At 38.0% G+C, this 144179-nt stretch overlaps 4 protein-coding genes across 4 annotated transcripts; 3 read left to right on the top strand and 1 right to left on the bottom strand.

Annotated features, from left to right (window-relative positions):
- The first annotated feature begins 44188 nt into the window (after window positions 1-44188).
- LOC131163849 ((+)-borneol dehydrogenase 2) lies at window positions 44189-52627 on the top strand. Its single transcript, XM_058120645.1, has 2 exons — window positions 44189-44434; window positions 51552-52627. The coding sequence occupies exons 1-2, from the start codon at window positions 44388-44390 to the stop codon at window positions 52348-52350; spliced, it is 846 nt and encodes a 281-aa protein (XP_057976628.1). The 5' UTR covers window positions 44189-44387; the 3' UTR covers window positions 52351-52627.
- Window positions 52628-71506: 18879 nt separating this feature from the next.
- LOC131163576 (uncharacterized) lies at window positions 71507-72141 on the top strand. Its single transcript, XM_058120168.1, has 2 exons — window positions 71507-71654; window positions 71780-72141. Exons 1-2 carry the CDS (start codon window positions 71507-71509, stop codon window positions 72139-72141), a joined length of 510 nt encoding a protein of 169 aa, XP_057976151.1.
- A 6919-nt stretch (window positions 72142-79060) lies between these two features.
- LOC131163575 (putative disease resistance protein At3g14460) lies at window positions 79061-82841 on the bottom strand. Its single transcript, XM_058120167.1, has 3 exons — window positions 80328-82841; window positions 79975-80240; window positions 79061-79862 (listed from the first exon to the last, which is right to left on the bottom strand). The coding sequence occupies exons 1-3, from the start codon at window positions 82827-82829 to the stop codon at window positions 79061-79063; spliced, it is 3570 nt and encodes a 1189-aa protein (XP_057976150.1). The 5' UTR covers window positions 82830-82841.
- A 20506-nt stretch (window positions 82842-103347) lies between these two features.
- LOC131163848 (uncharacterized) lies at window positions 103348-137891 on the top strand. The gene is made up of 14 exons (XM_058120644.1): window positions 103348-104119; window positions 109327-109419; window positions 111091-111153; window positions 112314-112400; window positions 112503-112655; window positions 112758-112918; window positions 121436-121670; window positions 121828-121938; window positions 123158-124216; window positions 124323-124586; window positions 129499-129684; window positions 129838-130992; window positions 132008-132358; window positions 137076-137891. The coding sequence occupies exons 1-14, from the start codon at window positions 103697-103699 to the stop codon at window positions 137418-137420; spliced, it is 4686 nt and encodes a 1561-aa protein (XP_057976627.1). The 5' UTR covers window positions 103348-103696; the 3' UTR covers window positions 137421-137891.
- The last annotated feature ends 6288 nt before the right edge of the window (window positions 137892-144179 follow it).

The raw sequence follows: 144179 nt of genomic DNA, 5'->3' as shown, positions 1-144179 counted from the left end.
TTTTTTTTCTTTTCCATTGCATATTCAATTTCCATCAAGTATCAAAGTTTGATTTAGGAGTACAAATTTTGACAAAATCTTAAATTTTGTATAAATTTATTAAAGTTAATACAACTTAAAATTTTCTATAAAAAAAAAAAAAAAAAAAAACTTTATATAGTAAAAATTTCATTAATGAAAGCAATATAAAAATTAACTAATTTCCTTCAAATAACTAACCAATGTCAAATCATCAATTGGCTAAACATGCCCAACATATATTTGATCTAATAATAATAATAATAATAATACTAATGTTAATGGAATATATATATATATATATAAAGGGGGTACTCTTGTAGTTATAAAAAAAAAAAAAGGGGCCTCATGGGTGGAAATCATCGGCTATAGCTCACTTACCCCCGAAGCAAGGTCAGGGCATGAGACTACTTGGGCGTAGTGGGGACTCGAACCCGCGATCACATGGATGCACGGCCGGTTCCTTACCACTAGGCCACCCACCCAAGTGGTGATCTAAGGATGAAATTAATTATAGTTAAAGCATTAATAAAGATGTAAAAACATAAAAAGAACCTAGAGCCCGCAAATTTTGCAATACATGTCGTTCGCTCGATTTTCGCGACACATATCACTCTCCCTCGATTTTTGAAAAATGCATTACTCGAGGCACGCGTAGCTCTCTCTCGATTTTTGCGACACACATTAATCTCCCTCGATTTTTACAAAACGCATGCTCGATATCCGTGACACACGTCGCTCTCTCTCGATTCTCGTGGCACGCGTCGTTCTCCCTCGATTTGTGCAAAAGGCGTTGATCGATATCCATGACACGCGTCGCCCTCTCTTGATTCTCGTGACACATATCGTTCTCTCTCGATTTGTGCAAAATGCGTTGCTCGATATCCGTGACACATGTCGCTCTCTCTCGATTTCCACAACACGCGGCCATTCCCTTAGAAAAAGGGTACGCCCTCCTCGAATTCTAAGCATCACAGTTTTCTATCATCTTGAACAATCACATTTCGGTTTGTAGTGATTAGCTCTTCCCAACTTCTCTCTTAGTTGTCTCATTACTCGAAAATGTTGCCAAATCACCCAACTCCCCAAGTTGCTGAGAGCAGCACTAGATCGTCGATTCAAAGATGGAAACCCAGTAAGGCACAGCTGGAGATTCTAGAGGAGGCCTTCCACAACAGTCAAGGGGAACTCCCTTCAGTGGAGCAGACTATCTTACTTACAGCACAACTCCGACGGTATGGTCCAATTGAGCCGAAAAATATACGCTTTTGGTTTGAGAACCGTAGGCGTAGGTGGGGATCAGTTGGAGAAGCCACTATCTCAACTACTGCCCCATCAATTCTCCATATTACCTCCTCCGCCACTACCGACCCAAGTAGTGCCCCTGCCATTCTTCCAACCCTCTTCCCTATCGAGAATATTCCAACTATGAAACTTACAACTAATATCACACCAATGAGCCATAGATATATATATATATATATATATATATATATATATATATATATTTATATATTAATATAATAATAATATATTTAATCAATATTAATAATATATTTTATTAATAAAAAATAAATTAAATTTTAATTAATTAAATTTTTGTTTCCTTTTTCTTTTAAATTCGATTAATTAATTAATTAATTAATTATTAATAATAATAATTTATTTATTTTGAAATCAATCCACTAATCTGTTATATATATATATATATATATATATTTTTTTTTTTTGGGTTTTTACATTAACTATATTTTAACCCTAATAAAACGTTTTCTCTAAAAAGTTATTTCAATAATAATATAAAAGAACCTAGGGTTTTGCTCTTTCAATGATTTTTGCACAAATAGAATGTGTATGAAAAATGAGTACTCTGTTCTCCAACAAATATTTATGCAAATGAGAAATACTTGGAAAATTTAGGAGTTAAGCTAAAGAAAATATTTGTGCAACAGAAATATTTTCTCCCAAAATGAATATGCTCTCTTCCAAAATGATTTTGAAATAAGTAAATGGAAAAAGAGTTTGAGAGTTTAAAAACAAGATAAGTGCTCTCTCTCAAAAATTATTTTTCAAACATAGAGAGTGAAAGAGAGTATGAGAGATTAAAAACATTTTACTCCAAAGAAAAATTTTTGCAATGAAAAATTAGTTCGGGGAAGCTTTGATAAATATTAGCCCAAAAGATTAGAGAGAGAATTTTGGCTAATCAAAGTTGCTAATCAGGAGTTATGAGTGGGTATTTATAGAATGTTCATAAAATCTGACCGTTAGGGACATATTAGGCATTTTTGAAAAAGCTTAAGTGAGATTAATACAATTTTCACTGCATTTTAACCTTGGTAAATCTCGCCAACCCGAGAGCACCGATTGACTGAACTTGAGGTTCGGTTGACCGAGTGTTCAAGTTTGATCGACTAGGAGAATTTTGAATTGAGAGTTCGATCGACCGGACTTAGTGTCCCAATGGCGATTTTCCATTTTAGCGCGGTTCGGTCGACCAAGAGAATTTGAACTAGGTAGTTCAATCGACCGGGCGGTTGGCAATTCCCACGGGTGGGTTCAGTCGACCAGGGCGTGGCCCGTATATTTCTGGTCGGTCGATAGGGAGGTCAACTCGTTGATCGGAGGAAGTTCGGTTGATCAGGTCATGCATGTATATATCTGGTCGGTCGACCTAGAGGTCAACTTGTTGACCCTGTGGGTGTTCGATCGACTGAGGAACTCAATAGAACTGAGTTCGGTTGACCGAACATGCCAATTTGGGCATTTTCAGTCCTTTTTCTCTCATAAAATTTTATCCTATTCATATGATGATTAATGTTAAGCCTATAGGACATATTTTAATGAAATATTCAGGGACCTAACGTAAAAACCTGCTTAACTTACCATATAATAAAACATAATAAATAAAATAGTCAACCCGAACCCATGGGCAGCGGGGACACTTGACATATATTGCGGAAACCTAAGCAGCAGTAATATAAATTACATCCATCCAACCATATAATACATAATACCAGAGTTAACTAAATTCCAAAAAATATCGTATTCATATATAATCCCCAAAAATACTCCAAAATACAACTAGGATCCCAATACTTACCCTCCTAACAGGGTAGCACCAACTATTTCAACGGCGGCCTCGACCCGCTGGTCTCTTTAGGTCTCCTGAAAAGTTAATTAAGTTCGGGGGTGAGACACATCTCAGTAAGGGAAAATAAACTAAATATAGTTGTGTGGCAACATGAATATTTAATGCAGTTATACATATACAATACATTTCGTATGCTGGAAAACATTCATCATATCATATTGGAATAATCATGTACTTTCATAATTTCTAATAATTCATACTGATCATGAAATATCTAGTATATCTGGTAATACTAAAAATTCACCTAGGATGTGTAACTAGTTAATGTCATGTATTACCCCCCCATGACGGGTTGTGCAACCCGAAGGTGGGACCCGACAATGGCTAGCCCACCACTGCCGAGTCAAAAATGTCTATAAGTACAATGGGCCCACCACACCCTGGTCTGAACTGTTAGGTGGACATCTTCAACTCTACACTGAAAGTCACATCGACTATCCATCTCCCACCCCCTTGTGGGGTGGTTAGCACCAATCTAAACATAGTATCTGATCTATAAATAACTACGATACCGTGCTCCTGAAACTATACTAAACTAACATCCGGGTTCTGATAACATATAATACATGATAATATAATATTTAACATAAATAGATTGATAGCATTTTTCTATAATTTCATAAATACGGCCTTGCACCGACATCATATGTAAAACACGGCCTTACGTCGGCTATCAATCACGGCCTTGCGCCGAAATCATATACATATCATTCTGAACAATTAAATCAATTATCATATATTTCAAAATCACAATGTATTGTATTTTTCTTAATTCCTGAAAACATGCTTTACTCGTAAAATTGTCATGTCATAATACCTTTCCTGAAAAATAACATCCATGCTACACAAATCTGAGTAAAACCCTACATTTCATTCTAAAATCACATTTTTTGTATAACAACAGTATTTTCCCAATAACATACATTTTCTCAATAATATTCAAATATAATACATACTTCCCTGAAAATTAATTTGCTGATAATAATAATAATAATAATAATAATAATAATAATAATAAGCGTGGAAAGTAACTGCTTTAGTTTATTCCCTTACCTGGCTACTCAGAAAGCCCCTAAAAACCTTGGTCTAACACTTGTAGGATTTCCTAACCAACACCCTAAAAACGACAACCCCTAGAACCAAACATCAGTATTTTCACGTGAATATCATTTTCTATAACTATGAAAAGACTAAATTTGGCATAAAAAGTCTTACCTGAAACTAGGGACGAATTTCAACTCACTTCCACCAACGATCCACACCGGAAAATATGGAGAGAACTTCCCCAGGAGCGTCGTGGTGGCCTCAAGTCATCGATCCGGTGAACGATGGAGCTAAAATCGAAGAGAGATAAGAGAGAAACCGTAGAAGGAGAGAGAGAGAAAGAGAGAGAGAGAGAGAGAGAGAGAGATTTTCACCGGATTCTGCGTAAAAAATCGCGTTTCACACTATTTATACTATGGGCTTCGTCGACGAGCCACGTCACCTCGTCGACGAGGTCAATAGAAAATTCATATATGAACTCTCCTCTTCGTTGACAAACTCTCCTCTTTGTCGACGAAATTCATAGACTCCAAAATTATCCTCTTGGTATTTTCTCGTCGTCGAAGCGCACCTTTGTCAACGAGGCCTATATACGACATCGTCGACGAAGGCTGCTATCCCCCTTTATTTTCCATTTTCCCCTCTTTCTTATTTATTATTTAAATACTATTATTCTTCTGGTCGTTACATTCTCCCCTCCTTATAAAATTTCATCCTCGAAATTTACTATTCATATAATCTATCATCCCTTAAGGTAAAATGGTCTACTTATTTTATTACTTACCCTCATTTATAGCAGAGGAAAACCGTGGTTACATTCCGAGTCTTGGGAGATTACAAATACAAAAGAAAATTTGCCCCAAAACAAAAATACCACTTACTAACTGAAACATTACATGTACCTGCAAAAGAAATAATACGTACTTACTTACATTTCCTAATTACATCTGAACTTCTTGGAACAATTGTGGGTATTTCTACTGATCTGATCCTTGAGTTCCCAAGAAACCTTTTCCACTGCATGATTCCTCCATAGGACCTTTACTAGAGGAATCTTCTTATTACGTAGTTCCTGCTCCTTTCTGTCCAGAATCTGTACCAACACCTCCTCATAAACTAGTGAATCACCAATCTCTAATTGATTATAGCTGATAATATGACAAGGATCTGGGACGTATTTCCTCAACATAGATACATGGAATACGCCGTGCATCCTGGATAGTGCAGGTGGCAACACTAGCCTATAGGCTACCGGTCCCACCATCTCTAAAATCTAAAACGGACCGATGAACCTAGGGCTAAGTTTACCCTTCTTCCCGAATCTCATAACTCCTTTCAAAAGAGCTATCTTCAGAAATACATGATTACCAACATCGAATTCCAAATTCCTGCGGCGATTATCGGCATAACTTTTTTGTCGGCTCTGAGCTGCACTGATTCTATCTCTGATAAGCCAAACTTTATCGTACGCCTACTGCACGAGCTCTGGTCCCACAACTCGCCGCTCACCCATCTCGTCCCAATATAAAGGAGATCGGCATCTCCTACCGTATAAAGCCTCAAATGGTGTCATACCAATGTTGGTCTAATAAATGTTATTATACGCGAACTCTACCAGCGGCATAAACTGAGTCCAGTTACCCCCAAAATCTAATACACATACCCGGAGTATATCTTATAGTATCTGTATTGTCCTCTCAATTTTCCCATCAGACTGAGGATGGAATGTCGTGCTAAATGATAATTGAGACCCCAAAGCCTCCTACAAGCTCCTCCAAAATCGTGACGTGAATCACGGGTCTCGATTTGACACAATAGATACATGCACCCGATGAGAACGAACTATCTCCTAAATGTAAATCTTCGCTAAATGTCTGAGGGAATAGCTGATCTTGATAGGGAGAAAATGGGAGGTCCTAGTCAACCGATCTACTATCACCCAAATCGCATTCTAGCCATGCAACGCCAATGGCAGCCCTGAAAGAAAACCCATAGATATATGATCCTACTTCCACTCTAAGATAAATAACGGCTGCAACTGCCTTGCTGGCCTTTGGTGCTCAGCTTTTACCTTCTGGCACGTCAAACACTGGGCTACATAATCGGCGACTTTTTTCTTCATGCCACTTCACCAATAAAACTCTCGCAGATCCCTGTACATTTTCATACTACTGGGATGAACTGTATACAAGGATCTGTGAGCCTCATCTAAAATAGTCTTCCTGATGCTAGCATCAACAGGAACACATAATCTGGAACGGAATCGCAAAGCTCCATCATCTGAAATGCAAAATTCCTCTCCTTGACCAGTTTGCACTCTGACCATCACCTATGCTAATTCTGAGTCTTCCTTTTGAGCAGCTTTAATTCTTTCCTGCAGAGTCGGCTGCATTACTAAACTGGAAATACACACTAAAGGACTACCCTCTATCAACTTTATATCGAGTCTCTCCAGATCCATCATGATCGGATGCTGGATGTCCATAGCTTCTAACACTAGGCTCGCGGTCTTCCTGCTTAACGCATCAGCTACCACATTTTCTTTTCCTAGGTGATAATTGATGGTACAATCGAAATCTTTGATAAACTCCAACCACCTCCTTTACCTCATATTCAATTTTTTCTGAGTGAAGAAATACTTCAAACTCTTGTGGTCAGAGAAAATTTCACATCACTCGCCATACAGATAATGCCACCAAATCTTCAATGCGTGTACCACTGCAACCAATTCAAGATCATGGGTGGGGTAGTTCTTTTCATACTCTTTTAACTGCCTAGAAGCATATGCTACCACTATGCCATGCTGCATCAGTATACAACCAAGTCCCTTAAAGGACGCATCACTGTAAATGACGTAACCCTCACCCCCTGACGGGATGATCAATACTGACGCCGCGGCTAGCCTTTGCTTCAATTCTTGAAAACACTGCTCACAACTGTTGTCCCATTCAAATATGGCATTCTTCCTAATCAGTCGTGACAGAGGCCCTGATAATGCTGAGAACCCCTCAACAAAACGATGATAATAACCGGCTAACCCCAAGAAATTCCTAATCTCCTAGACGTTCCAATTCACTACCGCCTCAATTTTACTGGGATCCACAGAAATTCCATCACCAAAAATAATATGCCCCAAAAACACAACCTTCTCAAGCCAAAATTCACATTTACTAAACTTTGCAAACAATTTCTTCTCTCTGAGCATCTGCAAAACCTACCTCAAATGCATCTCGTGCTCCTCATAGCTCATCAAATAGACCAGTACATCATCAATAAAAACAACAACAAACTGGTCTAAATATGGATGAAAGATCCTATTCATTAAATCCATAAATATTGCAGGAGCATTCGTCAGACCAAATGGCATTACAAGGAACTCGTAATGACCATACCTGGTCCTGAAAGCCATCTTTGATACATCTTCTGCTCTTACCTTCACTTGATGGTAGCCTGACCTGAGGTCGATCTTAGAATACACCCGTGTACCCTGGAGCTGATCAAACAAATCATTGATACGGGGTAGAAGATACTTGTTTTAAGAACCCGAACCGTGATAACTAGAGTTAAATAAATAAGAGAGGGGAAAATGGGAATTTGACATATTTCGTCGATGAAGTCAGATTTCGTCGACGAAGCCTTTGTTCTTCTCGTCGACGAAATTCAGAGACTCGCTGACGAGGAGAAGCCGAGGAGTCTTGGAAAAACCAGTGATCTCAGATTTGTCGACGAGGCCACCGATTCGTCGACGAAGTCAGTGGAAGATTCATCAACGAAGGCACCATTTCGTCGATGAATTGGGCCAGGTCAAAGGGCTATAAATAGGAATTTTCATTACTTCCTCACTAAGAAACTTCAAACATATATATATATCTCTCTCTCTCTAGAACTCCCTCTACACTCCTTCTCTCTAGATTTCTTCACCGATTGTTGATGGAATCGGAAATCTGAAGTTACCACGAGGATCGTGGAAGGATTATCTACAATTTCTATGGAATGGAATCCCGTTTCAGAGATTTTCGGGTTTCGACGTAAAGTCGAGGTAAGGCTCGATTTTCATTTTTGATCCGGTAGTTTTGTAGGTAACGGTCTTGTGAGTATATTATATACTGTGATTTGTAGGTTTTGGAACTCGGTTCACTGTTTAGGGGTCTTGGAGTTCGGGATTTGTTATTCAGGAAAAAGATAAGGGGAAACTGTGTTATATTGGTTATTTTTGAAATCGGACTCGGTGGAACTGTGGTTCACGTTCTTGTGTGTGTTTTGGCTACTCATTTGGGGGAATCTAATGGGAAAAACTATGGGTTTTTCATTATTACAGTTTTGGAAAAAAGGGGGCGACGGGCTGCATCCCTGGTTTTGTTGAAAACCGTGGGTATATGTTGATATATACTGTGATATTTGGATGGTCGTGCCTTGACTTTGTTTAAACTGTATTTGTTTGGAAAATCATGATTTAGATTACCAAATGAGTGTGGTTTGTTTGGTTATATGAGCATGCATGTGTGTGTAATATGTTGAAATGCTAGTAGGAACGCGGTTCCAAAACTGTTCTAGGTGCTAAGAGTGTCCGGCTCTATATCCGAGGGAGTGTATATCGCCTTCCATGTGGGCAAGAGTGTCCGACTCTATATTTAAGGGCATGAGCCTATTCCGGCAGATCAGGCCTAAGGGTGTGGATCCAACAATTATGCGCCGATACGATGCCATAGGAGTCGGGGACTAGCCATGTGCCGGTGGTGTCGTGTTTGAGGGTTGGCTATGGGCCAACGTCGTATGTCACGGGCCGGCTTCGAGCCGAAGGGTGTGACGACACCAGGATTACTGATCATATGTATGTGAATGGGTGCATTTATGCATTGTGAAAATTAGTACTAGAATGCATTTAACTGCGTGTATGTTGTATCATGATAACACCTAAATGCCACACACCGATATAACCTATGTTCTTCCTTACTGAGAGGTGTCTCACCCCTACTGTACGTACATTTTTACAAGTCCTTCGAGTAATCGGAACTAGCGTCTTGGTGTAGGGAGCGTAGTGGTCGGTGTACTGCAGTTAGCACTCGGTAAGTGCTAGGACTGTAATTTGGTGGGTTGCCATTTTGAGATGTATTTGGGCACCTATTTGTACGTTTTGATAGAGCCTGTTATGCTATTGTATAAACTCTGGTATGGTACTGCATATGTATATATAGATTGACCTTTTCCCACTGCGTATGTGATTATGTATGGATATATTTAGGGTGCTTGGGAACCCTACGGGGTCGGACCCTCATCCTTTATATAGTATCTTTGGATGATTTTTATCGGATACAGGGATAGGTTAGGTTACATTTTCACCCCTGGGTCCCATTTCGGGGTTCGGGGCATGACAACTTGGTATCAGAGCTAACCAGGTTACTAAATCTTGTAGCCTTGGTTAGGCTTAGTTGTGAGTACATACCAGAGTATAGGAAGTGGATATGGGTAGAGTTGGTTGGGGGTTTTTCGGTTGCTAGACCGGGATTTGTCGATGGTATTGCATGTTTTTCCTAGGATGACGATTCTAGTAAAAGCAGGGTAGATCATTGATGACTTTCGTGTCGGTGCGATATGACAGACCTAGACTTGGCATGGAGTAGTTAACCCGATTAGTGTAGATCATTGTGTTAACTGTATGTGTTGTAGGGATACTGATAGATTCCTATTGTGTTACAGAATGGAGCCCAAAGATAATAACCTGGGAAGTGGCTCTGAGGAGACTGCGAGTGATGAGTCTCCTTCTGTTCCTTGAGGTTTGATAAGGTAGGTATTGCGGGAGATCGGACGGAGTGTAAGGAGACGTGAGCGATCTTCTATTGCTGCGGGGTGCACCATTGAGAGGTTCACACGCATGCATCCTTTGACGTTCTCTGGAGGACCTGACCCAACGACAGCAGAGGACTTGATGGAAAAGACTGAGAGGATTCTGGGAGTTCTGCACTACACGAATAAGTAGCAAGTCCTCTATGCTACTTTCTAACTGTCTGGGGAGGCGGGTCGTTGGTGGACTGCATTGAATCTGCTGGAGAAGCAGACGGGTGGTTATAAGGAGATGACATGGAGCCGTTTCAAGGAGGTGTTCTTTGACAGATAGTTCCCAGCTTCCATACGTGATGCGAAGGCAGATGAGTTTTCTGCTCTGACTCAGGGGAGTATGATGGTGCAGGGGTATGCGGCTCGGTACATAAAGCTGTCTTGCTTTGCTCCATGTTTGATCTCGAGCAAGTATGAAAAGACTCGGAGGTTTGAAAAGGGTTTGAGGAAGGATATCTGCAGACTAGTGGGTACGCTTCAGATCTACGAGTTCTCGGTGTTGGTGGATAAAGCCACGGTGATTGAGATCGGTATCCGAGAGGGCGAGGTGGATCAGGAATTGAGGAAGAAGACAGTACCTTCTGGTTCTCAAACAGGATCTTGTCAGGGATCGTGGAAGAAGAGGATCAAGGGCTTAGGTTATCGTCAGAATATCGAGCGCAAGGATTCTCAGATGAGCCAAACTGGTGGTCATTGTACCAGATGCCACAGGTGGCACGAGGGTGAGTGCCAGTCATTTGGGGGTAACTGCTATAACTGTGGCCAGCTAGGCCACATGTCTCGTGATTGTCGTGCACCGAAGTGAGATGTTCCTGCATTCAGTGGGGACCGAGGGAGCAATCAGATACCTCGGGAATCAGTCAGACGAATACAGCTTCGACCAAAGTATACTCTCTTACTCCAGCGAACGCTGAGCATATAGGGAACGTGTTGACAGGTACCTTATTATTGCTTTTGAATAAGGCTTTTGTTTTGTTTCATTCAAGTGCAACCCATTCTTTTGTATCTGTGAGTTTTGTTGGACGGTGTGGGGTTGAGACCCGAGACATGATTGAGAGGTTATCGGTTACTACGCCATCTGGGAGTACATCTTTATGTAGGAAGATGTTGGTAGACTGCCCAGTGAAAATTCAGGGAAAGCTGCTACCGGTAAATCTTATTGTATATGACATATTGGGGTTCGATATCATTCTGGGTATGAATTAGTTGTTCTCCAGTTAAGTCATAATTGACTGTCATAGGAAGGAGGTAGTTTTGAGATCTCTTGGGGAGCAGGAGTACGAATTCGTGGGATCGTGTGTGCGTCCAGCTCCATAAATTCTATCGGTTCTACAGGTGAGGAGGCTACTCTTGGACAGATGTTAGGGGTACTTAGCTTGTATGAAGGAACGGCAGCGGGATGAGTTGAGACTTAAGGACATTCAGGTAGTTAACGAGTTCTTGGATGTGTTTCTAGATGACTTACCTGGTTTACCTCCGGATCATGAGGTGGAGTTTACGATAGAGTTGCTGCATGGTAAGGCACCTATCTCTAAAGCTCCGTATCTGATGGCTCCAGCAGAACTTCGGGAGTTGAAGGATCAGTTACAAGAATTACTGGATAAAGGATTCATTCGACCTAGTGTTTTGCCCTGGAGAGCTCCAGTATTGTTTGTGAAGAAGAAGGATGGGTCGATGCGGATGTGCATTGATTACCGTGAGATTAACAAGGTAACTGTGAAGAATTGCTATCCTTTACCTTATATAGATGATCTTTTTTACCAGTTGCAGGGCACACGGGTCTTTTCGAAGATTGACTTACGGTCAGGATATTATCAGGTGAGGGTTTGAGTGGAGGATGTAGCAAAGATTGCTTTCTGAACCAGATATGACCACTACGAGTTTTTGGTCATGCCTTTTGGGTTGACGAATGCTCCGGCAGTGTTCATGGATCTGATGAATAATGTTTTCCATGAGTACCTAGATCGGTTCGTAGTGGTATTCATTGACGACATTTTGGTATACTCGAGGAGTACGGAAGAGCACGTGGAACATTTGAGGTTAGTGTTACAGATTCTGTGGGAGAAGAAGCTGTATGCTAAGCTGAAGAAGTGTGAGTTCTGGTTGAGTCAAATTGCGTTCTTAGGTCATGTGGTTACGGGGGATGGTATATCAGTTGATCATAGCAAAATTGAAATTGTGGTCGACTGGGTAAGGCCGAAGAATGTGCAGGAGGTTCAGAGCTTTCTGGGACTGGCGGGTTACTATCGTTGGTTCGTAGAGGGTTTCTCTAAACTATCTGGACCTCTGACATGATTGACCATGTAACACCCCAACCCCGAAGGGCCTGGGATATTAACTTTTTACTACTAATTTATAGCGGAAGCAAAATAAACTCAATTGTTATTAAACCAGAGCGCTAATTATCCACATTACAATCATTTATTTTAAAAAAGAAAAATTTCACAACATAAATATCTGGTATCATGCTAATATTTCTAATCAATCTTTATTTTTCTATCCCCACCCGCGTGCTTGTTAAGTCTGATTTTCGAACATGCTCTTCAGAGTTATCTGAAATAAAAATATGATTGGAGTGAGACGACGTTCAATAAGTAAATAAGATTATTATTAGTGTGTGGCCAAAATGAGCTTTTTTAAAAAATTTCGTAAAACAATATTTAATACTATAACTTCAAAATTTCTTTTAGAATAAATATAAATTTAAAAATTTCTGCATAAAACTTTTGTCATCAATTACAACAATAAAATTTTATAATTATATACTATAACTATTAAATTAAACTTTTAACTTTAAAACTGTATAAACATTTAATGATAAACGTACATATACTTTTCCTTATACGTTTTCCTTAGATCGTTATTTAAGCACCAAAATGATTCTTTTCACGTAAACTTACACTTTTCCTTCAAATCATGAGTAACTTTGTACACATAATTAAATATGTATAAACATATATTATAAAAACCACCCTTAGGCTGCGGTACCGAGTATCTGTAACTTTGAACTTTCGTTGCCATAAGGGGTTTTAAACTCATCTTATTATAATTTATGTAATTTAAAATAATATCGTGAAAATCTCATCTTTACTCATATTTTCATAAAAAAAATGTAACGTAGAAATAAACTCATGCCACACAATTTTTGTGTTAAAAATATATATAATTTTATTTTTGAATAGAAAGAAATGTTGAAAATTTACCCGAGGGGATTAGAACATTTCTTAACCCAAAAATAGATGCAAGTATATTAAAGATATAACTGATATAATTAAATATGCGTAAAAATAAACTCATGGAAATTTTGTGGAACTAATTAACATAATTGAAATTTACTTATAAAATAAACTCGGGTATGAATTTTAAATAAAAAAAAACTAACATAATCAAAATTTACTTACCTTCTTCCTTACAAACACTGTAACTATTTTCAAGAAATGAGATTGGAAAGAGTGGGTGATTGAGAACTTACTCAAAAATTTTCTCTCTACCACAATTTCTTCCACTCACTAATTCTTCTCTTCCTTGGAAAAATTGTTGTGAAAAATGAAGGTTGAGGGCTACATATTTTTAGGAAAATTTTGGGGAAGAAATGAAATTTATAAAAGTGTGGGGAGATGGGTGAAATTATAATTTTTAAAAATTAAAGAATGGGTAAGGAATGGGCAAGGTATGAGTTGAGTATGGGATGGGGATGGAGGCCATGTGGGAGTGCTTGCCACCATTCCTATTAAATAAATTTTTAATTAATCACTTACCTAATTAATTAATCAATTAGTTAATTAATTATTTTATTATTTTATTATTTTTCTTAATCATTATTATCATTGTTATTAATTTTGAACCATTTTTAGTATTTATTTATTTTATTATTTATTTTTGAATAAGAATTAAATTTGAATTTTGAAAACTCATATGGGCCCTACACCACTTCGAGACCCAAACGGATCCTACGTAACTCCAATAATCCTCATACGATTTTATTAGCCCTACACAATTTTGACACTCGTGTAAACCTCCACACGGTTTCGGGACTCATGTGGGCCCCACACAGTCTTATGGGCCTCGCATAGGATACCTATATTATTATTATTTTATCATATATTTCTGCAAATTATGTCAGTCAAAATATTATTTTATGTACTTATTTACGTGTACAAACAGTGTCTATCCTGTTTATCTTATGAAATTCCATTTTGACCAGGCCGACCTCCAGGGAGCGACTGAGCCGCAATGGTCTCTGAGCACTCACTAAGACAAGGTCTTTCTTAAGCATCAAACATGGAATCAAGGATCCTACAGAAAAACACTTCTGTATTGATATTAACTTAATGACCATTTTTATTATTTTATTATTATTGTACTTTAATTATATATATATATATATATATATATTTTGGGTCATCACAGACCAGGAAAGGAGTAAAGTTTGAGTGGACCAGTGATTGCGAGCAGTGCTTTTAGGAGTTAAAGCACCAGCTGGTTACTGCTCCAGTGATAACCATTCCTTCGGGGGATGGTGGGTTTGTGATTTATAGCGACGCGTCTCTGAAAGGCTTGGGATGTGTGCTCATGCAGTAGGGTAAGGTAGTAACGTATGCCTCTCGGCAATTAAAAGAGTATGAGAAGAATTACCCTATGCATGATCTGGAATTGGCTGCTGTGGTATATGCACTAAAGATCTGGCGACATTATCTGTACAGGGTGTAGTGTGAGATCTTCACTGATCATAAGAGCCTCAGGTATTTCTTCACATAAAAGGAGTTGAACATGAGGCAGAGGCGATGGCTAGAGTTGATTAAGGACTACGATTGCACGATCAGTTATCACTCGGGGAAGGCTAATGTGGTAGCTGACGCGTTGAGTCGGAAGTAAGGGCCTACGGCTGTATCTGCGATTGTAACTCGATGTCACATTAGACGGGATTTGGAAAGCTCAGGTATAGAGTTGGTGGTTGGTGATCATCAGGCTTATTTGGCTGGTTTGGTGATCCAACCGACCTTGCTTGAGCGTATAAAGGCTGCACACGCTAGTGATGCAGAGTTGTCAGAAGTTATGGAAAAGATACAGCAGGGACTGGCCACAAAGTTTAACATCTCCAAAGGGGGTGTATTGAGGTTTGGGATCAGACTGTGTGTTCCGAATGATGATGAGATCAGAAGGACGAATTTAGAAGAGGCACATCGTTCTATGTATACGGTACATCCTGGTAGTATGAAGATGTATCAGGACTTGCGCGAGACCTTTTGGTGGTCTGGTATGAAGAGGCAGATTGCTCAATTTGTGGAGTAGTGTTTGTCGTGTCAGTAGGTGAAAGCTGAACATCAGAGGTCGGCAGGGCCGTTGCAGCCTTTGCCTATTCTGGTGTGGAAATGGGAGCATATTTCCATGGATTTTGTGACCGGATTTCCACCAGCGCTTCACGGGCGGAATGCTATCTGGGTGATCGTGGATAGATTGACGAAATCTGCTCATTTCATACCGATGAAAGTTGGCTATCCTTTGAATAGGCTAGCAGAGTTGTATGTACATGAGATTGTGAGAATGCACGGAGTACCGGTGTCCATAGTATCAGATCGGGATTCGAGGTTTACTTCTCGATTCTGGATGAGCTTGTAGGAGGCATTGGGGATGAAGCTTACTTTCATTACAACGTTTCACCCCCAGACTGATGGACAGTCGGAGAGGACGATACAAATATTGGAAGATATGTTACGAGCGTGTGTGTTAGACTTTGGTGGTAGCTGGATACAGTTTATGCCACTTATGGAGTTCACTTATAATAACAGCTTCTAGTCTAGTATCGGGATGGCACCGTTCGAGGCTTTGTATGGTCAGAGGTGTCGATCTCCTTTGTGTTGGGATGAGGTTGGTGAATGTCAGGTGTTAGGACCTGAACTTGTGCAGCAGGCGTCTAAAAAGGTGGGTTTGATCCGGGAGAGGATTAGATTAGCTCAGAGTCGGCAGAAAAGTTACACAGATATTCATCACCGTGAGTTAGATTTTGATGTGGGAGGTAAGGTATTTCTACGTATCGCTTCGATGAAAGGGGTGATGAGATTTGGGAGGAAGGGCAAGTTAAGCCTGAGGTATATCGGACCATTCGAGGTACTTGAGCGAGTGGGTCCAGCGAGTGGGTCCAGTAGCCTACAGGATTGCATTACCTCCAGCACTTTTGAGGGTCCACGATGTGTTTCACGTATCCATGTTGAGGAGGTATGTGTTGGATCCTTCACATGTTATTAGTTATGATGAGTTGGAAATTGGGGACACTTTAGCATATGAGGAGATACCTGTTCAGGTTCTGGACCGTAAAGTTCAGAAGTTTCATACCAAAGAGATACCGTTAGTGAAGGTATTGTGGTGAAACCACGACTTTGAGGAAACTTCTTAGGAAGTGGAAACGGAAATATGCCGGAAGTATCCACAATTGTTTTAAGCACTTGTACATGATCCTAATGTGGGTTGGGATAGGTGGTTAGTCGTTGGGAGTGTGTGTGTACTGTGAACTCCCGAGATAGTTGTATATGTTACCACGGTATTCCTCTTCCATAAGTGAGGGTATGTATGTGTATGTTTATGATGGAGCTACACTATAGTGGTCGCAAGTTTTCCCTAGAGTTGTGTTTATGTATTCGATTGTATGAACGAGTTTGTAAATGAGAAATGGAAAATTTTGAGGACGAAATTTTTGTAAAGAGGGGAGGTTGTAAGAACCCGAACTGTGATAACTGGGGTTAAATAAATAAGAGAGGGGAAAAATGGGAATTTGGCATATTTTGTCGACGAAGTCAGATTTCGTCGACGAAGCCTTTGTTCTTCTCGTTAACGAAATTCAGAGACTCATCAGCGAGGAGAAGCCGAGGAGTCTCGGAAAAACCAGTGATCTCAGATTTGTCGACAAGGCCACCGATTCGTCGATGAAGTCAGTGGAAGATTCGTCGACGAAGGCACCATTTCGTCGATGAATTGGGCCGGGTCAAAGGGCTATAAATAGGAATTTTCATTACTTCCTCACTAAGAAACTACAAACATATCTCTCTCTCTCTCTCTAGAACTCCCTCTACACTCCTTCTCTATAGATTTCTTCTCCTATCATTAATGGAATCGAAAATCTGAAGTTACCACGAGGATCGTGGAAGGATTCTCTACAATTTCTATGGATTGGAATCCCGTTTCGGAGATTTTCAAGTTTCGGCGTAAAGTTGAGGTAAGACTTGATTTTCATTTCTTATCCGGTAGTTTTGTAGGTAATGGTCTTGTGAGCATATTCTGTACTGTGATTTGTAGGTTTTGGAACTCGGTTCGCTGTTTAGGGGCCTTGGAGTTTGGGATTTGTTATTCGGGGAAAAGGTAAGGGGAAACTGTGTTATGTTGGTTATTTTTTAAATCGGACTCGGTGGAACTGTGGTTTACGGTCCTGTGTGTGTTTTGGCTACTCATTTGGGGGAATCTAACGGGGAAAACTATGAGTTTTTCATTATTACAGTTTTGGGAAAAAGGGGGCGACGGGCTGCATTCCTGGTTTTATTGAAAATCGTGGGTATATGTTGATTTATACTGTGATATTGGGATGACCATGCCTTGACTTTGTTTAAAATGTATTTGTTTGGAAAACCATGATTTAGATTACCAAATGGGTGTGGTTTTTTTGGTTATATGAGCATGCATGTGTGTGTCATATGTTGAAATACTAGTAGGAACGCGGTTCTGAAATTGTTCCAGGTACTGAGAGTGTCAGGCTTTATATCTGAGGGCGTGTATATCGCCTACCATGTGGGCAAGAGTGTCCGGCTCTATATTCGAGGGCGTGAGCCTATTCCGGAAGATCAGGCTGAAGGGTGTGGATCCATCAGTTATATGCCGGTATGATGCCATGGGAGTCAGGGACTAGCCATGTGCCAGTGGCGCCGTGTTTGCGGGTTAGCTACGGGCCAACGCCGTATGTCGCATGTAACGACCCGAAGAATAATGGTATTTAAATAATAAAAGAAATGGAAATGGAAATGGAAACCAAAAACAGAAGGAGACAGTCGACTTCGTTGACGACATTGCATTTTGGAAAGGATAAATCTCAAGAATCTTTTAGGTCTTCATCGACGAATACAGGGGATTTGTCGACGAAAATATAGTTAGGCTCGTCGACTAGGTGACGTGGCTCGTGGACGAGAAAATACCGAGAGGATGATTTTGGGGTTTCTGAATTTCGTCGACGAAGGGGAGAGTTTGTCGATGAATTTTGTATTGACCTTGTCGACGAGATGACGTGGCTCGTCGACGAAGGCCTGTGTATAAATATGCTAAAATTGGGTTTTTCTGTAGAATATTCGCGAGAAACCCCTTCTCTCTCTAGATTTTCGGTTTCTCCTCCTTCTCTCTTTGATTTCGCGCCGAATTTCCGTTGGTTCGAGGATCTGAAGCCACCATGATGCTCTTGAGAAAGTTCTCTACAAATCTGCCGAAGCGGATCATTGGTGGGGCTAAAGTGGAAACCATCCTAAATCCAGGGTAAGACTTTCTACTCAATATTTGGATTTTTGGCAGTTGTAGGAAGTGTTATACGTTTAGAAATACTGAACTTTAGTTCTAGGGAATGTTGTTTCCAGGGTGTTGAGTTAGGAACCTTGCGGGTGTGGGACAAATTTTCTTAGGGGCATTTCAAGAATCAGGTAAAGGGATAAACTAAGCTAGTTCTTTTTTAGAAAATGTATGTATATATAGCATTTGATTTCAGGAAAGTAAATATGTTCATATATATGATTGATTATTTGAGAAAATGCTGTTGAAAATGATGGTAAGTTGAATATATGAAAAACTTGTTTAGTGTGGCATGAGTAGAAATGGTTATGAAATACTGTTTTATGGAAATGTGATTATGATACGGATTTTTATAACGAAAAATCGGCGTACGGGCCAAGATATTTATATGTTTTGCCGGCATATGGGTCGTGATATGTGTATGATTTGCCAGCGTACGGGCTGAGCTATGGATATATTTTGTCGACGTACGGGTCGTGCTATGGATGGGATTTTCTAGCATACGGGCTCTGCTATGATATGATTTGCCGACGTATGGGCCGAGCTATGGATATGATTTGCCAGCGTGCGCGTTGTGCTATGATTTGCCGGCGTATGGGCCGACCTATGATAAAATGTGTAATACCGGCGTACGGGCTGATGATTTTTCATGATATATGTAAATATGCAAAATGATATGATTGATCTGATAATTAATGATATGAGATATCCATGTATCACAGTTTCAGTATATGTTATATGATATCAAAACCTGGTTGGCTTGGTCTAGGCTAGCACTTGCACGGTACCGTTTCTATGTGTCCATGGTCTTCATGATCATGATATTTGTGTTAACGTTGCTGTACGGAGTGGTGTGAGATTGGATGGTCGATGTGGTTTATAAGAAGTGTGTGAGCGCTCCTAGTGTACGGACCAGGTCTGGTAGACCCATCAGACTTACAGACTGTACTTTTGACTTGACAGTGGTCGGCCAACCATTATTAGGTCTCACCTTCGGGCCACACAACCCAGTTATGTGGGGGTAAGACATGACAACAACCAGCTAACCTACCAGGAATATTTTATATTATTATGATATGAGATGAAATGTGTTTATAAAAATGCAGTATGTTCTGCCATGTTTTGATGATATATATATATATATATATATATATTCTCCCAGATTTGATATAACCGATACTAATTATGTTCTATATAGTATATGTAGAATACAGAATACTCATGTTACCACACACTGATATTAGTTTATTTCCCTTACTGAGAGGTATCTTATCCCAAAATTTTATAAACTTTTTAGGAGCCCCAGATAGGAGAGCAGGAAAAGCCCTGCTGATCTAGAGCTGTAGATCTGCCCTTCTAGAAGGGTAAGTATTTTGATAAGGTCGGATGTATTTTGTGGAAATGGCCCTAAGACATCCTTTTGGGTTGAGTGTTGTATATATATATATATATACAGTGATGGTAGTAACTTTAGTATTGTGATGTATGGTATAATGAGATGGATATGATTGTGTATTTCTTGCTGCTTAGGCTTCTGCTATATGTTCTGATGTATCCCTGGTACTCACGGATCTAGGTGGATTATGATCTGCTGAGATTTATGCTATTGATTTTATAAAAAAAAAATGTGTGGAAATTAAACAAGTCGTCACATCGCGGGCTGGCTTCGGGCCGAAGGGTGTGACGACACCAGGATTACTAATCATGTGTATGTGAATGGGTGCATTTATGCACTGTGAAAATTAGTACTAGAATGCATTTAACTACGTGTATGTTGTATCATGATAACACTCAAATGCCACACACCGATATAACATGTGTTCTTCCTTACTGAGTGGTGTCTCACTCCTGCTGTACGTACATTTTTACAGGTCCTTCGAGTAACCGGAACTAGCATCCTAGTATAGGGAATGTAGTGGTCGGTGTACTGTGGTTAGCGCTGGGTAAGTGCTAGGACTGTAATTTGGTGGGTTGCAATTTTGAGATGTATTTAGGCACCCATTTGTACATTTTAATAGAGCCTGTTCTGCTCTTGTATAGACTCTGGTATGGTACTGCATATGTACATATAGATTAACCTTTTCCTGCTGCGTATGTGACTATGTATGAATGTGTTTAGGGTGCTTGGGAACCCCACAGGGTCGGATCCTCATCCTTTGTACTGTATCTTTGGATGATTTTTATCGGATACAGGGACAAGTTAGGTTATATTTTCACCCCTGGGTCCCATTTTGGTGTTCGGGGCGCGACACTTGTAACGACCTGCTCCTTTTTCACATATATTTTTTTTATATAAATAAATTATCATCACATCATACATTCCAACTTAGCAGGTCACAATCCACCTGGGCCCGTGGGCATCAGGGATATAACAAAACATACAGCAGAAGCCTACGCAGCAGAAAGTATAAAATTATATACATCTCATCATAATGTGCATAACACATACCAGAGTCACTACAATTACTATCTCACAGTATATACATCTCAAAAATGAAATCTAGGGACAATCCCCACAAAACTTAACTGTCCCTACCAAAAACTTACCCTTCCAAAGAGGGCAAACAACTGATCTAGATCAGCAGGGCTTTTCTCGCTCTCCTATTAGGGCCTCCTGAAAAATGTATAAGATTTAGGGATGAGACACCTCTCAGTAAGGGAAATAAACTAATACCAGTGTGTGGCAACATGAGTATTCTGTGTTCTACATATACCATACATAACATATTCAATACTGTTTATCAAATCTAGGAAAACATATGCATATCAAAACATGGCAGAACATACTGCATTTTCATAAACATTTTTCATCTCATATCATAATAATAATAACATAAAAACAATCCTGGTAGGTTAGCTGGCTGTTGTCATGTATTACCCCCACATGACTGGGTTGTGTGGCCCGAAGGCGGGACCTGACAATGGTTGGCCGACCACTGCCAAGTCAAACAGTAGTCTGTAGGTCCGATGGGTCTACCCAGACTGGTCCGTACACCAGGGGCGATAACAGCACACTTCTTGAAAATAACCACATCGACCATCCAATCTCACACTACTCCGTACAGCGGCGTTAACACAGATATCATGATCATGAGGACCATGGACACATAGCAACGGTACCGTGCAAGTGCCAGCCTAAACCAAGCCAACCAGGTTCTGATATCATATACATATACTAAAACCGTGATACATAAATATCTCATATCATTTATTTTCACATCAATCATATCATTTCACATATATACGTGTATCATGAAAATCATCGGCTCGTACGCCGGTATTACACATTTTATCATAGCTCGGCCCGTACGCCGGCAAATCACATAGCATAGCCCGTACGCTGGCAAACCACATAGCATGGCCCGTACGCCGACAAATCACATAGCACAACCCGTACGCTAGCAAATCACATAGCACGGCCCGTACGCCGACAAATCACATATACATATAAAAATATCTTGGCCCGTACGCTGATTTACCATCATAAAAATCCATATCGTCCCCATTCAAAAAAAAAAAACAGTATTTCACAACATTTTTATACTCATGCCACACTAAACAAATTTTCTACGTATTCAACATATCATCATTTAAACAGTATTTTCCAAATATAAATCATATATATAAATATATTTATTTTTCCTGAAACCAGATGCTACATATATATACATACATTTTCTCAAAACAAAACTAGCTTAGTTTATCCCATTACCTGATTCCTGAAAAGCCCCTAAGAAAATCTTCCCCGTACCCACAAGGTTCTCAACTCAATACCATGAAAATGAAAACTCGCAGAATTAAAGTTTAGTATTTTCGTACGTACAACATTTTCTATAACTACCACTAAGTCAAATTCGACTTAAAAAGTCTTACCTCAACTTAGGGATGATTCCCAACGTTCCCAATCAACACCCTGGAACTGAAAATTTTCAGTATTAAAGTTCAGTATTTTTACGCGTATATCACTTTCTTCAACTGTCAAAAATCCAAATATTGAATATAAAGTCTTACCTTGGATTTGGGATGAAATCCAACTTCGTTTCCCTGACGATCCGCTCTGGCAAACTTGTAGAGAACTTTGCCAGGAGCGTCGTGGTGGCTTCGGTTTGTCGATCCGGCGTAAAACTAGCCCAGAATCGAAAAGAGAGAGAGTCATAGGAGAGAGAGAGTGAGAGAGGAGAGAGAGAGAGAGTGAAAAGAGAAGAGAGAGAGTGCACTCACGCCCACCAAAATCCAATTCAATTTGGATTTGGCTTTCAAAGCTTCTTAAAGAAGCTTGTTTTAGTTTATATATATATATATATATATATATATATATATATATAATAGTAAACCTTAATTAAGGTAAAGCTTCTTGAAGAAGCTTTCATACTTTATATATATATATAAACACACACACACACACACACACACACACACACATATATATATATATATATACATTTGTTCCTTATCATACTATTCATTTTACTTGTTAATTTAATTAATTAATTTTATTTTATTATTTTATTATTATTATTATTATTATTATTATTATTATTATTATTATTTTTTCAAAATTTTATTTTTTTCCCAGTTACTACATTCCTCCCCCCTTAAAATAATTTCGTCCTCGAAATTTACTATTTTCGTAACTCGCCATCCTTTAATTAGGAAAAAGGGTCTACTCATTTTATTACCTACCCTCACTTATGGCGGAGGAATACCGTGGTTACATTTTGAGTCTTTGAAGATTACATATATAAAAGAAAACCATTCTCCCAAAACTAAAGTACTACACTATTCAACCATTACATGTACCTGCAATAGAAAACTACTTAACTATTTACATTTATTCACTCAGACTTCTTGAAATAAATGCGGATACCTTTGCTTCATCTGCTCCTCAAACTCCCAAGAAGCCTCTTCTACTGCATGATTCCTCCACAAGACTTTTACTTGAGGAATCGTCCTGTTACGTAGCTCTTGCACTTTCCTATCCAAAATCTGTACTGGTACCTCCTCATATCCCAGTGAATCACTAAGCTCCAACTCATCATAATTGATGACCTAAGAAGGGTTTGGGACGTATTTCCTCAACATAGCAACATGAAATACGTTGTGAATCCTGGACAATACAGGTGGCAAAGCTAGCCTGTAGGCTACCGGTCCCACTTTATCTAGAATCTCAAATGGACCGATAAACCTAGGACTAAGTTTACCCTTCCTCCCAAATCGCATAACCCCTTTCATTGGAACTATCTTAAAAAATACGTGATCACCTACGTCAAACTCTAAATTCCTGCGGCGATGGTCGGCATAACTCTTCTGTCGATTCTGAGCTGCACTGATCCTGTCCCTGATAAGACGAACTTTATCACATGCCTGCTGAACCAGCTCTGGCCCCACTACTCGCCGCTCACCCACTTCATCCCAGAACAAAGGAGAACGACATCTCCTACCGTACAGAGCCTTAAATGGTGCCATGCCAATGCTAGACTGATAACTGTTATTATACGCAAATTCTACTCATGGCATGAACTGAGTCCAACTACCCCCAAAGTCTAATACACACGCTCTGAGCATGTCCTCTAATATCTGTATCGTCCTCTCAGTCTGCCCGTCTGACTGAGGATGGAATGCCATACTAAACGATAACTGAGACCCCAGAGCCTTCTGCAAACTCCTCCAAAATCGTGATGTGAATCGTGGGTCTCAATCCAACACAATAGATACAGGCACCCCATGAGAACATTCTATCTCCTGAATGTAAATCTCCGCTAAACGGCTGAGGGAGTAGCTAATCTTGATGGGAATAAAATGGGCGGTCTTCGTCAATAGATCAACAATCACCCAGATGGCATTATGACCATGTAACGCCATCGGCAGTCCTGACACGAAGTCCATCGATATGTGATCCCACTTCCACTCCGGGATGAATAACGACTGCAACTGTCCTGCCGGTCTCTGGTGCTCAGCCTTTACCTGCTGGCACGTCAAACACTGCGCTACATACTCGGCAATCTCTCTCTTCATACCACTCCACCAGTATGACTCTCGCAGATCTCTGTACATCTTCGTACTACCGGGATGAACTGTATACAAAGATCTGTGAGCCTCCTCTAGAATAGTCTTCCTGATCTCAGTATCGGCGAGAACACATAATCTGGAACGGAACTGCAAAGCTCCGTCATCTGCGATACTGAACTCCTCCCCTTGCCCACTCTGTACTTTGTCTATCACCTCCACTAGCCCTGGATTTTCCTTCTGGGCAGCTTTAATTCTCTCCTACAGGGTAGGCTGTACCACTAGGCTGGCAATACATACTGGGAGATCACTCTCCACCAACTCTATGCCGAGTCTCTCCAGATCCATTATGATCGGATGCTGGATCTCCATAGCCGCCAACATTGGCTCCCTGGATTTCCTACTCAACGCATCAGCTACCATGTTTGCTTTCCCTGGGTGATAACTGATGGTACAATCAAAATCCTTCATCAGCTCCAACCACCTTCTCTGCCTCATATTCAGTTCTTTCTGCGTAAAGAAATACTTCAAACTTTTATGGTCAGAGAAGATCTCACACTGCTCATCGTACAGGTAATGCCTCCAAATCTTCAGTGCGTGTACCACTGCAGCCAACTCAAGATCATGGGTAGGGTAGTTCTTCTCATATTCTTTCAATTGCCTGGATGCATACGCCACTACCCTGCCATGCTGCATTAATACACATCTAAGTCCCTTCAAGGACGCATCACTGTAAATGGTATACCCTTCACCCCCACATGGGATGATCAACACTGGTGCCGTGACTAGTCTCTGCTTCAGCTCCTGAAAACTCTACTCACAACTATCGTCCCACTCAAATCTAACATTCTTCCTTGTCAGTTGTATCAAGGGCCCTGACAAAGCTGAGAATCCCTCAACAAAACGACGGTAATAGCCTGCTAGCCCCAAGAAACTCTTGATCTCCTGGACATTTCTCGGTCTAGCCCAATTCACTACAGCCTCAATCTTGCTAGGATCCACAGCAATATTGTCTCTAGATATAACATGCCCTAAGAACACGACCTTCTCAAGCCAAAATTCACATTTATTGAACTTGGCGTACAACTTCTTTTCCCGAAGTGTCTGCAAAACCTGCCTCAAGTGCGTCTCATGCTCCTCATAGTTCCAGAATAGACTAGTACATCATCAATAAAAACAATAACAAACTGGTCTAGGTATTGGTGGAAGACTCTATTCGTCAAGTCCATAAATACCGCAGGAGCATTCGTCAAACCAAACGGCATCACTAGAAACTCGTAATGCCCATACCTAGTCCTGAAGACCGTTTTTGAGACGTCTTCTGCTTTCACGTTCACCTGATGGTAGCCAGATCTAAGGTCAATCTTCGAATACACTCGTGTACCCTGGAGTTGGTCAAACAAATCATCGATACGGGGTAGAGGATACCTATTCTTGATTGTCACTTTATTTATCTCCCTATAGTCTATACACATCCTCATAGTTCCGTCTTTCTTTTTCACAAATAAAACTGGAGCTCCCCACGGAGATACACTGGGCCGTATGAAGCCCTTATTTAGCAGATCTTGCAACTGATTCTTCAATTCTGCTAACTCCACTAGCACCATTCGATAAGGTACTTTAGAAATCAGCGCTGTACTGGGAGGTAGATCAATAGAGAAATCCACCTCACGGTCGGGTGGCAAGCCTGGTAACTCATTTGGGAAAACATCCACAAACTCCTTCACTACAAGCGTGCTAGCAAGTTTCGACTCATTCTCTGACATCTCTTTCACAACCGCCTCAAACCCCTGACAACCACTCAGTAGTAGTCTCCTGGCTTGAATAGCTGAAACTAGCTGAGGCGGGGATTGTACATGCGACCCTACAAACTTGAATTCTACTTCCCCCGGGGGTCTAAATATCACCTCTCGCGCACGACAATCTATGCTGGCAAAATTAGCTGCTAGCCAATCCATGCCAAATATAACGTCAAACCCATGCATGTCTAACACTATCAAATCAGCAGACAATGTTTTCCCCTGAATCTCTACTGGGCAGTCACGAAGTACCCTACCCTACCACACCTCACTACCGACCTAGTCGGTGTAGATACCAACAGTTCAACATCTAATGATTGTGTTTTAGTCTCACATAATTTAATACATCCCAAGGACACAAACGAGTGTGTGGCTCCTGAATCAAATAATGCAATAACTTTAAAAGAAAGCATAATGACCATACCTGTCACCACGTCACCTGACGCCTCCGTATTCCTCTGCTGGCCCCCCCGTGGTACCTGATAACCTCCCCAGTATGGTCTAGGAGCTGGAACTGCATCTGGTGGAGTAGGGCAGTCTCGTACCATGTGCCCCGATCTACCGCAGCGATAGGACACCGGAGCTGCATCTGGCGGGGTAGGACAATCTCGCACTATATGTCCCGATCTACCGCAGCAGTAGCACACTACACCACTAACTTGACACTCTCCCCAGTGCCTCCTACCACAAGTCTGACAAACTAGAGAACCCTGCCCTATCTGCACCTGGTGTCCTCCTATCTCCTGTCTCCGCCCTCTACCAAGATTACCTCTCCTCCACTAACCCGGCCTATGACCCTACTGGTAGCTCGTAGATGCAGATATCTTCCTCTGTCCCTGCTCATCCGCATCAAGACGCTCACCAATCTCTACCAAGGTTGCCCTGTCGACCAACTCAGCAAAGTCCTGAATCCGCAGCACCACCACCTGCCTAAATATACTATGCCTCAAGCCTCTCTCAAACTGCCTTGCCTTCTTCACCTCATCAGGAACAATGTATGAGGCGAATCGAGAGAGCTCGATAAAACGTGCTGCATACTGTTGGATGGATAGCTGTCCCTGCTTCAGACTCAGGAACTCTTCTACCTTAGCCTCCCTCACAGTAGCTGGAAAATATCTGTCAAAGAACAGATCTTTAAACCGGTCCCATGTCATAGCTATTGGAGTCACCCTCTGCTGCTCTAATAGTCTCACCGCAGTCCACCACCTTTCAGCCTCTCCTGTCAATTTATAGGTGGCAAAGAAGACCCTTTGCTCCTCAGTACATTGCAGCACAGCCAAGATTTTCTCAATCTCCTGCATCCAGTTCTCAGCAGCTACAAGATCAACTCCACCTGAGAACGCCGGAGGATTCATCTTTGTAAATTTCTCTATAGTGCACCCATGGCCTGTAGATGGACCACTCTGCTCCCTCGAGCTCCTAGCAATCTCAGCCATAACCTGCTGAGCCACGCTACGTAATACTGCATCAGAGTCGGTCCTAGCTGTACCTGATGGTCTTACTCCATCACTGCCACTCGCATGGACACTATTTCCTTCTGGATCCATCCTGGAAAATAGCAGTTTCAATTTAGTAATCCTATCCTCATAATTTACCCACCTATCCTCACCACTCATCTCAACATTTCTAACTCATTGTTAATCCCCAGTCCTACATTCTAGGAACACAACCCAACAATAGCTTACTATGGTTTTCTTGAAATCGTCACCCCAGGAAAAACACAGAAACTACCACGGAAGTCCTGCCTCTAGACTGTAGAACAAAACCTCAAATCATTTCCTAAACTTTGGTATTGTTCCTGCTGCACTCTAAAGTCTACAAAACCTAGCAACCTAGGCTCTGATACCAACTGTAACGACATGCTCCTTTTTCACATATATTTTTTTTATATAAATAAATTATCATCACATCATACATTCCAACTCAGCAGGTCACAATCCAACTGGACCCGTGGGCACCAGGGATATAACAAAACATACAGCAGAAGCCTACGCAGCAGAAAGTATAAAATTATATACATCTCATCATAATGTGCATAACACATACCAGAGTCACTACAATTACTATCTCACAGTATATACATCTCAAAAATGAAATCTAGGGACAATCCCCACAAAACCTAACTGTCCCTACCAAAAACTTACCCTTCCAAAGAGGGCAAACAACTGATCTAGATCAGCGGGGCTTTTCCCTCTCTCCTATTAGGGGCTCCTGAAAAATGTATAAGATTTAGGGGTGAGACACCTCTCAGTAAGGGAAATAAACTAATACCAGTGTGTGGCAACATGAGTATTCTGTGTTCTACATATACCATACATAACATATTCAATACTGTTTATCAAATCTGGGAAAACATATGCATATCAAAACATGGCAGAACATACTACATTTTCATAAACATTTTTCATCTCATATCATAATAATAATAACATAAAAACAATCCTGGTAGGTTAGCTGACTGTTGTCATGTATTACCCCCACATGACTGGGTTGTGTGGCCCGAAGGCGGGACCTGACAATGGTTGGCCGACCACTGCCAAGTCAAACAGTAGTCTGTAGGTCCGATGGGTCTACCCAGACTGGTCCGTGCACTAGGGGCGATAACAGCACACTTCTTCAAAATAACCACATCGACCATCCAATCTCACACCACTCTGTACAGCGGCGTTAACACAGATATCATGATCACGAGGACCATGGACACATAGCAACGGTACCGTGCAAGTGCTAGCCTAGACCAAACCAACCAGGTTCTGATATCATATACATATACTAAAACCGTGATACATAAATATCTCATATCATTTATTTTCACATCAATCATATCATTTCACATATATACGTGTATCATGAAAATCATCGGCCCGTACGCCGGTATTACACATTTTATCATAGCTCGGCCCATACGCCGGCAAATCACATAGCACAGCCCGTACGCTGGCAAACCACATAGCACGGCCCGTACGTCGGCAAATCACATAGCACAACCCGTACGCTGGCAAATCACATAGTACGGCCCGTATGCCGACAAATCACATATACATATAAAAATATCTCAGCCCGTACGCCGATTTTCCATCATAGAAATCCATATCGTCCCCATTCCAAAAAAAAAAACAGTATTTCACAACATTTTTATACTCATGCCACACTAAACAAATTTTCTACGTATTCAACATATCATCATTTAAACAGTATTTTCCAAATATAAATCATATATATAAATATATTTATTTTTCCTGAAACCAGATGCTACATATATATACATACATTTTCTCAAAACAAAACTAGCTTAGTTTATCCTCTTACCTGATTCCTGAAAAGCCCCTAAGAAAATCTTCCCTGTACCCACAAGGTTCTCAACTCAATACCCTGAAAATGAAAACTCGCAGAATTAAAGTTTAGTATTTTCGTACGTACAACATTTTCTATAACTACCACTAAGTCAAATTCGACTTAAAAAGTCTTAACTCAACTTAGGGATGATTCCCAACGTTCCCAATCAACACCCTGGAACTGAAAATTTTCAGTATTAAAGTTCAGTATTTTTACGCGTATATCACTTTTTTCAACTGTCAAAAATCCAAATATTGAATATAAAGTCTTACCTTGGATTTGGGATGAAATCCAACTTCGTTTCCCTGACGATCCGCTCTGGCAGACTTGTAGAGAACTTTGCCAGAAGCGTCGTGGTGGGTTCGGTTTGTCGATCCGGCGTAAAACTAGCCCGGAATCGAAGAGAGAGAGAGTCATAGGAGAGAGAGAGAGAGAGAGAGAGAGAGAGAGAGAGGAGAGAGAGAGAGAGTGAAAAGAGAAGAGAGAGAGTGCACTCACGCCCACCAAAATCCAATTCAATTTGGATTTGGCTTTCAAAGCTTCTTAAAGAAGCTTGTTTTAGTTTATATATATATATAATAGTAAACCTTAATTAAAGTAAAGCTTCTTGAAGAAGCTTTCATACTTTATATACACACACACACACACACACATATATATATATATATTTGCTCCTTATCATACTATTCATTTTACTTGTTAATTTAATTAATTAATTTTATTTTATTATTTTATTATTATTATTATTATTTTTTAAAAATTTTATTTTTTTCCCGGTTACTACAACACTTGTTCTTGATGGTCACTTTATTAATCTCTCTATAATCTATGGACATCCTCATAGACTCGTCTTTATTCTTCACAAATAAAACTGGAGCTCCCCACGGAGATACACTAGGTCGTATGAAACCCTTATTAAGTAAATCCTGCAACTGATCTTTTAATTCTACCAACTCTGCCGGCGCCATTCGATACAGTGCTTTAGAGATCGACACTATACCTGGAAGTAGATCAATAGGAAAATCTACCTCACGATCAGGTGGCAAACCTGGTAATTCATCTGCAAATACATATGAAAAATCTTTCACTACTGGCTTATTAATGAGCTTCACTTCACTCTCTGACATTTCCTTTACAAAAGCCATGAATCCCTAACAGCCACTCTGAAGTAGCCTCCTCGCCTGAACAACTGAGATCATCTGAGGTAGAGATTGCACTCGTGACCCTGAAAATCTAAATTTTGTTTTTCCTGACGTTCTGAATATCATTTCTCTCACACGACAGTCAATAATGGTAGAATTAGCTGCTAGCCAATCCATGCCGAAAATGACATCAAACCCATGCATATCTATCACTATCAAATCAACAGATAGAATCTTCCCCTGAACATCAACTGGACAGCCACGAAGTACTCTACTACTACACCTTATTACTGACCCAATCGGTGCAGCCACTAACAGTTCAACATCTAATGATTGCGTTTCCGCCCCACACAGTTTAACACACCCCATAGAAACAAAAGAGTGTGTGGCACTTGAATCAAATAATGCAACGACTTTAAATAAAAACATATTAATCATACTTGTCACCACATCGCCGGCTGCCTCAGCATCACCCGACGTCAGAGTGAAAACCCTAGCTGGAGCCATGTTCCTCTGCTGGCCTCCACGTGGCGCCTAATAGCCTCCACGAGCAGGTTTAGGAGCAGGAGCAGGAGCTGCACCAATTTGAGCCTGAAAATCCCTCATCATATGCCTCGGCTCCCCACATCGATAGAAGATACCCCGCCCGACACAACAATCACCCGGGTGCCTCTTCCCACAAGTCGGGTAGGCTGGAAGTGTCTCCATCCCCTGAACACCGTGATTCTCGGTCTCCTACCTCCAGTCTCTGAAATAACCACCTCTCTTCCACGAACCACGGTCGACTCCCTGCTGGGAACCAGAAGGTGTGGATCTCTTCTTCTACCTTTACTCCTTGGCCTCTAATCGCTCTCCAATTTCTACTATGGTGGCCCTATCAACCAACTCAGCAAAATCCTGCAACTTCAAAATCGACACCTGCTTATATATTTCTCTCCTCAGGCCTCTTTCAAAAGGTCGTACGCCTCTTTCAAAAGGTCGTACCTTCTTTACCTCTTCTGGAATGATTTACGAGTTGAAGCGAGATAATTTGATGAACCTCGCCGTGTACTGCTGTACAGTCTGCTGTCCCTGCTTCAGATTCAGGAACTCTTTATCTTAGCTTCCCTAGACGAAGCCAGAAAATACCTGTCGAAGAATATTTCTTTAAACTGCTCCCATGTCATCTCCACAGGCACTATCCTCTACTATTCTAGGAGTCGCACTGCTGACCACCATCGCTCAGCCTCTTCAGAAAATTTATATGTAGAAAATAGTACCCTCTGTTCCTCAAAACACTGCAGCACTGACAATACTTTCTCAATCTCATGCACCCAGTTTTCAATGACGGTAGGATCAGATCCCCTTGAGAAAGCTGGAGGATTCATCTTGATGAATTTCTCGATTGAGCTATCGTGGCCTGCCGGCGGACCACCCTGCTCCCTCGAACTCCTGGCAATCTCGGCCATAACTTGTTGTGCCACGCTGCGTAGTATAGCATTTGAATCACCACCCGTAGCGCCTGAGGGTTCAGCACCCTCATTCCCATTGGCATAGGCACTACTACCACCAGGGTCCATCTTGAAAAGACAATAAACTTAATTTAGGACCCTATTTCCATAACATATAATCTAACCAATACAATATTTCCTTAATTAATTCATCACTCCTGATCTTAATTCAAGGTTTAATCCTGCAACCTAGATACCCAACCCGACGACAGTTTACCATGACTTTCCTGAAATCGTCACCCTAGGAAAATCACATAAACCAGCACGGAAGTCCTGTATCTAGACTACAAAACTAGACCTCAAATCCCTTATCCTATACTCTGGTATTATTTACTGTTGTATTCTAGAGTCTACATAACCTAGCATCCTAGGCTCTGATACCAAATGTAACAACCTGCTTACCTTACTATATAATAAAACATAATAAATAAAATAGTCAACCCGAACCCATGGGCAGCGGGGACACCTGACATATATAGCAGAAACCTAAGCAGTAGTAATATAAATTACATCTATCCAACCATATAATACATAATACCAGAGTTAACTAAATTCCAAAAAATATCGTATTCATATACAATCCCCAAAAATACTCCAAAATACAACTAGGATCCCATAGCAAAAACAATCTCGATCCTAATACAATACTTACCCTCCTAACAGGGTAGCACCAACTATTTCAACAGCGGCCTCAACCCACCAGTCTCTTTGGGTCTCCTGAAAAGTTAATTAAGTTCGGGGGTGAGATACATCTCAGTAAGGGAAAATAAACTAAATACAGTTATGTGACAACATGAATATTTAATGCAGTTATACATATACAATACATTTTGTATGCTGGAAAACATTCATCATATCATATTGGAATAATTATGTACTTTCATAATTTCTAATAATTCATACTGATCATGAAATATCTGGTATATCTGGTAATACTAAAAATTCACCTAGGATGTGTAGTTAGTTAATGTCATGTATTATCCCCCATGATGGGTTGTGCAGCCCAAAGGCAGGACCCGACAATGGCTGGCCGACCACTGTCGAGTCAAAAATGTCTGTAACTACGATGAGCCCACCACACTCTGGTTCGGACTGTCAGGTGGACGTCTACAACTCTACACTGAAAGTCACACCGACTATCCATCTCCCACCCCCTTGTGGGGTGATTAGCACCAATCTGAACATAGATATCTGATCTATAAATAGCTACGGTATCGTGCTCCTGAAACTGTGCTAAACTAACATTTGGATTCTAATAACATATAATACATGATAATATAACATTTAACATAAATAAATTGATAGCGTTTTTCTATAATTTCATAAATACGACCTTGCGCCGAATATTTCATAAATACGGTCTTGCGCTAACATCATATGTAAAGCACGACCTTGCACCGGCTATCAATCACGACCTTGCACCGAAATCATATACATATCATTCTGAACAATTAAATCAATTATCATGTATTTCAAAATCACAATGTACTGTATTTTTCATAATTCCTGAAAACATTTTTTGCTCGTAAAATTGCCATATCAAAATACCTTTCCTGAAAAATAACATTCATGCCACGCAAAGTTGAGTAAAACAGTACATTTCATTCTAAAATCACATTTTCTGTATAACAGTAGTATTTTCCCAATAACATACATTTTCTCAATAATATTCAAATATAATACATATTTCTCTGAAAATTAATTTGCTGATAATAATAATAATAATAATACGTGTGGAAAGTAACTGCTTTAGTTTATTCCCTTACTTGACTACTGAGAAAGCCACTAAAAACCTTGGTCTAACACCCGTAGGGTTTCCAGACCAACACCCTAAAAACGACAACCCCTAGAACCAAACATTAGTATTTTCACGTGAATATCATTTTCTATAACTATGAAAAGACTAAATTTGGCATAAAAAGTCTTACCTGAAACTAGGGATGAATTTCAACTTGCTTCCACCAACGATCCACTCTGGCAGATATGGAGAGAACTTCCCTAGGAGCGTTGTGGTGGCCTTAGATTGTCGATCCGGTGACCAACGGATCCTAAATCGTAGAGAGAGGAGAGAGAAACTGTAGGAGAGGAGAGAGAGAGAGAGAGAGATTTTCACCGGATTCTGTGTACGTTTCACACTATTTATACTATGGGCTTCATCGACGAGCCACGTCACCTCATCGAAGAGGTCAATAGAAAATTTGTTGATGAACTCTCCTCTTCATCGATGAAATTCAGAGACTCCAAAATTATCCTCTCGATATTTTCTCGTCGGCAAAGCGCACCTTCGTCAACGAGGCCTATTCATGACGTTTTCGACAAACGCTTTGCGTTCATCAACGAAGCCTACTGTCCCCCTTTATTTTCCATTTCCCCCTCTTTCTTATTTATTATTTAAATACTATTGTTCTTCGGGTCGTTACACCTAAGGTCATTCGGTTTCCTATGGTCAAACTACGGCCATCTGAGCATATAATCCATATCATGCAGATGCATGCATTATTATAGACCAGAGATATGAAAATAAATGCAATACAAATAAAACACAAATGTCTTCTTCTTTCTTCTTTGCTCTTTAACTCTATGGAATACTCCAGATATGAGCTTCGAATCGTGTCATGGCTTCTATGTCCTCTTGATCTTATGTGTGATCTGAATCATACTTGTTCACGCACTTAAAAGCACACGTAAGAACCGCTTGTGTTTGCAAAACGGAAAATCGGACTCAAAAAGCCAACACGGAGTTTCCTAGGACTGATTGGGTATTACTGGCAGTTTGTGGAGGGATTCTCTAAGTTATCTAGCCATCTGACATGGTTGACGAGGAAGGGTGTGAGATTTGATTGGACTAATGAGTGCGAGCAGAGTTTCCTGGAGTTGAAATACCGACTGGTCACAACTTCGGTTTTAACCATCCTATCTGGTGATGGTAGTTTTGTGATTTACAACGATGCATTTCTGAAGGGTTTGGGATGTGCACTAATGCAATAGGGGAAAGTAATTGCTTATGCTTCTTGGCAACTCAAGGAGTACGAGAAAAATTACCCCACGCACAATCTGGAGTTGGCGGCAGTGGTGTATGCACTTAAGATCTGGAGACATTACTTGTACGGTGAACAGTGTGAGATCTTCACAGACCACAAGAACCTCAAATAATTTTTTACACAGAAGGAGTTGAACATGAGGCAGAGAAGGTGGTTGGAACTGATCAAGGACTACGATTGCACTATTAGTTATCACCCAGGAAAGGCTAACGTGGTAGCTGATGCGTTGAGTCAGAAGTCAAAGATTGCATTAGTATCTGCAGTAGTAGGTCAACATCATATTAGACGAGATCTAGAGAGTCTTGGTGTGAAATTGGTAGATGGTAATCACCAGGCTTTCATTGCTAGCTTGGTGATCCAGCCGACGTTATTTAAAAGGATTAAAGCTGCGCAGGCTAATGATGCGAAGTTAGTCAAGGTTGTAGAGAAAGTGTAGCAAGGGTTGGCTACCGATTTTAACATCTTTAAGGGAGGTATGTTGAGGTTTGGGACCATGCTGTGTGTTCCAAACGACGAAGGTATAAAGAGAACGCTCCTGGAGGAGGCGCATTGTTTTTTGTATACAGTACATCTGAATAGTCCGAAGATGTATCGAGATTTGTGTGAATCTTTCTGGTGGAGTGGCATGAAAATTGAGATTGCTCGGTTTGTGGAGCAATGTTTGACGTGTTAGCAGGTAAAGGTTGAACATTAAAGGCCGGTAGGGCCATTGAAGCCATTAAGCATCCCTAAGGGGAAATAGGAGAACATCTCCATGGACTTTGTCATCGGGTTACCACCTGCACTACACGGGCATAATGCCATCTGGGTAATCGTGGATAGGTTAACTAAATCTGTTAACTTTATACCGATGAAGGTTAGCTACTTTTTGAGTATGCTAGCAAATTTGTACGTACAAGAGATAGTCAGAATGCACGGAGTACCAGTGTTAATTGTTTCATATCGAGACCCGAGATTCACTTCTCGATTCTGGAAGAGCTTGCAGGAAGCACTGGGGATGAAGCTTACTTTCAATACAACGTTCTACCCCTAAACGGATGGACAGTCAGAGAGAACGATACATATCTTGGAAGATATGTTACAGACTTGTATATTAGACTTCGGTGGTAGTTGGATTCAGTTTTTACCATTGGTGGAGTTTGCTTATAACAACAGCTTCCAAGCTAGTATTGGGATGGTACTGTTCGAAGCATTGTATGTTCGGAGGTGTCAGTCTCCACTGTATTGGGATGAGGTTGGTGAACGTCAGATATTGCGGCCCGAACTCATGCAACAGGCTTCTAAGAAGATCAGATTGATCAGGATAGGATTAAATCAGCTCAGAGTCAGCAGAAAAGTTACGTGGATGTTCACTGTCATGAATTGGAATTCGAGATTGGGGGTAAGATATTCCTAAGAATCGCTTCGATGAAAGGGGTGATGAGATTCGAAAAGAATGGCAAGCTAAGGCCGAGGTATATCAAACCATTCGAGGTACTAGAACGAGTGGGTGCGGTGGCCTACACGATTGCACTCCCCCCAGCGCTCTCGAGGATCCATGATATGTTCCATGTATCCATGTTGAGGAGGTACGTGCCGGATTTGTCGCACGTGATTAGTTACGAATCTTTAGAGATTGAGGATGCTTTGGTGTTTGAGGAAATACCCGTTCAGATTCTGGACCGTAAAGTTCAGAAGCTGCGTACCAAGGAGATACTGTTGGTGAAGGTATTGTGGCGGAATCATGTGGTTAAGGAAGCTTCTTGGGAGTTAGAGACAGAAATACGCCAGAAATATCCACAATTGTTCTGAGTAGTAGTTTTGATAGCAGGATCGGTATGGGGATGTAACGACCCGAATTTTAAAATGAAATTTAAATAATAAGGAAAGGGAAATGGAAACCGAAAACAGAAGGAAGTCGTAGACTTCGTCGACGATATTGCATTTCGCAAGAGAAAAAACAAAAAGGGGGAGTTTCAGGGCTTCGTCGACGAAGGCTTAATAGAATTCGTCGACGAACACAGGGGGCTCGTCGATGAGAAAATACCGAGAGAGGTTCTGAGGCAGCCTGAATTTCGTCGACGAACACAGGGTCTCGTTGACGAAATCCTGTTTTATAAGAACGAAAAATCCGAGAGAAATATCACTTTTTAACGAAACCTCTCTCTCTCTCTCTCATCTCTCTCTCTCTCTCTCTCTCTCTCTCTCTCTCTCTACGGTTCTCTCTCCCTTCTCTCTATGTTTTCGGCCACACCAGTTGTTAGATCGACGATCCGAAGCTACCACGACGATCCTGGCGGAATTCTCCACAAGTCTGTCGGGGCGGATCGTTAAAGAAGTGAAGTTGGATTCCATACCAAATCCAGGGTAAGCCTTTTTACTCAATTTTTGGATTTGTGATAGTTGAGAAAAATGTTTTAAAAGTACTGAAATTTAATACTGGGGGTTTTCGTTTCCAGAAGTGTTGGTTGGAAATGTTGGGAATCATCCCTAAGTTGAGGGGAGGCTTTTAAGCCGAATTTGACTTAATGGCAGTTATAAGAAATGTTATACACTTTGAAATACTAGAGTTTAATTCTGTGAGTTTTCATTTTTAGGGTGTTGATTTAGGAACCCTGCGGGGGCGGGGAAGATTTTCTTAGGGGCTATTCAGGAATCAGGTAAGGGGATAAATTAAGTTAGTTCTTTTTGTAATATGTATGTATATATTTATGACACTCGTTTTCAGGAAAATACATATGTTTATGTATATGTTTTATACTTGAGAAAACCCTGTTGAAAATAATGATATGTTGTATACGTGGAAAGCTGGTTTAGTGTGGCATGAGTAGTAATGATTGTGACATACTATTGTTCTGGGAATGTGGTGATATGGTTATTATGATGGGAAAACCGGCTTTTGGGCCGAGATTTTTATGATGAGATTTTATGTGATTTGCCGGGGTACGGGCCGTGCTATGTGATTTGCTGGTGTACGGGCCGTGCTATGTGATTTGCCAGTGTATGGGCCGTGCTATGTGGTTTGCCGGCGTACGGGCTGTGCTATGTGATTTGCTGGCGTACGAGCCGTGCTATGTTAAAATGAGAAATACCGGCGTACGGGCCGATGATTTTTATGATACATGTATATATGTGAAATGATACGATTAATGTGAAAATAAATGAAATGAGATATTTATGTATCACGGTTTCAGTATAAGTATATGATATCAGAACCTGGTTGGCTTGGTTTAGGCTAGCACTTGCACGGTACCGTTGCTTTGTGTCCATGGTCCTCGTGATCATGATATCTGTGTTAACGCCGCTGTACGGAGTGGTGTGAGATTGGATGGTCGATGTGGTTATTTTCAAGAAGTGTGCTGTTATCGCCCCTGGGGTAGGGACCAGTCTGGGTAGACCCATCGAACCTACAGACTAGATTATCGACTTGGCAATGGTCGGCCAACCATTGTTAGGTCCCGCCTTCGGGCCACACAACCCAGTCATGTGGGGGTAATACATGACAACAGCCAGCTAACCTACTAGGATGTTTTTACGTTATTATTATAATGATATGAGATGAGTTATGTTATGAAATGTAGTATATTCTGCCATGATTTTGATATACGTATGTTTTCCCAGATTTGTTAAACAGTATTGGATATGATATGTATGTTATATGTAGAACATGGATTACTCATGTTACCACACACTAGTATTAGTTTATTTCCCTTATTGAGAGGTGTCTCACCCCTAAATCTTATGCATTTTTAAGGAGCCCCTCATAGGAAAGCGGGAAAAGTTCCGCTGTTGTAGAGCCGTTGGTTGTCCTCTTTGGAAAGGTAAGTTTTGGTAGGGATAGTATGGTTTTGTGGGAATTGTCCCTAGAGTTCATTTTTGAGATATGTATATATTGAGAGATAGTGTTTGTAGTACTCTGGTATTTGTATTATGCACATTTTGATGGAATGTATATGATTTTATATTTTCTGCTGCGTAGGCTTCTGCTGTATGTTGTGTTTTATCCCTGGTACCCACGGGTCCAGGTGGATGGTGACCTGCTAAGCTGGATGTGGAATTTGGGTTATTGATTTTATATATATATATGTGAAAATGAGTAGGTCGTGACAGGGTATGTATGTATGTATGTAATATTCTGCTATTGTAGTAACGTTGTGTGGTTAGTCTCTGGGAGAGTTTTGTAATATTGTGAGCTCCCGAGATAGTGTATGTATGTAACCACGGTATTCCTCCTCCATAAGTGAGGGTATGTATGTATTTGGGACGGGGCTACTATGTGGGTGGCCACCGACTCTTCCTAGAGTCGGGTATGCGTTCGGGTATGTTGTTGAGTTTGTAAATGAGAGATTACAAATTTCGAGGACGAAATTTTTGTAAGGAGGGGAGGTTGTAAAAACCTGACACGAGAATTTCAGATTTAATAAATAACAAAAAGGTGAAAAGATAAATTTAGCAGGTTTCGTCAACGAAGCCATTGTTTTCATCGACGAAGGCCCTCATACTCTTCGTCGCCGAAATTCAAAATCTCGTTGACGAAGAGATACCAAATGAGTTGTAAAATATCGGAATATGGTTCGTTGCTGAAGGAATCGATTTGTCGACGAAATATGTAGATGATTTGTCGACGAAGGTGCAGTTTCGTCGACGAGGTTGGCCGAGTCAAAGGGGCTATAAATAGCCTCCTTTATTGCTTAGTTGCTAAAAAGGCTAAATTCTCCTCTCTCACTCTCTAGAACCAGCGAAATCTCTCTTTCTCTCTTCAATTCTTTGCTGTTTGTAGCTTGATTCAACAATTTGACGTTACTGCGTGGATCAAGGGAGGAATCTTTACATTTTTGGCAAATCAGAAATTTGTTTTGAAGATTTTTGGGTTTTGACCCAAAACCGAGGTAAGGGTCCAATTTCAGTTTCATTTCGGTATATATGTAGTAGTACGAATTATAGTGAAGTATAGTTCTTGGATGTGTAGGTTTTGGGAACTCGGTTCATAGTTTTGGAGCCGTAGAGTTCGGGTTTGTGGTATTTGGGAAAAGGTAAGGGGATTCTGTTTATATCAATTATTTTTAAAATTGGGATCGGTAAACCTATAGTTTATGATTGTATGTATGTTTTGGCTACTTATTTGGAAAAATCTATCGGGTGAAAATATGGGATTTTCGGGTTACAATTTTTGGGGAAAATTGAGGGTTTCAGGTATCATCTCTAGTTCTGGTGGAAAAATCATTTGTATTATAAAACTGTTGTAATGAGATGATCTTACCTGTATTTGTATTAAATTGTATTCTCAAATTGAAAATAATATGATTGTTGTATACTCAAATAAGTGTGAAATGAACTGTTGTATGTAAAATGTTCCAGGTTTTGTAAAACAGTTAGGGGCGGCTAATTACCATACGCTGATGGGTATTGGAACATGAGTTCGAAAATTGTTCCAGGTTTGTGAAATTCTGCCACGTCTCAGCTAATTATTGTGAGCAAACGCCATGTCTCGGCTAAATACCGTGGGTGAGAGTGTCCGACTCTATATTCGAGGGTGTGAAATATCGCTTGTTTGTTACGGCTGGTCATCGATGGGTGTGAGTGGACACCGTAGTGGCAACGATATCGTTGTGAGGCTTCGGTTATTGCAGGGTATCGGGTGCTTGAGTGTGACGACACTGACCGTATATTTGGTATCGTATGTATTAGAACTGTATTATGAAAATACTAGAACTGTATCTTGTTATGTTTTATGTTGAAATAACACTTGTATGCCATACACTAATATAACCTGCTTTCTTCCTTACTGAGAAGTGTCTCACCCCGAATATATGAATGTTTTTCAGGTCCTTCGAGTAGTCGAAGCTAGCATCCTAGCGTTCAGGAGCGTGGGTGTCAGTTACCTACGTAGAGTACTTATGTGAGTACAAATTTGTAACCGGGTTGTCATAGTTGGGTTTTGTAGACACCCGGGGTATGTACTAAATTTTGGAGCATAGATTCTAGTCATGTATAGACTTTGGTATGGTACGTTGTATGTATTAGAAATAATAATTCCGTTGCGTATTTAATGTGTATGGATATGTATGTGAATGTGTATAGGGTTTACGTGTACCCCACGGGGCCGGACCCTCATTCAGTATAGTATCATGTATGTTTTAAATGATACAGAGACATGTTAGGTTACTAAATCACACCTGGGACCCCTCCGCGGGTTCGGGACGTGACATATTGTTAAACAAATCTTTCTAGCTAATAAATCAAATACTAGATAAACCTTTTCAACAAAATGTTTAGTTAACTTTACAAACAACACACATGTCTTGATGGGTTTGGAGCTCCGCACTACGCTAAGACAAATGGGACAAAGGGGTACATATGGGCCCTAACTCACTTCGTACCTAAGTTAGGGTCCCCGAGAATAATATTACTTCCTAATAATTGTGGATTATTGTAACGACCTGCTTAATAAATTGATTTTTTTTAATGGCAAATAACATACTCTAATACCATGATATATCTAAGCAGTAGGAAGCAGAATCATACAAACATAACCATTATATATAATACAAAACCAATACCAGAGTACTGTGTTTCCCAAAATATACACATATAATTGTTTTTCAAAAATTCCCTCAACTATACTGGGATATACAAAATGCTCCAAAAAATGATACTCACTCTCTGACAGGGCACTACAGACGCCCCTCTATTTACGAGCCTGATTTGCTCGCCTACCTGGATCACCTAAAAAATATTTCAACACTGGGATGAGCCAATGCTCAGTAAAAAGAAATATGCTATTACTAGTGTGTGGCAAATGAACTACTATATATATATATATATATATATATATATATATATATATCATGAAATCTGTTTCATATAAACATGAAGAACTGAGTACAAAGGTACAACACAAATAATAAAGTACACCACCCCTTTTTCCTATTGCTTGACATATTAGTATTATGGTTATAATTCAAAATACTTTTAGTATATATAGTAGGATCCCTGTTTCTGTAAATCAATACGTAAGTAATAGTAACTGAAACTGTTCCCTGTGACTATCTGTGTAATGACATGCCCCTCATGACGAGGTTGTGCGGCCCGTAGGCTGGATTTACCTTGGCTGGCCAATTAGGAATAAATCACTGAACTCCGTCAGTCGACCTGCCCACCTCAACCCATATCTGGATGGGGAGCCTAACCTCTTCAAGGGCTTAGGTGGTCGATCGTACCACGTATTATCTGAATAAGTGGTTGCACTCATAAAGTAACATAGTATCTGTAGCAACGGTACCGTGCTCTGTAACTGCAAGTCTAACAAGGTCTGATATCATATAATATATTTCTATACATAACTAACTGATTTATCATGATTCTGAAGTACTGAAATAACCATGATGCTGCATAACGTACTGAAATCTGAATAATCATAACATGGAACTGCATATTCGTAATACTGGAATTCGTATAATCAAGGTACTGAGATTCATAAAACATGGTATTGAAATCCGTAAGATCATGATACTGAAGTTCGTATAACCATAATACTGAAATTCATAAAATTAGGAAACTAAATTCGTAAAACATATCCCCGTACCATATACATAATCACAGCCACACCATACTAAAATACATAATTTTCATAAATAAATAAACTGTGTAATATTTAGAAATTTCCTAGCATAATATATTTCCCTTACTTGAATACTGGAAAGCCCCTAGGGAATACAAGCCTAACACCCGCAGGGCCTCCTACAAAACACCCTGAAACCAACATTTTTCATAACAAAACATCAGTATTTTTCCGCCTATATCAATTTCTATAGCTGACAGGAAGTCAAAAACTGGATAAAAGTCCCTACCCTGAATTTGGGATGAATTCCAACTCTGTTTTCCTGACGATCCGCTCTGGCAGATTCGCAGAGAACTCCTCCAGGAGCGTCGTGGTAGTTTCGGATCGTCGATCCGGCGACTGGTGGGACCGGAATCGAAGAGAGAAGGGAGAGGGAGTCGTATGAGAGAGAGAGGAGAGAGAAAAATGGTAAAAAATCTCGGGTTTCCAATATTTATAGGGTTAGGTTCGTCGACGAGACATGTCATCTCATCGACGAGCCCTTCACAAAATTCATCAACGAGACCCTGTGTTCGTTGACGAAATTTAGAGCAGCCCGAACCGCCTCTCGATATTTCCTCGTCGACGAAGCCCTGTGTTCGTCGACGAAATTCTGAAGACCTTCGTCGACGAGACCCTGTGTTCGTCGACGAAGCTGGGCAATTTTCGGAATTTATGATTATTTAATATTATCTCCAAAATACAATATCGTCGACGAAGTCTACGGTCTCCTTTTGTTTCTGTATCTATTTTCTCTTCCTCTTATTATTATTAAAATGTTATTATTCTTTGGGTCACTACAATTACAGTGGACCACGATATACTATTCAATTATATTGAACATTAAAGATTAGAAACTCTTATTGTTTTTTACATATTATTATTAATTTACAATCAAAATTTTAGATTACCCCCTAAAAATACTTTTTTGGTATTGGTTTTTGTACTTTACCTATCTGTCAATCTTTCTACTAGTTTGTAACACTTTTTTTTTTTTTTATATTTTATTATCTTCCAGGCACCATCCTAATATTCAAAATTTAAAATTTTTATCTTAAAAATTTAAATTTAAATTTTTAAAAATATATAATAATATGAAATAAGAAATTGATAATTCCTTAGGCTCAAATATAATTTTTTTTTATTTTTCTTTTCATCTCTTTTTCAAATAAAATTTTTAATCAAAGAGTGCCTTAAATTTTTAAGTGGGCACAAATGTTCTAAACATCGCTTTCGACCTCATCGTGGGTCCACCGCGCACTTTCTGGCCTCGTGTTTCACGCACTCCTAGAGAGAGAGAGAGAGAGAGAGAGAGAGAGAGAGTCGTCTGCTCTTATACAAGTTGATTTAGGAAGTGGTGAATAAGGAGCGACAGAGATAGAGTTGACAAGGAGCAGCAGTAGCCATGGCAGCTTCTTCAATATCCGAGGATGCCCCACTTGCAACCCGAAGGTAATGATTTTCCAGATTCCCTTTTCTCTAAATTTATGTTTCGTCGTTTCTATGCTTGATCATTATGGTTGTAAGATTTGCTCTTCTGGGTCCGAGCTATAATATGTTTTAACTTTCCTTTGTTGATTTTCATTTGTGGGTGGTTGGTGATTATTGATTTATCGGTTTTGATTTGGCTGTCGGCTGGTTTGGGTTTTTTATTTGTATGTTTGTATTGCTGTTTGTTTATGTTTTAAAGTAGGATCAAGGACAGAGCAACGATTACAAATCGGCTGGAACAGGGTTACTGCGGCTGTGGTATGATGCTATGAGCCATAGGATTATGTTGATTACATTTGAGTATTCTTGATTTTGGTTATTAATTGAGCTTTGGGTTTTGGAAACTAGGATTTGGAGTGTGTAGTTAACTGCCCAAGTTCTTAACTTTGGTAAATTTGGCAGTCAAAATTTTGGGGATCATTTGGTTTGTTGACCCTTTGTGGAGGAATAAAGTGTCAGAAGCTGTTTATGTTTTCTTTGCATTTAAATTTAATCTCTGAAGGACACAATAGATATAAGTGAAATCTAAACTTTCTGAAAACAGTCGCAATAGTTGAGGAAGACTGTTTTAGCTTGAATTTGGATTCTAAATAGTACATATACCAAATGCCACCTTAGAATTGAGATGCTTAGCTCCTGTTTGGCAGCGTTTAGTACATTGATTCATTTGTTAGGGTGTGGCTCGTATTGGTGTCGGCAGCCACATCACCCAGCCGCAGTCGTTGACACTGGAGACGGACGGCCACCAAACTCTGCCTACCATGTTGACTTTGCAGCTGCCTTGTTTGACTTCCTCCCCCTCCCATATGTGTATATATGTGTGTGAGTGTAGTGTTGTAGAGTGGCAAGTTGTGTGGGCTTTGGGTTGTGTTGTGTGCGTGCAGAGAACTGTATTATGAGAAAGCTGAGAGCTGTGTGTTGCAGAGAGGTGTGGTGTGCTGTGTGTGAGGCAGAGTGAATCCTTGTGGAGAGAGTGAGAGAGGAGTTGAGGGCAATAGCCTTCTCCTTCTCCTTATATAATTCTCCCGACGGTTATAGTGGATTTTCTGCTCTCCTGTGGATGTAGGTCACAGTGGACCAAACCACGTAAATCTGGTCTCGTATTTTAGGTTGCGTAATTTTGCTTGTGCGATTGTTGCTCGTAGATCACTTCCCAACATCATTCACATGCTCAGGAAGACTGTTTTAGCTATCTTGAATTTGGATTTATTTTGGATTGTAGAATTTTTTGACAAATTTGGACAGCTGAAAATTTTATGGGTTTTGTGATTGTTTGATCAGAATTTCTTAAACCTCAGGTTTTTTTTCTTCAATTTTTCCTCCAGATAAATTCCCCCCTACATAAACATAAATGGGTATGCATTCCACTGAATTCATGACTTATCCAGATCAGTTTCACCTCAATATGATTTAGAGAGTTCTGAATTAGGATGGCTATATGACACCAGAATAACACAAGCATCGTTGTTTCATATGCCACTGAATTCATGACTTCTCCATGTTAGTTTCACCTTAATATGATTTAGAGAGTTCTAAATTCATATGGTTATCTGATGCTAGAAAAACGCAATTATTGTTGTTTTTGTTAAGAATTCCACTTACGAGTTTGTCACACATTGGAAAATTTGAGTGGATGATGGTACTTATATACCTGGTTGGGCCCAAGACCGAATAGGCTTAAGCTTTTGGGTCAAGTTAGTGTTCACCCATTTATATCAAGCATAGCCATTGACTCCTTCAGTGCTAACAAGTGGTATTAGAGCCTATGGTTCGTAATTCTGGGTGAACGACATCGTAAAAGTCGATACGTGAAACTAATTCTCTTGACGTGCTAATAGTTTGAGGACTAAGTGTGTGACCAAGGCCAATAAGGATCATCTAGGTCTGAGATGAATCTGAATAGGGTCAAGACGTGGGAGACAGGATTGGTTCGAAGGCACGTGGAATGCAATCTGAGGCACGTAAGGCGCTAGTGGTAAGGCCCACTTGAACAACTGTTAGGGAATTGGGCTTACTCCCATAAGGGAGACGCTTTTCGTCCAAGGCAGAGCAGTTGGAACTCACAAGTGAGGGAGAGTTTATTTAGAATTTCACTTGTGAGTTTGTCCCATATTGGAAAATTTAAGTAGATGATGGGTGCTTATATGCATGGTTGGACCCAAGACCTAATAGACTTAAGCTTTTGGGTCAAGTTGGTGTTTACCCATATGTATCAAACCCACTCGTGGGCTCTTCCGGTGCTAGCAGTTTCATCTGCCACAATAAGTTAGAGTCATTGCACTGTCTGGGACACATAAGACATAATAATAATACAAATATAAAATAGGTAGAAAAGAAAGATGGCTGGAATTGAAAAATGTAGAACATAAATATCACATTACTAATATTATCAAAATAAAATATTTTACTAACAAGTATTTTAAAATTGTTAATTAATGCATCTATTGTGAGTATTTAAAGAAATAGTAAATTTTGTATCATTATCATCCTCATTGTAATATTTTCCCCCTCTCGCCTATTGAGAATGATTTATGAAAGAGAGGGGAAAAGTGAGAAGAAAAAGTAAAAAATAAAATATATTTTTTGGTGTAACGGTCCTGTAGCGGTTACGTAACGGCCGTAGCAGCCTTTACATAAAGGTCGCGGTCCGTAATGGGCGCTACAGCCGTGATTTTTTTTCTCACCAATTTTGCAGTGTGTAACGGTATCGATAACCCAAAAAACCGTTACTTAATGGCGTTGCGTAACGGTCGAAGCCTTTAATTAAAACCATGATGATGGGTGCTTATATATATGGTTGGACCCAAGGCCTAATAGGTTTAAGCTTTTGGGTCAAGTTGGTGTTCACTCATGTGTATCAAGTCCATCTATTGTTGGGGATTAAGGAGCATCAATCACACCACAAGTAAGAAATAAACAAGCAAAATGAACAGTAAGATTTAACGTGGATCGGCCCAAACTAGCAAAGTTGGCTTCGTTTTCATTACAACTCAACAATATCTCACTTGGAGACGGAGTCACTATCTCAACTTTAGTTGGTCTTTATGCTTGAAGACAGATTTAAGCACATCGTTCAGATGTATGGGGGCTGACAACCGTCTCATCCATAGTCAGAAAGAATTACTTCTTGACATTTATCGACGATCATTCTCAGAAGGTATAGGTTTGCTTTCTAAAATATAAATCAGATGTCTTTGATGCTTTCAAGATATGGAAAGCAATGATTGAAAATGAAACTCGTTTAAAAATCAAGAAGCTGAGAACCGAAAATGGTGGTGAGTATGGGTATCGCATTTGGGGCGATGAAAACAAGAAGGTAATCAGAAGTAGAGATGTGATCTTCAATGAAAAAGTGATGTACAAGGACAAACACACAACAGAACCCACAGAATCAATTTAGAATGAAACAACCAATGTAGACTTGGATGATGTCCTAGAAGGTGTCGGGACACAACAGCAAAACACCGAGAATTCTTAGGCGAAGGAGACACAACAGCAAAACGCTGAGAATCCTCAGGCGGAGGAACCTGTGGAGTAGATCGTCGCACCACGGCCTTCTACTCCAGCTCCAAAGCTTAGGAGATCTTCTCGGCTCGATGTACCAAATAAAAGGTATTTGAATTATATTACTTCTTACAGATATAGAAGAACCTAAATGCTATGATGAAGTATGTCAGGTGGGAGATTTGAGCAAGTGAGAGCTTGCGATGAAGGACGAGATATAGTCCCTCATCTCCAACAAAACGTGGGAACTAGCTAAGTTGCCCAAAGGTAAGAAGACTCTTCACAATAAGTAGGTGTACAGGATCAAAGATGAGCATGATTGTTCCAAGAGGTACAAGGCCCGGTTTGTAGTCAAAAGCTTCGAGCAGAAGGAAGGAATCGACTACACCGAAATCTTTGCACTAATTGTGAAGCTAACAACCATTCGATCAATTTTGAGCATTGTTGCTTCGGAAGGTCTACATCTCGAGCAGTTGGATGTGAAGACGACATTTCTTCACGGTGATCTAGATAAGGAGATTTACATGTACCAGCTAGAAGGATTCTCAGTGAAAGGTAAAGAGAATCTTATGTGTAGATTGAAGAAGAGCTTGTACAGTCTCAAACAAGCTCCTAGGCAATGGTACCGAAAATTTGACTGCTTTATGTGTAGGAAAGATTTTCAAAAGTGCAATGTCGACCACTGTTACTACTTCAAGAGGTATCGGTCTAGCTATATCATTTTTTTTCTATATGTCATTGACATACTAGTCTTAGGACCAGATATAGAAGAGATTAGAAAATTGAAGTAGCAATTTTCAGAGGAGTTTTACATGAAGGACTTGGGTTCAGATAAACAGATACTTGGGATGTGGATCTCTAGAGATAAGTAACAGAGAATGTTGTAGTTATCTAAGTCGGAGTATATTAGCCATGTTTTTACAGAGATTCAACTTGAGCAGTGTTAAAGCAGTAAATACACCATTGGCCGATCACTTCCGCCTCTTCAAGGATCAGGCTCCCCAGACAGATGAAGAGAAGAATTTCATGGCTAAGGTTTCTTATGCCTTAGCCATTGGAAGTCTCATGTATGTCATGGTTTATACCAGAGTAGACATTGGCCAAGCAGTGGGAGCTGTCAGCAGGTTCATGTCAAATTTAGGGAAGACTTACTGAGAAGCAGTGAAGTGGATGTTGAGGTACCTACGTGACACTATTAATAAGTGTCTATGTTTCGGCAAAGGAGATTTGAAAATTTAAGAGTATGTTGATGCCGATTTTGCTGGTGAAGTTGATCACCACAAAAGCACCACCAAATGTGTTCACTATTAGTACAACAACTGTTAGTTGGATGTCACAGATACAAAATATTGTTGCCCTATCCACTACAGAAGCTGAGTACGTAGCAGTGACAGAAACCAACAAAGAGATGATTTGGCTTCAAAGTTTGTTGACAGAGTTTGGAATAAAGCAGGTGAGAAATGTTTTGCACAGTGACAGTCAGAATGCTATACATCTGGCAAAAAATTCTACATTTCATTCTAGAACCAAATACATTGGACTTCGTTATCACTTCGTTAGATCTCTATTACAGGACGGAGTGTTGACACTTGAAAAAATTCAAGGTAGTAGGAATCTAGCAGATATGTTGACAAATGTGGTGACTACAGAGAAGCTGAAGTTGTGCTCAACTTCAGTTGGTATTCATGTTTGAAGACAAATTTGAGCACATCATTTACCTATATACTGGTTGAGATGGTGTCTCCGTCTCCAAGTGGGAGATTGTTGAGCTGTAATGGAAACGGAGCTAGCTTTGATAAGCTGTAGAGTGCCAGCATTGTTGTGCTGTATTGTCGGTGCCAATCCCAGTTCGCCTCGTTGAATCTTATTACCACCTTCCATTTCTATCCATCCCCATTCATCTATATAAATGGATGTGTTTGCGTGTAAAATATGTGAGTATAATTGAGTTGAAGGTTAGAGAGAGAGAGAGAGAGAGAGAGAGAGAGGTGTGAGAAAGAGTGAGTTGAGTTGAGTGGAGTGCAGTTGCCTCCTCATCCTCTTGTATTTTCTCCCAGTTTTTAGTGAAGATTGGTATACTCGTGGACGTAATCTAGTTTGGGCCGAACCACGTTAAATCTTGGTGTTCATTTTGCTTGTTTATTTCTTGCTCGTCGCGTGATTGTTGCTCCTCGATCCCCAACAGCTGTAGTACTATGGTACCCACTATTGCTACATAAAACCATGATTTAATTAGCATGAACAGCTGTTTACCAACTTTTAAATTTTTGGAATCCTAGCAATTGTGTAAATACTTACTGTTTGGGAGAACGAAAATTTTGTTTGTTCTGAAGCAGAACTGGATGTAGTGGAATTCTATTTGTGTTGCATGTTCCTGCCTTAGTTCCTTTGTGTAAAGTGTAAAATATAAATTTGCATGAAATGCTATGAACATAATATAAGGTTTTTGTCCCATAAGAATTCCCTGTTTTGGTTTTGACATTTTTAGCAAACTGACTGAGATAAAGTCTATTATTGTACATGTGTTGATTGCTTGAACTTTCATCTGTGGATTTGGCAACATGAAATACATTAGGTTAACTACATTCAACTGATTTGAACTTATTTTTCTTCCTGGATCAGTGGTTTGATATTTGGTAGGTGTCAAACCTGGATTACTGTTTCCTTGACATGATGCAGTTTTAGTTTATGTTTACTATTTCATTTGATCATGAAAAAAGAAAAATGATTTTTTTATAGTTTAGCTGAAAGCTTGAAACAGTGATGTTTTTTTCGTTTTCGTTTTTTTTTTTTGTTTTGTTCTCTCTTTCTCTTGCAAACCAACTGGGTATATGAACCATTTATGCATCTACCGAGTGTCATATCAATGTCCTATGATTAAGATTTTAAATTTTCAAGTGGCATATTACTTTTTTGTTAACAAGTTTTGATCACTAATGCTGAAGGATGCACTCAGATACCTCCTGAGAATGATATGTTTCAACATTTTTTTCTTGGCATTTGAATGAAAAAATATAGTTTAGAACCATAAAGGAGTGGAGCCATGTGAATGTGATTTGGAAAAATAAGAATGGCATCATTTCATTCATGTTATTAAAGCTGGTACTATGCATGGAAAGAAACTGATTCTTTTTGGCTTCAGCATATCAAAGTTACTGTGGAAAAGACAACAGAATCATATCATTTTCATGATATGTCGCAGCTTGCTAAAGACATAAGACTACAATGCAGCTGTTTTTGGGAACCAAAGATATCCTTTTTTTTTGGCAATAATAATAATGTGAAAAGTTTACCCTCAAAAGGTAGGAAGAGAGGGATGATCATACCTGACTCTTCATGCTAATATGTTCTTTGATTTTTATTGAGCTTTTGACATTGAGGCCTCCTAGTTGCGGAAAGTGCATTTTGCTGAAAATAAGATCAAGCTGTCAGTGGATGATTTCATGACAAAGACCTACATATTGCACTAGATTGCATACATCATGCATTCACACCAAAGCGCACATGCGGACTTGCTTTTGTACTAAAATTCTAATAATTTATTTTTTGGTTTACTTACGCATTTATCTCATAGGTTATTAGGGAAAGTTGCATTGGTCACAGGTGGTGCCACTGGTATTGGAGAGAGCATTGTGCGTCTATTTCACAAACATGGTGCTAAAGTTTGTATAGTTGACATTCAAGATGACCTCAGCCAGCATCTCTGTGAATCCCTTGGTGGTGATTCAAATGTGTGTTTTTGTCATTGTGATGTCACGATGGAGGAGGACGTTCAACGTGCAGTTGACTTTACAGTTGATAAATTTGGTGCACTTGATATCATGGTTAATAATGCTGGGCTGGGAGGGCCACCCTCTCCTGATATCCGTAACGTCGACCTATCAGTGTTTGAAAAGGTGTTTGATGTAAATGTGAAGGGAGTATTCCTCGGAATGAAGCATGCAGCTCGGGTCATGATTCCGCTGAAGAAGGGCAATATCATTTCTAACTGTAGTGTTTCGAGCACCACTGGGGGCTTAGGTCCCCATGCATATACGGGATCCAAGCATGCTGTTTTGGGGCTCACAAAAAATGTTGCAGCGGAGTTAGGAGCACATGGAATACGTGTGAACTGTGTTTCTCCTTATGCTGTGGGAACAAGCTTGGCTTTGGCTCACTTGCCTGAGGAGGAGAGGACTGAGGATGCAATGGTGGGTTTTCATTCCTTTGTTGGGAGAAATGCCAATTTGCAGGGGATTGATTTGACACCCAATGATGTTGCTAATGCAGTACTCTTCTTGGCCAGTGATGAAGCAAGGTATGTAAGTGGTCTTAATCTCATGGTTGATGGGGGCTTCACGTGTGTGAATCACTCCCTTAGAGTCTTCAGGTAAGGAACAAGGTATATGGGGAGACTATGGACTACCACTCCAGTTATTAGCATGCCTTGTCTGGATGTGACTGGTCAGTTTGTATCTCCTTTAGATGTGGATCAAGAACATCAAATTCCACAACCAACATTGATGTGCATCTGGTTTCAACTTCAATGTAAGAAATGATAGCTTCAAGTCACAACTAATCTTTCCTCTTCTCTGTGTATCTAACCAAACTCGTTTTATGAGTTTGGTAGCTTATCAATGTTCCTACTTTAATACAAACGCCAGCCCTTTTTGTACCTTCCCTTTTGCTCCCTTTTCATATGCCAGGCAAAATCATGATGCTCTTTTCATGTAAGAGCTGAATGTGAGATCAACTTATAACGTTTAATCTTACCTAGTGTCCAAGAGAGACATTGAGTTTGTATTGTGTTCATTTGTACCAAATATAATATAAAATTTTGTCAAATTTTTATTTAAATTTACACAAATTCAAATCAGTGAAATCCATGTTTTCAAATGCAGCAGTATAAATATACCATGGGCCCTATTGACCCAACGAGTCCAAAAACATTCATCAATACTAAGAATGCACACTTAATTTATGTGAAAGGAGTGAAATACGTTTGTGCGATAATATTGGTATGGCTGAAGCAAAGACTATGGAACTCTGTAATTGTAAAGAAGGATCTACACGCATCTCATCGTAACCAACCAATCACCATATTTTACATCCATATCTAGAAAAACATGCAGATGACAAATCATTCATTGAGTATTGACCCATTTTATCACCACTACATTTATCTATAATCATGGATTTTGAATATTACAAAATGAACCAAAATTATCTATTAGTTAAAAAAACAAAAATACATCTAGTTACAATTGTTATTGTCATCATAGCTTTGAAGGAACGATAATTTTTACAAAACTAAGATTGTCATCATAGTTATGTAGGATTGATATTTTTTTACAAAAGCAATCTATAAATTAAACGAAAGGATTAGAATAGAAGAGCAAAACAATCGAAAATTTAGAGATTTTTGGCATACCTAGCGACATCGTCCTAAAAGTGTGGATAAGTAGTCGCATGTCCGTTGAGCCACTGCCACTGCATGAAATAGAAAGAGAGAAAAAAAAAAATCTCACATTGTTTTCTGAAAAAATAAATTAAAATTTAAGCAAGAAGAAAAAACTAAATATAATTTGGGACGAGTCATGCCTTACGGTTGCAATGTTCGTTTTTCATGATTATTATTTTTTCATTCTCAAAAGAATGATTTTGCAATTTCATGTCCATGCATATATAAATAATTTGTGACAAGACAAATTTGGAAAATCCATAATTTCACAAGCTTAAGTGATTTAAGCTACCACATCTCCTCTTCTCTAATTATGGCATGTGGGTTTGTGATGGTGTTGGGACATGAACCATTCAATAAATTTGAGTCCAATTACTTTTGCCACGATCAATTTTCCACATATAAATTTAAAGCGTAACAAAAATGAAAAGAATTCTATAATGGATCTAAAATTTTTTTCAAAAGTGAGATATTATGACATGGTGGAAAAAGTTAGACAATTTCAAATAAATATCTTACATTAAATTTGAAATAATGCATAAAATCAAAACTTTAAACTTACACTTCCAAACACTTCCCTATTATCATTATTTCCAAAAACATAACTTCTTAATATTCAAAATTGAATTGATGTATTTTGAATATTGAAGTAAAATAATAAAGAAAACATGATGAGAGCTTTGAGAAAACAGCAATGAAAACTGAGAGGAGGCAAAGTGAGGGCCTCTTCATTCCTTTGATTTCTAAAACTCAGTGAAAATTGGTGTAAGATGCATTTCGCTTTGTAACATTTCATTATATATTGAAAATCCAACTTCGTCATTGGGAAAGGGATCGCGATTGATCAAAAATGTCTTCGTCAATCCCTATCTCGCCAAATCTCCTGCCTACTACCTTCCAAACGTGCACTAAAACCCTAACAATGCCAGCTTGTAGGACATTCAGGCACTGTCGCCCAAGCTCGATTCGAAAGAGCTCGATTCGGAAAGATCTCGATTTGGAAGAGCTTGATTCAGAAGTGTATAATAATGCTAAATTTGGAAGTGATTCCATATTTGTTTGACCAAAGTCTTCAATTGTGTCAGCAGTGTTACCCTCACATGCTCACTGAAATTTCAGAAAGTTGCTTAGTGTATAAGCTTTCTATTTCTTCTTTTTATACCTGTATTTAAACCCACTGCCATTCTTTATTAGCACTACCTCTCCCACACAGGAGCAGCTCTTAATCGACACCTCATCTGGGCATGTGCCACGTCAGCATGCTCAAGAATAATTTCAGTTATACACGTGTAAAAGCTCCATTCGTTGTGGCTGAAATCTATTGCGACAATATTCTTTCTTTCTTTTTTTGTTATATATATATATATATATATCATGTAGCTGCATCATTGTAATTAACAGAGTGCACCTTTCTTTTCATTTTCCTTTCTGTTTAGTTTCTGTTTTCACTGCTGTTCTATCACGTCCATCTTCTCCACTTGCTGGTCTAAGCTTCCAGCATCGGCTTCCATGGCGGAATCTCCTGCTACATCGCAGCAACCTGCTACATCGACACCTTCCACTCAAACATCTATCGTCTCTCTTCCCTCCCCAACCAATTTGATTTCTATCAAATTAACAAATGACAATTATCTCCCGTGGAAGGCGCAAATCGTACCTTACCTCCAAGGCCAGAATCTATTCGGCTATGTTGATGGCTCTATTGTTCCTCCCCAACTGCTAGATGAAAGTTCCAAACCAACTTCAGCCTTCTTTGCTTGGCAGCAACAAGACCAAGCCATCATGAGTGTCCTCGTAGCCTCTCTCTCTCTGAATCCTTGATTGCTCATGTTCTAGAGGCCTCTTCTTCTTGTGAACTATGGACCATCCTCGAAGCTTTATTTGCTGCAATATCGCAAGCTCGTATCATGCAAGTGCTGCTACAACTCACCCATAGCTCTCAAAAAGGGTTCGGACTCCATTTCTGAGTACTACCGCTGTGCCAAACTTCTCCAAGATACACTTGTTCTGTCTGGTAAAACATTATCATCTTCTAAATTCATCACTTTCCTCTTGGCTGGCTTGGGCTCAGACTATGATTCAGTGGTCACTTCTATTACCACCCGTGTGGATCCTCTTACTTCAGTACATGTCTATAACCATCTTCTTACTCATGAGTCCAGAATAACACATCAAATTACTGGCATTACCACAGCCACTGAATTCTCGGCTAATGCCACTCTAAAACACTCCGGCAACACAGCCTCCCGAGGATGTGGTTTCTCTCATGGCAGGGGCAAGTTCAGAGGGCGTGGTGGTCGTGGCAGAAATGTTGGCCATGGTTTTCCCCCCTCCCCATCCTTCTTCCCGTCTAATCGACCCACTTGTCAAGTATGCCATAAGCAAGGTCATACAGCAATTTCTTGCTATCACAGATTTGATTTTAATTTTCAATCCCCCCCTCCACCTTCCCTCTCGGCTCATTTCACTTCCGGTCCACATAATCCCCCCTGCTCCCACTTCTGCAAACAACATTAGGTACCCAGATTCAGCTGCGACTCACCATTTTACTCATGATTTTTCTAACCTCTCCCTTAATCCTTTTGAGTACAAGGGTGATGAACAAGTTCGTGTAGGTGATGGTACCTCCCTACCTATACATCATGTTGGCAGCTCAACCATCTCTTCCACTAATGGCAATCTCCTTCTCTCTAAACTCTATTATGTTCCTTTAATTTCGAAGAATTTAATTTCTGTCCGACAGTTGTGTGAAGATAATTCTATTTATTTTGAATTTCACTCTTCTTTTTTCTGTGTAAAGGATTCCTGAACTCAGCAAGTTTGTCCCCATGGTCCTATTAAAGATGGCATGTACGTTTTTCCACAATCTTCTCCTTCTCTGCAAGCTTCAGTTGGTGAATGTGTCTCCTCCACCCAATGGCATCTTCAGCTTGGTTATCCCTCCATGCAACTTGTTCACAAAATAATTTCCCAAGTTTCTCTACTTGTTAGGTCCTCCACCTCCTTGGGTTTATGTCCCTTGTCCTGCAAGTACAAACTCCATCAACTCCCATATGGCCGATCCTCCTATCGTGCTCCTGCACCTCTCCATCTTGTGTTTTCAAACGTCTGGGTACCTGCTGCAGTGCTCTTTCGTGGTGGTTTTAAGTATTATCTTTCTTTTGTTGATGAATTCAGGACGTTTACCTAATTGTTTCCTTTGTGATGTAAATCTGATGTAGTTCCAATTTTTCTTTTGTTCAAGCGTCATGTTGAAACGCTTTTTAATGCAAAAATCCGTTCCTTACAGTCAGATTAGGGTGGTAAATTTGGATCTCTTAATAAAGTGTTGCAATCCTTTAGTATTTTTTATCGCATTTCTTGCCCATAAGCTCACTCACAAAATGGTTCAGTTGAAAGAAAACACAGACACATTGTGGAAACAGGTCTTACTCTTTTTGCCCATTCCTCGCTACCTCATTCTTACTGGTCCGATGCTTTTGTCACTGCTATTTTTCTAATCAACCGCCTTCCTACTCCCACTTTACATCACAAATCACCTTTTTGGGGTTTTATTAATAAAAAACTAGATTACTTGTTTCTTAAAACCTTTGGTTGCCTTTGTTGGCCTAATCTTAGGCCATATAATAATCATAAAATGAATTTTAGGTCTCTTTCAAGTGTTTTTCTTGGCTATAGTTGTAGAAACTCGAAGAATTATAATAATTAAATAATAAAAGAAAAGAGAGAAAAGGAATTTTGTAAGAGTATAGAAGTGCTTGTCAACGAGCAGACTCTTAAGCTCGTCAATAGGGACGAGCGTCTTGTCGACGAGAACTTACTGAGAGGCCTATTCTAGGGTCTGAAACTCGTCGACAAGGATACAGTGTTCGTCAAAGAGATCCTTTCATTGCCTCGTCAACGAGGCGACGTGTCTCGTTGACGAGTCCATGTGAACAAGCTTTCTATATAAAGCCCAAAATGGATTTTCAGCAAAAGAATTTCTCTCTCTAGTAACGAGTTTCTATCACTTCTCTCTAGGTTTTCGGCTCTGTCTCTCCTTGGTTCGACGATTAAAAGCTACCACGGTGATCCTAGGAAGATTCTCTACAACATAGCCGGAGCGAAATGTTGATTTGAGAAGTTTGGAAACCATTCCAAAATTAGGGTACGTGAATTATTTGAGTATTTCCAATATTACCGAGTTCATTTGAGCCTAAATTTTGTATTATATGAGAATATACTAGGGTTTTGTGAAGTAAAATTAGAGTATTATATTTTTAGAAATATGGTGTTTTAGGACCCTGTAGGAATGGGTTGAGGACCCCAGTGGATATCTTTTTAGAAGTCCAGGTAAATAATGAATAGTTTATAATTCCGAAGATGGAAAAAATGAAGAATATTTTGGGCATTTAGTTGATTGACAAGATATATATAATATTTTGAGGGTTATAGAATTAAAAATGCCAAAGGTGTAATTTAGAACGTTAGTAGGCGAGCTTTATTATTAAGTAAGGAAAATATGCTATGCTAGAAATTTTAGTATGGTTATCAGCATAAATTACATGTTTTACCAGATTATTATTACTCAGATCATAAAATATTTGTATAGCAGAAAACATAGATTTTAGAGCACGTGAATTTAATTATTTAAATTGTGTGACATGAGCTCATAACAATTTAGCGCAGTTTTTTTGCAGTTATAAATACTATGTTTTACAGCATATTAGTAGAAAATATCATGGAATATACATGTTCTATAGAATGATAAATTTTCAGTATACATACAGATAGGAATTTTACAGAATATTCAGAATACCATGATTTATATAATTTCCAACATACCATGATTTACAGTATATGTTTAGAAATATATATTTTCAGTATTTTCAAAATACCATGATTTCAGAACCATAACACCCAAATTGTAACGACCCCGACCGACCACGTGGGCTCGAAGTGCTACTTTAGTGACGTCGATGTACTTGATACCTTATTTATCAAATATAAAACACACATATGTAGTAGAAATAAAATATAAAATCCTCAATTTACATTACCAGAGTTTTAACTATCTTTATACATAAATATATCCATTTTCACATAATTACATCTCATAAAACTAAACAAAAATAAAATCTTTATCTACACACTACCTACATAAATTTACACCACTAGCCCAGCTCCTCTAACTCACTAGACCCGATTTCTAGGATTTCCAGAAAAGATAGTTTGTAAAGTAGGGGTGAGACATAGCTTAGTAAGGGAAACATTAAGTTAATGTCAGTGTGTGGCCAACTTGCAATTAGTGTACAGAAAATAACCAGTTCACTAAGTAGATAAACATATTTATAAAAACATTCTTATTTTACACTTATACACACAATTAGCCGAGGATATGGAAGATTACCCGCCCATACAAGTAGCTTTCCTCTGCTTTAGTACCATTACTGCTACCAGGGCTCTCACCTTTCTCAGTAAGCCCTCAAAGTTATCTTATTAATTAACCATATTCACATAAATTAACAGATATGCATATAAGACACTCCCTGTGACAAACACGCCATTTACTTCCCCATGGCATGGGTTGTGCGGCTCAAAGGCTAGACTATTGTCCTAGGGGATCCACCTAGACAATAGTCATCTGTACTCTCCGCTAACATACTCCGCGGGTCTATGCAGCTCCAACTGCTGGTCTGATTGCCCTGACCTAGGGGGTGCATTCACCTCACGTAAGCAAATCAGACAAGGTCACCCTACAGCTCTCAGCACAGGTGTGGGCGCACACGGCCACATAACAAATCTCTAGCAACGATACTGTGCTCACAGTACACTGGTCCCCAGGGTTCCTAAAACATATCATGCAATTTAGATAATAGAAAATACCATTCAAAACATCATTTCACAAATATTTCCTATTATTCCAAAACCTGGCCTCCGACCACAAAATACATCCTGGCTTAAAGCCGTTTAAACAAAATCCTGCCCCTCGGCCGTCAAATCAAAGTCCTGTATTTTTCACAAACAGTTCTAGTATTTTTCACAACAATCTAGTATTTTTCAAACAATTCAGTATTTCAAAATCCTCAAATCCATATATACAATAATCCAAACAAATTAAATCATCTGCCACACAATTTTCCACATTTTAACATATCCATACAAACAACCAAACTTTCCACCATTCATTTTATTCAAAAATACCATACCATATATCTTAGGTTTGTAAAATCCATTTAGAACGGTTGGTTTTCAAAATAACCTTTAAATTTCTAAATAAATAAATAAATAAATTTATATAAACATAACAATTAAATTGATTCAAATTTCATAAAATTACTAACTTAACTTAATCCCCTTACCTGATTCTTGAAAAAACCCGATAATACCCCGGCCTACACCCCAGGCGTTCAAAAACCCCTGAAACCTTAAAATTCAAATTTCACTACATTACTCATCACAATCCCTAGAATAATTTTTCCTAAAATTCCCCTAAACTATGAATACCCTAAATAGTTTAATAAAACCTTAATTATTAAACCTACCCCTAATTTAGGATTGGTGCCCTAGAGCTCCAATTCAAAAACCCACTCCTGCTAGATTGTAGAGAATCTTCCCACGAATCTCTTGACAATTTTCCGTTCGTTAATTGGGCTTATAGTTTAAGATAAATTGAGGTAAGTTTCATAATTGACCTTACCTCAGGAGTTATGCCTATGCCGCTCCCACGATAAATCCGCTCCAATAGAACTGTCGGTGGCAGCGAGCAAAGCCCAATGATATTTTCGGATTTTCAATCGGCCGAATATCGAAGACCAAATAGAGGAGACGGAGGAGAACGACGCTGCAAAAGCTCTGCACTTTTCTTCTTCCTAAAGGATCTTAGGATCCTTTAGGGTATATTATATATATATATATATATATATATATATATATATATATATATCATTATAATATTATATTATTATTATATTATATTATATTATTTATTAATAATAATATATTTATTTATTTTATTATTATTTTTAAAATTAAAATTAAAATTTAATTTAATTTTATTTAGGATCACTACATTTTCCCCTCATAAAAATTTCGTCCTCAAAATTATTTAAGTATTACCAATTATCTTTTTAATTTACGATCCCTGTCTACAGAAGAGTTAGTAGCCACCTATATAGCGGCCCCGTCCCATGTTTATTAACTACCCTCACTTATGGCAGAGGAATACTGTGGTTACAACCATACCCTTACCCGTCTGGCACTAGCCCTCACTGAACAGTTGTGGGTACTTCTGGCGTATTTCCGTTTCTAACTCCCAAGAAGCTTCATCAACTGCATGATTTCAACACAGCACCTTCATTAACGGTATATCCTTAGTATGCAGTTCCTGTATTTTTCGATTCAAAATTTGAACTGGTACCTCCTCATATGCCAGAGTATCCCTTATCTCCAACGATTCATAACTGATCACATGCGAGGGGTCTGGAACGTACCTCCTCAACATGGACATATGAAACACGTCGTGTATCCTCGACAGCGCTGGGGGTAGTGCTATCCTGTACGCCGCCAAACCAATCCTCTGTAGAATCTCGAACGGCCCAATGTATCTAGGGCTCAGCTTGCCCTTATTTTCATACGTCATCACCCCCTTCATCGAAGCAATCCTCAAGAATATCATATCACTTACTTCGAATTCTAGCTCCCGTCGGCGAGTATCCGCATAACTCTTCTGTCGACTCTGGGCTGCCTTGATCCTTTCCCTGATAATTTCGACCTTTGCAAAGGCCTGCTGAACAAGTTCTGATCCCAAAATCTGTCGCTCGCCTACTTCATCCCAATACAACGAAGATCGGCACTGGTGACCATACAAAGTCTCATATGATGTCATTCCAATGTTGGTCTGGTGACTGTTATTGTATGCAAACTCAACCAACAGCAGATATCGGATCCAATTGCCCCCAAAATCTAACACACATGCCCGTAGCATATCCTTGAGAATCTGAATGATTTGTTCGAACTGTCCATCCGTCTGAGGGTGAAATGCAGTACTGAAAGTGAGTTGATAACCCAACGCTCCTTGTAAACTCTTCCAGAAACGGGAAGTGAACCGCAGATCCCGATCTGAAACGATGGACACGGGCACGCCATGTATTCTGACTATCTCCTAGACATAGAGTTTTGTCAGCTTATCCATAGAATAACTGGTTCTAATCGGAACAAAATGGGCAGTCTTCGTTAATTTGTCAACCACTACCCATATGACATTATGCCCATGCAACGTTGAAGGCAATCCCGATACAAAGTCCATCGAGATATGCTCCCACTTCCACGTAGGGATGTCCAGTGGTTGAAGTGGTCCCGCTAGCCTCTGGTGTTCTGCCTTCACCTACTGACATGTCAAGCACTGACCCATCAATTTAGCAATTTCTCTCTTCATGTTACTCCACTAGAATGTTTCACACAAGTCTCTATACATCTTCGTGCTACCTGGGTGAATAGTATAGAGAGAGCGGTGAGCTTCCCCCAGAATCGTCCTCTTTATCTTTGCATCATCTGGCACACACAATCAAGTGTAAAATCTGAGAACTCCATCCTCAGCAACATTAAAGTCTGTGTGCTGCTCATTCTATATCTTCTTTACTATCTCCATCAACTCTGCATCTTTCAACTAAGCTGTTCTGATTCTCTCCCGTAAAGTCGGTTGAACCACCAAACTAGAAATGAACGCCTGATGATTCCCTTCTACCAATTCTACACCCAACCCCTCCAGGTCCATCATGATATGGTGAGAAGTCATAACTGCTGAGGCTAATGTACCCCCAGATTTCCGACTCAATGCATCGGCTGCCATGTTCGCCTTTCCTAGGTGATGGCTAATGGTGCAGTCGTAATCCTTTATCAACTCGAGCCATCTGCTCTACCTCATATTCAACTCCTTCTGGGTGAAGAAATACTTAAGACTCTTATGGTCAGTAAATATCTCGCACCTTACACCATAAAGGTAGTGTCTCTAGATCTTCAACTCAAACACAACTGCTGCCAACTCCAAGTCGTGCGTAAGATAGTTCTTTTCGTACTCTTTCAACTGGTGAGACGCATACGCAATGACTTTCCCCTGCTGCATTAGACCACAACCAAATCCCTTCTGCGATGCGTCACTATAAATTACAAATCCACCCTCACCTGATGGAAGGATCAACACTGGGGTAGTAACTAGACGCTGCTTCAATTCCTAGAAGCTCTGCTCACATTCGTCAGTCCAGTCAAACTTCACATTCTTCCTCGTGAGTCGTGTCAAAGACCCTGATAATCTGGAAAATCCCTCGACAAATCGGCGGTAGTATCTGGCAAGGCCTAGAAAACTTCTGACTTCTTGCACATTTTTCGGCCTTGCCCAATCAACTACAGCCTCTACTTTGCTCGGATCCGCTGAAATCCCTTCCTTGGATACCACATGACCCATAAATGCAACCTACTCTAGCCAAAATTCACATTTCTTAAGTTTAGCAAATAACTTATTTTCCTTGAGCACCTAAAGTACTAGTCTTAAATGAGCTTTATGCTCCTCAGGGCTCCTCGAATAGACCAAAATATCATCTATGAATACAATAACAAACTGGTCTGAGTACTAATGGAATACCATGTTCATCAGATCCATAAATACAGCTGGAGCATTCGTCAGCTCAAACGGCATAACCAAGAACTCATAATAGCCGTACTGAGTCCAAAAAGTAGTCTTCGATACATCATCTAATCTAACTTTCACCTGATGATATCCAGATCGCATATTGATTTTAAAGAAAATCTGTGTACCCTGAAGTTGATCAAATAGGTTATCAATTCAGGGTAATGGATACTTGTTCTTCACTATTACCTTATTAATCTCTTGATAGTCGTTGCACATCCTCATCGACCCATCATTTTTCTTCACAAACAACACCGGTGCACCCCAGGGCGATACACTTGGTCTGATAAACCCCCTATCTAGAAGCTCCTGTAGTTGCTCCTTTAACTCTTTTAATTCAGCTAGAGCTATTCTATATAGGGCTTTGGAGATTGGTGTTATCCCTGGGATTAGATCAATTGCAAATTCTACCTCACGATTAGGAGGCAACCCCGGTAAATTCTCTGGAAAAATATTAGAGAACTCCCTTATCACTGGGATATCTTCCTACTTGAGTTCCTCCTTTGGCGCTTCCTTCACCACTGCAAGGTAACTGTGGCATCCCCCCCAAAAGTAACCTTTTTACCTATTTATTTATTATTTTTTAAAAATTTTAATTTTAATTTTAAATTTTAATTTTAATTTAATTTAATTTAATTATTTATTTTTATTTTTATATATTTTTTAGGATCATTGCATAGATACTCAGATATTCAGCCAGATATTCAGATACACAGTTATTAAGAATTCAGTCAATTATTTAGATTTTCAGATCAGTTTTACAGTGTTATGGTTATTTCAAAATCATGGTAAAACAGTAATATAGAAATATCAGTTAAATATATATATATATAATCAAATCCTAATGGACCAGATTCACTCAGTAGAGCACGATACCGTAGCTATTTTCAGTTCAGAGTGCAACCACATAACTTAGATAGTATGTGGGTATTCAGCAGTCGATCGTGCCTATGTTGTAGATAGGCTCCCTGTTAGTTAGGGTTGAGGAGGACAATCTGACTTTTGGAGTTCAGTTGACTTATCCTGGTCAGCCAGCCAGTGATAGGTCTCGCCTGCGAACCGCACAACCCTGTCATGAGGGGTTAAATCATGACTTTCAGTTATCCATCCAGGGAATTTTCTCAGTTATTATATATATATCCAGATTTACAGAAACCGTAGACATACTCGTAAACATACCTATAAATACTAGAAGTATTATGAATAGAATATTCAAAAAATCAGTTTATGTTAAGCAACATAGGTATGAGCTATATATTGTAATATTTATACGTGTTTTCTTGAACTCAGTTATTTATGGTAATTCTAAATCAAAATTTACAATTATGTAAACTCATCTGTCACACACTAGCAATAGCATATTTCGTCTTACTAAGCGTTGTCTCATCCCAGTGATTTAACATTTTTCAGGTGATCCAGCCAAGCAAGCAGTTCAGGCTCGTAGATAGAGGAGATTACAGTACTGCCATGTCTGTAGGATGAGTATTTTTAGGTCACTTTTTGAGTAGTCCCTAGGTTCAGATGAGTGTATTTTGGGAATGGTTATGTATGCATATTTTGGGAAGAATTCTAACACTCTGGTATTGTATATATATTGACGTGGTTGTATGTATTTTGCTTTCCGCTGCATAGGTAGTTTATTGAGTTCCAGATTCCATGGTCCCTATCTGGTCCATGATGATGGTTTGGTTTTATTAGAAGGTATCAAAGTAGTGAAATTTTACAGTTATATATATATATATATATATATATATATATATATATATTATAAAGGAAAAAAAAATGGCATGAAAAGTCAGGTCATTACAGTTTGGTATCAGAGCCTAGGTTGTTAGGTTCTGTAGACTTTAGAGTGTAATGGAAGCAATACCAGAGTATTGGAAAGGATTTGAGGTTTGTTTTGTGGTATGAGTATAGGATTTCCATGGTGGTTTCTATGTCTTTCCTGGGGTGACGATTTCAGGAAAGTCATAGTAAACTATTGTCGGGTCGTGTGTCTAAGTTGCAAGATTTGATTTTGAATTAAGATCGGAGAAGATAGTTAATCGTGAATATGAGAATTTGATTAGATGAAATAAATTAGATCTGTATGGGAGATAGGGTCCTTAAATTGTGTTCTTTGTCTTTTTAGGATGAACCCACGAAGAAGTGATACGAATGTTGGAGGTGTTGGAGCAAGACCTTCCAGTATGGGAGGTTAAGATACTGATGCGGTATTGCGCGTCATCTAGCAGGTGATGGCTGAGATGGCTAAGAGCTCGGGGGAGCGTAGCTGCATGATCGAGCAGTTTACGCAGATGAAGCCTCTATCTTTTGCAGGAGGAGCTGACCCGATTGTGGTTGAAAATTGAGTCCAAAACATTAAGAAAACGTTGGCAGTATTTCCATGTACAGACGAATAGGAGGTAGTATTTGCGACCTTCAAACTAACAGGAGAGGCAAAACGCTAGTGGAGATCAGCGAGGTTGATTGAGGAGTAAAGATCGTATCTTGTGTCAATGACGTGGAGTCGATTTAAGGAATTTTTCTTTGAGCGATATTTCTCTACTATCGTTTGGAGCACAAAGGCAGCAGAGTTCATGCACTTAGCTGAGGGGCAGATGACAATATCACAGTATGCAGCTTGATTTATTAAGTTTTCTCGATTTTCCCCAAATTTGGCACCGGACGAGGAGAAAAAGGCAAAGAAGTTTGAAGAAGGTCTGAGGCAAAACCTATTTGAGCAGGTTATTGGTTTTCGGGCTCAGACATTCGCGGAGGTTGTGGATAGGGCTGCAGTTATTGAGAGTGGCATGCAAAGAGGCATCGCAGCTTAGAGTCAGAGAAAGAGGCCCACGCCTCAGGATTTTCAGGCGGGTTCTAGCCGGGGCCCATGGAGAGGAGACCATTATCTGGGAGGTCAAAGGCAGATGATGGGAACTCGTGAGAATCAGGGTGTGTAGACCTACCCTGTGTCTCAGACGTGCGAGAGGAGACATTTGGGAGAGTGCTGGGCTGGGAGAGACATCTGTTATCATTGTGGGAGACCCGGCCACATGGCACGAGTATGCCCAGGACTGTCAATCCAGGTCCCAATTCCCAAACCCTACGGGGGAGGTTATCAGGCGTCCCGTGAAGGTCAGCAGAGAAATGTAACGCCGGTGAGGGTTTATGCTTTGACGTCGGGAGATGTTGTGATTGCCGCAGATGTAGTGACATTTACCTTTACTGTTTTATCATATCCAATTATGTTTTATTTGATTCAAGTGCCACCAATTCTTTTGTGTCTGCGGCCTATGTTAAATTATCTGGAAATGAGATCAGTTATTAGATGTAGAATTGTTAGTAGCCACACCATCAGGGTCAGTGATGAAGTGTCGTAGAGTGCTCAGGGGTTATCCAATATAGATTCGGGGGAGGATGTTACCAGCTGACTTGATTGTGCTACATATGTATGGATTCGATATAATACTGGGGATGGATTGGTTGACAGTTAATTATGCTAATATTGACTGTCGTATGAAAAAGGTGATATTCAGACCACCAGGCAAGTAAGAATTTAAATTTGTGGGATCGCAGGTATGTTCCCCGCATCAGTTAGTGTAATAACCCAGAAAATTATTAGAATTAAATAAAAGGGAAAGGAAAATTTTAAAAGGGACTCAAGGGGGTCTCATCGACAAAGGCAGACTTTGTCAACAAAGACATGTGTTTTGTCGATGAGAAGATACCGAAAGGGGGTTTTTGGCAGTCTAAAATTCGTCGATGAGGGATTCTGGTTCATTGACGAACTTCCTTCATGGACTCGTCGACAAGATGACGTGTCTCGTCGACGAATCCGAGTCAATAAGTACACTTAAAATCAGATTTTCACAAGGAAACCTATGCAAGAACCCTCTCTCTTACTAGAAAACGTCCCTCTCCCCTTCTCTCTTCGATTCCGGCTTCGTTCCTCGCCGGTTCGATGATCCGAGGCCACCACGACGCTTTTGGGAAAGTTCTCTCCGAATTTGCTAGAGTGGATCGTTGGTGGGGCTGACTTGAAATCCATTTCAATTTCAAGGTAAGACATTTTATTTAGTATTTGTCTTTCCTATAGTTATAACAAATGTAGTACATAGAGAAATACTGATGTTTTGTTCTGGGAGATGGTGTTTTCAGGGTATTGAGTGGGGAACCCTGCGGGTATAGGACCAGTCATATTAAGGGCTTTCCAGTAATCAGCTAAGGAAAATATGTTATACTAGTTAAAATAGAGATTTTTATCAATAAAATATAGTATATGTTTATGGGTTTTTAGAGTAGGAAATTATACAATTTTATAAATTATATTTAATGAGTTTTAATTATTGTGTGGCATGAGAATATTGATATAGTACATAATTCTACACAGCCTTTTTACAGAATTACGATTATATAGTTTCTACAGAATAATGATATGCAAATTATACAGTTTTATTACAAAGCTATGGGTACATAGTACTTATAGAATCATGTTTTACAGTATATATATAGAAAGATGTTTTTACAGTATTTTCAGGATCATGATTTACAGTATATACAGACAGGAAGATGTTTTTATAGTTTTTATCGTATCATGATTATACAGTTTTACAGAACCATGATATACAGATCATAGAACCATGACATACAGAAATACAGTTGATACAAAAATACAGTTTATTACAACGTCATGATTAATACAATTAATACAGGATCATGGTAAAATAGATAGATTTTATATAGAAATGTATTATATAGTATCAGACCCTGATGGACCATTACATATCAGTTTACAGAGCACACTACCGTAGCTATTTACAGTTCAGAGTGCAACCACATAACTCGGATAGTATGTGGATTTATAGCAGTCGATTGTGCCTATGTAGTGGACAAGCTCCCTGTCAATTAGGGTTGAGGAGGCCGATCTGACTTTCGGAATATAGTGACTTATCTTAGTAGGCCAGCCAGTGATAGGTCCCGCCTACGGGCCACACAACCCTGTCATGAGGGGTTAAATCATAACATACAGTTATCCATCCAGAAAAATTTTCTCAGTTATTATATGTATATTCAGATTTATAGAAACAGTAGATGTATCTATGAATATTAGAAGTATTATGAATAGAAAATTCATAAAGACAGTTATGTTAAGTAACATAGGTATGAGCTATGCAGTACATTATTTATACATGTTTTCTCAGATTCAGTTATCTATGGTATTTCTACGTCAGATTTTACAAATATGTAATTCATTTGCCACACACTAGCAATCGCATATTTCGTCTTACTAAGCATTGTCTCACTCCAGTGATTTAACAATTTTTCAGGTGATCCCGCTAGGCGAGCAGATCAGGCTCGCAGATAGAGAGACTATAGTACTGCTCTTTTTTATAGGGTAAGCTCTTAGGGGATTATTTTTGTGTTGCCATAATTTCTGTTGGAAGAATCCTTGGGAATCGTTGTGGTTGTAGATTTTGGGAATTATCCTAACACTCTAGTATTGTGTATATATATATATATGGATATGGTTTAATGAAATTAGCCTTTCATTGTATATATATATATATATATATATGGATATGGTTTAATGAAATTAGCCTTTCATTGCTTAGGTTCTATGTTGAGTTTCAGATTTTCATGGGTCATATCTAGACCATGATGAGGGTTTGATTAATCAAATAGTGATATTTCACAGTTGTTTATATTATATATATTGTAACCACCTCAAAATTCATACATTTTTAAAATATATATATATATATATATATATACAATAAACATTCCTACGTAGCGGAAACACATCATATAACCATTATACATAAACTGTACAATACTAAAATCCAGAATATACAAACCATACAAAAATGTCCCTCCAGTGTCATCTATCCAAAAACATACACCACTCTGATAAAAACTCACCCTATAACCAGGGTGATCTGAGCTACACTCTATCCGCGAGCCTGATCTGCTCGCCTCACTGGCTCACCTGAAAAATATTAAGATAATGGGGTGAGTCGACGCTCAGTAAGTGGAAATATGCTATTACTAGTGTGTGGCAACTAAGTTAAGAATACTTTTAAAATAATGACTGAACTGTAATGCGATAAATCATCTATAAATCATATCTTTCAAGCATATCTTTCTTTCTCTATTTAAAACATACTGTATCATCTGTTTTCTACTTTTCATACTGATATTATATCATACTATACTCATCATATACTGTAAAATTGTATACATATATATAACTGTACTTATTTCCTGGGACTTTGTACGTCATGATTTGACCCCTCATGACAGGGTTGTGTGGCCCGTAGGCGGGACTCTATCTGGTCGGCCTTCCAGATAAGTCAATATACTCTACACTACCTCAGCCCGGCCAAACTGCATCCTCTCCTAGGCACGGGATTGGCTGCTACCTCGTCTAACCGGCCCCCTCTAGCCAGCGTACTGGGGAGCTGCATCCTCTCCGAACACGGTTAGATGGTACCCACACACTATCTAAGATGTGTGGTTGCACTCTATATGAATATAGCAACGGTACCGTGCTCTGTAATCTGTATCTGTACTGTGTCTGACTATAATCTTTCCACAGGGATCTGATACTATATACATATATACATATATATTCTTTTACTGTTTTCTTCATCATGTTTCCAAAATTACCATAACTCTATCTTTTTGTGCTATAATACTGTAATCTTTATATATTATATTCGTAGCATCTTGATGCTACCTCTGTATATCTATCTGTATACTCTATATGTTATGGTAATATGAAACATGGAATACTATAACTCTTGTATTACTGATTTGTATAAAGCTATACTATAAAATACTGATCTGAGTATCTGTATACATGTATATGTATATGTATATATATATATGTATATATCTGTTTCATGAAACTATTCATATTAAAGTTGTATATGCATGTACATTTCTTTGTGAATATAAATCTATATCTGTATATTCTGTGTAAACCCACATACTGGAAAAGTTATATAAACTGTATATACTGTTATTAATTGTGTACTTAGTATAGTATGATACATTACAAAAATATATAAATTCTTTTATCTCATGAAAATGTACTCAGGCCACACAAACATTTAACTCATATTGTGTATAAATTAGATAATAAACTGATATGAATATATGTCTATAAAATCTCTAAAAACTTTATAAAAATTCCTAACATAGCATATTTCCCTTACCTCAACTTTGAAAAGCCCCTATAAAAATCTAGTTTTATACCCGCAGGGTTCCTAACCCAACATCCTGAAAACGTAATCCCCCAGAATTGAACATCAGTATTTCTTAGTCTACATCATTTTCTATAACTGTCAGGAAGTCAAAAACTCAATAAAAGACCTTACCCTGAATTTGGGATGAAATCCAACTTCGTTTCCTAGACGATCCGCTCTAGCAAACTTGTAGAGAACTCCGCTAGGAGCGTCGTGGTAGCTTCGAATCGTCGATCCGGCGACTGGTGGGGCCGGAATCAAAGAGAGAAGGGAGAGAGAGTCGTAGGAGAGAGAGAGAGAGGCGTTGGAAATGAGATAAAATCCTGGTTTCAAATATTTATACTGCCAGATTCATCAACGAGACACGTCACTCGTCGACGAAACCTTGTATTCGTCGATGAAATTTAGGCTGCCCCAGAACTCCTCTCGGTATTTTCTCATCGACGAAACCCTATATTCGTCAACGAATTTCCTTATGAATTCGTCAACGAAACCCTGTATTCGTCGACGAATCCTTGGGTAATTCCTTGAAATTAGTATTATTATTATTATTTCCAAAATGCGATGTCGTCGACGAACGTGGAGCGTTCGTCGACGAAGTCTACTGCTTACTTCTATTTCTGTTTCCATTTTTCCTCTCTCTTTAATATTAAAATATCAGTATTTCCAGGTCGTTACATATATATATAATAATGATAAAAGGCATGGAAAATCAGGTTGTTACAGTTTGGTATCAGAGCCTAAGTTGATAGGTTCTGTAGATTTTAGAGTGCAGTGCAAGCAATACCAGAGTATAGGAAATGATTGAAGTTTTGTTCTATGGTCTAGGTACAGGATTTCGATGGTGGTTTCTATGTCTTTCCTAGGGTAACGATTTTAGGAAAGCCATAGTAAACTATTGTTGGGTCGTGTGTCTAAATTGCAAAAATGGATTTTGAATTAAGATCAGAAAGGGTATTTAATTGTGGATATAGTACTTCAATTGAATGAAATAGAATGGGTTTTGCACGGGAGATAGGTTTTTAAAATGTGTTCTTTATTTTTCATGATGGACCTAAGAAGTAGTGGTACAAACGCTGAAATGGCCAGGTGCTGCATATACTGATGCAATATTGTGTAGTGTTACCCAGCAGGTAATGGCTGAAATGGCCAGGAGCTCCAGGAAGCGTAGCTGCAAGATTTAGCAGTTTATGCGGATGAAGCCCTCATCTTTTGCTGGAGGAGCTGACCCGATTATGGCAGAAAATTGGATCCAGGACATTGAGGAGACGTTGGCAGTGCTTCCATGTACAGATGAACAGAAGGCGGTATTTGCGACGTTTAAATTGAAAAGAGAAGCAAAACGTTGGTGGAGATCATCATGACTGATTGAGAAGCAAAGGTTGGTCCAGTGCCGATGACATGAAGTCGATTTAAGGAGCTGTTCTTGGAGTGATATTTCCCTGCTATCGTTCGAAGTGCAAATGCAGCTGATTTTAGGCACTTAGTACAGGGGCAAATGACAGTATCGCAATACACAGCTCAGTTTATTGAGCTGTCTCGGTTCGCCCCACATTTGGCACCAGATGAAGAGAAGAAGGCTAGGAAGTTCAAAGAAGGTTTGAGACATAACTTGTTTGAGAAGGTTATTGGTTTTTGGGCTCAGACATTTGCAGAAGTTGTACATAGGGCTGCGGTTATTGAGAGTGGCCTACAGAGAGGTATCACAACTCAGAGTCAGAGAAAAAGGCCAACGCCTTGGGGTTTTCAAGCAAGTTCTAGTCGGGGCCCATGGAGAGGAGACTGTTATAGGGGAGATCAGAGACAGACGACAGGACCTCGTGAGAATTAGGATATGTAGACCTACCTAGTGTGTAAAACGTGCGGGAGACGAAATTTGGGGGAGTGCCAGGTAGGGGGAGATATTTGCTATCGTTGTGGGAGACCCAGCCATTGGCACGAGCATGCCCAGGACCACCGATCCAGGTCCTAACTCCTAGACCTTATCGGGGAGGTTATCAAACGTCTCGTGGAGGCCAACAAAGGAATGTAGCCCCGATGAAGGTTTATGCTTTGATTCCGGGTGATGCTGAGACTGCCACAGATGTAGTGACAGGTACTTTTACTGTTCTACCATATCAAGTTATTGTTTTATTCGATTCAAGTGCTACTCATTCCTTTGTTTCTACGACCTATGTCAAATTGTCTGGAAATGAGACCCAGTTATTAGATGTAGAATTGTCAGTAGCTACACCGTTAGGGTCGGTGATGAGGTGTCGAAAAGTGCTCAGGGGTTAGCCAATAGAAATTCAAGGGAGAGTGTTACCAGATGACCTGATCGTACTAAATATATATGAGTTTGATGTAATACTAGGTATGGATTGGTTGACAATTAATCATTTCAGTATTGATTGTCATAAAAAAAAAAGTAATTTTTAGACCCTCTGGTGAGCAAGAATTCAAATTTGTTAGTTCACGTGTACGGGCTTTGCAATAGTTAGTGTCAGCTGTGCAGGCGAGTAGATTGCTCCTAGATGGAAATCAAGGGTTGATGGCTTTTGTAAAGGAGATGTTAGAAAATGAATCGAAACTTGACAGTACACCAATGGTAAGGGAATTTTCAGATGTTTTTCCAAAAGAGCTAGATGGGTTGCCTCCCGATCACGAGGTCAATTTTGTTATAAATTTACCTCCAGGGACAGCGTTGATCTCTAAGGTTCCTTACCGTATGGCTCTAGCTGAGTTGGGAGAGTTAAAGGATCAGTTGCAAGACTTGCAAAATAAGGGATTTATACCACCCAGTGTATTGCCGTGGGGAGCTCCAGTGTTATTCGTAAAGAAGAAAGACGGGTCTATGAGGATGTGTATTGATTACAGGGAGATAAACGAGGTAACTATTAAAAACAAATATCCTGTACCCCGTATAGATGATTTGTTTAATCAGCTCCAGGGTACACGAGTGTATTCCAAGATTGACCTCAAATCAGGCTATCATCAAGTGAGGATAAAAGCAAAGGACGTCTCAAAAACAGCCTTCAGGACTAGGTATGGGCACTATGAATTCCTCGTTATGCCATTTGGTCTGACGAATGCCCCAACTGTGTTCATGGACTTGATGAATAGAGTCTTTCACCAATATTTAAACTAATTTGTTGTGGTTTTTATTGATAATATACTAATTTACTCGAGGGGTTTTGAGGATCATGAGGCGCACTTGAGACAGGTATTGTAGATGGTCAGGGAGAAGAAGTTGTATGTCAAGTTTAGTAAATGTGAATTTTGGCTAGAGAAAGTGTCGTTTTTGGGTCATGTGATCTCAGGAGATGGTATTTCCGTGGATTCCAATAAAATTGATGTGGTGGTGAATTGGACTAGGCCGAAGAATGTTCAGAAAATCAGAAGTTTCTTGGGACTGGCAGGTTATTACTGTCGATTTGTTGAGGGGTTTTCGACCTTATTAGGGCCTCTCATGCATTTGACCAGGAAAAATGTCAGATTTGCATGGGATGATGAATGCGAGCAGAGTTTTCAGAAATTAAAACAGCGGCTCGTCACTGCACCAGTACTAACGATTCCATCAAGAGGCGATCGTTATGTAATTTACAGTGAGACATCTTTGAAAAGGTTCCGCTGTGTATTGATGCAACATGGTAGGGTGGTAGCGTATGCTTCCAGGCAGTTGAAAGAGTATGAAAAGAACTACCCTAATCACGATCTGGAATTGGCTGCAGTGGTACACACACTAAAGATTTGGAGGCATTACTTGTATGGTGAGAAATGTGAAATATTTTCTGATCACAAAAGTTTAAAGTGCTTCTTTACACAAAAAGAGTTGAATATGCGGCAAAGGAGGTGGTTAGAACTTATCAAGGATTATGATTGCACCATCAGCTACCACCTAGGTAAAGCAAATGTGGTGGCTAATGCACTGAGTCGTAAATCAGAGGGTACAAGGCAGTTAGCTGTAGTAATTCAACACCCAATTCAGATGGACTTGGAGAGGCTCGGTGTGGAGTTAGTGGACGATGATCCTTAGGTATTTATTGTTAGCCTGGTTGTGCAGCCTATGCTATATGAAAGTATTAAAGCCGCTCAGGGGGATGACCTAGAATTAGCAGAAGTAATAGCCTGAGTACCGGATGGTCAAAGAGAGGAATTCAGCATTTTTGATGATGGGGCTCTAAGGTTTCGCACTAGACTATGTGTGCCTGCGGATGATGATATTAGGAGAACGATTCTAGAGGAGGCTCACAGATCTCTATATACGGTTCATCCTGGTAGTACTAAAATGTATAGAGATTTGCGAGAGTACTTCTTGTGGAGTGGCATGAAAAGGGAAATTGCAGAATATATGCCACAGTGCTTAACGTGTCAGCAGGTTAAGGCTGAGCACTAGAGACCGACTGGGCAGTTACAGCCACTCTACATTCCCGAGTGGAAATGGGACCACGTATCCATGGATTTTGTTACTAGACTACCACCAGCACTGCAAGGTTAGAATCTCATTTGGGTGGTGGTTGATCGGCTGACGAAAATAGCTCATTTTCTACCTATCAAAGTCAGCTATTCTATGAACAAATTGGCAGAGATTTACATTCAGGGGATTGTTCGACCCTATGGAGTACTGGTATCTATAGTTTCAAATCGTGATCCATGCTTTACATCACGATTCTAGAAGAGCTTGCAGGAGGCTTTGGGGTCTCAGTTAGCATTCAACATTGCTTTCCATCCTCAGACAGATGGTCAGACAGAGAGAACAATTCAGATACTCAAGGATATGTTACAAGTGTGTGTATTGGATTTTAGGGGTAGCTAGACCCAATATTTGCCACTAGTGGAATTTGCCTACAACAACAACTATGAGGCTAGTATAGGCATGACACCTTATGAAGCGCTTTATGGTAGGAGGTGTCGTTCACCTTTATACTGGAGTGAGCTAGGTAAGATGCGAGTTTTGAGGTTAGAAATAGTGCAGTAAGTGTATGATAAAGTTCAACTTATTCGAGATAGAATCATTGCAGCATAGAGTTGGCAGAAAAGCTACGTAGATACTCGTGACCAGGAATTGAAATTTGAAGTGGGGGACCATGTGTTCTTGAAAATAGCACCACTGAAGGGAGTCATGAGGTTTGGGAAGAAGGGTAAGTTGAGCCCTAGGTTTACTGGCCCATTTGAGATACTTGAGAAAATTGGGCCAATCGCCTATCGGCTAGCTTTACCACTCGTTTTATCCAAAATACATGACGTATTTCATGTTTCTATGTTAATAAAATACGTCTCAGATCCTTCCTATATTATCAGTTATGCAGAATTAGGATTCAGTGATGCTCTTGCATATGAGGAAGCTTTAGTGCAGATCTTTGATAGAAAGGAACAGAAATTGCGTAGTAAGAAGATACCACTAGTAAACATCCTGTGGAAGAATCACGTGGTAGAAGAAGCTTCTTGGGAGCTTGAAGATGGAATTAGGTAGAAATACCCACAATTATTTAGTGGGATATAGTAGTAATTTGTAAATTAAATTAATGTTAATTTTATTTTATGAAGTACAGTGTAATTGTAATATAGAGTATAGGATAGGTAGTGTTTTGATTTTGAGAGAATTTTCTTTATTAAGTATAATTGTAATCTTCCAGAACTGCTTATGTAACCACGATATTCCTCCGCCATAAGTGAGGGTAAGTAATAAAATAAGTAGACAATTTTCTTTAGAGAATAGTGTATGATACAAATGGTAAATTTTGAGGACAAAATTTTTATAAGGAAGGAAGAATGTAATAACCCAGAAAATTATTGGAATTAAATAAGAGGGAAAGGAAAATTTTAAAAGGGACTCAAGGGGGTCTCATCGACAAAGGCAGACTTCATCGACGAGTACTCTACTAGGGTTCGTCAACGAAGACACATGTCTCGTCGACGAGAAGATACCGAAATAGGGTTTTTGGTAGTTTGAAATTCGTCGACAAGAGATTTCGGTTCGTCGACAAACTTCCTTCATGGACTCGTCGACGAGATGACGTGTCTCGTCGACGAATCCGAGTCTATAAGTACACTTAAAATAGGATTTTCACAAGGAAACCTGCGCAAGAACCCTCTCTCTCACTAGAAAACGTCCCTCTCCCCTTCTTTCTTCGATTCCCGTTCCGTTCCTCACCGGTTCAATGATCCAAGGTCATCACGATGCTCCTGGGAAAGTTCTCTCCGAATCTGCCGGAGTGGATCGTTGGTGGGGCTAACTTGAAATTCATTTCAATTTCAAGGTAAGACATTTTATTTAGTATTTGTCTTTCCCATAGTTATAACAAATGTAGTACATAGAGAAATACTGATGTTTTGTTCTGAGAAATGTTGTTTTCAGGGTGTTGAGTGGGGAACCCTGCGGGTATAGGACCAGTCATATTAGGGGCTTTCCAGTAATCAGGTAAGGAAAATATGTTATGCTTGTTAAAATAGAGATTTTTATCAATAAAATATAGTATATGTTTATGGGTTTTTAGAGTAGGAAATTATACAATTTTATAAATTATATTTAATGAGTTTTAATTATTGTGTGGCATGAGAATATTGATATAGTACAGAATTCTACACAACCTTTTTACAGAATTACGATTATATAGTTTCTACAAAACCATGATATACAGATTATACGGTTTTATTACAAAGTTATGGCTACATAATACTTATAGAATCATGTTTTATAGTATATATATAGAAAGATGTTTTTACAGTATTTTCAGGATCATGATTTGCAGTATATACAAATAGGAAGATTTTTTTATAGTTTTTATCGTACCATGATTATACAGTTTTACAGAACCATGATATACAGATCATAGAACCATGACATACAGAAATACAGTTGATACAGAAATACAGTTTATTACAACGTCATGATTAATACAATTAATACAGGATGATAGTAAAATAGATAGATTTTATATAGAAATGTATTATATAGTATTAGACTCTGATAGATCATTACAGATCAGTTTACAGAGCACACTATCGTAACTATTTACAGTTCAGAGTGCAACCACATAACTCAGATAATATATGGATTTACAGCAGCCGATTGTGCCTATTTAGTGGACAGGCTCCCCGTCAGTTAGGGTTGAGGAGGCCGATCTGACTTTCGGAGTATAGTGACTTATCCTGGTAGGCCAGCCAGTTATAGGTCCTGCCTACGGGCCGCACAACCCTGTCATGAGGGGTTAAATCATGACATACAGTTATCCATCCAGAAAAAATTTTCTCAGTTATTATATGTATATTCAGATTTATAGAAACCGTAGATGTATTTATGAATATTAGAAGTATTACGAATAGAAAATTCGTAAAGACAGTTATGTTAAGTAACATAGGTATGAGATATACAGTATGTTATTTATACATGTTTTCTCGGATTCAGTTATCTATAGTATTTTTATGTCAGGTTTTACAAATACGTAACTCATTCGTCACACACTAGTAATAACATATTTCGTCTTACTGAACGTTGTCTCACTCCAGTGATTTAACAATTTTTCAGGTGATCTCGCAAGGCGAGCAGATCAGACTCGCAAATAGAGAGACTATAGTACTACCCTATTTATAAGGTAAACTTTTAGGGGATTGTTTTTGTATTGCCATAATTTCGGTTGGAGGAATCCTCGAGAATAATTGTGGTTGTAGGTTTTGGGAATTATTCAGACACTCTAGTATTGTATATATATATATATGGATATGGTTTAATGAAATTAGCCTCTCGCTGCTTAGGTTGTATGTCGAGTCTCAAAATTTCATGGGTCATATATATCTAGACCATGATGAGGGTTTGATTGATCAGATAGTGATATTTCACAGTTGTTTATATTAATATATAATAATGATAAAATATGGCATGGAAAATCATGTCATTATAGTTAGTATCAGCCATAGGCAAAAAGACTGTTCCTGCATGGATGTCAGAGGTTGCGCAGATAATGCAGGTCCTCCCGTCTCTTCAGCATCTTCAGCATTGTCATTTATGCAGGCAAAACCCATGGAACTTGGAACTTCTAAAGAAATTCTTCTTTTGGCTGAAACAGCCCCACATCATAGCACTGCACAGCACACTCACCCATTTATATTCCTTCCCAAGAAATTCGCTACTTGTTTTCCTCCAAATAATTAACCAGAAATTCAGTTGGCGAAAATGACAGATAGCATCAAGAAATATGAGAATTAAGTGGTAATAAAGAAACTAACCTGTTTCATTGGGAGACTATAAAAACACTTGAATTGATTACCAAATGTTCATCGACAGATGATATTCAAAGTTCGCCAGATGATGTTGAAAATTGGCCTCTACAAAAGTTAGAAGGAACGCATGCATCATTAGAGATGAATGAAAGTGATAATTTATTAGAAACAAGGAGAGAAAAAAGGAGGGAAAGAGAGTTTACTTCATGCGGAAGAACATTTACCTGAGTAGCTAGGTTGGGTCTCTGCTTCCTCATAAATCATAATGTTGGTCGATATCAACATAGATTTGAGAGTACAGATGCATGTATGTTGACAGATGATATTGAAAATTTGGAAAAATGATGTTGAAAATTGGAAGATGATGTTGAAAGCTGGATTGTCAAATGTCGCAAAAAAAAAAAAAAAAAAAACCCTGCGTAGAAGGAACGCATGCATCATTAGAGATGAATGAAACTGGTACTTAATTAGAAATACAGAGAGAGAGAGAGAGGGAAAGATTACCTGACTAGGTTGGGTCCTCAGGATTGCAGTAGATGATATATCGAATCTTAGATAAATACACAGATGTGAGAGTACATATGTATGCCATTCTTCTTATTCTTCTTCTTTAGGTACTGCTTTTCGAATCGAGGGCAGTCTTGTATATAAAGAGCAGAGAGATTCACAGGCAGCGCATCTTCTGGAAGGGCTGACAGCTTAGGGCACTCGACAATTTGCAGTTTTTGAAGAGAGGTGAGGTGGTGGAGGCCCTTGGATAGGGACCTAAGATTTGAGAAATCGCCTATCTCAAGAGAGGTGAGAGTGGAGGGAAGCAACCGCTCTAGCAAGGAATCCTCACGTCCACCCCTGATGCAGAGATTTGTCAGACAAGAGAGTTTGTGGAAACCCCATTGTGCCAAGGGCCTGGGATTTGGACAGCCTTCAATGTTAAGGGATTGAAGGCTGGGGGAGAGCCATTCACCATGTTCTGGAATGTGCTGCAGCCTGGGACACCAGCGTATTCTCAAGTTTTTAAGGGAGGAGAGGCAGAGGTTGTGGTGTTGTAGTGTAATGGACTTGAGACTTTCACAATTGCAGACATCAATCCTTTGGAGATTGGTGATGGCAGCGGCAGTGGTAATGGCTCCAAAACCTCCTCCTCCTCCAACAATATTATTATCATCCTGAGTGATGATGATGGACTCGATAAGAGGACATGTATGGATAACCAACACACAGACTGATCTGAGGTTGTGGAGACCCTCAGGAATGGACTCCAAATTTTTACAGTCGGCTATGTAAAGGTCTTTGAGATTAGTGGCATCAGCGGGTGTGAAAGCCGTTAACCCCAGGGATCGAAGAGATTCACAACTCAAAATATATAGAGTTTCAATACAAGTGTTGTCACGCAACAGCTCCTCCGGTAGGATGTCTAGGTTTCCACAGTTCTCTATGTTAATGTGTTTTGAGGGTAGTGGACAACGGCAATCGCTCGCCGCCTCCACTTGTAAACCTTTTGAGACGACTACAGCTTTGCATATTTAGGTTTTCAAGATGACTGTTGCTTATCATCCCATCGGGAAAGCACTCCAAATCTTTGATTTCCTCTATCCCAAGACACTGAAGCGTGGGTGGCAGCATTGTCCCAAGCTGATTGCTGGTGATTGGAAGAACTAGAACACGCTCTAGCTCTAACTTCTCGAGTGCTATGAGAGAGGACAATTGAACCACTTCCAGTTTTGCACAATCCTTTATACGCAAATTGACAAGAGAAGGAAAATATGAAGAAGAAGAAGAAGAAGAAGAAGAAGAAGAAGAAGAAGAAGAAGAAGAAACTGGCCATCCTTGTCCTTGTGGCGGGCATGAGTAGTACGAAGACTCCAGCCGATTGCACTTACATATGGTGAGATCTTCAAGTGCAGTTAACTGGTCCAAAAGCTGTTTCGGCAAAACCCTCAACTTCTTGAGACCTGCAATCGTCAAGGAGACGAGCGTGGTGAGGCCAACCACGGTTTCCAGAACCACATCATTGCAAGTGCCCAGATTTAATTCGCGAATTGATGCGAATCTGGGAAGTGCCTCCAACTCCAAGCATCTCGTTATTTCGAGCTTCACCAAAGAGCTGGGAAGATTACTGGGTAATTTGTTCAACTTGGGACAATTCCAAATTCTGAGTTCACGAAGGATGGGAAATACTGTTAAATTGAGGGGGAGATCGCTGCATTGAGATTTTTTCCTTTTTTCCATTGAAAAAAGGGCCGTTAATTCTGCACAACCATGAATGATCATGACCTCCAATGCAGGGAAATGGAGCTGCTGTATTCTCTTTAATCGAGAGCATTCCCCAATCACAAGTGACTGAAGATGATGGAAGTTAACGTTCATATGTTTACCGCTCCCTTCATCTCCATCTTCAAATACTTCTCTGTCCAAATCTAATCCAGGAATACATCTACCTTCATAACCCATAACCACAAGGTTTTTTAAGGTGTCCATGGGTACTGGTTGGTTTAGAATCGCTTCAAGCACTTTGCTTTGCTGATCAAGTCTTTCTTCTTCATGAATGGTACCGGTAGTATCAGGCCCCCCTTTCCACTGTAAGATTAGTGCATCCAAATATTGCTTATTCGCAAAATTGGCTTCCATTGCTTCCCTCGCATTGTCCACGTTCTGCAAACCTCTTATGGAGAGGCTTCCCCTCAGATCTGACAGCTCCTTCAACTCTTCTATGGAAGCCCCGTTTCCTTGTCCATCCACCCCTGCAACAATAAACTCAGGCAACGCATGGAGACTTCTCAAATTGCCAATTCCAGTGGGCATCTTCTCCAACTTCGTTCTGAAAGTATCAAGGCATCGCAAGCTAGTTAGTTTGCCAATGGACATAGGCAACTCAAACAAACATTTACATCCATTCAAAAGCAGAGTCTGCAACTCATGGAGGTCACATATCGACTCAGGTAACCTTTCAATTTTAGTCCTAGACAAGTCTAGGTACCGTAGATGTTTCAAATTCTTAATTGGATCCGGAAACTGATGAAGCTTACGGCAATAATGTAAAAGCAAGGTTTGCAAATTGTAGATGCAACATATTGATTCAGGTAGCCTTTCAATATAAGTCGAAGACAAGTCTAGGTACCGTAGATGTTTTAAATTCTTAATTGACTCTGGCAATTCACTAATTTGGTAACTATTCAAGGATAACATCCGCAAGTACCGTAGTTTTGGCAACAACTCAAACAATACCTTATTAGGCAACAAACATTCCACGCCACCACCTTCTAATGGTAGGAAGGTTCTCAAAGCCTTACATTTAGAGAGGGGCTCAAATTTGCTGAAAGCATCATATTCCTTCTGGATGTACGAAGAGTGACGAGCACCCGTGGGAATTTCATATTGCCCATCAACCTCCATTTCATCATCCAACTTAAAACACACTCCCTTAGAGACCTCCTGTGCAAGATCACTCATAAGATCATGCATCGTGAAAGTATTTTTGCGAGACAACTGAAAAAATGACCTTAAAAGTAGATTGTCGAAATATTTTCGACCTATTTGCTCCACTGTATCCCCATGCGTAATTGGCAACAAGCCTTCTGCAGCCCATAGTAAAACTAACTTTTCCTTATCGAATTCATAGTCCTTCGGAAATATTGAACAATAGGCAAAGCATCGCTTTAAAGGTGCAGGGAGATAGTGATAACTTACTAACAAGGATGAAAGAGTTTCATCGTGTTTATCATCCCACTGACCCCATCGTTTGCTCTTTAATATCTCTTCCCATCCATCAACATTTGGTGTGGAGCACAAAAGTGCTCCAATTGTTGATATTGCCAAGGGCAAGCCCTTGCATTTTTTCACAATCTCTTTGCCAATGGATTCCTTTCGTGAATCTACATGGGACAAATTTCGAAATGCATGTTGCCTAAACAATTCCCAACTATCTTTTTCAAGTAATGACTCTAGCTTGTGCGTATGAACAGTTTGCATGATTCGTGCTACATCTTCATTGCGAGTCGTTATCAAAATTTTGCTACCTTTGGCCCCTGTTCTAAAAGGTGCCCAAAAGTCATCCCAACATTTCTTCTCTTTACTCCATACATCATCCAAAACGAGTAAAAACCTTTTTCCAGTTAGTTTATCTACCAATTTTTCTTGAAGGTTATTGAGGGCTTCTCCAACAGAAACATTTGGATCAATTGACCGCAGTATTGTTCTTGTTAATTTCTTAACATCAAATGGATCAGAGACACAATCCCAAATTTTTAGCTCAAAGTGCTCGTTCACTTTCTTATCGTTGTACACCCATTGAGCAAGGGTTGTCTTACCAACCCCACCCATGCCCACTATAGATATCACACTAATCATATTAGCATTGGGTATTTCATCTGACAATAACAACTCAATTATCACATCCTTATCATTATCTCTACCACAAACACAAGGATGACTTAGTGGAGAAGATGACTCTTTTACTCTTTGTAAAACTTGAGATGAGCTCTCTTTCAAACCAAGAAGATCCTTTTGTTTTACTAGACCTTCTAATTTCTTAATCACATTGATTATTATGGCTTCCATTTTTTTCTTATTTTGATTGAGAGCAGGAAGAAAATTTGCACAGGAATTGAAGAATCCATATACCATTCCCTTAGGTTTCAATTGCTCTTCTAAAGTTGAGTTGGCAACCTCGTCCAATATGTCCTCTGCATCGTAGATAGCATCTTTTAGTTCCTTCAGCCAAGCTCCAATATTTGGTCTGTCAAATTGTTTTTCCTCTGCATCATTGAAGACTGTTACTATGATTGATAGACTCAAGTTCAATTCCCGCACGGACTCATTGAGTTTGGACCCATGCAAGAAGTTGAACTCCTCAGAAGTCAACTTTTTTATCACCATTTCAATAAATGATGAGAGAAGTGCTTCCCCAATAGCTTCCATGATTTGTTTAAGAAACAAAGGAGGTTGGAAAGATAAGGCGAGAAAGTGAGAGCGATAAGGAAAGAGAAAGTGAGAGGTTTTGGATTATGATGGAAGCTCTAAAGCAATCAGAAGAGGAAGAATTGCGAGGTGAAGAGAAAATAATATTCATGTGGTTTTTATAGTGTAATGGAATCGTGTGGCATTATAAGCTTTCAAGTAAAGAATCTTTTAAGGTTGGCATCTTATTTTGGTAACAAGGTTTGCAAGCTTAATTTTATGTGATTCTTTTCTTCATGATGTTAAGGAGAACACGATTTATTGGGTGCTTCTTGTAGCTATGTAAGGGATGGAGGACCCTCCAAGCTTTCATAAAAGTTAGTGCATGAGCTGTTATGTTACTTGAATCACAAGATTACACCCTTTATTTCCAAACAAATATTGATTTTAGCTATTGATTTTACCCTTCATTTGGTTTAAGAGAAAGATGGGGAACAACACATGAACACTTACAAATCTCTATGAAATATAAGACAAATTATATAGAAGTCTTATCTATTCACGTGTCCATGTATCCATATTTTAGATGTTAAACATGTATTAAATTGATCATTCAGTTATTAATATTATATATATAAACAGGGATCCGTTTTTAACATATTTAGAATTTAAGAAACAAGCACATGAGGGGTAGGTTCCTTGTAAGCATTGGATTTAAATAAGATGTAATATAAAATTGCATTGAAATTTGTTCAAATTCATCAAAATTTAAGTTTAAAATTCAAAATTCATACTCTCAAACGTAGTGTTAGAAGAAATAATTTCTTCATATAGAATATGAAATTTACAAATAATCACAAGTTGTTAAATTAATGTTTGAGCCAGCCACGATGTTATAGACCTACACTTAACAAGATCTTTTACTTGTATGAGCCTAAATACTAACGTGACATTTTATTATCAATGGGTTCTAAATTTTGCATCGAGGAATGATTCATTCTAAGTGATTCTCAATAACTACACAATTGAAGCATGACTAGTGGAATTAATGAATTTCATAATTAAGATTATTTTGATCTCAAACTATTATTGAATGAGCAACAGGACAATAATTATAAACATGTAGGATTTTATGGTAGATATTTTTTTATTTATGAAAGTTACCCATATGAAAGGCTTCTACTCATAAAATTGGAATACAATCACAAGGTAGATTTATTGAAATACATTATCACAGTTTAGAAAATCTAGGCGCAGCCTTAATTTTTTAATTTTTTTTCATACATCCATTCAAAATCTTATTTTTCCCTCGTCTAACCTATGTCTATTTTAAAATTTTTCTTCATATTATCCTTTCAAAATCTTCCTGCCTTCTTATTTTGTAACTTTTTATTTTCAGTTTGAACTCTTACTTGAGTAGTAGGATTAATTTTTACCAAAATTATGTCCCGTGTTTGATACTAAGAGGCACAAATAAAAGACATTAACACTAAGTTTGACAGCATGAATTACTTGTTTTAAATTCAATTCAATTTTGTATTACTTTTTCTACAAATTTAAGACTTATCGCAAACATAAGATAACATATAATGTTTTTTTTTTCTTTTCTTTATTGTTTGGAAGGAAACACATTCTCTTCTTTTCGGTAAAAAAAAAAAAAGTCACTTGTTGAAAAATATATCACTTTGGTGATATTGTTTTTTGCTTCGTATTTTTTTTTTATAAGTGAGAAAGGGCATAAAGATTCTTTCTTGTATCTCAAGGCTTTCTTCTTTGTGTTGTTCCATGTTCTTCCAAATTAAATGAGAAAAAATAATTGTATGAGTGCAACTTAATTATCAAAAATCCTTATGTGCGCTACTTGTAATTATCAAAAACCCTTATTGGAGGGAGTAGACTTTTTTATAAATCATTTGTATAGAGAAGGGAATAAAGTGGCAGATGCTTTGGCTCGGTAAGGTGCTATGAGGAGGAATAGTTTGTTTACAAATAGTAGTTAATTTCTTAAAGTTATTAATGACTTGTATAAACTGGATAAGATTGGTATGACTTACATGAGGTATGTTTAGATGGTTTCCTTTTGGTATTGGTATAGGTTTGTTTTTTTTTTCCTTTTGTTTGGCTTAATGCGTAGGGTGTTTTATTAGTTAGTAGGTTTTTGTTTAGATTTGTTTGGATTTGTAGTTCTATTTTGGTTGGATGTTGGTGTTGTTTTTGGGAGGCCTTTAGTTTTTTTCTATATGTAATCTCTCTATGCTTGTCTTGTAACAATGGCATTCTTTCGTCAAAAGTCAGAGTATATCAATAAATAAATGAAAGTGCCACCCTCCTTTTTTTTTTTAAAAAAAAAAAAAAAGCTACTTGTAATTAAAGAGTCAAGTAAATCTCGATGAGAAAGCCTCTAAAATTGTTTTAATATTGGACCTTGGATGTATAATATTTAATAGTTATGGGATTGCCCCAATTGAGATCTCTAAAAAATATACCTTTTATTAGTTTATAAATAGACTTGCATATTGGGATCATCGGTAAATTTAAAGGGAAAAATATTACTCATTGGGGCTAGTTAGTTCACAAAAAGGAATGAACATAATTGATATTTTAAAAATTAAACTATGATATTACTAGTGTGAAGCCCTGATTTTTATTTTTATTTCTATAAATATATAAATATATTATAATTCTATACCTCTGTTACCATAGTAACATTAACCAAGTCAACCCGAATCCAAGGTGGGGGTACCGGGGATCCACCTGTAATGACCTCAATTTCAGAATATGAAATGAAATACAATAAATAAAATGGTCAACCCGAACCTGTGGGTAACGGGGACACCTGTCAATCACAATGGAAACCTAACCAACAGCAAGCATAAAATCTCAATTATCCAACCATAAAACATAATACCAGAGTTATCTACATTCCCAAAATACTGTATTTATTTTCATTCTTCCAAATATTTCAAAATACATCTAGGATCCCATAATCAAAACAATTCTGACCCTAGTACAATGCTTACCCTCCTAACGAGGTAGCTTAGTAAACTCAATGGTGTTGGGTTTTTGTGGAGCCTAGTTGTGTTTTAATTTGGATGACGACCCGACCTCTATTTAATTAGAGATTTCTATCCTAAGACTTAGTCCATGGAGCGAAGGCTTGGGCTGAAAATTTTGGAGCCCATTCGGAACGGAACCCTAGGCACAACATATAAAAAGGATTGCTTTCGGGTGATTAGGGTTGGCGTGGTTGTACCTGCGAGAGAACGAGAGGGAGAGCATTGTATCGTCGCACTCTCTGTGTTTTCTTCCTGATAATATTGAAATCCCTGCAACTCTGTGGACGTAGGCAAAATTGCCGAACCACGTAAATATCGTCTTGTGCGTGTGATTGATTTTTCTTTAGCGTTATTTTTCCTCTATTTTGTTTCTCACAGGTTTCGGGAATTTATTCTTTATTCCCAACAAACGGCAGTCACGACTCGTCGGTCACTGAAGGTCTCCTGAAAAATATATTAAATTCGGGGGGTGAGACACTTCTCAGTAAGGGAAAATAAACTAAATACAGTTGTGTGGCAACATGAACATTTAAGGCAATTATACATATACAGTACATTTCATATTTTCGTAAATGTTCATCATATCATACTGAATAATTACATGCTTTCATATTTTCTAATAAGTCATATCGTACATAAAACATCTGTTATAACTGATAATACTGAAAACGTACCCAAGATGAATAGCTAACTAATGTCATGTATTACCCCCCATGACGGGTTGTGCAGCCTAAAGGCGGGACCCGACAATAGTTGGCCGACCACTGCCGAGTCAAATATGTCTGTAAGTACGATGGGTCCGCCACACCCTGGTTCGGACTGCTAGGTGGACGTCTACAACTCTAGACTGAAGCCACACCGACTATCCATCTCCCACCCCCTTGTAAGGTGGTTAGCACAAGTCTGAACATAAATATCTTATCTATAAATAGTTACGGTACCGAGCTCCTGAACTGAACTAAACTAACATCCGGGTTCTGATAACATATAATACATAAACGTATAACATCTTTCATAATTACATAAATATGGTCTTGCGCCAAATATTTCATATATCACGGCCTTGCGCCAAACTTTTCATATATCACGGCCTTGCACCGAACATTTCATAAATTACGGCCTTGCGCCGAACATATCATAAATTACGACCTTGTGCCGAACATATCATAATTACATATCATTCTGAAAATAATCATTTAATCATATATTCGTCAGAATCATAATGTACTGAATACTTTCATAATTTCTCAAATCATACTGCATTCATAACATCATCATATCATAATATTTTTTTTCACATAAAATAATATTCATGCCACACATTTGCTGTATGAAACTATACATTACATTTTAAAATCATACATGTAACGACCCGATTTTTGTACAATTTTTTTTTTCCAATAATCAATAATAAATAAATAATCACGTCATAAATCCACAAATCGGTCATGTCAACAATCCTACTATCATTCATACAATCCGACCCACATTAGGTATCGAGTAAAAAATTATTTTATTATACAACCTAACAGCAGAAGACAATATACACATATCAGTCAGAATACAATACCCAGAGTATCCATATACACATATATACAATAATATCTCATATCCAAAAACAATACAACCCTAAGGAATCACACCTTCCTAGTCTAAACTCACCCTGTATATCAAGGTCCCAGCTCCCTATGATCACGGAACTCTACCACCTGGCCTATTTCTGTCCCCTAAAAAATTTAGATAATTTGGGTAAGACACATCTCAGTAAGAAGGAATAAATTATTTATAGTGTGTGACCATATGAGTATAATTATAATACACTTTACTTTTCAAATCACCATTTCATCTGAGAAAATACACTGATATACACAGTTTCATAATCGTATAGATATACAACACAAGCTTTTATAAGCTTTAAAACCAATTATCAAATTCAATAATATCCAACACATAATTATCCGCGAAGTTCTTGAGAATAAGGAAGATTACTCGCTCATACAGGTAGCTTCCCTCTGCCCTAACACGTTATGCAGCTAAGAATGGCCATATCTGATACCTGTTAAGGCACTCACCTTACTCAGTAAGCCCTCAGGAGGAGAGTTTCACTTCGCCTTAATTATTTATATTATTAATTCACACGATTCCATTTCTCAATTTTATCATTCTTTATTTCTCAATTTTATCATTCTTTAACTTTTCGTTTCCATTTTACTTTTCGACTCGTGAGTATCATCGATATCAAATACCAACATTACGTCTGTAACTCATGGCCACCCTGAGGATCTTTCTATACACACCATGCTTCCTCCCATGGTCAAGGTTGTGCGGCCCGAAGGTTGGATCTAACCGCAGTTGGCCGACCCGGTTAAATCAAATATCATATCACATATCGCGTATGTAGTACGACTGGCCGGCCTATAACCCTGATCCGGACTCAGGGGACCCAACAACCCTACACAATGGCATACTCGACTATCACGCCACACGCTCCAAGAGTCCGTGTGGTTGCACTAACACCACTAGCAACGGTACCGTGCTTAATCATAACCACCCAACAGGGTTTACCACCACATACCCGCAATCATTATGCGGTATTGGCATTTTATCATTCATATTTTACGTATGTCCACATTTCTCATTTTCATATTACAGAATTAATATTGTAATATTTTCATTACACATATTCACATTTCAATATCAGTATTCTCAACACATTTCATCATTTAAATAATATTTTCTTAGTTCATAATTCATCTCATCTCATACTATCATATACATATCTTATTTCACAATTACTCAGTATTTCTCAAAACACATTTCTATATTTCACCTTTCTTCATTTTCTCAGAGAATACATTTCTTGCATATTTCACTTTCATCATTTTCCCACATTTCAGTTCTCATATTAAAACACATTTCAGTATCACATATTTCACAGGATAAATCATCAAATTCAGTTTAAACATTTCTCAATATAAATCATATGCCACACAATTTCATCTGATATTTATATCATAATAAATTTAAGGTAAACTAACATACGTTGTTTTCACATATTTCTCAACCCATATAATTTATTCCCCTTACCTGGCTTACTGAGAGTCTCACTAGCATCCCAAATCTTACGCCCTTGGCTCTCGAAATTTCACTCCTATAATTTGCATTTTTCCTAGATTAATTAATCTATTTCTCTAAAATAATACTTATTTAACCTTCCCTAGGCTTCATATACCTCAAATTAATATTCAAACTATTATTTAATACTCCCACTTAATTTTCTGAATTTTACCTACAGGTCCCAAAATTACACCCGCGGCGCTCACCCGGGTCCTAAATTCCAAAAATCCTACTTCAGCCTCAGATGCTTAATATTTTAACATTTCTAAATTAATACTAATTAATTAAAAATAAGCCCCTTAATAACCTTCGCATCCCAAATTTGGGGTTTTGGTCCGACAATCCCACGAGAATTCCGTCCTACTAGACTTGTAGAGAATCATCCCTAGATTCTCGTGGTGGTGTCTGTTCGTCAATTGGGCTTAAAATTTGCAAGAAATTAAAGAAGAAGGAGAAAATGACTTACCTTAGAGAATACACCTACTCCGCTCCTACCACCGATCTGCTCTAGTATAAATGATGGCAGCGGCGAATGGAATCCAGTGGTATCTTCGGATTTTCGATCGGGCAAAAATCCATCATAAAATCGAGGAGAGAATGAGAGAGAATGAGAGGAGAGAGAGAGAGAGAGTCCTGCGTTGCAGGAAGAATAAAGAAAAGAAAGAAGAAGAAGAAGAAGAAGAATCCTGAAGCTGAGAAGCTTCAGGATAACTAATAATAATAATAATAATAATAATAATAATAATATATTTAATTAATATTAATAATAATATAATTTATTAATAAAAAAAAATAAATTTTAATTAATTTTTTTATTCGATTAATTAATTGATTAATTATTATTTATTTTTTTATTTTTTTTATTTTTATTTTATTTTTTTGGAATCACTCTACTAATCTTCTATAACCCCTTTTTAGGGTTATTACAATACATTTTAGCATCTCATACATATATATACACATTTCAACATATAGTAGAATTTTCTCAAACATACATTTTCCTTCGTAATCTATAGCTATAATACATACTTTCCCAAAATAACTTTTCTCATAAATAATAATAATTTGTATGAAAATGACTGTTTTAGTTTATTCCCTTACCTGACTACTGAGAAAGCTCCTAAAATATCCTGGTCTAACCCTCGTAGAATTTCCTGATCAATACCCTGAAACTGAAAACTCTCAGTATTAAACTTCAGTATTTCTACATGTACATCATTTCGTATAACTGTCGTAAGACCAAATATGGCTTAAAAAGCCTTACCTCAACTCAGGGATGATTTCCAACTTGCTTTCACCAGCGATCCACTCTGACAGATTTGGAGAGAACTTCCACAGAAGCGTCGTGGTGACTTCGGATTGTCGATTCGGCGTAAATCTGACCCAAAATCAATGAAAGAGAGAGAGAGAGGGGCGAATGAAGGGGAGAGAGATGAATGGTTGCTTAGCAATAAAGTTAAAATCTGGACTATTCTTATTTATAGAACAGGGAATTCGTCGACGAGCCACGTCATTCGTCGACGAAATTCAGTCCTCGTCGACGAAATTCAGTCGGCTCAAAACCTCTCTCGGTATTTCTTCGTTGACGAAATTCAGTTTTCGTCGACGAGTTCTCTTAAACCCTCGTCGACGAATCCTGTCTTCGTCGACGAGTCCTCTGATGATTCGCTTTTCCTCTTTATTATTTAAATTCTATTTTATTTGGGTTGTCACATTTTCCCCTCCTTATAAAATTTCGTCCTCGAAATTTATCATCCCTCGAAATTTACTATTCACATAATTCATCATCCCTTATTAGGCAAAATGATTTACTTATTTTATTACTTACCCTCACTTATGGTGAAGGAATACCGTGGTTACAACTCAAGTTCTTGAAGGTTACATATACTAAAAGAAGATTCTTCCAAAATTTAATATCTCATACTACCTATAACCTTACATGTACCTGTACAAGAAACATTACATATTTACTCACATTTCAAATTACATTTAAACTTTTAGGAATGGTTGCGGATATTTCCGTCTGATCTGTTCCTCAAGCTCCCAAGAAGCCTCTTCTATCGCATGATTTCTCCATAGAACTTTTACTAGAGGAAATTTCTTACTACGTAGTTCCTGTTCCTTTCTGTCCAGAATCTGCACTGGTACCTCCTCATAAACTAGTGAATCACTGAGCTCTAACTCACCATAGCTGATAATATGAGAAGGATCTGGGACGTATTTCCTCAACATAGATACGTGGAATACGTCATGTATCCTAGATATTTTAATGAAGCTACCTTCAAAAATACGTGATCACCCACGTCAAACTCTAAATTCCTACAGCGATGGTCGGCATAACTCTTTTGTCGGCTCTAAGATGTACTGATTCTTTCCCTGATAAGCCGAACTTTATCGTACGCCTGCTGTACCAGCTCTAGACCCACAACTCGTTGCTCACCTATCTCATCCCAATACAAAGGAGATCGACATCTCTTACCGTATAAGGCCTCAAATGGTGTCATGTCAATACTGGACTAGTAACTGTTATTATACGTGAACTCTACCAGTGGCATGAACTGAGTCCATCTACCCCCAAAATCTAATACACACGCTTGGAGCATATCTTCTAGTATCTATATTGTCCTCTCAGTCTGTCCGTCAGACTGAGGATGGAATGTCATGCTAAACAATAACTGAGACCCTAGAGCCTCTTGCAAGCTCCTCCAAAATTGTGACCTGAATCACGAGTCTCAATTTGACACAATAGATACAGGCACTCCATGAGAACGAACTATCTCCTGGACGTAAATCTCTTCCGATCAGCTGAGGGAATAGCTGATCTTGATAGGGAGAAAATGGGCGGACTTAGTCAACCGATCTACTATCACCCAAATCGCATTCTGACCATGCAATGTCGATGGCAGCCCTAAAACGAAATCCATGGAAATATGATCCCACTTCCACTCTGGGATAAATATCAGCTGCAACTGACCCACTAGCCTCTGGTGCTCATCTTTTACCTGCTGGCACGTCAAGCACTGGACTACATACTCGGCAATCTCCCTCTTCATTCCACTCCACCAGTAAAACTCTCGTAGATCCCTATACATTTTCGTATTGCCGGGATGAACTGTATACAAAAATTTGTGAGCCTCATCTAAAATAGTCTTCCTGATGTCAGCCTCAGTAGGAACACATAATCTGGAACGGAATCGTAAAGCTCCATCATCTGAAATGCAGAATTCCTCCCCCTGACCACTCTGCACTCTGTCCATCACCTCTACCAATTATGGATCTTCATTCTGGGAGGCTTTAATTCTTTCCTGCAGAGTAGGCTGTACCACTAGGTTGGCGATACATACTAGAGTATTACTCTCTAATAATTCAATACCGAGTCTTTCTAGATCTATCATGATCGGACACTGGATCTCCATAGTTGTCAACGCTGATACTCTAGACTTCCTGCTCAGTGCATCAACTACCACGTTTGCTTTTCCTGGGTGGTAACTGATAGTACACTGTTGAAAAATATATCACTTTGGTGACATTGTTTTTCGCTTCGTATTTTTTTTTCATAAGTGAGAAGGGGTATAAAGATTCTTTTTTGTATCTTGGCTTTCTTCTTTCCATGTTCTTCCAAATTAAATGAGAAAAAATAATTTTTTGAGTGCAACTTAATTATCAAAAACCCTTATGTGCGTAACTTGTAATTTAAAAGCCAAGTAAATCTCGATGGAGAAAGCCTCTGAAATTGTTTTAATATTGGACCTTGGATATATAATATTTAATAGTTATGGGATTGCCCCAATTTTGAGATCTCTAAAAAATATACCTTTTTATTAATTTATAAATAGACTTACATATTGGGATCATTGGTAAATTTAAAGGGAAAAATATTACTCATGGGGGCTAGTTAGTTCACAAAAAGGAATGAACATAATTGATATTTTAAAAATTAAACTATGATATTAGTAGTGTGACGCCCTAATTTTTATTTTTTTATAAATATATAAATATATTATAATTTTATACCTCTGTTACCGTAGTAACATTAACCAAGTCAACCCGAACCCAAGGTGGGGTACTAGGGATCCACCTGTCCATATTCACATTCTAATAGTACAACGGAAAACATGATACACCTAACTTTACATACAATGCCAGAGTACTAAAGTCTCCAAAAAAATACATACAAACCCCCAAAATTCATCAGAAATCCCAAGGATTATACAACATATCCCCACTCCAAAAAATAAAAACACATACCCTAAATTATAGGAACTATGTCAACTTTATCTCGAAGCTCGCTTTGCTTGATTGCTTGAATTTCCTGAAATGTTTAAAATCTTTGGATGAGACACCTCTCGGTGAGGGGGGGATAAAATATTATTAGTTTGGCTAATGAGATTTAGTGTATCCTAATATGTTCATATAAATAATAATTTAACTGAGAAATCATGGTAACTGTACTCATAATCACATTCATATATATATATATATATATATATATTTGCAACCATATACTTTTCTCTAAAAATATAATCATGCTTAGTAAATATTTCTATGTACAAAACAACATATCTGTCAAAATACAATCATATGAATATATTACGTCTGTAATAAGGAACCCATTCATATCACCGTCAAGTAATAACCCCACAAGACCAAGTTGTGCGGCCCGAAGGTGTGACTTAACCTTGGTTGGTCTACCAGATTAAGTCAAAATACCTCGTTTATAGTACAATTGGCCCACCGCAACCTGGTCGAGACCCAAGGGCGGTCAACATTTTTTCGCATGCTCAATTGACTTCCATTACCAACACGCTCCACGAGCTGTGTGGTTGTACTAACTCAATCTCTAGCAACGGTACCGTGCTCTCATATCATTAACCCATCGAGTTTTCATTTTCACCCCTTAATATACATAATAATATATTTCCAAAAGTTTTCATTTTTCATAAACATGTTCAAGCTCATGAGTATCAACGTATGTTACACATCTCTCGTCTGTAACTCATGATTGTTCATCATATTTGTTAGCATAAAACCATCGTATTTATATATATATCACATATCATCATATTTGATAAAAACATGTCTGTATAAATTTCGTTTCATCATATCTGTCTAAAACATATCTTTATATAATCATATCATCATATCCGTGTAAATCATGTCTGTATATATATCATATCATTATTTTTGCATAAATCATATCTCAATATAAATCACATTTCATCATATAATATTTTCACATATTTATTTTTCAGTAATCAAAACCATTCATCATGCCTCATAGATTTTGCAGTAATATTTCATAACATAATACTTGTCTAGAAAAACATATAATAATCCAAAACCATTATTTTCATATGTCTGATACTGAAAATTACATATAATATATATTCATATCCTACTTTCAATTAATCAATTAATTTCTAAAAAGTCATGATGTAAATTTATTTCCCTTACCTATTTATTGAGAACGTGTTTGCAAGGATCTTAAACCGATGCCCGCAGTGTTCGCACGAATCCATGTATTCACATGCCTAGGTTTAATTAGCTTTATCCCGAAATTATAATTATTTTAACATTTTTTAGACCCATGTACTCCAATTAACCAGTCAGATTCTAACAAAAAAAACATGTGTATGATCCACTTTCCATATTTAATTTAATTTCTAATATATTTAAAAATACCAATATGATCAAATCCCTACAGTTAGATCTAATTTCAAGATATTATCAGAAATCTAATTTCATCAAATCCCTGCAATTTAACTTAATCCCAAAACATTCCTGACTCTGCACAGATACAGGAAACCTCTCTTCCTCTTGTAAATCCTTATAATATTTTCAGAAGAAAAAAGTCTTTAGCTAATCAAGTTCGTACTTTGCTTATTTCTCACAACCGACCACAAGTCAAGGAATTCGTTCAGACGACCGCTCTTGACAAGTGTCTCATTCCGGCCTCATCCAAAGAACAGTATGTCGATCTTGAGCTCGATCAAGATCTTATCAACCAGTGGATTCGAGAAGGCTACACGCATCTTCACTTTGGTGCTGTCAGACTACTACTCACTCTTCATGGCAGAAAAGGTCTTCCAGTCGCCACCAGGATCACCTTACTCAATACAACGTACACGCAGTATGAACATGCAGCAATCGGTACCTCGCTAACCACTCTTCAAGCTGGTAGCGTGTGTCTCACCTTCTTTCCCAACTTCAACATTCCTCTCAGAGACAAGAACCTGAGGAACTGTATGAAGGTTCAACTGCAAATCATCGGTGCTCCACAAGTCTCATCAGCCTACATGGCTACCCTGCATCATCAATTGATCTATAGACTGCAAGATCATGCTGTTGATCTTCCTTTACCAGGACAGTCTGAAGATACCATCCTAATCACTGCAGAACGAGAAGATGATGTTCCAACCATTCTACAGATCCCACGCCAAATCCCTAGAGAATAGCTGAAAGAACTCATTCCTCTAGAATGGATCTCTAGCTATGAGCAGCTTCATCAGCAATCTTCACCTATCCATCTCTCAGACCCAAAATTCCATAGACTTCCAGATGGTACGGTAAAGACTGTCTTCAACCCGAAAGATACGGCATCATCCAGTACACCTCCGGTGTTCCAGTCATTAATGATAAGACCTGTTACTTTCGAGGATGACATTCCAGTTAGTCATGTTGAAGCAGATGGATCTCCCATCTATACAGACAAGATTGAAGGTCACTTCATATGGGATGTTGATCCCTCCATGTGCGATCCAGACTGCTCTTGTCGCCAAACACAAAAAAGAGAAACTAAAACATCCTGCAAACCATTTTCTCCTCACAGAAAACCCGATGACCCATCCAGCCCATGAATAGGCATCCGACGCCCAGATCTAAAACCAAAACCCTTGTGGATCTACGATAGAGCCCTTGAAATTCTTCGAGAAGAAGGTCTCCTTCCTCCTGAAGAACCCGAACCAGAACTTGAACCAGAACCCTATCAAACTGAACCCTACCAAACTCCAGTTTCCAAACTACCAGAAACTCAGCCAATTCCCTGTTTCATGGCTTCTCCATATGACAAACAGTTTCCACCCTTGGAACCCAAATCATACGATTCTAACCTTCATTCTATACCATTCATCCAACCCTCTGAAGTTCAACCAGACGGATCAAGGAAACTTCCATCTCAAGCTGAACAAGTTCTGAACTGGCAAACCCAGAATGCTAGAACACAGAACACGACGCTGAATGCCATTGACAACAAAGTTGACAGACTCATCAACCATGGCGCTCAGATGAATCAACGATTTGATACCCTTGATTCCAGAATCGAAGCATTATATGATGATCTCAAAAGGAGAATTGATGTTCTTAGTTCTGAACTTAGACATTTCATCTCTAAAGGATACTTTGGATCCTTATTCAGTGCTAAAGAAGAAGAAATCAGAAGACTCAGAGAAGAAGTATCACAGATTGAACGAGAATATCGTCCAACTCCTCCCACACCAACCTACACACCTAAGGCCTTTCCATATTCTTCGTCATATTCCTTCATTCCACATTCGCCACCTACACCATCCTACAGACAGCCTGCTATTCCAAACACTTCAAATCTACTGCTGAAATCCTGAAGAAACATTCCCTTATTCCAGCAGCTCCTGTCGCTCGCAGATCTCCAATCCCAGCAAAACCTTTGCCACCTGAACCTATTCATCAGCCACCTGAACCTGTTGATCAGAAACTCAAAAGCCCATTTGTTTCACGTGATCAATCTCCATCCTTCCTTGCTGATTCCTTTCCTGAAATGCCTATTGAAGACAATAGTGATGTTTCCACTGAATCTGAAACATCATCCTCTTCCTCAGATCAAGAGATTACTGATCTCACCAACATGATGATGGCATCTCCCACAGAACCAGGTTCGTCCAGAACTCAAGAATTCCATGACGAGTCCGATACCACAGTCCCTATTGTGGAAGAACCCTCCGAAGCCACCTCGACTCCTCCTCAATCGGCTCCTCACCATTCAAACAACAACTCATGGTTCTCTTTTGATGGATTACCTCCAACTAAGTGGAGAGACAGAATTGGTGAATTCGGTGCATGGATTGATCTCCAACTCTCAAAGCCCGGGAACACATTACAATCAGTACTTGTTGAATTTACATCCAGATTTACTGGAACGTTAAGAGATTGGTTCCAAAGTCTTGGTGAATTCAGACAAGTCACATTCATTAATTCCTAGATTCCCTCCTTTGCCTTGGGAACACTCTACAGAGAATTTGTTGGTGATCCAGACATGCATGCCAATGTTGTTCGTCAAGAATATTTTGAAATGAGATGTTGCTCTTTAAAGAAGAAGGATCTTGATTTTCATTATCAAAGGATGTCTAAACGGTATTATCTTCTTGGTGGATTTCATGATGATAATCTCAGACAAGTTTATATTAATTCATTACCAGAAGATATCCAGCCAGACTTACAGAGAAAGATCGCTTCACTCTCTCGACCTCTCAAAGATATCTCTTTAAGAGAAATTCATCAACTGGAACTCACTACTCTTGAGAAGTTATGTGATACTCATCAACTGTTCTCAAAGATGATCAAGCAGAATCATAAGTTCACGAAGCAATACAAAAAGCCCTACTTTACAGATCAAATGCAAAGAGAAGAATTGCATCTGTAGTCCCAAAAAGAAGAAGCATTTCAAAGACTACGGTTCTGACAAGCTTTCCAAGAAAGATCACAGAAAGAAGAAAAGATTCAGATTCTTCAAGAAAAATAACAGAAGAGGACATGACAAATCTCCTCGCTGTTTCATTTGCAAGAAGAAAGGACACTATGCAAAACAGTGCCCGACAAACAGGACAAAATCTGCAAAGCTTGCCCAACAGTTACAAAATGAAGAATTAGATGCAGATGCAGATGCAGAATCTATTCTCTCAGAGCAAGAAGAAATGACTAAAGACACTATTCTCGTCCTCACAGATTCAGAAGATTCTGATTTAGACATTGATGATCACTCGGAAGAATCCCTTCAAGTTCAACCAGTTCAACCTATTCTCTTCTTTCAAGACTCTCATATCAGTCCTCATGTCCAGATCCAGCTCCTTCCTGAAAAACATGGTAAACCCATTTCTGCTGTTGCATTCATTGATACAGGATCCTATAAGACCATGATCAATCCTAAAGTCTTACCACCAGACTGTTGGTCTTCCCATACTCAGTTTTTCAGAGCAGCCAATGATCAAATCTTTACAACCACTTTGATTTCCAAAAGGAAAATTGGGATTAAACTCCTTCCTAATTGCATCATTTGGACTCAGGTAATCGGTAGTCCACTTCCTCAAAAGGATGTTCTTTTAGGATGGGATGTTTATTGTCTTTCAAAATCCTTAAGGATTATTCCCACTGGAATTAAGTACAAAAGAGAATTCAAGCCTTTTACCCAGACAAACAAAATTTATTCTCTTTCGTATTCCTCTCCAGATTTCCAGCCCATTCAAAACAGACTTCTGAAGTTATGTGCAGAAAGTCATGATCAGTTCATTCATGATCATCCACTTTGGAAAAACCCAGATTTCTTTATCCACATTCCCTTCAAGCTTAATGAAGATGTTAGTCCGACTAAAGCTACACATCTGGGAATGTCTCCTTCAGACCTGAAGCTTGCTAGAGAAGAATGTTATTCTTTATTAAGACAAGGTCTCATCGAACCAACCAATTCCTCTTAGGCATGTCAAGCATTCTATGTTGAAAAAAGATCAGAAAAGATCAGAGGAAAAAAGAGATTGGTTATTGATTACAAGCCATTGAATGTGTTCATCAGGGATGACAAGTTCCCTATTCCAAAAGCAAGAACACAATTCATCCATCTCGCTGAAGCACAGGTATTTTCAAAGTTCGATCTAAAAGGTGCATTTTGGCAACTCGGTATTCACCCAGATGACAGATACAAGACAGCGTTCTGTATTCCGAATGAATAGTTCCAATGGACAGTTTTGCCCTTCGATTTAAAGATCGCGCCGTCACTGTTTCAAAAAGCGATGACCAGGATCTTCAATCCTATTCTGCATAGTACTTTGATTTACATCGATGATATATTATTGTTTTCAAAAAGTCATGCAGATCACCATCAGCTTCTTGAACATTTCCACCAGCTGGCATCACAGTACAGGATTATGTTATCAGAAAAGAAAAGCGTGATTGGACAAAAAGAAATTGATTTTCTGGGGATGAAAATTTCCCATGGAACCATCTGCCTAGGTCCACATCTCGCAGAGCAATTATTGAAGTTTCCAGATACTTATCTTTCTGTCAAAGAAATCCAACAATTTCTTGGCATAATTAACTATATCAGAGACTTCATCCCGCACGCAAGCCATCACACTAGCTCCCTGTCACAGCTGTTGAAAAAGAAACCTCACCCATGGGGCCCTGATCAGACAAATGCTGTTAGACATTTGAAAAAAGCTGCCAAGGATCCACCGCCTCTGACTATTCCATCTACCGGCAATCTTATCGTCCAGTCAGATGCAAGTGACCATTATTGAGGTGCACTATTACTTGAAGATAAGGACAACAGAAGAGCCTATTGTGGACACGCAAGTGGAGAATTCAAAGACTCACAGAAACATTATCACACCGTATTCAAGGAAATATTTGCGGTGAAGAATGGAATCCAAAAGTTTGACTTCTACGTCAGATCGAAGCACTTCACTATTGAAATGGACAACTCATCCTTTTCGAAGATGCTTGAATTCCATAACAAGATTCTCCTCGATCCACAGATTCTCAGACTCAAAGACTGGTTTTCCCGATATGACTTCTCCGTGAAGCATATAAAAGGCGACCATAATGTTCTCGCAGACATGCTATCTCGCCCCAGGAAAACAGCCTTCCTCATAACCGGTCACCAAGCCATACCACTGATACTTATGGCCTCGTCCTCATCCTCTCCTCCTGATATCCTCTACCTCAGTGCCTCTACCCAGATATATTTTCCTCCAGAAATAGACCCTGACATCACTGATCCAAATAAGATCAAAACCTACACACAGCCTTCTTGTTACCACTATGCTAAGGTCATTGGTCATCACCAAACCTTTCTAGCCTACCCATTCCTTAACCCATACGTTATCAACCCATCATCCTTCAATACACATGTATTATGGTATCTCTGGTATATTTCTGTTTTGCAGGTACATGCTGTATTCTTCCCTCTATAAGAGACGTATACCCATCTTCATGATCCAGCCAACCAGAAATCCCTGTTCTGGACCTTCCTCCAGTTGTTCGATCCACTATCCACATGGAGAAGGAAGCTGACAGCTCTCATGGGAAACCACAACCTTTGGAAAATGGAGCCAGCAGAAGCAGAAGCCGTACATATTATTTTCATACTCCATCGACCGTATTTCTACAATCCTACCAGAAAGCTGTTATGGTCCTAGAATCAAACTTATGAATGGGATACCCTATACAACCTTTCTACCTGGCCAAGATACAAGTTCTCACTGCTGAACCACCTCTGTGAAGTGAATGACCTGATGTCCTGCTCCGAGCTCGTCACACTCATCCCTGACAAGATTCCTGCTCCAAAGCCCCCAGATCCTCCAGATCCAGATGATCCAATGGACACAGATGATGAAGATAATCCATACAAGAAAATGACGTTCTACCATCCGATTCATGGACAGATAACGGATGAAGACTACGTCAACCTGAATCTCTCACCATCATGCAGAAGTCCAAAATAGCAAGCCACATCCGTGTCTACTTTATGTATTATTGTTGTTAAAGTCCACACTGGTGGGCCATCCTATGTTTGTGTGTATTGTAAGTTTGCTTAAAGTCTAGGTTGTTGGCTTGATACGTCAATAAGTCTTGCATAATTAAAGGTGGTGGGTCACTCCTGCACAAATACAGCCGCCCATGTGCTGTCACCTTTATTTATGTCAGTTGTCAGTCGTTAAGTCCTCTTTGACAAAGTTGTCAGCCGACGCCACAAAGTCTTTACCGACTTTGCTTTATGTCGTCGTCCAACTTTATGTCTTTTTCGAGTTTGCTTTATGTCACTCTCGTTGTTTGCGTATCATGTAAGTCTCGGGGTCTCAGACCTCTATATAAGGGACTGCCTTCCCTTTTGTAAGGCAGAGCTAGTTAGATGGAAATCAGAGCTAGTAAGAATTATAAAATTTTCTTTGTGTTTGTTTCTTTCCATGGCTTTCTAATCTCCTTCTTCCCCTATGATGAATTGGAAATAAAATTCCATTCTTCCCATTGTTCAGGAAGATTGGATCTAATTATATATATATATATATATATATATATATATATAAAAGCATTATAATATTATATTATATTATTTAATTAATAATAGTTAATCAATTAATTAGTTATTTAATTAATTATTTTTTTTAATTTTTTAAATTATTATTATTATTATTAATTTTGAACTAATAATTAATTATTATTAAATTTTTATGACAAAATACACTAAATATCATAAATTTCTCATCGCATCAACCGACAATAAAAATCACTAAAAAATGAAGAGTTTGCATGTATTACTGATATTGTAACTCTCAAATTGAAAGTTATGATTATGAATGTTTGAGTTTGGACTTAAAATATTTACGAGAAGGTTTTAAGAACCATACTGATCTATAAATGTTATTGTGTGACTTATTCTACAATTCTTAGATTGCATTTGTTTAGTTTGAATAGTTACTGTTTTAATAAGATAATCAACGAAAAATCATAGAAAAAAAGAATTAATAAACTAAATGTTTATTCCTCTTAATTTTGAAGACAATTTGTATGTATAAGAAACTTTAAATTAAATAGTTCAAACCATTAAAAAAATAATGTAAAAAAAATTAATATGCAAGTTTGCATCTACATTCAAAACAATAGCCCTTCAAAAATACTCATTGAAACTCATATCTATAGCCAAAAAATAAAAAGTTATTGTTACATTTTTAAAAAAAGTTATTTTTTCATTTTTTTTTGGCTAAGCAAAAAAAGGCTATGGTGCTAGTTGTGGTGTAGTCATACCATTATTACAAATCAATTGAAAATAATATAAGTGGAGAAGATATGTTCGTAGTCTTTAAAATTTAGAGCCCTCCATACGACGAAATTATGAACCATGTTCTAATGCATGCAATGTTTAAATTTCAACCCCGTTTTAGACATAAAGTAACAATTGTAGAAGTTAATTTTTGTTAAATTTTGATATAATTTACACATACTTTTTTTGAATAAAAGATACTGTCATTCTCTGAAATTTAAAGAAAACACATTCATCTTCTTTAAAATTTTTTTTGATTTTTTAAAAATAATTTAAAGACAATTTTTTTGATACCACGATTAAAATTTATCGAACATACACTAAACTCTCATTATATTTAGTAAATTAATAAAATTTATAAGGAGTATAAATGTCCTAAAATTAAATTTTCATAAAAATATTCGAAACTTTAAAAAAAATGTGGAGATTATATGCCATTTTTACTAAGCTGGAGAGGAAATTAACATCTTTTGTATACATTTTTTACTAAGTGCTTATATTACAATGTCAGTCATACACTTCTAAAATAAAATATTTAAATTTTAATGTGTAATTTAAATACTGTGTTTTGCTTTGCTGTAGCAAAAATATTTGCACCCTATAATCAATATCCAAAATGAAAAAAAGAAAAAGAAAAAGAAAAAGAAAAAGAAAAAGAAAAATAGACCATGGGTTTAAGTGTAAATATAAGAAATCCAGGGACTGTATCTTTTTCTTCAGTCGCTGCTTAGGGCTTATCTGAGGTTCTGCGGATCAAAACTGCGACCCAAATCAAACACATGCGTTTGGAGTCGTGATTTCTCAACCCAACGAAACCCCCCATCTGTGCAGGAAACAACATTGCAGAATCCAAACCCTGATCATATAATCGAACGGTCTTATTCAAAGCCCTGCTTTCTCAATTCAATGAGACCTCCATGATCGCTGCGAAAGAATTCTTGGCCGCTGCCCACACAGTCTCTCTGCGTGCTATTGCGCTGCATTCCCTGCTAACGGCGGCGTAATCTGTGATTTGTATTGTCTCGATTTCCAGAGGAGAGCCTTCAAACACTAGAATGAGGGTGTACGGAACTGGAACTTATGATTTCAAGCGCCACCGAGTCGCGGAGTACCCAGTCGACCCAGCCAGCCAGCTTGCTGATAAAGGGGCTGATGCAAAGCCCGGATCGAATCTACCGGGCTCAATAACGCTGGTCGAGATTCAGAGCGACCGGTTGACGAAGATTGCAGCGTCGAATTGGTCAGCGGCAGTGGGTGGCGATGTGGGAAAGCAGCGAAGGCCCTTTGATGCCGAGCTGGTGAAGGAAATTTACGAGACGGAGCTGACAGTGAAGGGCGGGCGCTGGCCAGTGCCGTTGCACAGGGTGATGATTTTGGAAGTGAGTCAGTATCTGGAGAATTATCTGTGGCCGAATTTTGATCCCGAGACAGCGACCTTCGAGCATGTTATGTCAATGATAGTCATGGTGAATGAGAAGGTTCGGGCTTTTGTTCAATAACCCATATTTTTAAGTCTTTGTTTGGTTGGCTGCGTTATGTTTGGTTGCTGAGAAACTGTGTTGTCCAGTACACCAGGATATGCAAGAATGAAAAATATTGATTATAGACTTCTAGCAAACATGATACATTTGAATTTAGAGTTTGCCTGTATTCTGGAATTCTAATTGGGATAATAATGGATAAGAAGAAATGGCCGTAGCAAGTAAACAAAATCACCCATAGGAAGTGAAGGAAAAAATTGTGGGCTTAGAAAATCATGATCTGAAACGGTGATGAACTTCAGGGAAAAAATAAAAATATTTAAACTAATCTCGATATTTTACCAAAACCTTTGTGATAATTACTGAAGTTTAGTGAAATGAGATGAGAGTTGGCTAGGTCTCTTGTCTTGGGTTGAAATAGAACCACTTGAATGTAGTTACTAAAAACATTTGATGCACGAGATGACACTGTTTGTCCGTAAATCTATTTGTATTACTTTTGAACATTGCTTTTCCTATCACTTGTCTATCTTGTGATCCACAAACCACATATGATACCACAATACTTGATACAAATCAGTACATGCATCTTGTTTCTCTTTGAACATGTATTAGTCAATATGTCACATATGGTTGGTTCATAGCTAATATACAACAAAAACAAAGAAAGCCGTCCTAGTTAGGTGCAATTAGGTACATGAATCCTTTTTGGCCAATTTACATGATCATAGGCAATTTCTTCTGACAAATTTAGGGCTATTAGATCCTCATTCACTTATCTCATTACATGTTATTTTAGGTCTATCCCTATCATTTCTACTGCCCCTCATAGCTTTATTAATTTCTTGAATATCAAGTTTAGTCTTTTCTCCTATATTCCTCTTTCTATGTCTAAAATTATATTTTATATGTTTTGTCTTATTTCTACACATCCTAAAGCTTCTAGATTCTAAAGTTTCTCTCCACAATTCTTACTTAGATTCTACTCCACCCACAATTTCATTAATCAAGACAATATTATCTACAAACGAAATACACCGTGGAACCTTAATTTGGATACTTCTAGTAATTTCATTCAACAGTAGAGCAAAACAAACTATGTGCTTGATGTACAACTATTGTGGTTGTAAATTCACTAGCCTTTCCACCTGAAGTCCTAATGCTAGTCATTATTCCATCATACATATATTTAATGATATTAGATACCTACTACTTATGCTCTTTTTTTCTAAAATCAACCATAGAGCTTCCCTTGGTACCCCATTATATGCTTTCTCTAAGTCAATAAAAACAATATGCAAGCCCCTCTCATTTTTCCTAATATTTTCCATTAATCTTTTTAAAAATGTGTTGTTTCTATAATAGTGCCCACTTATAAGTGGGCAAAAAGCTATCCTAGATAGCTTCTCCAAATTCATTATCCTAAAAAAAAGTGCTTTCAAAAAGCACTTCTTGTATTAGGTACTTGTTTTGTTCAAGTTAAACAACACTTATATTTACAAGTACTTAATTTAAGCAATAAATGCCATAAGCACTTATTCTTTTAGTGCTTCCAAATAGAGGCTTATTATCTCTTGGCCTTGGCCTAAGGCCATCTTGATTTTTATGATTCTATTCCCTACTTTTTTGACATCCATAGCACTATGACATCTTCAACACTGTCTTTTAAGCCTTTGCTATAAAAGAAAAATGATTCCTATGTTTTTCTCTCTAGCGTACTAAAGTTTAATTCTTGATTTTTCAATTTCTCTAGTTTTCTCTCTTACCCACTTAGTTTCTTGAAGACATATTACATTAAGTTTTCTTCTAATAACTGTGTTTGCTATCTCCATGCTTTTACTCATTAGTGTTCCTACATTCTAAGTTGCTAATCTAATACTAGTCTCTTTGTCTAATTTTGTTACCGACCCATGTCCAGCATGATGCTGGAACACTTGCATCTTCGACTTCGTACTTAGGTGCTAACATGGTGCATCTCTTTGGGGCAACGACCTAGCTCACTCTCCACATTTTTCGCTACACCAGGTGGTATAAGTGCAATGCGCCACTCGTAAAGGGTGCCCTACAAATAATTGGTTAGGATTCATATAATTAGAGATTTGACAAGTTTACCCTGGTTATCAGCTTCCTAACACAATCCTCCTCCTTTGCCTTGGCTTGGGATAAAAAGATTAGGACATCGAATGCATCACAGGCGACGTTTGGGCCATAGCTGATATGATAGTATATATTGGTGACCTTGGAAGGGTTCTTGCATTTAGCAAAAATTTTCAAATTTGAAACATTCACTCAAATGTAGAAAAATTCAATCTCAAAGATTTTTGGAAAATTATTAGTTAATAAATATTTAATTTAATGGATGCTGCACCATTTTTTAAAACTCCGTTGGTTGATAATTTAGCCTGTCAACTAATTGGAGGAATAAGGGGAAAATCATATTATCAAAATTTGGCCATGATTTTAGGTATTTTTATCTAGTACTGGTCTAGATGGATGGAAGGGTGCTTTATTTTCTCTAGGTGGTCATATCAAACTCTTTCAGTCCTATCTGTCTACTATCCTTCTTTATTAGGGGTGTTCATGGTTTGGTTACTCGAATTGAACATTCAAAAAATGAACAGAACCGAAAGTTTTAGTTTGGTGTTTTTGTGAACTAAAACTGACCCGAACCCTTCAGTTAACCAACGGTTTGGTTCGGTTATTCTATCCGAACCAATTTTAAATCATTATAAATTTTTTAAAGAAAAATAGATATTTTACTTGGATTATGATTTGGTGTGTGCATTTACACTTTATTTATATAAACTAATCACCCAAAAAATATTTAGTGCATACTATTTTGTAACTTTAAGATATATTATATAAATTATTATATAGTAATGTATAATATAAATAATATATATTGTAAATCAATATATATATATATATATTGGTTCGATTCGGGTAACTGTTAGTTCATTAAACATAAAAATCGAAACCGAACCGAAAACTTAAAACCATAGAAAGCATGAACTGAAACCGAACCGAACAAATTGGTTAGCCGAATTTTCGGTTCGGTTTGGTTTGGATCGGATCGGTTTTCAAATATTTTTGAAAAGTCCTACTCTTTATTATGTTTCTACTTTAGAATTCTTATTGGACTCATCTTGTAAAATTGAGAAAGTCATCAGAGATTTCGTTTGGTCTAGGGTGGGGGAGAAAAGGGATCACTTGATGAGTTGGTGTCAAAAAACATTGCTTTAATGGGTAAATGAGGCTGTTTTCATTTGAGGAGAACTAAAGGTGGCACAAAGTTATTAGAAGTAGAATTAGCGTGCAAGTAAATGGTGGGATGCTTTGGTGACAAGATGTTCTTTAGAGAGTTCAGGAGGTTTATTTTGCGAATTTTCTCTCTTCATCCCTCATACCAAACATTTTTTTGGGTGATGGTTCTCCTATTTGTTTTTGGGAAGACATTTGGTTGGGCAATACTGCATTTTTAACTTGTTATCAATTATGTCATCTATGCAGGATGCATTAGAATTTGTTTCTTCCTTTTTAATCTCTAATGGTAGTGGTACCTATTGGGATTTCCATTTTTGTAGTTCTCTTAATGACAAGGAGGTGGAGGAGCTTCTTCTTCGTTGTTTTTTTTTGTTGGAGGGCTGTCATTCTCCTGATAGTTGGGCTCCTCGGTCATGAGATTTTTCCATTTTCCCCGCCGGGGGGGGGGGGGGGGTTGTTTTTGTAAATATTTTGTGTGAATTGGATTAGAGCTAATTTATCCTTTTCACTTCATTGCAGTATTTGGAAAGCCGAAGTCCCCACTAAGATTAATACTGTTTTTTGATTGGTTGTTCAACTTGTTCTTAATATAGAGCTAATCCCAAGTCCCAACAACGGCTGTGGAGTAGGATGATACCCTTGAAGGCGTTATCTCCAGACAGGTGTTCTTTGTGTTTTGATAGTTCAGAATCAGTTTCTCAATTTCTTCTGCGTTGCTCTTTCACTTGGAGGATTTGGAATAAGTTGTTGGTTTATTTGGAGAGAACTGAGTTTGTCCAAAACTGGTGGAGGATTTGTTGGCTATTTCTTTTACAGGACTTGGTGGGATTAAAGATGCCTCAGCTTTGTGGCATTGTGTGCTTTTGCGTTGTTGCGAGGAATTTGGATATAACAGAATGCGTGTGTCTTTACCGGGTAAAAGATGACATGTTTGTTGCTTTGGGACAGGATTCATTATGCAGCATCACTTTGGTCTTTTCCAGCTGGTTGTTTTAAAGGAGTGTGTTTTCCAGATCTACAATGAGATTAGCAGGCATTGTTATTTTGATTTTGATTTCTCTATTGTTGTTCTCTTTAATTCAATTGAGGATTTCTTATCTTCTTTTTCTACATTGTCATCTTTATTGAAGTCTTTTCTTTTTGTATAAAGAAGTAGCAATCTGTGCAGTAAAGAGTGTTCTCCAATTCACAAACCGGAACATTTGCCTCATTTTGCCTAGTTGAATTCGTTTTTCTCTCTCTGAATAGATCTTGTTTCTTTTCTTTGCTTTTGTTTTGTAAGTTACTAAACAGAGGTTTACATTTTGATTGCTTGCTGAGGAAATTGAGGTGTAATCTTGAGTCCTTGACTATTACTCAAGGGAAGAGAGGCAGTTCTCGACCTTCCTTTTTCTAATTATTCCTAAAATACCCTTCAACTGCTAGTTTAAAATTAAATCTAAGTTTTCAATTAAAGGATAAATTAGTAATTTAATATTTCTTAAAAATTGTAAAAATTGTCCTAAACTCTCCCTATCTCCATTACTCCTCCAAAACTCCCATTACATCCATTATTCTCTCATTATCTTTATAAACATACTAGATTTAGAGCTGTAGAGCACTCACAATGTGTGTGCATAGCTTGTGTAAAAGAAAACGATCCCCATTACTCCTCCAAAACTCTCCCCTTATGTGCGTTATTCTCCCATTATCTTTATAAAACTAATAAATTTAGAGCTGTAGAGCACATGTAATGTGTTTGCTCAGCTTGTGCCACTACAGTCAATTTTCGTTTTTCATGGTTTTGGTTATGAAGGATTGTAAAGAACTCATGGGAAAAAACAATGTGGATTATAAGGATTTTCCTATTCTTTTTGACTGGTTTCTTAGCAAAGAGGACCATTATTGATTGCAGAAAAAAGTGTGAAATTCACAAATGACACTTTCATTATGGCATGCAGTTTCGAGAGAATGTGGCTGCTTGGACGTGCTTCTATGATAGGAAGGATGCGTTCAAGGCTTTTCTTGATAGGGTTCTTCGTCTTAAGGAGCAGGTGTGTACACTTTCTTGCATTGCTGATTAATTTGGAGATCTTTCAAAGTCCTGCAACTTGAAAATTTTGCCTGCTATCCTTTCTCCCGCAATTCTTATTTTCATGATTGTATACTTGCTAGTTGGTGGGAAGAATAGGCATTTAGCATTGAGGCAGTGAAACCTAAAATTTTATGATTTTTTTAGTTTACTATTTTGACATTTCAAGTTAAAATAGCATAAATTTCCAAGAACTCCACATTCTGAAGCGGCTTTGCCATTTTTAACAAGATTATGGTTGCTTTCTTTTAGAATGTAATTGACTTTTGCAGTCCATTCATGTGGAGAGTGCATGGTCCACTCTGAATTTATAATTGTTGCTTTTTAATTTTACAGTTTACTGATAAATTTTGTTGAACACTACTGCTCTATTACACAGTTTTCCTATGGAGTTTTTATCCCATGGGACTGTTGGTGAGCAAAACTAGATTTTGAAAGCTGGAAGTTATCTGGACACAATTTTACCTATAACCATTCTTGAAGTTGTGCAATTTTTTGCTTGGCATTGCTGGCCTAAGCATAAATAAATTTCCGATATCAAAAAATATTTTACCAACTATAGACAATGAAAATAATTTGAAATTACACTCCTGGTGGTTTTTAGAGAATGGCTCCAGATTTTGATTCCAATGTGACTGTTTGATGTTTGAATGCTCTTGGCTGTTCAAGTCTTATCCCTCCATTTCTGTTGTATACCACGCATCCCCATTTCAAAAATTACCCAAGGATAAGATAGATTCCTGAAGAATATGGTAGATAGATCTGTTCTCACACATCCTATTTTGCTTAAGTAGTTGTATCTGAATTCATTCATGGCTTTTATTTATTTATTTATTATTATTATTTTTCTTGGCCGGGCAGCTTCTGAATTTTAAAACCACAGAGGCCTGTTGCCTTTTAGGAAGCTTCTTTCCTGAACAATTTATACTCTAGTGATCTTGATGATCAGTTGTTTTTCTCTGTTTATTGTAAAACAAACTTTCATTTTGCATGTGGTATGACTTGTGAAATCTCTGCATGCTTTGTTGTTATCATCATCATCATCATCATCATTATTATTATTATTATTATTATTATTATTAAACAAAGAATTATATTGATGATATTGCATTCGCTTTATTGTTGGACCATTATGAGCCCTTTATTTTCACTTATATTGATGTTCTGCCTTTCTCACGATTAACAAATATGAGTGTGCAACATTTAGAATAGTTGAGGCTAAATCATTTGAGTCCCATGACTCCCACTCCTTGTTTGCTTCAAGTTGCTTCCAGATGGTAACATCTGCTTTTAGATATGTGTTGCGAAATTGTTTACAAGTTTCCAGATGGTGCTAAAATTACTAGTGAGATTTTTGTTACTGCCTTTCCATAAAATGATTTGCATTTTGAGTAAGTCTTTACAAGCTCATAGATGTGTTATCGAGTATTTGATATCTTAAATGTGCTTCACTGCTTCCAAGAGGAAGTTCAGTCTCAATTTTTTTTTTGATAAGAACCTTTTTTATATGTTATATCTGATTTCTAGCCTTCTGTAATGCTTTTTAGTATTATGGTATGGGGAATTGGGCCTGTTCACATTGTTTTTGCATTGTATACGTATCTTATTGGATCACTGTCATTTGAGTGTGTAGGGAAGAAGCTTAAGTATTGCGGAGAAGACTAATTATTTGCTCTTCATGATTAATGCTTTTCAGGTATCTTCACATCCTATTATATGCTTGGATGTATTATTAAGATTGTTATTTTGATGGGAAAAAATTAGATTGTGCAAGAAGGGAACAAACTTGGTGTAATCAATTATGTTCTGTTTATTTCATTTTATTGTTTGAGAAAACAAGTCAAACTATTTATGCTGCAATAGATTCCTGTAAACATTTATCTTTGTGTTTGGAGATGCATTCTCTCTCTCTCTCTCCCCCTTGTTTTTTTCTCCGTGTGAATATGCACATATTTCTTTTCATTGTTAGGTGGCAATCTCTCTCTCTCTCTCAGGAGGGAGGTGGGAAATGTGTTTGTTGCGTTGATTTCTGCGTGTGTGTGTATGTCAGTGTGCGCAGGAGTGTATTTGTATTGATGTCGTATGTTGTTGTATGATATAGTGTAGCTATATTGCAAATTATATTTTTTGATAAGTAATGGAAGTATATTTACTAAAAGGACCCCAAGGGGAGCTCACCCAATTCAGAATCTAGAAAGGAAAACTGTTCATTGTTCACAAAAGAAGCTGTATGCAAAATCTATGGAAGAAACAAAATGTAAAGATGAAACTATTCATCTAAAATATAGAACAGAGCACTTCCCCTTGAGATTTTCTAGAGAATTTTCCACACCTTTAAAAGCTCTGACATCCTTTTCCCTCTCTCTCTGTCAAAAGAATCCAGCTATGATAATAACGCCCCAAAATTGTGGAGCGAGATTATAGCATGTGCATACTGAATGGAAGAGACAGTATTTGAAGAAATATATACAACAGCAATGTGTATATGATGATTGATTTTTTCCCTTTGTTGATTATAAATGTATCTGATCACATTTCCTTCTACTTGAGGCAAATTGCTCTTGCCTCCCTGGTTTCTATAACTGTGGCAACCTTCCCTGATGTTTCAAAAATAACTTCAACCTCCCACAAGATTTTCTGATTCTATCACTTATTTTTTGAAATGTTAGGGAAGGTTCCTGCAACCAGGGGTGGTAAGAGTGATTCCCTCACCCTCTTTTTTTTTTTTTCCCATTTGGTAATTTGAATATTCTATTTTTGCTGATGAAGGGTTGAGAAGATCTTCTCGGATGGTGGCGGTGGTTGAGATTTTTTCCCCCTTTATTAATAATTCTAATACTTCACCATATGTTGCAGAGTTTGGAAGATGAAATTGTCAGTGAGACTGTTCTTAGGTTAGCAAGTCTACAGTCTTGGCACAGTTTGTCATATGGTCGGTTCCAGGTAACATTTCAATTGTATTATTATACTAATATTTTAAAAAGATTTGAAGTTTATTTTTCACTGCTTAGAATTTGGTGTGTGATTTGCTTCTTTTGTCCGTAGATGGAGCTTTGTCTAAATCTCGATTTGATCAAGAAATGGAAAAGGATGATTAAGAGAGAGGCTAAAGATGCCATGAAACAGGGAGAGCGTTTTGACCCCTCAACAACACCTGAAGTAAAGTTTTTGAAAGATCTTATCAAAGAGTTTCTGGAGGTACCTTTTTAAAAATTTTTCAATATAGTACTATTTGTTTTGTTCTGTAAATGTTTCTGGGGGACCATTACTCTTTCATTTGTATTTCCTTGTGCTTATCAGGTACTGGATTCTAACGTTTTTCTCCACAAAGATGGGGATGCTGAAGGGGAGGAATTTGTTGATGCTAGTGGTCTTGAGCATGTTGATGATGCCAGTGTCTTGTATTGTGAGAGATTTATGGAATTTCTCATTGATCTGTTAAGCCAACTCCCAACAAGGAGGTATATTTTTCCTTGCAAATTTCTCCTTTCGACATGCCAAATCCTGATATTTGTTTATAAAAATGGAAAATGGATGGTAACTTTTTCATGCAAGCACATTTAACATTATAACCATGGTCTTAAATTTCCACGAAATTGTCGAAATTTCCGTTAAAATTTCTGATTTCTATCACCCTCGAAATCGAAATGGCAGTCGATTTCCGTCTTGCATAATTTCCGTCGAAATCTCAACGAATCATCCGAAATTTATCGAAATCTCAAAATTTTAGCGAAATTTGTAGAAATTTTAACAGCAATGAAATTTTGTCGAAATTCAAACTAGAGATTCAAGAGTGAAGTGAAATTTCTCTTTTAATTTATTTTATTGAAACAAAAGGTTATCACAAGTGCTTTTGAAATTATATGAAAAAATAAACTTATAGTAATATTTTATTTAACCATTCATGTCTAAATTATCAATATTTGTATAATAAATAATTTTTAAATGATTTATGAATTTCATTTGCATTAACTGAATATGTTTAATGTACATTATCTTACAAGCATGTTTGATACACATACTATTTTACGACTTTTCCACTTCATGCAAAACATAGATGTATTTAATTTGTAATATATTAGTCTTAAAACTTATATTATTATGTTTGTTAACCATTTCTAAAGTTTCACAAATAATTTCATGCTTTACTACTAGTTTCTGTTATTTTTTCAAATTGAAATTGAAATTGACATTGAAATCGAAATTTCCGTACTTTTGGAGCTTCGAAATTTGAGTCGAAATCGAAATTTAAGACCTTGATTATAACCAACGTTTTAAAAGGCGAAGGCGTAAGGCAAGGCGCTCTAACCCTTTAGAGGTGAGGTGTCAGCCTTAAGGCATTGGAGAGTAGGCCTTTTGAGATTTTATTTTTAGGTAAAAATATATAAATAAATTACAAATTTTAAAAATTAAGAAGATCACACATATAATGTAAAAAAAATACAAATCAAATATAATTTGCAAACTACTTGTTGGCCATTCAAAAAAATTGCTAACTCAAATTAATTTTGTAAATCATGACAAGAGATAGCTATATTGTTACAAAGTTCAAATTATTTTTCAATATCTAAGATACAACTCAATTATTTTGGAAAGGTTGAGGTTCAAGAGTTCTAGAAATCAACTCATATTGTGACATTCCTTTTATATAGACATGGAGTTAATATTTTCTAGCCAAATCTTACTTGAGAATCACTCACCCAAAATGCATGAGCCTCAAGAAAAAAGGTGCAAAAGGCTTAAAGGCATGCCTTTTGTGCAAATGTGTAAGCCTCAGTGTGTAATGTGTTAGCCTTTTTGGGATTTGGTATTTTAGATTGAGCGTTAAGGCATTTTAGGCATGCCTTGCCTTGAGGCGAGCCTCAATTAAGAATTTTAAAACATTGCTAGTAACTAATATGTCTGATATGGTATAGTTGCCAAAAATAAACTTATATAGGTCTCTTTGAGTTCTTCTTGTGTGAAAATTTGACATACAATATTTGTATCCAAATCCTGCAAGTATGCTGTGCCAACTAATATGAGGAAAAAGATGGCTGGTTGAATTTTTGACACTATTCATTCCAACATTCAACTTGGCCTCATGCATTTACTGTTCCATTGTAGCCTTATATTTGACATTTTGACTCTGCAATTCTAAAAACATATATAAATGCTTTGGCAAGAAAGGTGGTGTAAAAAAAAAAATTAATATTTACATAATTCTATGGTATGAAATTGTGAATGATGTGGTCAATCAACAGGAAATGATGTAACGTGTGGGTGTGTTTCAATTGATGTTTGAGAGGAGATGATAGAATACAAATAAATGGGCTTGAGGAACAAAGGAAACAGTAAACTCAGTGGATTCTTTTTAAATCAAATTTATTTATCAGTCAGGGCGAGCAGTCAAGCTAAGCCCTTTGGTTGAATTCACTGTCATTAGACTTTCACAGTGCATTAATCCTAATATTCTTTTCAGTACAATGAGTTTGCTTGATGGCGACTGTAGAGGATTTGTGTGTGTGTTTATGTGTTTGTTTGTTTGTTTGGATTTTTTTTTTTTTTGGTGGGGTGTCAGTGTATCTGATTGGGTTTAATTTAACAACATCTGAGTTTAACAATATTCTGCTTGTTGATGATGGAAAAAATTTCTTTCTTTGAAAAAGAAAATGACGAATAAGGAACCTCATTATGTAGCAGGACAGCTGATGCATGGTGTATAGGGTGAGCAGTTGTACATAGCCTTTGCATTTGGATAGACTGTTTCCATTGGAAGCATGCCTATAGGCTTGTATACAGTATACCTTACCATCATATAAATCATTTTGTGATAATTTAAATCAAAACTCATACAACAACAACAACAACAACAACAAAAGCCAAGCCTTAAGTCCCACTAGCTGGGGTCTGGAACAAGGAACCTTTTCCACCAATTTTCATGATCATGAGCAATTTCCTTTGACAATTTATGGGCCATTAAATTCTTGTTCACTATCTCATTCCAAGTTATTTTAGGTCTACCCATATTATTTCTACTGCCTCTAACGATAACTAGCTCACTCCTTATAGGTGCACTATTTGGCCTATGTTGCACATGCCCAAACCATTTCAGCTGCCCCTCTCTTATCATCTATAGGTGCGATTCTAACTTACCACGAATATGTTCGTTCCTTAATTTATTTTTTAATGTTACTCTGCTCATCCACCTTAGCATTCTTATTTCGACAACTTCTATTTTTTGGATATGTTATTTTTTAGTTGCCCAACATTCTAGTTATATAGCCGTCCTATAAAACTTGCCTTTTAATTTAAGGGTAATCTACAATACTACAATGCACTCGAAGCACTTTTCCATTTTTATCCGTCCCGCCTTAATATGCATCATCTTCTTCAATTTCACTTTCAGCTCACATAATAGATCCAAGGTATCTAAACCTAGTAGTGCTACTTGTTTCTTGATCATCAAGTTTAATCTTTTTTGCAATATTCCTCCTATCATAACTAAAATTACATTTCATATATTCCGTCTTATTTCTATTTATTGTAAGCCTCTTGATTTTGAAGTTTCTCCTCATAATTCTAACTTACATTCTACTCCATCCTTAGTTTTATCAATCAAGACAATATTATCTGCAAACAACATACACCATAGAACCTTGTTTTGGATATTTCTAACAAGTTCATCCATCACTAATGCAAAAATGTTAGGGCTCAGAGTAAATCCTTGATGTACACTTATTGTGATTGGAAATTCCCTAGACAAATGCTTTTTAAAAAATTAAGAACATGTGACATTCAATTAAATAAGGATTGCTATGGCTCCTGTATTCATGCACATCAATGTGTACTTGAATCCTTTAAACGATCCTTATTCATGCAAATATTGATGTGAAGGTAGGAGGGAAACCAAATTAATTTCTTATAATAAGTTAAGCACGGTACTTTATTAGGACAATGCAGGTTGTAAGATGTCTTCTTCAAGGATGTATAGTCAATCAACAAGAATAACACCTGCTGACGGGCCAGTAAGCACTTCTTTTCTGGTAGATTTGTTATCAACAAATCTTCATAAATTTAAACAAGTAAATTGGCTCTTGCTATAAAGTACTCTACATTTATGTACCTGATCCATTATAGAGATTTTTTTATAAAAAAAGAAATTTTTTAGAGAGAGAGAAAAAGAGTACAAGAGAAAAAGAAAAGAAAAACAGGGAGGATATCTAAACTAAAGAAAAGGAGCAAAATAAAACCTGCGGAAAACAAAGATGATGAATCAGCTCTACTCGAGCAAAACCACCCTGTCCTGGTGGTATTTGGCAATTGAGCATCTGAGAGTCAGAATTGGTCAATTCCCCCAATGTTTAGTCAGCTGGAATCTCAGATTCTCATTCTTTACTTGAATAAACTTTTCTCTCTAGCCCACTTTACGATTCCAGCCTTGTGGCAGAATAAAATTATGGTTCTTGCTCAAACCTTCGGAAATTGCTAAACCTACCTTGCCCTTTGCTACATCCCCTCCTCCTCCCCCCCTCCCCCCGGCCAAAAAGAAAAAAAAAACCACCACTCATAAACATGGATAGGAAAGTAAAAATTTTATTTATAAAGGAGAGAATATACAAGGATGGGTGGAGGATTTGGGTCTTTTCATGTTGTTTCCTCAATTTTATCGTCTTTCTCCATTGCATAATGGCCTTATTTCTTCCTTCTTTTTTAAAGGGGGAGAATTTTCATGGGATTTTCAGTTCTACAATCTTTGAATGATAGAGAGGTGAAGGAGCTTGCATCTTTGTTGACTTGATTGGAGGGTTGTTTCTTTCCAATAGGGAGGATGTGAGGAAGTGGGTGTTTGAGTCTTTAGGAGAATTTTTTTGCACTTCTTTCTTTGAGTTATTGACCCAAGAGAATATCTCCTTCTCTTTCTTTCATATGATTTGGAAGGCTAAAGTTCTCTCTAAAGTTGATGGTTTGTTTGCTATCATTTCTATTTTTTATCTTATTTTTTCGTTTCTGTTAGTGAAGAGACAGATTATAAAAATGCATTTGTGTTTACATTGCTAATTATGTTTTGTTGTCGATTTTTAGTGGTTTGCGAAAAAATTGAAAATCAGATTTTATGGTTTTCAGTTGTTTTGGTCACTTGTTGCTTAAATATTTTAATATTCAGAATTATGTTTTTTGGGATTAAATCATTCATTATATACATATTTTTAATTAAAACTAAAATAAAATGATCATAAGAATTTAAAATAGAATTCATATAAAATGTTCATGTAATTTTGAAAATAATTAAAGCCATTTGCAAAATATTTTAACTATTTTCCAATTGTCATGTACAATGTGATTGTTCTTGTAAAGTAAACAAACAAGAAGAAGAAGAAGCAACCTCAAGTCCCACTAGGTAGAGCTCGGTTACCTGAATCTTTTTTCGCCATTTTACCCGATCTTGTGCATTTACCTCTATGAGATAAAGGACTGTTAAATCCTTCCTTACTGCCTCATTCCAAGTTATTTGTAGATCTACCTTACCCCTTTTCATGCTAGAAACAGTAACTAACTGACTCTACCCACAAGTGCTTTGCTAGACCTTTGTTTTAAATGCACAAACCATCTAAGCCGCCTCTGCCTTATCTTGTCTTCAACTGATGCTATGCCAAAATTATTGCGTATATGCTTGTTTCTTACTTTATCTTTTAAAGTCATACCACTCATCCACCTTAACATTCACATTTCAGCAACTTACTTTTTGCACATGTTGTTTCTTAGTTGCCCAACATTTGAACCATAAAGCATAGGCGGCTTTATGGCCATCTTATAGAACTTTACTTTTAATTTTAAGGGTATTATACAATCACACAACACACTTGAAGCACTCCTTTATTTTATCCAATTTGTTTTAATTTTATGTTCTACATCTTCAGTTTCCCCTTCCGCTTGCCTAATAGATCAAGATATCTAAATCTATTAGTGCTATTAATCTCTTGAATATTCTTCTAAAATGAATTTAAATTATAGTAATCAAGTAAAATAATTATAATATATATATTTTTATTATAAGTTGGCTAAGGGAAATGCCCTTGATCATGTGAATTGGCAGAAAAAGATTCATATAGCCGACCCCACTTAGTGGGACTTAAGACTTGGTTTTATTGTTTTTGTATTTTAAATTTTATTATAGTATTTTTAATTTGTATTATTTTGCACTTTTTATTATTTTATTCATAATTTTTAATTATTATTTGATTTAAGGACAAAAATGAGCACTTGTTTAATAAAGTTCTTAATTTGTTTAAGTTTTTTAAAAATTAACCAGACAGGTTGTTGGTTTTTTGTTTTCAGTTTTTGTTTCTGATTTTTAGTTTTCATTTCTAGTTTTCATTTTCATTATTTTTGACAGTGATAACAAACAGCCCTTAAGGCTTTTATTCGCTTGATGGTTCTTAATAGAGTTATCACTAACAATCTGTTCCAGAGTAGGAGCCCTTCTGAGTCATTATCATTGTCTCCAGACGTGTGTTCTCTGCTTTGATAGTTCTGAATCTGCCTCTTGTTTGCTTTTGCATTGTCTTTTATCTTGGAGGATTTGGCACAGGTTATTTAGTTTTATCGGGTAAAGTTGGGTTTGTCTTTTGTTTATAACTTTTTTAGGGTTCAGAAGGAGCAAAGGCAAGGCTGTTCTATGGATTTGTGGTTTGTTTGATGTATTGTTTGGTATTTGGATGGAAAGGAACAGTTGCATTTTTAAGGGGAAGAAAGCTTCTGGTTTTTTGTCTGGCATAAGATTCAGTATTTGGCTTCTTTATGGGCTGTTGCTGCTGGTTATTTCTAGGGACTATGTCTTGAAGATGATCAGTGTGATTGATTTGCTGTTTTTGTTAATTGTTTGTTTTTCTACTCTAGTTTTTCTGTTTTTTCTCTTTTTTTGGAGGATTCTTTAGATGCCTGTATTGTATATTCTTTCTTCATTAGTATATTTCTTTTTTGCCATCAATACACACACACACACACAAGGAGAATAAAAATCTTATTAAAAAAAAAGGGAATATAAGAAATCTTATTAAAAAACACAAGAAACACAGAACAAAAGATAACCAAACAACTACAAGAGATCAAGCTAAAACTGCCAAAGCACCCAAAAACCTTGACTCAAGAAGATCCATCAGGTGCAAAATGTAATCTTGTCCCAAATTAAATAAGCAGACGTTTGTAAATAATATAAGCATTTCCCGTAGCCAAATCATCAGTTAGACTAACATAGCCAAAACTACGCATTGCCTAGTTTCCTCACTTCTTTTTTACTGCCAGATCATCTAAAAGCAAATAATAAAACAGCTTCCAATTTCCAAAGGGTTAAGACATACCCAACACTCACCAAGTAAACCAAATCCATAGACTGCAAGCACGGACCACACTGAAGAAATAGATGAATATGTTCTCATTGTTAGCAAAGATGTTTCACAAACATGAGGAGACAAAGCCTTGTAGTGCATTCTAGTCCGTGACAGATTGTTGGTGTCTTATTTGGAAATGGTTTTGGTGACATGGAACTGGTCTAAAATTAGGATGCCTCTTGTAGGTAGTATTTGGAATATGACTTAATAATTAGTTAGATTCCCCACACTATATTTTCCCCTAACGTCTAACCTGGTCCACTCTAATTTAGACAGGATAATGTTAAGCTGGTACACTTATTTAGTTTGCAATTGTCCATACTTGTTGGCCAGGTGTTGCACAACAGGAGTTCCAGAGCACCTCTGCTCTGCTCACCCCACACTGCAGAGGAGCAACACCTTCTCAGGAGTATTTTGTGTGCAATAAGTTGGATTTTTATTTCCAAGGGGTTGTTCAGATCTCTCCATGGCTCACATATTTGTTTTGGGAATATTTTCATGCGTCATGCACTGATGTTCTTTTTTAATTGTGCGTCTTGCTCACTTTTTTTTTTCCCCTCTAATTTTTAGAACTGGTACAGCTATTTAGTGTAAATGTGGGAGAAGGGTTTAATTTTATACAGTATCTCAAGCACATCAAAGGAATATTCAAACGGAACAGAAATTTGTTAAACTTTAAGAAAATTAAAAGACCTAATTATTAAAGGAAATTGGATGGGTAGTTATGCTTGATGGAGAATGCTTTATTTTGATGATCTTGGGTTGAAGAGAACCAAATTGAGGAACAGTTTTGTGGGAATCTTCTGTAAAGAAGAATTCAGTTGCACAGGTGAGGATACAATACAAGAAGGGAATTAGAATTCTGAGTTGGTTCACAAAGTCACAAATGAGAGACACAAGGGATAAGTTTGTCAGGCCCTTCTTGTTATGCATTTCAGTTCAAGGGTGCCACCTTTTATGCCCCTCTCTATGTTCATCCCTCTTTCTCTCCAACCTTTATTGTTTTGTAATCCTCAACACTTCTCAAGCTTGCTAAAATATTGCTATTACCATATTGTATACCATAAAAGAAGTGTATTTATCTAGTGGTCTTTTGCGGCTGCTTTTGGATTTCTCATCTAATGATTCTTATACTTGTGCCTGTTGGGTAATAGTGGTGTGAAAATTTCAAGAAGAAAAATTTTATGCAGGTCTGTGCGTTTTGGTAGATATTATATCGTGGAATTTAGCTATAATTGTCAGATTCTTTTAAAAAAATTTCTGTGAGAATCCACCAGACTTGGGTTAATTGACCCCAGCCTCAATAGTTGAACTTTTTTTTTATGGTTTTCTTCATCCTTCACCTCTTCTCTCTTTACTTTCCATGCGCTGACTGTCGTTTTCTGAAGCTTTTTTTGGATGATTCAGTTGTTTCAAAGTGCCAGTTAAAGTGCTTTGTATCATGAATGATGGGCCATTATTATTTTTATTTATTTATTATTTATAAGAATGATTGGCCTCTTTGAGCAGTTTGTTATATTTTGCTGTACCTAGTTTCTTCTTGATTTTGCCTTTTCTGACCTTTTTTTGTTGTGCCTTTTTTGGGCTTGTGGCCCTGCATGGATGCAGATATCTGAGGCCTCTTGTGTCTGATGTAGCTGTTGTTGCCAAATGCCACTTAAGTGATCTTTATACTCATGAAAAAGGGAAATTATTTGCTCAATTGGTTGACTTGCTACAGTTCTATGAGGGTTTTGAGATCAATGATCATGTAGGGACACAACTCAACGATGATGAGGTGCTCCAATCTCATTATGATCGTTTTCAGTCTTTCCAGTTACTGGCTTTTAAGAAGATTCCCAAGGTCTGTTGACAAGAAGTTATGCTATGGGTTCTCACTGGATAAGATTCTTGCTTTGTAAACAAATTAACCAATTTTATAACTAATTAGTTGTTCATATATGTATTTGCAAAAATATCTTATCATTTTCTTTTCTGTTTGCTCCTTCTGACCCGTACAGTTGCGGGAACTGGCACTGGCCAACATTGGTGCGATTCACAAGCGCATTGATCTTTCAAAGAAATTGTCTGTACTTTCTCCTGAAGAATTGAAAGACTTAGTCTGCTGTAAGGTATGTAAAGGAACTGATTAACTTGTCTGAGTTTAGGCATCATATTCTTTTGTATTTCCACAAATTGATTTCTATTGTATTTTATGCGATTTATGTGGTTATACTAAATTCTATTTAGTTAAGCTTTGTGTGGTTATTTAGAGCATTGTTCTCCATTTATTTTCATATTGATGCCCGTAGCAGTTGTGTAATCAATCCAGAACTTTTATTTTTATATAGTTTTCTGATTATCAGTGATGGACATGAGTCCTGTTAAAAATATCTTTTATGTGCACAATCAAGATCACATTTTTCTCTCCCAATTATATCTGAAGCTTTATTTTCACTCTCAATACATTTGTATTAGCTAATGACTAAAGTAGAAGAACAGCAGCAAGCTGTTTTATATGGAGTTTTAGAAGTGTCGTGTCATATTTGGTGATCATTGGGTTCATTCTTTCATTTATTTATTTTTTCCCTGCCATCTATGTTCTGTGAACTATGGGCTGGGTTGTATGGGTTAACCTGGGGGGCAAGGGTTGATGTTGGGTGGATAGTTATCAAGCCCACTTTACACAGCTTGCGCAATTATATGCTAATTTGATAGCAATGGAGGCTTTTAGTGGTTATACACATGTGGATGGAGAAAAAAATGTAGTGTATCTGTGTTTGCACATATGAAATCTTGTCTATTCCTGGAAAATATTTTGCCCTTCCAATCTTTTCTTTTTTTATTTAATTTTTTTTTATTTTTAATATAGGAGTAATGAAGACAGTTTAATTTATTTTCTGATATTATAGGCATAAACCAGCTGAATGTGAGTTAAATTTTGCATTTAATTGCATTCTCTAATTTTTTAGAACCGTAGCTGACCCCCCGCGCCGGGGGGGGGGGGGAGGGGGGAAGAAAAAGGATGTATTATGAGGTCCCAAGAGTTGCTTCTTTCTAGTTAAATGTGTGCATAAATTAAGGGAAAAAAAATTAATGTGTCTTTCCAGTTTCACTTTACCATTATGTTGTTTAAATCTAGTTTCTCTTACTGTTTGCTTTAGTTCTATGCAATTAACAAAGATGTATTTTTTTTTTTTTTGTGTTATGAATTTAGCCTGCTCTATGTGTACAGGTGTGTGTAGGACTCTGTGGCATGTGTATATGTAGAGCTATTGTTGTGAATATCTTAAATGTTGGAACATTGTATATTATGTCTTTTAGTGGCTGAATTTTGCCCCCTTATTTCAGCTCAAACTGGTTTCAAAGGAAGATCCCTGGTCCGAACGGGTTGATTTTCTTATTGAAGTCATGATTTCATTTTTTGAGAAACATCAGTCTCAAAAAGAAGCAATAAATGCTCTCCCACTTTACCCAAATGAGCAGATTATGTGGGATGAAAGTGTTGTACCGAGTATCAATTACTCTGGGGAAGGGTGTTTGGCTCTTCCAAAACTTAATCTACAATTTTTAACCTTACATGATTATCTGTTAAGAAATTTCAACCTCTTCCGGCTTGAATCAACATATGAGATTCGCGAGGATATTCAGGAGGCTGTACCACACCTCCTTGCCTACATCAATAGTGAGGGGGATTCTGCTTTTCGTGGTTGGTCAAGAATGGCTGTGCCAATTAAAGAATTTAGGATTACTGAGGTCAAGCAGCCAAACATTGGTGAAGTTAAGCCAGCATCTGTGACAGCAGAAGTTACTTTTAGCATATCTAGTTATAAAGCGCAAATAAGATCAGAATGGAATGCCCTTAAAGAGCATGATGTTTTATTTTTGCTTTCCATTCGTCCCTCATTTGAGCCACTAAGTGAAGAGGAAGCTGCAAAGGCCAGTGTGCCGCAGAGGCTTGGACTTCAGTACGTACGTGGATGTGAAGTTATTGAGATACGTGATGAGGAGGGAGCTCTCATGAATGATTTCACTGGGAGAATAAAACGGGACGAGTGGAAGCCACCAAAAGGTGAACTGAGAACTGTGACCATCGCTCTGGATACGGCACAATACCACATGGATGTCACTGATATTGCTGAGAAAGGTGCAGAAGACGTTTATGGGACATTCAATATATTGATGAGGAGGAAACCCAAGGAAAATAATTTTAAAGCAATTTTGGAATCCATACGAGATCTTATGAATGAAACCTGTATTGTACCTGACTGGTTGCACAATATATTTCTTGGTTATGGGAATCCTTCTGCTGCACAATGGACTAATATGCCTGATCTTCTGGAGATGGTAGATTTCAAAGATACTTTTCTTGATGCAGATCACTTGAGAGAGAGTTTTTCGGATTATCAGGTTACTTTTCTTGTGCCTTTGACCCGTATCCTTTTGATGCAGTGGAATCACGGATGATTGTTATCATGCTGTAAAGAATAATGTAAAAATTTGTGTCATTTTTTAGGTTTGTTTTATAAATCCAGATGGCACAGAAAACATGCATCCAAGTCCCCCTTTTCGGATTAGGCTTCCCAGGACATTGAAAGGCAACACTCATGCTCTTCCAGGAAATAACAAGTCTACAATAGCTTCAATGAATGATGTCAGTATGGTAGATGCTGGCTCTGACAAGGAAAGACTTGTTGTTGAAGCATACATCCCTCCTGATCCAGGTCCTTATCCCCAAGATCAGCCAAAACAGAATTCAGTGAGATTTACGCCCACACAGGTACGTTGCTGCTCCATTTAAGTATTCAATGTTTTTTCAGGAGTTTGGTTTTTGATATGTTTCATCAAGTTGGTGCTTTCCATTGTGCACATTTTCTAAAAATCATTAGGAATCCAAGTTTGTATGCTAATCACTGTGGTAAAGGATGTTTCATCCTGCTTCAATGGTGATGCTGCTACTCATTTAGTGAATTTACTTCATTTTGTATGAGATTAAGCATATAATCTTTAATTTTAGATATTGTTAACTTCATATAATCTCCTGAATAAGCAGTAGAGGGCATGTGCTTAAGAAAGCTTACCTTGTAATGTAATATTCACTATTAATCTGGAAAAGGTTGCATATAGTTACTATTTATTTCTTTTGTGATGAAAGGAAATGAAATATCATTTGTGATGGAAGGAAAGGAATTTGAATTGAAAAGCACCATAGCAGAAAAACCAGGCTTTAATAGAGTAAATTGAATCCTTTAACAATAGGCAACTATTTTAAAAACTACAATTTTACTTTTCTATTTTTTAAAAGATAAAAAGAAGATATATTAAGGGATAAAGAGTATACAAGCAAAAGAGGCCAGGCATCTAAAAAAGAACTCTAAAATTGAAGAAAACAAAACAACCCCAAAACATAATTGCCCACCGCCCCAAAGACCTAACAAGCACTACCAAAGATATCCTTTTTCAGACCCTTTCCGTTATAGTTAATAGAGCTTTGCAAATTTGCTACTCCCTTTGACCTTCTGTAGCCTTACTTCTACCAGCATCCGAGCAGATCTTTTTGACCTCTGAATTAGCTTTCAAGCCCATTTTATCTAGCAAATGCTGAATATGGGAGCCTGGATCAGGCTCAGTCTGCTTAGCGTTATCTATTTCATATTTCTTTGACCTAAAATTCCTTCTAAAATTTCTGACAGAGATAGTTGCTTAAAGGAAGAATTGCCCAGAAAATCAGAAGAATCTGATACAAACCCGTAATGAACCTCTTTCGATGATTAGCCCTCCATCATAATCAAAATCACAGTCCAAGTCATCCTCCTCTTCTGAAAGATCACCTCATTTCTTCTTCCCAATAGAAATTCCTTCACTAACTTTTTCGGTAGATCAATTTTTCGACCCAATTGAAGGCTCCTTGATGTAAAAACTGGCATCGCTATGCCTCTTTGAGATCTTAACTTTCCTTGCATCTGCATTAGAATACCTCTCAGTTAAGTAGTCTTTTTCTTCCATACTATTCTACCCCCGTCAGAATAAACCTGTGGTTATACTGACTTTCAGGTGATCTGAGATTTTGTCTCCTTATCCATCCCCATCTTCTTATTACTTGAACTCACACTATCTTGATTCCCAGCCTGATCCAATCATATTATCTTCTCCTGCGCATTGAGACCATCCTCCAAAGAAGGGCTTGTCAGATCTCATAAAATTCCTTCATCTTTCTTCCCTCCGGAAGAGGATACATGCTGTATGCTGGCATAACTCATTTCACCATGGAGTTGGTACGAAGCTCTGCTTCCTCCTTCTGCCTGCTTTGCCCACTGTACCTGCTGTCCCCTCCTTTTTGAAGCCCACCCTGTCATGAGCCTCATGTGTGCAACCCTCATTACTCCCAATCTGCTGAAATAGCTGTTGGGCTTGAGGTGTACTCAACTTTGCAGCCTCTTTATTCCCCTGGAGCTTGGGCTACTGAAGATGAAACAGCCCCATTCTGGCATTTGAGATCTCAAAACCCTTAAAAGCTTCCTTTAAGAGCCCAATGAGCTGTAATTGGGTCAGATCTCCCTTAAAAGCCCTGGTTTATTTCCCAGTAATCAGGCCCAATGGATGATGTTAAGGACATTTGGCCCAGCCTGTTTGAAGCCCACTCCACACTCTGGAGCGTTATTTGGTCATCCCTTCCCTTTAGAAACTGTAGCTTTTCCAAGAACTCCTGGACCACCACCTGCCACCACTCTGGCATTCACCATTTGGGAACCTCTACTACTCCCACGTTGTCTCCACCCACCCTTCTTTGTCTCTGAACATCTGGCTTGGAGCTCCTTCCAGCAATGGCTGTTATGATTCACTGAATACTGAGCCACAACTGTACTCATCTTTTCCAAACCCACAGTGATCTGCAACTCTTGCTACAATCTCAGCCTACTGGCCCAACTTTGCCCACTTCCAGGAATGAAAATTGCATAACTCTTGCCGTTCAATCAAAAGCTGAATCTCATAAATTTACCCTTCTAATTTGATCTAATCTTTACCTAACCTTTACATTGCCGAACTTTGCATAACTGTTTTCTTCTCTGATTTTGATACACGACAAGGCAAGTAATCTCAAAACCATCTAGCAGCCGCCGACAGGGGAGTTTGGATCCATTGGCTGCGATTTTGGGTCTTCTCCTTGAGATGAACTTTAACTCCCTACCCCAACCTTTTCTAGTTGCACATTGAAGGACTTGTCCTCAATCTGTGTAACAGTCTTGGGCTCAACTTTAATGAGGTATTGTCCGCTTGGCCCGCTGGCCTCACGGGTTTGTTTTATAAAAGACGCATTGCATAGTTAGAGCCCAAACCAACCTTATAAGCTCAAGATCTCCCTAGCATACATCCGATGTGGGACCGTGACAGATTCTCCTGTCCGATCTTTGTCATCCCTGTCAAAGTGGCTTTCACCTCTGTATAGGATCCACCCACATGATAGTACTCCTAGGGTGGTTTCGATACCAAATCTAACGGCCTTAGGATCAACTTCGGTGAGGTATTGCCCTCTTTGGTCCACTGGTGAGTGGTGACTGGCCTCACAATTTTGTCTTATCGAAGGCGTCTCGCATAGTTGGAGCACAAACCAACCTTATAAGTCCAAGATCTCCCAAGTACACATCCGATGTGGGACAATGATAGACTAATGTAATGGTCTTGAGCCCAACTTCTATGAGGTATCATTCGCTTTGACCCACTGGCCTCATGGGTTCCTATAAAAAGTGCCTCACATAGTTGGGGCTTAAATCATCCTTATAAGCCCAAGATCTCCCTAGTACACATTTAATGTGGGACTGTTATGGGCTTTCCTGTCTGATCTCTAACACACTCATTAGAGTGGCTAACTCCTTTGTGTAATATCCACCCACATGATAGTACCCCTGGGGTGGCTCCAAATGTAACGGTCTTGGGGCCAACTCCAGTGAGGTATTGTCCGCTTTGGACCATTGGCCTTCCGAGTTTGTCATATTAAAGGCGTCTCACATAGTTGAAACTCAAACCATCATTATAAGCCTAAGATCTCCTTAGTATACATCCAATGTGGGACCATCACAATTTGCACTTATTTGTGGAAGTTCACTTCCGCACCAATATATGGTTGTTCCATTGAGATGAATGAGAGAAAACTGGAAAGGAGAACGAGAGCGAAAATGATTGAGCAAAAGCGAGTGCGAGAGCGAGAGTTGCCATTTTTACTACATTTTTATTGATTTATGAATTTTGATTTATACATTTTTGTGATAATGCATAGCCTTACCATAGAAAACAAATCAAATATGGAAAAATAAAATGAAGCATCTGCAATTCTAAGTGAAAGAATTGATGCCTTCATATCGTGGGTATTTTCTTCATGGAGTAGGCATCAACATATCCTCTAATAATGTGTTCTAAATGCTATAAATCATGGTATAAATCACTGCTATGACTAAATTTTAATATATTAAAGGGCATCAATGTTCCATTGGAACTCGTGTTTTCAACTTCATGATAAATTCAGAGGAGTTCTTATTTTCTCTCGTTTATTTTCTAAAATTGAGTAGTCTGACTGAAGAGGTGGGTGTTTCCTGTGCCTTGTGCTGCTAGTTGTGCTGCCCATGCCTTTGCTCATTGGGTTCTTTGAGCAGGGGTGATTATTGACCTGGGGCTTGCACCTCGAAGTGTTCACTCTGCTTTTTTGCAACTTCTAGATTTTAGCAGTTGTTTTCTAATCTTTTTGGCCTTGCCAACCAAAAAAAAAAAATAGTAGTGGATAAATTTTTTGACAGCGTAGCCCTGGAGAGGTTCCTGCCCAACTCTAGAAACTGTGTGGACTCAAACCAGCCTCAATTCCCACTCTGTGGGGTTGACTATATTAATTCCTTTCCGCCAATTCACATGATCAAGGGCGTTTTCCTCGACTAACTTAAGAGCTATTAAATCTTTTCTTCACTACCTCTTCTAGTACCATTAACAATAACCAGTTTGCTCCTCCTCACTAGTGCCTTACTTGGCCTATGATGTGATCTCAACTATGCAATACTGATTTATGAGATAATTATTCTTATACATGTTGCTTTGTTTCTCTATTCGATCATTGGCATTGAATTGATATAATAGTTCAATAGCACCAGTCCTACTGGAAGTCTTGTGATGTAGTTGTACTTATATTGTTGCATTGTTTGCTTTAGGTTTTGTCTTACCAATATTTACTAGAAACAGAACAAAATTATATTCGTACAGTTGTACTTGAAATGTGTATCCAAAATATTAATTTTAATTTAGACTTTTTTTTTTCATCATCATTAATATTGGATTTTTTTGGGGGAGGGGGATGGGGTTGTTTCAATAGTTATATTGGAAGAAAACATTGTCTGGGGACCTGTATACAAAACTTTTAGTTGGGCTTCATGATCAAATAATTGATATAAAGTCTTCCTTTCAATTTTTTTTTCCTGGGGGATTGGTAGGGGGTGTTTGTATTTTTTTATTTGTTTTTATCTTTATTTTTTCGGGAGGATAGGCAAGAGTGTTACACATACACAAATCTGCCTTTCTGATGACTTTTTCATATGCAATGTTAAGAACATTGAAGCAATGTGTTTTGAATGAAAATCAATGTTGGTATCATAATTCACTTTACGAATTATAGACTAATGTCACTAATTTATATTTTATTTTTTGTTCTACAGATTGGAGCAATCATCTCAGGTATTCAGCCAGGACTAACAATGGTTGTTGGTCCTCCTGGTACGGGAAAGACTGATACCGCAGTTCAAATCTTGAATGTTCTTTATCACAATTGCCCTTCTCAGAGAACATTAATTATAACCCATTCAAATCAGGCTTTGAATGATCTTTTTGAGAAGATAATGCAGGTATGATCATTAGAGATAAATGCCAAGAGATGTTGCTCTGTCAGCAAAAATGGCTCTTTTAACGCCTCTCTAGTAATGATGCTTTTATCATGTTCCATCATTTGGTGACAGTTTGTAACAATTTTGTTTTGATTGTGTATTGGTATGCATCAGAGGGATGTGCCAGCACGCTATCTTCTTAGGTTAGGTCAGGGTGAACAAGAATTAGCAACTGATCTTGACTTCAGCCGTCAAGGCCGGGTAAATGCAATGCTGGTGCGACGGTTAGAACTGCTTAGTGAAGTAGAGAGGCTTGCACGTTCTCTTCAACTGCCTGAGGATGTAGGTTACACTTGTGAAACTGCAGGATACTTTTGGTTGCTCCATGTCTACTCCCGCTGGGAGCAATTCCTTGCAGCTTGTGCGGAGAACCAAGAGAAAGCAACATTTGTTCAGGACTGTTTCCCTTTTAAGGAATTCTTCTCCAACACCCCTCAGCCAGTATTTACTGGCAAGTCGTTTGAGAAAGACATGCGAGCAGCCAAGGGGTGCTTTCGTCACCTTAAAACTATGTTCCAAGAGCTTGAAGAATGTAGGGCATTTGAATTGCTGAAGTCTACAGCTGATCGAGCAAATTACTTGATGACCAAGCAGGCGAAAATTGTGGCAATGACATGCACTCATGCTGCTTTAAAGAGGAAAGATTTTCTTCAGCTAGGATTCAAGTATGACAACTTGTTGATGGAAGAAAGTGCACAAATTTTGGAGATTGAAACTTTCATCCCCATGTTGCTCCAGAGGCAGGAAGATGGCTATGCACGGCTTAAGCGCTGTATATTGATTGGCGATCATCACCAGTTGCCTCCTGTTGTAAAGAATATGGCTTTCCAGAAGTACAGCCATATGGATCAGAGTCTGTTTACAAGGTTTGTTCGCCTGGGTATTCCTTACATTGAGCTCAATGCCCAAGGTAGAGCCAGGCCCAGTATAGCCAAACTTTACAATTGGAGGTATAGAGATCTAGGGGACCTTCCTTATGTAAAGGAGGGAGGTATCTTTCATAGGGCAAATGCTGGCCTTTCCTATGACTATCAGTTGGTAGATGTACCTGATTACCTTGGGAGAGGTGAGACTGCCCCTTCGCCTTGGTTCTATCAAAATGAGGGAGAGGCTGAATATGTTGTAAGTGTCTATATGTACATGCGTTTACTAGGGTATCCTGCAAATAAGATATCTATCCTGACGACTTACAATGGCCAAAAGCTTCTGATCCGTGATGTTATTAACAGACGTTGTGTTCCATATGATTTCATTGGACCACCAAGCAAGGTATGCTATCATGATAATTCCTCCTTAAAGTTTTGGGTGACATTGCCAGTTGTCAGGATGTCCTGTTTTTTTTTTTTTTTTAAATTGGTGGGACTTATACTATTGTACGTACAGCAGAAACATTGTTGAAATCTCCCAACCAATAACCCATGTACAGATTGCATTTTTACTTGATTTGGTGAATCACCATTTGGGGAATAATTCTTTTTGTTCTGTTTTCAAATGGTTTGTGTTGTAGTTTAGCTGGTGAGGTTTCTCTTGATTAAGGATGAAAACTGAGTGGATTTGGAGCTGGAGGGGCATAATTGAAATCCATCCTGCCTGCAGCCCTGAATCCACCTCTGATCATTTGGAAAAAAACATACAGGATTTGAAAAAAGAAAAAAAACAACAATATTTATGTCTTTATGTTATTAAAATAAAATAACTTATTTTACTTTAATATAACTATAGTGCTGATCAAAGCTAACATTACTAGCAGAATAATATAAAATAAAATGACATCAATACATTAGGTAGCTATGAACAATTGAATGAAAATACTTTACTTATACACACATATAACACAGATTTACATGCATGCATATATTTGTTTATTTATATTCATGGCGGATTTGGGGTGGGGGGTTTTGTTTTGGTGTAAGGGTATTCAGGGAAGCTGTCTGTTAAGCATAGGAATATTCTGGGCGGGAGAACAGTTTCCACTTATTGCCCCAAATTCAACTTGAATCACAAAATTTATCCCAACTACTGGCCCTAATTTGTTCAGGGAACTACCAAATCTGCCCTTATACGGGCAGAACGAGGCAGGAGTTCCACCAATGTGAATTCTTCTACATTCCTACTCTTGATCAGGTTGGAAAAGACCAAAAAATTTGACTCTGGTGGGAGCTGTCGGTTTCTTTTATATACATATATTCATAGAATTAGTTTATTTATTGAATCTAATTGGTTTTAGCGGATTCTTTGGGGCCTTGTTCATATGTTGGTGCTTTCTTTTATCTTGAATTCACAGGTTACAACAGTTGATAAATTCCAAGGTCAGCAAAATGATTACATCTTACTTTCTCTTGTGCGTACTCGCTTTGTTGGCCACCTTCGTGATGTTAGAAGATTGGTTGTTGCCATGTCTCGTGCTCGTCTTGGTTTGTACGTGTTTTGCCGCCGGTCTTTGTTTGAACAATGCTATGAGCTACAACCTACATTTCAACTTCTGCTTCAGAGACCTGATTGCCTTGCATTAAATTTGAGTGAGAGTATACCATTCACGGAGCGCCATGTTGAAGATACTGGATCTATACATCTTGTCAGTGGGGTTGAAGAGATGGCTAGCATCATCAATTTTAAAATACATCAGATCTATCAGGTATTACTTCACTTCTAGTATTATTATTATAGTGAGGCTACTTTAATTCCTGGTCATATAAAATACTTCATCAATGCTTCAATTTTAAATTGCAACAAACTTCTCATCAAACTTGTCAACAAGTAGGATATAGCTTAGCCTTTTTGTACTCAGCAGTGCCATACTCTTTCAAAGGGCAAGAATCTTTGAAAAGCTTTAGAGGATTAACCTCAATTCTTAGTTGATCTGAGGCTTACATTTAAGGTGAGAGGCTGTTAGTGATTGACTACATGTGCATCTCATGCCATCAAATAGAATCCATATTAAATTAGTCATTCGATATCATATTCATGGCAGCTTTAACAAAGTATCCATTTAACTAATTAGTTGCATTAGTGCAACTGAAGGGGCGGAATATCCTGGTTGAAAGTCTAATGTTGTAGACTTTGGTGTTATAATCAACTATTTTTATTATCTTGTGAAAGTCCTGTGTTTTTTATCGACTCGTGATTACGGTATATTATTGATGATACTTTTGTATCCTTAGTGATTTTTTATTTGCTGTACAGAGGAGCACAGTGATTCCTTGTTTTAAATTTTGTGTTTTTGAGTGGAGTGTCCTTGGGGTGGCTACTTCAAAATGAGAGATGAGGTGAATTCATAGGGCTTTTGAGGCCAAAATTTTGAGTAGGGACCTTTCACTTGACTTGGTGATCCAAAGAGCTGGTTGTAAGAATGAACTCCGCTTTTATTTCAACAGATACCAATCCTCATTTCTTCCTGCCTTCTCTTTCCATCTTTTTGGGCACAAACTTGAACTGCTAAGTTTGCTATACATTAATCTTTGGAATTTGTGCCATCATATTGGAAGAATGGAACTCAGCTTTTCTTTTTCTTTTTATTTTTGATAATAAAAGAAATTTATTAATAGGGAGTAAAGAGAAACTACAATCAACAGGAAGACAAGAAGTCCTCACTCAAAAAACTAATATAAAGCATAAAGGAAAATAAGAAAAGAAAACCTTATGCAGCTAAGACAAACCCCTTTTCAACCCCTTCTATCATAATTAATGAGCACTTTAAATTAGCTAGTCCACATTGTCCTTTTGTTCCTTACTCTACCACCACCCAGACCTCTTGCCTCTGGGATCAGCTGACCTCACAAAGGATGGCAGCAATGTATGGAATGCCCAAACTAGTGCCTGTAATACCCTCAAGGATAGGCCTTAAGCCATTGATTCAAGTGGGGGGATGTACTCCCATCTTCTCAATAGTTGTTGACCTTCTATATCCTTTTTAGTTTTTACTAACTTCCTTCCCAATAGATACTGGGGCAGGCCAAGTACAGGTTGGCTTTGCAAAAGATATGTTAGGTCTTTGCAAAAGTTCGTTTTAATCAATCTAACTGACCCAATTCAGTTGAAAATGGTACTGTTTGGTTTAACTTTTTTAAATTGGCAATTATTGGTGTTTGGTTTTTGTATTTTGATAACAAAAAAAATTGATGGAACTAAAAACTGATTTTTTTTTTTTCAACATAAACACTTAAACTTAATTTGGTCATGGGTCACTCAAGTCTCTCATCCTCTTGTCCTCCAATGCTTCAATTAGAGCTTGGGCTTAGGATCGCTCCTCAAGGACTTTGACCCTCAGCCTCAAGTTACACTCTCTTGGACCTCACTCCTCGACGACTTGATTCTCAGGCTCAGGCTTTGAACTCAGTCCTTCACTGGCTTGATCTTTCTTCCTCTTCCCCCTCTTTTTGACACCTGGATGCCTGGACCCTCAAACCCTCCTGCATAAGCTTCTTGACAGCTCTGTTCATGGTCACTGCTCGAAACTAGGTTCTTTTATATGGGTGTTCAATTCTTGGTGCTCTCCATAAGATAAAGGCTTTGAGTCTTGAGATGAGGGCCTCTATAAGCATTGTATATTTGTAGCTTCACTTCATTTCCTACCTTCTATTCTCTCAATTGGAGGATTTCAGAATCTGATTGATTTCTTTTGGTTTTGATATTTTACACTAGTGTACTGACCATGTCAGCTGGTTGAGTGGTGGGTTCTTACATAACTTTGGTTGATTCTCTAATTTTCACTCCCAACCAACTGATTGAACAGCCCTAGTGGAAGGAATAGCTTCTAGTCCTTCTAACATTGTTGCAGATGCCCTGGGATTTTCACCCAATAAGTCCATTGAATCTGAGCCACATACAAATTCTTCACAAACTTCATCTACTGACAAACCACTATCACGTGTAAACTCACTATTATGTATTATAATTACTATCATCATCAGAATAATCACTCCAATTCTTTTTAACCTCTACGAGTTTTCTCTCCCTAACCTTCTCTTCTGATACATCTGTCACATTGTCACTCTCCACAGAAGTAAAACTTGCATCCTTATTCCTCTCTATATATTTGCTTGTCCTCGCATCTGTATTAACTGGTCTCTATTCAAACACTTTTCACATCAAAGCAGCGCTTGTATTAGCCAGTCCCTGATTATAAACTTTGGAGATACCAGCCCAAACAGGTCCCTTATCCACATCCAAGACATTCTCCACACCTGCTCTTGATTTTTTATTCTCTTTGTTACAATAGCTGCATTATCAAAGGACTTTCATTTGGATTCCTGCTACTGTAGATTCTGATTGTGGCTTTTCTGATTCTCCACCAAACTCAAAAAAATCAACGCACCATCAATTGGAGGTCCATTTGAAGATTCCACGCTCACTGCCGTTCCAACACTGCCATAACCTTATCCGTGATTTGCTTCTGAGTCTTGCCTCCCTTTCTAAGAGGATGCATCTCCAGAGTTTTGTGAACTCAAACTCCACTTCACCTCATGCTGAACTGGAACCCCACTGCTCCTTGAAGAGCCAAGTGAACAGCCTTGTTGCTGCGGGGTCAGGGGTAGGTCTTGACTCTTGATTTTTGGACCGACTGAAAGAAGGAAAAAAAAAAGCTGATTTGAAGATTTTCAAGCAACCCAAATCCTGTAAGCTCACACAGATTTCCGTGTTTTGGCCTTTTGATTCTGGGACTCAAAAACTTGCTGCTCGAAACTCGATTTAGCTCGGCCTCAAATACATACTTGGCATACTTAAGTTCTATGTATCCCAATTGCTGAGTCTTTTATATATAATTGCGGAAAGGATTAATGTAGGGTACGCTACTGTTCTATGCCATGTTTTTAAAACCAAGAATGGTGACCAACCTGGTCAAACCACAATGAGCCAAACCAGTAACGTCACCCATGTGCAAAAAATTGTCACAGTTACCTATAAGCAAATCAAAGCCAAAAACAATAAACATCAGCAAACAAGCAGTCCTAGTTTTGTATGAAATTTTCCTATTATTTTTGAAAATTGTTATTTATCTGAAGAGGTTATTGATTATTATTAGATACAATGTGTGTATATGTGTGCACACAAAGTACAAAACAATTGCACTCTGTGCATGCACATACATTATATTCAGCATTTATTCACAAAGCCTGACTAGATCTAAACGTATCAGGCTCCAACTTGAGATGAAGTATATCTCTAGACACCTAGATGGATAAGTATGTATCCTGATCTAGACTATTAATGAATATGTATGTCAATTCATATCAATTAATTTGTAGAATAGATGCTTGTACAAATTAATCATGTGCCAGGAACTAGATTTATAATTTTTTGTGTCAGCCGCTGGGTCAATCTGGATGGTCCTCCAAGTTTGGCCAAGTTATGCCAAATTGACCTGGTTTGGCCTAATTTCCATTTTATGCAACAATATGGTGTAACTTGGACTGGTAATGGGACTGGTTCTGGTCCAACACCTTTGGACCAGCCACTCTGATTCAGGGTTTAAAACTGTGTCTTTTACACTCTCTCTCTCTCGCCCCCCCACACACACTATATGACTCATGCACACACACATATATACTATATGTGAAATATATTGCAAACATATAAAAAAGCAGTACTTGTTTAGGCTTGTATGCCGTTCAAGTATTAACAAACTGGAGCTCTACTAGAATTGTGATCAAGCTACTCAAACTCAACCTGAACTTTATAGCTGTTCACTTGAGCTAGAGCTTCTGGTGAGTTGTTTTGAAGTTGCTTGCATTTAGCTTGATTTGCGTGTAGTGCTCTCTGCCCGGATGCTTTTGAATTTTCTCACATCTATTTTCAAAATGCTTTTGTTCTCCCTTGTACCTGAAGGCTGTGGGAAAGTGCTTATGTCAATGTGTATAGTCCCCCTTTTAAAAATAGAAAACGAGTTTTCAAGTCTTGTGTTTCTTCTTTCTTACTCTTTACTTTGTTAATTTAGTCCTTTTTTTTTTCTTTTTAAGTTGCTAAAGTTCTTTAGCACATCTTGGCACATTTTTTATAAAATTTTATTTCTGTTTGTCTTGAACTTTTGTCACTTGTCATTGACACTTGAACCTTGTATTAATTTGGATGCATTTGTTTCTAGTTAAAACTTCTATAAATTTCTAGCTAGCTAATATCTTAAACAAGTTAAGCCTTGTGCATAATTTGGGCTTTCTGCAAAAAATGGCTAGCGACTGGGCCCATCAAATGTTTAGTAAGATCATATGCCAGCTGCCACAGCTTGTTTTGGGAGTCAGTGGGCAGTGTCTTGTGCATGGCCTAGCAATTGTTGCCTTCTTAATATTTTTAGCTGTAATTGTCCAATTCACTATGTTTGAAGTTGATATCTAGTACCATTCTGCACTTGATATCAGGCACGGGCTATGAAACAGCAATTTGATCAGATTTCAGCTTATTCGGGACAAGTAGCTCCATCCATGGGTTCATCTGAGCAGCAAAACAGCCGGCAGGATTCAACATCCCCAGACCATGCAGGTGATGCCAATATGCCTGCCTCTGAAAGTCGTGTTTTTCAGGATTCGCTACCTGAAAGCAAGTCGGAGGAGGCTACAACAATGGAAATCCTCACAAATGGTCAGAATGGGGATTTACCACCTGGGAGTAGTTTGAAAGGGGAGGCAGATTCGGGAGTTCTCATGGATGTTGACAATGGTGTGTTACTTGAAAGCATTTCAAATGAGGAAAACAAGACAGAATAGTCATGTTGATGGTTTTCCTAATGAAGATCGGTTTCTATTCTTGAATTTGTTGTGGATTTGGCAGTCTTGTGCATTTGTTTCAGGTGATGCCAACTGACCAAAAGCTGGCTCAAATGGAAGTGCCAAACTTCTCTGGTGGTTATTGAGCATGGCTGGTTCTTTCTTGGTATCTAGGTTGACACGGTAATGGTCTCATGCAAGAAGGATGAGTAACTTGGGGAGTGATGTTTTGGATCCTAAAGCTCAAACAGTTTCATCTTGTTGGAGAGGAAAAGAAAATGGAAAAGTGAAGAGGAAAATGATGGAATTTTTTTTCACATCTACTGGTTTTGGCGGTGCCAGTGATGCCAACGATGTCATCATGTGGAAAGGCAGAAGTCAATTACTGGGTGTAATGTAGTATATAACCTGTGAAAGGCCGGAAAATCATGTAATAATGCTGGAAATGAAAATGCTAGTTCACTATTCTCTTCTATTTCACCTGCTAGCCCTCTCTCTCTCTCTCTCTCATCTGTAGTTAATGTCAGAGTGATAGGTCTAGATTTGGGATCTCAAAAATCAGCAATTTCAGTTGGACTTCGTTCCTATATCTGAAGGAAGTCCTGTTAAAAATTTTGTTAAGTTCCTTGAAACCCAAGATTCACTTATAATGTCAACCTCTGAAGAAGTCTTTCCAGTGTATTATATGACCACCCAAACTTTTTGAAAGTTACCTATAGAAAAAATACAGGCTTTTGGAGGCTAGTTGAATTTGTGTCACTCTATGGATTCTTGGAATAGTTTTAGATTCAAATAGTGATATTTTGATTCTGAGATGTCAATTACTGTTGAACTGGGTAAATCATCCGCGTTACCAACACATTTTTCTTTTTATCTTCTCTGCGAAGATAAATATAAACTTTACGCAAAAGTCTTGAGCCAAATTATATGATATATTTTAATGCCTTACCCTGTTGATATCTTTATAGTTTTATTTTTTTTTATCATGGGTAACAGTTTGACTCGTGCACACACTACAAACTCAGCAGGTCATGTCATTCGTGGGTTAAATCACTGAAGATACGACTGAATGATTCATATTTTGTTTGGAAAAAAAAATAGACAGACTAGATCGACAATGAAATTTGAAACTGAAAAAAAAAATGTGACCATTGTCCACAAGTTGGCTTTTGGCCTTTGATGCTGGTAGAATGCCTGTTCTCTCAATTTAATGTTGCCAAAATTTGTATGGGAGAATTTGAATCATCATACCTCAATCACCAGCTAAGAATGAAGAAAAAATAGCTTAGAGGGGGAATTTAAAATGATTATATGATTGCAATGATTAAAAAGTGAATGAGAATGAATAAGATGTCTTACCTTTCTTATGGAGTCCCTTTTATATGTATTCTAGATGCCTCCTTGCTAATCTCCCTACTAATAGATATCAATTTGGGGATTACAAATGAACATTTTAGTAGGGAGTAAAGATCGAGGTGTTACCTTTAATGGACGCTACCTCTTTTGTAACATCTTTTTTTGGTCTGTTGTAAGTAAAGGTTGAGATTAGTGTTGGGGTCTCTTTAGGTTATATTAGTTGTTTCCTCTACTCTTAAGTCTTAGAGTTATCTCTTGATTCGAGAGTACGTCGGATTTGTAATGTCCTTTTGTTATCATGAAATTTGGCTTGAATTAAAGTGAAATGAGTTTTGAGTTATCTTCTTTTACTTAGGCCAATTATCATTGAGAGTTGCTTGCTTTTGGTCTAAGCTGATCTCAAACAGTCCAAACCCTATTGTTAACTAGATGGCTTCATTTAAGCCGTTTTTCAAGACCCGAGTAGCCTTCTCAATTACACGGCATCACCTGAGCCTCAATCAATGTAAACAACTTCAATAGAGCCATTTTTCTTTATCTGAATCAAATTCTCAATACACATGACTTGATCCAAGTTGCAATCAATGTAATGGCTTCAACAAAGTTGTTTTTAATGATCCAAGCTATATTCTTGATATGGGAGGCTTCATCCGAGCCGCATTTCAGAATTTAAGCTAGTTTCTCATGTAAATGGCTTGATCAGAGCCCAAGATTGAGCTGATCTTTGGTCAAGTAGCTTTTCTAAAGAGTCTTTTGACCAAATTGAGTTGCCTTTTTGTTGAGTAGCTCTTTTGGTCGTGCTCATGAACCCTTGGATGAGCAATTTTATTCATTTTTTCACTAAGCAACTCTTTTGGTTGAATAATACTATGACTCGTGATTAATACTCACCAAGTGGGCATTTGGAGGGCCTTATGAGAGGCGCTCATTAGATAGGTCATATTTTTTGTAATTAGAGCTCGTTTCTTGATATCTTAGAGTTGTGCTCTTCAAATGGCTGTTTTAGTGTCTCTTGAGTGGTGTTTATCTAATGTATCATATTTATGGAGAGCAAAACTCGCTTTCTTTATGCCTTATAAGTGGTGCTCATCAAATGGACACTTTTTAGTCTCATGAGTGTGCTCAGTCAATATTCTAGCGAGTAGAGCTCGTCTCTTATTGCCTAATGAGCGATGCTTATCAGATGAACATTTTTTTTGGGTTTCATGAGTAGTGTTCATTAGATGGGTTGTAACCACGGTTTTCCTTCGCCATAAGTGAGGGATTTTCTAATAAAGTTTAGGAGGTGCTACCCTTTTTTTTTTTTTTTTTCAATAAAAATAAAAATAAAAATAAAAATTAGATGGGCTAATATTCTATTTAATAGGACTCGTCTCTTGTTGCCTCATGAGCAACATTCATCAGTTGAACATTTTTAAGTCTCATAAGCGATACTCATCAAATGGGTCAATATTCTTGTGAGTAGGACTCATCTCTTGTTTCCTCATGAGCAGTGCGCATTAAATTTATTCTTTTGGGTCTCATGAGTGATACTCATTAGATAAACATTTTCTTCATTTCATGAGTTATGCTCATCAGATGGACCAATATTCTAGCGAGCAGGGCCTGTCTTTTGTTGTCTCAAGAGTGATGTTCATCAAATAGACATTTTTGGGTCATATAAGCGGTGCTCATCAAATGGGTCAATATCCTAGCGTGTAGGTCTCTTCTCTTGTTGTCTCATAAGTAGTGCGCGTTAGATAGACATTTCATCAAGTAGGTCTATTTGGCTTGTTGAATCAATCTTACAATCCCTATAGGTTATTTACCTGTCGGCAATGTTAGAAAATATATATATATATATATATATATAGTAATATTATAATAAAGTTATATTGAGTTCATCTAATAATGATTGATTGCAAACCTCTTTTATTTTCAAATTGATCGATCCTTTTTTAAAAAAAAAATTATTCTCATATGCCAACAAACATTGTTCATCAATGCCAATACTAATTGGAATCCTCAAAATCATGCTTCTTCCTTATCTGATTTGAAATCTTCAAAATCAATTCTCGATGCATTAGTGATCTACCTTTTGGTGACGTATCCAAAAGAAGGATTCCAGATTTTGTTCTCAATAATCCTTTTAGAATAAAAAATTGCTCCATTCGTTCCATTTGTCCTCGTGAAGAAACATAAGGTTGCATTGATTGAATTGATAAAGGTGAGTGGTCCCAAAAGGATGATAAGAATCAAAATTATAGGATGCAATCATGATCATTATTCTTTCAATGCTTCCAATCTTTCCACATATGGCGCCAACTATTGCTACCCAAATTTATTTAGGAGAGTTTGGATCAATCATGACCTTAATCACCTGCCAAGAATGAAGGAAAAATGGCTTGGAGGACCCAGAATATACTCTAGGGGATTACTCCGATGCTTAAGTTAAGAAATTTAGAAGGATTATATGATTGCAACAAGAAAAAGAGTGAGTGAGAATGTGACATAAATAAGATGTCTTACCTTTCTTATGGAATCCCTTTTATATGCATTATGGATACTTCCTTATTAATCTTCTTATTAATAGATATTTTATTTGAATTATAGGAATTACAAACAAACATTATATTAGGGAGTGAAGATTGAGGTGTCATCCCTTTGGTTTTAATGAATGCTACCTCTTTTGTAACATCTCTTGAGGGAGTTTAGGCACAACCGTAAAGTTATCATTATATGATCCGGGGGTCAGGGGTTCGAGGGGTGGACATAACATCTATAAAAATGTAAGATACGACTGCATACTATAGATTATCCTGGTCTGCCCCTTTCCCGAACTCTACATATGCGCAAACTTTGTGCACTAGGCTGTCTTTTAGCCTTTTGTAAGTTAATGCTAAAGTTAATGTTGGGGTGTCTTTAGGTTATATCACATATCATTCCTTTTAGAATAATGTTGAAGTCTGCGAACCTGAAAGATCTTTCCTATTATTTTTCAATTTAACCTGAAATTGAGAGTGTGATGATAAATCTGCAGCCTAAAATGGGATGTACATTCTGCTTGAGAAAGAAAACTTGAGTTCGAAAGATGGAAAACTGAGTGAGATTGATTACGAAGGAAACCCAACCTCTTGTCCTCGTGTAAGTTGTGTGCCAAAGAACGATCAGTAACATGATGGACTTTCCCAACAAACTGTTTAGTAACAATCTTGAAGTCCCCTCAATCTGAATCTTTGAAGCTTCGTTTAGTATTATTATTTTTTTTTAGGGAAAAAATTTTCTTTACCCAAGAGCAGTGCTTACTTCTACAACTTGGACAAATGCTTTAGCTTCCTCACCCACAGTGGCATCAATAGACTTATACGTGCACTATCACTAATGACAAAAACCCACAACACAATCAGAAGCCCACACTGAGCATGACTGCACAAATGTGGTAGGCCATATAGCCATATTCTTTTTCACCCCTCTTAAGATTTGAGCATGCAAGTTTAAGCATTAACCTTAAAGGGTGCCAAAGCTTTTATGCAACTGAGGCATTTTTCAACTCTATACCCCTTTCTCATTATGGGCTCATAGCATTTAGCAATTTTTGCCCTTAACTTTTATGCTATTGGGGTTTCTTTGGCTCTACGCCATTTTCCTCCATTCTGGGTTTGTAGCCCTCGGGAATTGTCCAAGCTTTTGTACGATAGGGACTTGCAATAAGACAATGCCATTACATTGTTGGGAAGTGGATTGATGACATTGATCTATTAAAGCAAAAATTGGTCTAGGGTAAACTCTGATGGTTGAATCAAGAGTTGATCAGCAACACCACTTCTCATTGAGTTTTGTTCAAATACATACAAATCTAAATTCAAAACTTAAAATCTAAACTCCATAAGACAGGGTTAGTCTAGTTAAGATGTAACAATTATAATGAGTATTAAATAAATTATTTACTTATATAGTTTGCACCCCTGACTGTAATTCCTGCATCCGCCTTAGTTGAACAACCCTGCATGTGGTACATGACCTCACTAGTTGTGGTTATAGCAAAGCCAGCTTCCCAACAGATGGATGGTAAATTTAAGAAGAAAAATAAATTAATTGTTGGTATGTCAAGCTAAGATCCACAAAATGATAAAAGCAAAGACCAAATCCACTCTCCAAATACAAGAAGCAAACAATGATTACCTTGGGGGTGCACTCACAAAGCAGGCATCCACCAGTGCAGAGTTTCCTCTTTAAATAGGCCTCTCTGGGCAGGTATTTTAATAAATTTGGAAGTTTAAACCACTTGGGTTTTTTTTTTTTTTTTTGGTGAGATGTGAACTGAAGAAAATAGGTAAATTTGCTCATATGGTACTATGTAAGGTATGTTGAAATGAGACTTCAAACTATGCAACTCAAAAGTCTCAGAGCTGAAATGTTCTGGTTTTGGGTGTTTTATTGGAAAACATGTATTATGATTCCCTTAGGATTGGTTAGAAAATTAACGGGGAAATTCATTTTCGCTTATATTTTACTTGTTAAAATATTTTCTAAAATAATCGATTTTATGAGTTTTCAAAGTCTTTCATTTCTGTTTATGAGAAGCATTCAATGTTATGTGGATTTGTCCAAAAGAGTGAAAAAATAAAATTCATTAATAAATGAGAAAATGGAATATTCTCTTAAAGAGATATTGCTAGTGTGTACTCTAGTGTTCTTATATTTTTTATAAGATCAAGTGGTACGATCTGAACCGTATAAATAATCTAACAGTCATATTTTAATCTGACAAGTGGCAATTAATAAAACAATTATTTAACTTATTGTTTAAATTTGAATAGATGTAACTGCTTATTCAAATAACCACATTTGTAACTATTAGGAATAGACATAATTCTGTTTATTTAAAGACAGAATTAACTCCAAGAATCCTACAGAAATATTCAATCGTTCTCTCCTTCTCTTTCTCACATAAGGCTTTCACAAATCATATCTTCTTCAATTTTAGGTTCTGATATGCCCAAAATAAACTAGCCAATAAAAGCAAAACAACACCTAGCCCGTGGTCCCCTCCCCCCCCCCCCCTCGGGCGCGGAAGTCAAACAATCTGACGAGAGCAATCAACTCCAACTCAATAAAGAGGAGGAGAGATCTACGCCAGCGACTTAAATGGCCAAGTGATGTGCACGAACACTTTATGACCCGGGAGCAATTCAAGCCCCGCGCAATAAAGGCGAATCAACCAAGGGTCAACTTGAACCCCTATAAGAAGGGATCTGGAGAAGAGGCCAAGGTAAGCCATTCAACTCATTTTACTGTTGCATTCAGCCTCTCTAAAAGCATTTCTCTTACTTAGGTATCAGAGTGATCCCCCGGAGTTCACCCCGGGTCCTCCAAGCCTTTCTTCTCTTCCCCTTTTAGGTCAGAAGAAGTCGAAAGAGCAAC

The sequence above is a fragment of the Malania oleifera genome, chromosome 9 (genome assembly GCF_029873635.1).
Source record: "Malania oleifera isolate guangnan ecotype guangnan chromosome 9, ASM2987363v1, whole genome shotgun sequence".
Lineage (NCBI taxonomy): Eukaryota > Viridiplantae > Streptophyta > Magnoliopsida > Santalales > Ximeniaceae > Malania > Malania oleifera.
Note: the sequence above shows the minus strand (reverse complement) of the source record. Positions and strands in the feature narration are given on the sequence as shown.

Bases quoted from the DNA above. Each gene is read 5' to 3' on its own strand.
- LOC131163849 (XM_058120645.1), top strand. From the start codon at position 44,388: ATGGCAGCTTCTTCAATATCCGAGGATGCCCCACTTGCAACCCGAAG. The intron at 44,435-51,551 runs GTAATGATTTTC...TTTATCTCATAG, and splicing joins GCCCCACTTGCAACCCGAAG to GTTATTAGGGAAAGTTGCAT.
- LOC131163848 (XM_058120644.1), top strand. From the start codon at position 103,697: ATGAGGGTGTACGGAACTGGAACTTATGATTTCAAGCGCCACCGAGTC. The intron at 111,154-112,313 runs GTATCTTCACAT...CATATGTTGCAG, and splicing joins TCATGATTAATGCTTTTCAG to AGTTTGGAAGATGAAATTGT. The intron at 124,587-129,498 runs GTACGTTGCTGC...TTTGTTCTACAG, and splicing joins TGAGATTTACGCCCACACAG to ATTGGAGCAATCATCTCAGG.
- LOC131163576 (XM_058120168.1), top strand. From the start codon at position 71,507: ATGAAGCCCTCATCTTTTGCTGGAGGAGCTGACCCGATTATGGCAGAA. The intron at 71,655-71,779 runs GTTGGTGGAGAT...GTGCAAATGCAG, and splicing joins ATTGAAAAGAGAAGCAAAAC to CTGATTTTAGGCACTTAGTA.
- LOC131163575 (XM_058120167.1), bottom strand. From the start codon at position 82,829: ATGGGTGGGGTTGGTAAGACAACCCTTGCTCAATGGGTGTACAACGAT. The intron at 80,241-80,327 runs GTTTCTTCTTCT...TTGCGTATAAAG, and splicing joins CACAAGGACAAGGATGGCCA to GATTGTGCAAAACTGGAAGT. The intron at 79,863-79,974 runs GTTGTCCACTAC...ATATATTTTGAG, and splicing joins GGAGGCGGCGAGCGATTGCC to TTGTGAATCTCTTCGATCCC.